Source organism: Lathamus discolor, chromosome 5, assembly GCF_037157495.1.
Source record: "Lathamus discolor isolate bLatDis1 chromosome 5, bLatDis1.hap1, whole genome shotgun sequence".
Classification (NCBI taxonomy): Eukaryota; Metazoa; Chordata; class Aves; order Psittaciformes; family Psittacidae; genus Lathamus; species Lathamus discolor.
In genome coordinates, this window is record NC_088888.1 from 108,818,930 (window position 1) to 108,940,825 (window position 121,896).

The 121,896-nt window shown below is 47.8% G+C and overlaps 2 protein-coding genes across 2 annotated transcripts; one reads left to right on the top strand and one right to left on the bottom strand.

The window, feature by feature from the left end:
• Nucleotides 1–46,992: 46,992 nt before the first annotated feature.
• Nucleotides 46,993–91,746, bottom strand: BLK (BLK proto-oncogene, Src family tyrosine kinase). Its single transcript, XM_065681870.1, has 13 exons — nt 91,326–91,746; nt 74,152–74,251; nt 72,009–72,057; nt 65,909–66,002; nt 64,873–64,971; nt 63,580–63,683; nt 57,575–57,724; nt 56,946–57,098; nt 55,864–56,043; nt 54,788–54,864; nt 51,041–51,191; nt 48,103–48,234; nt 46,993–47,735 (listed from the first exon to the last, which is right to left on the bottom strand). The coding sequence occupies exons 2-13, from the start codon at nt 74,248–74,250 to the stop codon at nt 47,527–47,529; spliced, it is 1,497 nt and encodes a 498-aa protein (XP_065537942.1). The 5' UTR covers nt 74,251; nt 91,326–91,746; the 3' UTR covers nt 46,993–47,526.
• Nucleotides 91,747–97,868: 6,122 nt separating this feature from the next.
• Nucleotides 97,869–116,816, top strand: FAM167A (family with sequence similarity 167 member A). Its single transcript, XM_065681871.1, has 3 exons — nt 97,869–98,111; nt 106,515–107,054; nt 116,153–116,816. The coding sequence occupies exons 2-3, from the start codon at nt 106,677–106,679 to the stop codon at nt 116,414–116,416; spliced, it is 642 nt and encodes a 213-aa protein (XP_065537943.1). The 5' UTR covers nt 97,869–98,111; nt 106,515–106,676; the 3' UTR covers nt 116,417–116,816.
• The last annotated feature ends 5,080 nt before the right edge of the window (nt 116,817–121,896 follow it).

The following is a 121,896-nucleotide window of genomic DNA, read 5'->3' on the forward strand; positions in this document are numbered from 1 at the left end:
CATCCATACTGCCTTTGACATTGAGGCTGCTGCAAGTCCCAGCGGAAGGAGCAGGGCCCTTCTTGGAAGGGCATCTGGATCTTGAGAGAAAGGATCCCTTTGCCAGTGTTTTCTTTCTGCTTGATTTTCCCAAAGAGAGCAAGACACTGCAAGGAGGAGGGCTGTAAGAACCCTGAGTAAGGATATACAGAAGGAACCTGCATGTGAGCAAAACATGTAAGCTAAGACATGTAGCTAATTTGGTTTCAAGGGCTGTAATCGCCTCTGTGCCTAGCATTGTGTTGTTAATTTAGGGAACAGACATGTCACACAATGACAATGCCAACCTGATAAACCTATCCTGAGTGAGAAGTGCAGGTCTTGGCAGAGCTAACTCAGCTGCAAAGTCTGGGACACACAAACAAGAAGTGTGGAAAAGGCTTATGGTACCTTGAGACAAGGGAGGACTTGGAGGAAGCCTGCAGAAAGGTGTGTGAATAACCCTGGTACAAGACATTAATGAAAAATCCAGCTATAAAAGAGGTTTATTAGTTAAGGGCTATCCTAATTGTGCACGCGTGTTGCTCTCATCATGGCATAAAGAGGATCAGTTGGAAACAGGAGCCTCTGTTGTGTTTGGTGCTGGACAAAAATACCCTGCTCCCCCAAAACTGGCAACTTCTATAACCAAGATACAGACTTTGCTGAAGGGAGAGAAAGAGGTGAAATTAGAGGAAGGACTTGCCCAGAGGTAGCAGTAAGTAGCGATGGAGTCAGAGAGGGAGCTGAGGTCTCTTGGTTCATGCTGGTTGCACCAACTTGCTTCAGGAACCAGAAACAAGTAGTGACAGTAAATAATGAACAGGGTTGGTGCTTTTTATTCCTTCCCCTTTCATGACACCCTTGGAGGATTACACATGTGAAGGAACATGGACCTTTTAATGGAAAAAGGATGGTCCCTGCTCCACAGGGGTCATAGAGCAACTTCACTGGGGTCTGCAGGAGATATTGGGAGACCCTTCCCTAAAAAAGAAAAGTATTAAAATCAAGATATCCGTCAAAGTGACCTATTTTGTGGCTTTCCCACTGCTGTTCCTCCTGTATGGTTGAGAATGACAGGCTGTTTTCTAACAAACCTTCTTGGCATCCGAAGCAAGCCCAGGGGAGCGGTGGGAAGGCGAGCTGTAAAATGGTACGCCCTGGCTGTCTCTCAGCTCCCTGCCTTTCCCTTGGAGCTAGATAACAGGAACAGCAGATAAGGGGAAAAGCGGCTCTTTAATTCAGTCAGAATTTCACTAAGTGTGAAGAAAAATGCCTAGTGAGAGAATTAGACTAAGCCAGGAAATAGCCTCTTAAACCTCGGCTCTCCCTTGCGTAAAGTATATTTAGCATTTTATACATGTACATATCTCTCTGTCTGTCTTTCTCCACACCACCATAAAATCCCTGTCTTCTAACAGTGTGGTGGCCAAGAAATTCTTTTAAACTCATAAAAACAAGTGAATACAACAAGCTGCCTTTTCAACTATGTGGGCTGAAGCGTTTTTCCAGGTCTCTCCAATATCAAATATTCCCATCCTCTGAGGGCACCATCATCTCTGCTTGCCAAGCGGATACCTCCACGGGGAAAGGCTTTGATCAAGCATGGCCAAGATGTTGTTTTAGGTAGAGCATGATCTGCTGCAGCCTGGAGCCCAGCACTTGGATGAGGGGGGCTTAAGCAAAGCTTGAATGGAGCAGAAGCTTTCAGGAATGCTGAGGAGGGATCAGGCCTTGAGTATTTTTGAAGGCATAGATCCCACTTCTGGGAAGAAGGCTGTATGTACCCTGCTGTTCCTCTTGTATATCCAGCCCTGAGTGTTTGCTGGCAGGAAGCAATATTCCTCCCATTTGGGCAGTGACACAGGATTAGCATGTGGGATATCACTGTGGGTTGGTGAGATCTTCAGTGAGCATCCCCAAAGCAAATACTCTGCTTTTCATGGCAAAGTATTGCTGCACCTTCACTGCAGTCGGGTGGGTTCACACCGAGAGGACAATTTGGCCTAATAAAAAACTTGTGGGTGTTGCTGTATCACCGCAGTGAGGAGCTGGCAAATCACTCAGATTCACCTTCTGGTTCGGGAGGGAGATACATCCAAACACTCCTTCACAGCCCTTGTACGGGATCTCCCTAATCTGCATCTCACTCATGTTCAGTCTTCTGGCTTCTCACCCAGCAGCTCCTGAGAGGTTCCTGCTGTCCACACCTCTGCAGATCCAGGCGGTCTGGCGGGGCCCTGGCTTAGACCAGGGAGATCAAAAATGTGGTATCCTGATATTAAAACTTGGGATGGAAGTGCTGCTCATAGCAACTTCCACACTGCTTTTCCACTTCAGGTTCCTGAGCTCAGCTCTCCTAAAGATGTTAGGCAGAGAGAGTAAACAGTGAGCAGCCTCTGGGGTATTCCTGGGGTTAGTGATTTGCATTTCATATCTTCAGTCCTTCTGCCCTCAGAGGCGTCAGGTGGGAGATTCGGGCTGTTTGCTGTCTTGACTTCTTTCTTTTCTCTTTTCCTAGTTATGCTTGTTATGGAAGATCAGATGCTCTTGTTTTTGTTAGAAGTTAGTTCCAGTTGCCTCCTGCAACACAGCCATCTAGTTAAAGGTGGTGTGGTCCAAGGTAGGCGCCATGGTCCCTCTTCTGAGAACTCCTTCTTCATATTAGTCTTCAAATACTTTGCTAGGCTCCTTTTCTGGTTTGTTTTTAGGTTGCAAAGTTATCAGGCTTTCAGAGATCTGGTGTCCTCAACATAAACAGGACATGGGGCTGTCGGAACAAGTCCAGAGTAGGGCCATGAGGATGATCAAGGGACTGGAGCACCTCCCCTATGAAGATAGGCTGAGAAAGTTGGGGCTGTTCAGCCTGGAGAAGAGAAGGCTGCGTGGAGACCTCATAGCAGCCTTCCAGTACCTGAAGGGGGCCTATAGGGATGCTGGGGAGGGACTCTTCGTCAGGGACTGTAGTGACAGGACAAGGGGTAACGGGTTAAAACTTAAACAGGGGAAGTTTAGATTGGATATAAGAAGAAGTTCTTTACTGTAAGAGTGGTGAGGCACTGGAATGGGTTGCCCAAGGAAGCTGTGAGTGCTCCATCCCTGGCGGTGTTCAAGGCCAGGTTGGATGAAGCCTTGGGTGGGATGGTTTAGTGTGAGGTGTCCCTGCCCATGGCAGGGGGGTTGGAACTGGGTGATCTTAAAATCCTCTCCAACCATACCTATTCTATGATTCTGTGACTCTGTGTCTCAGTATCTCTATCACCTAGTGCAAAGAAGTATTGGTATGCCGAGGATCAGAGATTCCTGCTATCCTCTGGAATACTTTTTTATACTATAAGCATTAAATGCTGCTTACTAAGGTAAATAATTACATCAGCAAGGTAAGGATATGGTAGGATGTCTTTGCTAGATCATGGAGTCTCAACCAATCTGTGGCCAAGGATTATGCTGAACCTGACGTGGGGACTTTGGGTTTAGCTGTGGATTTGGCTTCTGCAATTTTTTCCCATCACTGTTTGATTGCACATTGACTTTCAGCATCCACAACATCCTGGGGCCACCTCCACTAGGCTGAAGAGAAAAGACACTTCCAGGCAGCTTGTTGCAACACCTGGGGGCCAATGCAAAACCAGGAGACATTCTCTCTGTACCTAGCAAGGAAAGGTAAAGTCAAGCTTGCCTGTGATGCTGAGATAGCAGTTCAGTATCTAAACAGGTAACACCCAATTACAACAGAACTGTGTTGACTTACACTTTCCCTTATCAGGAGAATCAGGTATTCATGTAAATCACAAAAGAGTTTGATGGATGCCAGTTCACAGGGAGCCCCACACCAAGGAACAAGAGCCTAGTTAAACAAAACGTATGTTGTTCTTATCTTTAAGCTGTGGCTATTGCTATGAAATAAAAAACTATAAAAGAAAGTGCCTTATCATGTGGGTTATAATTCTTTAATGTTCTCCAGGGGCTGATCTTGCTCTGGAATCAGGCCCTTGGGACCACTTTCTGAACCCCACAGAAGTCATTTTCTCGCAGACAGATGATCTTTCCTTATCATTTGCTGTCTTGGCAATAAAAAAGTCTCTTTCTTGAGATGCATGTTTAGACTGAGCCTGGTGGAAAAGAAAAGGAAAAGAAGGGGCTACTAAATTGGTCTTAATTCTGATGCTTACCTAAGAGTAAATAATGGGGTCCAGGGACCATAATCTTCATTATACCATCCTGGGCCTGGAAGTGTGGCATGGACAGCACATGTGGTAAATAGTCTTCAGACAGCCATGCTGGAGACTAGCTCAGAGCCCAGTCTGAATGCTGTGGCTAATCAGACTCCCTTATCACATTTACTGGGAGATGGGTGATGCCAATAAAACCAAGTCAGGCTGAGTGCACTTAGTGGAGCCAAAAAGCCAATTGTTAATAGATGCCTAAAGCTCGCGGCTCAGGGAAGCCAGCTGGCCCCCTCTGCTCTCCTGCCTGGGTCCTGGTGGGACCTCAGATTTGGGTTATTCATAGATTTGCTCTGGGGCACTGCAGAGTCCCATCCCCACCAGGAATGATGGGCAGAACACCCACATTTCATTGGTATTTATCCATATTATGGTCTGTACAGGTGCTCTGTTTGAGATCAAGACGTCATGAACATGACAGTGGTCCAGCCACCTAGAGTCTCCAAGGGTGACAGTAAACCCAAGGCGGTGCTTTGCACTAGGGGTATGCTGATTTTGAGAAAACAGGGAAAACTGAAGTGTAGAATTTCTGACAGTGGTGGGCTGTGTTTATACCTCCTTCCTCCAAACTGAAAATAGTGGCTGTTAGGAGATACCTGTGGGAAAAATAAGAGACCGAAGTGAGCTTGCAGTGATTTTCCCCTGGTACACTCCCCCTGCTTCTAGAAAACTGCAGGTGATGGCTGTCCGGAACCAGAATTGATATTATTGTGTTTAAATCCTTATTTATTTTTTCCCCTTAAGAAACACCCATGTAACTGAAGCCTTGTCTGCTTCTACAACCCATAATTTAGCAGGGATGTTACACCTCACTGCAGTGTTCACCTTCTGTAGGACAGAGTCCCGTCTTGGAGATCTTACAGCATAAATGAATGTATGCCTTTTTATAACATGGTAATTAGGGCTAGCTACCTTGATTGATCCATGCATTGTTTAATAGATCCTTAAAACCCATCACCAAGGCTGGACGTGAGTGGTAGGTAGGGTTTTCTCTCTGTGTGCTCTCCCTGCAGACACTCAGACTCCAGTGAACACCTCCCACATCTCTGCAGCAATCAATTCCCCCTCCAGCTCCGGAGGGAGCCTCCAACACTGGGTCCTTTGTCCAGCAACTTTGAAGGTCTTTCTTTGTGGCTGTGTGAGTCTGAGCAAGCAAAACACCTCAGGGTCAGGCTGTGTCCCTCCGTGACTCGTATCCAGCAGAGGTGGGAGAGACTTTCCTGGTCCAGCTAGTGCTTATTTCAATAGGGGCCATGGTGCTTGCAGAAAGCAGAGATTTCCCCAAGCAGACTTGAGTGCCTGACATGGTTCTAGGTTAAGGGCTGTGACTTCGAGAGGCAATCACTTTGCACTTTTCACTAGCCACCTTCTCCTTGCCTTGCTCATGCCCCCCAAGGCTGCCATAATTTCTGAACCTCTAACCCTAGTGAAGCTCCTTTATTACAGGGATCACAACAAGCCAGTGGTGGAGACTTTAAAGTGGTTCTTGGAGTCAAATAGCAGGGCTGTTTGGTCTTTCAGGGCCATGTGATGTCCTTCAGACACACCATACAAGGAAGCCAGGTGGTCTCTGCAGAGGCTTTACAGAATGATTTCCCATCTCTAAGGCCCTTATTTGTTGGAGTGGATGCCACCGTTTGAACCTCCCTGCCATTTCACTCCATCACTAGATCTGAAATCCGGTACCCAGGTGCAGAGACCTGGTGAGCTCAAGACATCAATCTGCATAAAGGAGACCAGGAAAGCAGCTGGTGGAGGTGTGTGCTGTGAGTGTACAATCACCCACAGAGGAGGCGGCTCTGCTGCAGGTGTGCAAATACAGCTCGTCCCTAGCATCTTCTTGGAACACAGCTGAGCAGGGACTTGCTGCCTTTATCTCTTGACCTCTTGCTCCTCCACACTGAGGATCCAAAAGCTGTAGGTGCAAGTACAACCCAGCCAGCCTGGATGGGCCCCACATTACAGGGAATGAGAGTCCTTGAGGGATCCCCTGGATCTCTACTTAGGAGCACTGTGGTGGGATGCTGCTTCCCAAAAAACCTATTTGCACCCAACCCCACAGAAGTACAGTCTTCTGGAGGCATTTACACCCACTGCAGAGATGCCAGCATATCTGCATCATCTGGCACATCTGCCTGGCAGGATCTGCAATGGGCAGCTTTCAAAGCTACTGCTTACAGAGGCTAAGCTGCCTTTATTGCAGGTCACACACCCTCTCAAACAGCAGTGGATTTAAATGCCATAAAACCCATGGTCTAACACACCCTGGGAGTTCCCCCCCCCCCATGTGTCACAAAAGCATCCCTCATTGTGCTGGCTGAGGTGATCTCTCTAGGGATCCTTTGCCAGTGGTGTGCCATGTGTCACTCAGCAGCCAAGCAAACCACAGCACCCCACAGCCCCATCTCTCTGCCTCTCTGCTGTTCACACATCACTTCTGTGGCTGCCTTGCTTATTTTTCTGGCAACGGAGGAAAAAATAGCTCGTGTGAAAATTATTTATTTTGTATTAATGGCTCAGAGTCAAAGCCTCAGCAGACACTTGGAATAAACAGGATCACTCCAAATACAGTTGTTTGAAATCAGAGCTTTGCTCTGACCCTGGAGTTTCTAACCAAAGCCAGGAAAGCTGTGTATATAGAATCCCTTATTATTTTTCCCCTTATTGCTCCACAGTACAACAGGCCTTGCTTGTAGCCAGAGGACTTTGACCGGGATGATTAAGCCAACATTTCATTTAGGCAGTCATATGCATGGTTGTATAGGTGGTTAAGGCATAAAATAATCACCCCTATCTGACTAATAACCCCCTTTACGTTTCCGATCCAATCTGTATTCAAGCACATCCCACTTCTCCTCAGCCATTCCTCTCATTTCCCCTCTCAAAAATACGTATTTTAAGTGGGGGCAGCTGTCAGGTGAAGAACTGTATTTTGGGAGAAATATTCTGGATTTGTTGTCTTGAGGGAAACCAGCACTTTTGTTTTCACGCTTTCCCTCCTCTTTGTTTTGTTTTCCTCTGCTCCTTGTCTGGCCGGGTCAGTTTTCCAGACGGATAAAAAGAAGAAAAAGGGGAAATAAAACAACAAGGGAGTCAATATCTTTATCTCTGTTCAGCCTGGTTTTCCTCCTTTCTCCTTTTTTCCACCAAATGATAGCAATATTCCCAGCTGAGAATTAGGGCACCTCAGCTCATTTCAACTATTGTGTAATACTGAGCACATCTGTTAATGAATGCAGCTCTCCACCTGTGGTTAGCCCTTGCTCCTGATGGATTAATTACGGCGCAAAAAGGAAGAAGATTCTAAGCAAGGTTTAATGCAGACCTTGAGAAACCCAGCTTTGAGTCTACAGGCTCCTTTACTGACTCTGAAGCATCTGTGTAGCTAATTTTTGCCTCATTTCTTTGTGAAATGGGCATCATAGACCAAACCCCCCAGGCTAAGTGCATGGGGTCCCTTGCAGGGTCTTGCACCACAACGGTGCAGGCAAAGCAGAGACAACCAGGCAGGGATGCTCCAGGAGCAGCTCTGGCAAAGGTACCCCAACTTTTCTCCCTTTGAAAAGCTTCATTATTCCACCTTTGGGCCATGATTAAAAAGCTTTCATGGGGCAAGTGCTGGCTTTGCCTGTCACCCCCCTCCACACTGCAGCATCCCTGACGAAGGCAGCTCCTGCGGGTTGGGCAGCCAGGCTGCTGAGCCTTCACACTTGCTGCAGCTCTTGGAAAGTCTCAGCTAGAGGCATTCCTGACCCCAGCCTGCTGTTATAATCGCACACTGTTCCCGGTCGCTCTTTGTCGTTTAGCAGCACTTGGAAAATGTCAAATGTGGGAGTCCGGCAGCCTTAGGTTAGAGTAAAAACTCCCAAACATATTTGGAAGGCTGCCAGCACTTTGCAAACCCTCTGCAAACTCAGATAAGGGGCGACCTTGCAGCCTGCAGGCTAGGCCGGGACTTTATAAACCCTCCATGTGCTTGGGTTGAGCTTTCTCAATATTGTGATCATCCCGTCCCCTTCCAACATCGCTTGGTGCGAAGGGCTGGCGATGGCGACCTTCGCTGAGACATCTGGTGTTCAAGAGGGAAGAACCCATCGGAGATGCTGACATCCGGAGCTGGTGGGGACAGGACCCCCTCATGCACAGGGAGGCAGAATGTGCTTGGGTCTGGGTCTATGAGCAAACCCAGTGCCTAGTTTTGTTTGAGCTGGCGGTAACAGCCGTCGTCCCAAAAACTCCTTTGGGTTTGCAGCAAATGATGGTCCTAACAGCGCAGTTGGGGAAGGATGGTGAATGCTGCTTGGCAAGGAGGGGGAGGAAGGGTTGAGTTTGGGGTTTCATTCTGAACCGTAACGAAATCTAAACATTTTGAAATTCTTCCCCAAATGACAAATAATGTCAAATACTGAGATAGCACTGGGCTGGATTTGAGCCGCGAGGCACCTTCTTATATTCCTAACTTCTGATAAAAAGGATGGAACAGAGTCAGGAAAACTTTCCTCTCCTTCCCCTCATTATTTTTCTTTTCCTTTTCTTTTTTTTTTTTTTTTCTTAAAACCACCCTCACCCTCAGTGAAATGTTCCAGTTTGGACGGGAGAGCCTTTTGCAGCAGGAAATGTTTCCCTCTGGATTTTCCTGGCCAACTCTGAATGACTGCACGTCCCAGACCCACTGAAGGCTCAGCTTGGGCACTGCAGCTCAGCTCAGGGATGGGCAAAGACAGCTCCCCCTGCAAAACTATCAGCTTTTGGGGAGCTGGTACTCCTGTGCATGCAGCATGGAGAACACAGCTGGAATCCCCGTTAATTAACATGGTTAACTAGCTCACAGGCAGCGCAGTAGCTCTGTCAATGACGGAAGTGCATTCCTAGGACAGTGTTGTTAATCTGCTTTTTCCCCCTCTCTTCTTTGCTTTAAACTCAAGGCTTTCTGCTAAAACCTCTGTGGGTCAGTTAACCAATATTTATACATGTTTGGTCCATGAATAATTTCCAGATCTTTTTCCCCTATGTATTTTTCCCTATATCTTTACCCTTACATGGCTGAATTATTTCTCACCCACCCATCCATACATCACCTAGTGAATTCAGGCTCTTTTGGGCCCTCTTTGCATCTTGTTCATTTTCACTCGCAAACATATTTGTTTTCTCTCTCGGTCAAATAAGTCATGTGAAAATGTCAGTGTATGAATTGCCTGAGACCTATTTACCCTCTGCATCCCGCCAGGGCCCCTCTGAGCTTCCCCGTATACAGCTGGTCACCTAAAACACCACAAAAGGGTTGGGGTAAAGCAGGATAAGTGGCCAGTAGAACCTCCATGTGGATTCTTCTTTGCTTTCACCTTCATAAGAGAATCATGAGCTGTTTTCCTAGGCAAATAAATTCTCAGTTCCCACACCTAAGCCATCTTTTGGGGCTTCTCAGCAAGCTGAGCTATCCCTGGTTGTCCTTAGCCCCTCTCAGCAAATAAGAGGTTTATCGTTTGGCTTGTAAATTTGGAGGAAAATCCTGCTATTATAATGCTTTTTAGCTTCCTCTTCCTTTCTCCAGGAGCTGACGGCTCCGTGTCTCAGCCCTTTCTGGGCAAAGTGCATGGGGATAATAACCCACAGCCTATCATGACATGGAAACAACCTCTGCTTGCATTTCCTTTGGGAAAAGCAAAGAAAAGACCCATATCTTCTGTCACCAGATCCCCAGACACTTTCATCCTGAGGGGTAGATGATGCAGATGAAGCACTCAAAGAGCCCAAGTCTGGGGTTTTAATTCCCTTGGGCAGGATGGTAAAGCCAACCCTGATTTGGGTAGGCATGGAGGGTCTCCAAAGGGCAGAAGAGACCATCTCTAGCCAGACTCCACAGCAAACACCTGCTCTTCCCCTTGTGCAGATCAGCCTGCCTTAGCCCCCCTTTCATTCTTTCTCCCTGCTCTTTTTTTCACCCCCCTTCTCCGGGGCCATCGGTGGAGCATTCAGCAGTTAATATCCTTCTGTCTCCAATCATGCTTTAAGAGGTGTAACGTTTGATAAGCCCCATTTAACTTGGCTGTACTACATTGTTTAAATAATTCAAATACAGATTGGCCCTTTAGAAGGATTTCTGCTCTATTGACCCTGCTGGTCATGAGTTACCAGGAAGTCAGGGAGGGGCTTCTAGGGCTGAAAGCCTGAAAAAAAATCAATTCCAGGTCTTTAGTGCCCAAATCACACCCCATTATTCCCAGGTAATTGCAGACCTGCTTTGCTGTTAACTCTTTGGGAACAATACAGCCTTTTCAGGGAAGAGGGAAAGCAAGAAGTGTTTTATTCTCTGTTGGGGTGCTAACCTGCATGGACAGTGTCATGTGCTTATTGTAAGGGCTTGGATGAATAGTAATAGAGGTAGAAGTGTCAAATTGCTTGATTCTTTCCCCCCTTCCCTTTCTTAATACCTGGTTTCCTGGTGGTTGGTTGGACTGCAGAATCTGTGATGCAATTTTCAGTTCATATGTCTTTCTCTCTGTGCACTGATTCACTAGGATTAAGGAATGGGGTCCTGTAATACGGTTATTCCTTATTAGCACTTGTCTTTCATGGTGGGGCCCCACTGGGTCCTTTTACTTTCAGCAATGCACAGACACGCGGAAAGTCCTATGCAATAGGTTGTGGAAGAGCAAGAAGAAAGATTGTATCAGTCTATTGGGGTGGCCTTGTAATAGTAGGTCAACGTAGCCAAACGGTTGGTCTTGAGCACATGATGTCCCCAAGGCACATATTTCATCAGGGGTTTACTCTGGGCCAGCCCTGCTCTGGTCACATAGACAAGACTCATTATCAGTTGTAGTGCATCTTTTGGGTTAGTTTCATTCCAAAGGAATCCAGGTTTTTAGGCACAGTTGGATGTAACAGGGAATTTCTCAAGGCTCTAAACAGAGACTAGAGTGTGGTGATGCTTCAGAAATGAACTGCTTCAATCCCAAAAGATGTGCTTGTTCTCTGGCAGCTAGAAGAACCCAAAACTGCATATCTAAAAATGACAGCTAATAACGTCCTTTGTCTCCTTCACCGTCTTTAACAGGTGAAATCTGCCCTCATGAGAAGGTGGCTGTGATCCGGGCACCTTTGGCTTGTGATACCCTAGGAGCCAAGCTTATTGGATTTCATTAATTAGACTAGGAAGAAAGATGCAGGTAAAAATAACCCAAATCGCACCTCTGGGGTGGTGCCTTCTGTCTTCATCCAAGCCCCTTCTTTAGCTCATAATTCTCCTTCTTGACATGACATGAACAGGACCCAGGGCTAAAGGCTAAAGCATTAAACACAGAATGGCAGAATACCAGGTTGTAAAGGACCTCAAGGGTCATCTGGTCCAGCCTTTCCTGGTAAAGATGTCATGTCTTCCCAAAACATGACGTGCAAAAACCTGTCCTTCCTCCTTCCTGGCGTGAGAAGGATGAAAGTCACCCACCCCATCATACCGCCTGACCTGGCCCGTGGCAAAAGCCACAGCCTCACCCTGTCACCCAACCTGGCGGCAGTGGCGGTGCTGGGGGAGGAGATGCCAATCTGGGTGGCAATAGGTGATGTGGAACTGACCACAGTTCTTGAGGCTGCCCAGTCCCCACCCCTTTTACAAATGGGCACCTTATCGCTGGGCACTGTTTATCCAGGAACAGGGGGCAGAGGACAGGGAGGAGCAGCATCAGCCTCCACACTCGGTCATGACACCAGAGGGCCAGGTTGGATGTGGCTTGGAGCAACCTGGTCTAGTGGAAGGCGTCCCTGCCCGTGGCAGGGGTTTGGAACTGGATGGACTTTAAGGTCTCTTCCAACACAAAACAGTCTGTGATTCATTCTACGATCCAAGATGCTCAGAGTCCGTCTGTAAGCTGGGTGTCATCGTCTCACCTGTGAGCTCCTGGGAGGCCATCCAAGCACCTCACTCCTCTGTAGGAGCCCAGCTAACTCATACTGTGCAACACTGGAGCATCCCTGGTGCCTTTTTCAATGGTCTTTTTGGTGTCTGTCTATGTTTGATTGACTTGTTAATCCAACCTATGCGTTGTACGGTGTTGGCAAGGATGAGGTGAAATCTCAGGGTAACCAGTGAAGCAGTGTCTATCCTGGCCAGCTTGCAACCTTTAATTCAGCAGGTGATGTTTACCTGGTGTCTCTGTCATGAGGATCTTCCAGAGGATGATACAGGACCCTAACTTTGGTGTGCACAAAGCTGGGGTAAATCCTGCTGGCTGTAGGCTGCAGCAAAGCCATTTACCTGTGATGTTTCGTGTCTCCAGGTGAAAGCTGGGGAGAAAGAACGTGTCCGATTAGCTCTGTGCTGTTCAGAGGAGAGACCATCCCATTATGGAGGTGTACTGCAGCAGAGGAACAGTAGTAGCTTGGGGAAGCTACAACCACCATGGTGTGAGTGCAGACAGTGCCTGGAATTTGAAACAGAGTGAAGGGAAAAAAAAGTCTGTGATAATTTTTCAATTTAAATGATTGGGACTTTCAAGGCATTTCAAGGCGGTCAGATGCTTAGCTCCCACTGAAAAGGGATGTCTTCAGATGCAGGTACCAAAATCAGTTCTCTAAGCATTCTGAAGGGCATTGAGGATATCACTTTAGAAAAAGCCCTGGATACAGAGCAAGGGATGGTATCTTAACTGAAGTTCACAGGAGACTTACCCCTATCTCCAGTTGCTCTAAAGAGGCTCCTGGGACCCTGACTTTAGACAAAGCAGAGCTACGCTCACCTCCTCCCCACTCCCTGAGCAGCAAAGGGTTAAAGGGTGGGGGAGCACTTTGATTAATAGATGTCGTGTGAACATGCACATTTGCCTGTGACTGCATTCCTGGGGCTTTCGGCTGGGTGATAAGCTGCGACCAAAGTCCTCTGGCTCTGGGCAAGGAGAGCAAACAGGGCCCCAATGGAGCAGTTATTAATTCCAGCCTTGCGTCTCCCAGGGCTGTCTCTCAGCAACGGGGCTCCGGGGAGGCCTTTCACACACCAATCGATACAGCTTGCTTCCCCCCTTGCTCTCTCCATCCTTATCCCTCACTTTTGCATGTTCACCCCGGTCTCCTTCGGTGACAGAACCTCCAGTCCTGGTAACCTTTCCCATTGGCAGCAGGGGAAGGACAGGATGATATTCCCACTGGGGTGAAGGAAGCAACCCCCCAACCTAAACTGCTGTTATAGCTGCCCCATCCCACCATGTCCACTGTGGTCTTGATGTGGTGGGAAGGAATGTGTTGTACCAAAAAAGGGGAATTCAGCAGCAGTATCTCCAAAGAGCATGTGTGTCCTTCTGCACCCATCAAAATACAAACACACCTGATTCAGAACTTATTTGGCTGCAAAATTTCCTCTTCCATCAGGGTAATTTCAAATTGATTCAAGTCACAAGTTGTCTTTTCGACTCCAAACTTTGACATAAAGATATCGATTGAAAATGAAACTCCTTTCCCTCCTTGAAAAGCAAAACAAACTCAAACAACCTGGACCTTTCAACTTGCCTCCAGATAGGACAACGTCATACTTGCAAACCAGCTTTTCTGAGGGTGTGTTTTCAGTAGCTATGATTCTATGATTGCTGCACAGAGGATTTTTATATTTGATGCTCCATGGGCTGGAGCACCTGTGCTATGGAGACAGGCTGAGAGAGCTGGGCTTGTTCAGCCTGGAGAAGAGAAGGCTCCAGGGAGACCTTAGAGCAGCTTCCAGTGCCTAAAGGGGCTGACAAGAAAGCTGGAGAGGGGCTTTAGATAAGGGCCTGTAGGGAAAGGACAAAGGGGAATGGCTTTAACCTGACAGAGGGGAGACTGAGATGAGCTCTTAGGCAGAAGTTGTTCCCTGTGAGGGTGGTGAGGCCCTGGCACAGGGTGCCCAGAGAAGCTGTGGCTGCCCCATCCCTGGCAGTGTTCAAGGCCAGGTTGGATGGGGCTTGGAGCAACGTGGTCTGGTGGAAGGTGTCCGTGCCCGTGGCAGGGGGTTGGAACTGGATGAGCTCTAAGGTCCCTTCCAATCCCCAATTTGGAATACCAGAGCAAAATGTGAATTTCTGGTTGTTGGTATTTCCCTTAACGCAAGAACTGCTCTCAGGAGGCTGTCAGTGGCAATGCTCAGACTGGGAAGTGTCTGCTTCAGGAAAATCAGTTTCTTGAAATAGGCCAAGACATTAAATAATGGCTTTGTGGAAATGTGACTCCATCTCAGGGCAGGAGAATGTATTCGGTGTTGTATGACAACAGGATGTTTTTAAGGCATGCCAAAATGATCCCTGCCAAAATGAAGTCAGCTTTTTAAGTCAGCCTGTTTTCCATAAAGAAGGCAATTCCAGATTTCATAATGAATAATATGGAAATCTTCTACCATTACAGACCATCATAACTTAGCTTTAACATTTGGTCATAAGCAGGAAGCCACAACCTGTCTTGCACGTGAGTGGGGGACTCGAGTCAGTCGGTTCCTCCATCCCCCAGCTAAGACGGAGAAAAGCAAGAAAGACGAGAAAACAACAGTATCGTGAAGAGCTTTGGGATAGGAGACCTAACGCAAGCTGCTGTTTTCTAGGAAGCTGTGTGTTCCCTTGTAATTTTATTTCAGGATAAGGAAAAAAGAAAGGTTTTTTGTATGACCCTCAAATGCAGAAGCGTATTCAGGTGGGGAAGCCATTTTCTGGTCATTCATTCACAAAGCAGTAGACCCTTGTGCCTAGCCCTGGATTGTCACGGAGAAACATTAAAATGAGATATTCAAAGTGTAAAAGCTGATCCCTATACTGAGAAACTGAGAGTTAAATGCCTGGCTTGGACTGTAAAGGTCTTCAAATCTATAGGGTGAGAAATATGGTCATTTTGAGCAGAAATTCCATCCAACACTGACAATTTTTAACAGGATTCACTGAAACAATCTTGCTTCCATAGAAAAGTGTAACAACAACAACAACAATAATAATAATAGCTAAGCAAACTGGCTTTCTCCATTACAAATATAGAAGAAAGAAAGGGTAGTTTTGTCCAAAAATCCTCAGCAGGCTCAGGTTAGGCCTGTTTCTGTGGTAGCAGATATGAAAAAGGCATACTGACGTCATCTAATCCAGGGGCCGGAAGCTTTTCCAGGGTTGAGTGCCAGACTGGATTTTCCTTCCCTAGCAGAAGCTCAGCAGTTGCTGTCTCTCTTGAAAGAGGGTCAGCTTATAGGTGGGATCCTGGCTGTCAGGATCTAAACCATCTGCAGCAGTCCAGCTGCATTCTCTGGGATTTATCCTCATAGCTACTCTCCCAACACATTCATGATTTAAATGGTTTTGGCTTCAAAAAGACCCAGTGGTGGGGTTTTGGCTTGTAAACAGACCTACAGTGGGAGTAGGGAGGTCACCTCTGTAGATGATGGCCTGAGAGGTTTTGTGGCTTGTAAGCCTTACGCTGATGTGGGGGCATGCTCTACAGCTACACACGTGTATCTGGAAGGAAAAGAATCACGGAATCATAGGATCAACCAGGTTGGAAAAGACCTTTAAGATCATCAAGTCCAACCATTACCCCAGTAAAGAAGAAAGGGAAAAAGCCAGGCTTTGTTGAATGAAGGTCTATGATAACCACACTATCTTTAAAATGGATAGGAGCAACTTTCTGCTTAGCTTGAGGCCTCCCTATTCTGGCAGAAGGGGATGGAGGTAGGGATTCAGCTTGCAGGATCAGACACTTGTGTTGCATACATACATTGGAGGGTCCTCAAAGGCTCTGTGTGCCTGATCTCCCATAATAATCACTGGAGATCCAGATTAGGCAGAAGACCAGACTTTGCACACATCAACCCAGGCACCAGGTTTAGGGCAGCCTTGGAATATCCCCACTTAATCCCCAGTTTCTGGGCAGAAGGGCATGAGTCACCTCTATTTCCTTTGCCTTCCAGCCCTATGAGGGCATCTTGGCAGTTCTAGTGCATCTTCAGTGAGGACGACCATCCTAAGCCCTAAATTTAGGTTCCTGAATCTTCCAGTTGAATCCCATCCAAGATCCCTGCAGGAGAATAAACTTTATACTTGAGAGCATTGGGCATCTGCAAGAATTTGAGACCAGATCCAGGTTGTTCTGTTTCCTGAAACCCAGAATCTACCCCATATCTCCTCTCCCTGGGTGTCTGAAGCCTGTTCCCCAGTCCTCAACCACATTGGCAGCTAGCAGCCCTTAGGCAGCTTTGGCTGTTTCAACAAAGAAATGTGTCACAGAGAAACACCTTCATCTTCTGAGCTGCAGTTTGGCGCTGCAGAACCCCTCTTCTTCAAGTAGTCTTGAGTCAAAGGCAGAACAGTTTCTTCTGGAATAGAGTGGCTGTTCCAGGGGCCCTTTCTTTCCAGAAGTGGGGATGCTTTCAATTGCATGGAATGGTATTGTCTTCACAGAAAATTTCCTGCAAAATTTGTGGTCGTGAAAGGTTTCCACATGGGAACAGAGGTGTTAATCCATTGCCCTGGTGCTGTTTCAGAGCAGATAATGAATTTCTCCTGTGACCATCTCCCAGACCTCTGAAACACCACTTCATCTTGGTTGAGTCAGATGAAACCTTGAGCATTTCAGGAGCACTTTCTGGAATATTGTCTTGGTCCTTTGCAAGCACACCTCTACAAACCAATGCAACCAGGGCACAAACCCTATCTCCAGCACTCCTGACGGGCAAGGGGTAGCTTGAACTTCCATCCCTCTCTTCTTCCAGATGGATAGGACCTTCTGTCCTTCCTTGTACACTGAAGTACTAAAGCCAGGCACTATGGCAAGAAAGTGCCCTCCATCCTTTTATCTGGTATCACAAGCCCACTTCAAGCTGCATCTTTCCACATCACAAGATTTTGCTCCTTCAGCTGGTCAGTGTCAGTTTATTGACACAAAGAAGAGCATAGGTAGGATCAAGATGAAAGAGTCAGAGCTTCTTATGTGACAGGGTCTACTCCATGATCTTCCACCTTCTGCAGCTTTGCCTGGCCATCTTGCCTTCTTCACAGTCATGTAAATGATGGGCCTTTATACTCCTTTTTTGCACTCTTCAGTCTTTTGGGGTTTGCTTCTACCTTTGGATGATAAGGAAGTGGTCCCAAAAGGTCCAGGCTAGTAAGAAAAGCCATTAGCATGGGAGAAAGAGGAATGTTTTGATCAGATTTTTTTTCAGAAGAAAAACATGTAAGAAAGCTTTGTTGAAACCAAACTTGTTTGTTAGGGTTTTTTTTACTGCTTTTTTAATTTTCAGCAAAAAATTCCACTTCTGATGCAATAGAAGAGCAATCTATGATGATTTTCAGCCACATTTCATTCTCCATCACTGGAGTTTCATGTTTTGTACCCCTGTAATGTGCAGTGTTGCTATAGCTCTGACTCACCTCCAAGGACTTGGGTAGGAGGCAGCACTCATTCCCCAGATAAAAACCCAAGCTCTGCCTTTACAGTGCAGCTTCAGGCAGGGCTGTTCTTGCACCAACTGGCTTGTGGCAGGCTCTGAACCCCTCATACTCCCATGGAGATGTGAGCAAACACAGACAGAAAGACCAGAGCTGGTTCCTGAGCCTGTTCGGGGTCTCATCCGGCTGGCCCAGATTTTCACTGGGCACAAAGCCTTTGCAGCATCCCCACCAGAGGGTTTCTCTAGGACCTATGCGGCTATCGAGTGCGGTGCCAGCACTAAAAAAAGCCCTCTCAACAGAGAGCCAGGCCAGCACGTCCGCTGGAAAAATGACATAACCCTGTCACGTAATCTGGAGTTCCTCCTTTGGGGCAGCCTCGCTGGCCGGGGCCGTGTGAGAGGAGATCAAAGGGCAGAACAGGAAAAAGAAAGCAGAGCCCACAGAGGGAAAAACACCCTCAGCCACTGGCCAGGGAGTAATCGCAGCCCTCGGCGGGCTTTGGGAGTTCCCACTCACGGGAGGGATGGAGACACACATCCTCCTCTGGCTCCAGGCACTGGGGTGGGTGCGGGCACGATGTCCTTCTCCACGCCTCTCCCACCTTATCATTCGCACTGGTGTGAGATGAGATTTGGCCCCTCTTGTGCCTGGTGCTGTTCAAGCTCCATGGAAAAGATGATCTTGACCCAAAAGAACTTGGGAGACTGCAGCTGCCCAGGGCAGTGCCACCAACATCCCCCCCTCTGCATTCTTCAGCTGACTTCCCACCCTCCCTGACTTCAGAGTACCTGGGGAAAATACAGGAGATGGAAGAAGTAGTGGGAGGGAGGTGAAAGAGCAAGAAAAAGACACTAAAATTGACAGGTCCCATGCCAGGACTGGTGCTGAGGGATCTGCGCTGGGTACATCCTTGCACACAGACACTGGGGTAGCCTTGCAGCCTGGACCCTTTCCATCCACCATCGCTACCCATCCCTTGCCACCACCTGCACCCCCAACCATGTCCCCCGAGCCCAGCTCCTGGGGTCTGCCCACCAATGCCCACACTGGGGGGCTTGCATTGCCCAGGGTTTGTGGTTTCTGACCCCTGACTTGCTGTTGCCACTGGAATTCCCTATCACTCTGTGACTCAGCTGACAGAAAGGGAGACAATGGCATTTTACATCAGCCCAGGCTATCAGGAGCCTGCCTTATCTGAGCTGTGTTTTTCTATTAGTCTAACACTCCATTGTGCATCCCTTTATCAGCTGCAATGTTGATGTAATGCTGGCTTGGAAGTGGTTTCTGCATCCTAGCACTAAGACAGCTCACTTTTATTTTGGGGGGGAAGGGGAGGGCGCGAGAGGAGGGTTTATCGGGATTCTCAGGAGATAGGAGCCCTTCTCCTGCACAGAGCAGGGAGGGAGGGCTGGCTGGGTGGTGGAGGGGGGCTACCAGCCTGAGCTGAGCAGACCGTGTGCAGGCAGCAATTTAATGAACATAATTTCTGCTCCTCCTCTCCACACAGTATTTTTAACTGGATCATAAAATGTTGATAAATGTCCTCTCTGGTTCCTTCTGCAAGCACCAGAAGGTGCAGACTTGGCTTTCTGAAGCCGGACTGGCCCACACGCTGCTGGGAAGGTGAGCATGGGTCATCCCTAACAGCACTCTCCTGGGCAGCTTTTCACTGGATTATACATTAGTTGAGCTCTTACTGTGTTTTTTCCCTTATACCTTCCCCATCTCTATTTTCCCCATCTATTTTCACAAAAAAACAGCCAGCAAATGAGCATCCCTAAGTGGCCAAATGCTTAAAAAAATTCTGGGGTTGAATAGGAAGGATAAATGAAGCTACCTGTATGAAGTACTAAAATTTGGCCTCATGAGCTTTGCTTCCTGACATTTAAACCCTCAGGACCCATTTCCATCACAGCAACAGGGACAGAGTCACTTCAGCTGCTACATAGGAATAGAAGCACATTGAACATACGTCAGTAGAGCAAAATGAGGTATATGGCCAGGTAGGATTAAGTGAATTAGATTTAGCCTATCCAGCAGGAGTAAGACCAGCAATGAGGTTATCATCAACCTCATTGATATCAATATCCATCTGGAGCCATACTTGAGCACCATCCTTGAGTACTATGGCCTGGTTTTACTTGTCTACTTCAGCCCCCATGGCAGCATTCATGCACAACCGTCCTTTGGCCAAAGTCAGCATCACCAGTATTTACAAACCCACTGTAACTCCCCCTTGGAGCAGTCTCTGGTGTAAGGGGGTGGACCGCTAAATCTCTGCTCCTTCCTTGATGGGATTTTGTGCTTATCCTTTCTGCCCCACCCTGTGCATGGGGGTAAGATCAGAAGATGTTTGCAGGCACATGTTCCAGCTTGGGTTTCCACTGCTTATAATGAACTTGCTCATTTCCTATTCACTTCACTCAAGCCCAGTAGGCTGGAAGCTGCAGCTGCAATACGTCCTCATAAAGTATGTACAGCCGCTTGTAGAAGCTGTACAATGATTAATGGGTTATTAATAAGAACCTGATATGACTCATACTTTGGCTGTTTCACTATTGCCTCGCTCACAGTGTGACCAAGCAGAGGACGGCATGGATTTTAGACTTTGGGTTCAACTGTTGGGTGACTCACACCAGGCAAGGAGCTGCACTGTGTGGCTCTAGATAGGTGCCTGTTGCACATCCATCACCCCAGCGGCTAGGCAGCTCTGGTGTCAGCTCAGCAGGCTTGTTTGATGGGGAAGGATAAGCAGTGTGTCCTGGTATAGACCCCTAAATTCCCACTTAATAGCTAGAGTCATATTCAAGGGTTTTCTGTGATACATAGAAAGAGTCAGCGGAGCTCTGAAAAGCTACTCAGGACCCATTTGCATCCCTTAGGAGTTTATCCTTAAGCCAAGAGGAACTTAGAGTGAACTGAAACCCCCGGCAAACTCTCTGCACACATGTGAGCATTATCCTCTGGGCTATTGCCTAGGGTGTGATGTACATGGCTCTCCAGCTGAAGCAATACACAGTGTGCTTTCCCCAGAGGAAAAGCTGACTGGTATGTGCATATGCATCATGCAGCAGTTTCCATTGAGGTCTGGTGTTGGAAATTACCTCATACATGGTAGAATGTCCTGTCTACCACTAATTCAGACACAAACAACAGTACTTTTCGTCCATACACAACTGGCTTCAGCCTGGGACTTCGGCATTTGCCTACCAGTACTTTTGCATCTGTGTTTGCATACCCCAGATGTTTGCATGTTGACCCCTGGAGATGTGTGAAGACCGCAGCGTGTTTTACTTGCAATGGAGAAACAAAAGCAGATATTTCTGAGAAGACCTTCAGAGTTAGCCTGATTTATTGCTCCTTTGTACAAGACGGCACCCATCAGATTAGTGGGAATCCCAGTGTGATGGGGACTTGACAGAATCGGGTTTGAAACGAGTGCTTATGTGGCAGTTCTGAAGTGCTTATGGAGGGAAACCAAGAGTAGAAACACGAATCACAGCGTCCAGAAAGAGTCATGGTAAATGGTTACTGCCCATCCCCAGCCACGTTTATGGTCTGAGTTTGCTGTTGTGTCCTCAGAACCCCAAATAAAAACCTGGAAGCACTCATGCAATGGGGGTGCACCAGTCCTGGAGGATTTTGGCTTGCAGAGGTCCTACCTGGGCCAGCCAGCTCATGCACCGATGCTCTTTGTGCCCTTGCTTCTTCCTCTTCACCCTCTGGCTGCCCGTGGTAGGGCCGGCTGCTCTCTCTGCCCATCAAATGGCTCCAGTTTTGTCTCAGTCATCATTTCTATTGTTATCTGCTCATTATCTGATCCTCTCCCAGGCCAGGCCAGGAAATATCCTTCTGTCTCTGTCTTCGACGGCGCTCCATCCTCTTCCTCCTTGGAGAAGACAAAAGCAAAACAAGCTCATAATGAATCAGTCGTTTCCCTTCTCACTTTGCCCCTTACTTCCCCCTCTCATTTTTTACACGGACCCATTCTGCCTTTTCCCTCCTGTTTGTTTGGGATGTGGCCTGCGCAGTTCCCCTGTGCTCAGCATCCCCAGGAGTCTGGCTGGCTCCTTTCGGTGTCAGCAGGAGTTCAGTGGCGGGCAAGGCTGATAGGGCTCCTCTGTCCCCCTCTGCCTCCTCAAACCTAACATCTGCAAGAAGCTTGGCCTCATGACACCAGGGCACGGGATCAAACCCAGGAGCTGAACTCCAGCCCAGCTTGAGGTTCATGCACGCTCAGAGGAGTCAGTTGGGTGGAGAAAACAGTCTATTGAGGGCTGTTATACATGAGATCAGCTCATCCAGCTCAGAGTGTCACATGGCAGCAACTTGCTATATGATGGAAGAGGCTGTTGGGGAAGCATTGCTCTGTCCTTGCCCTGATTTTGTATTCTTTCATTGGCATTGCTAAAGAAAAGGTGGGACACCAACTTTGCACTCTGGTGCAAAGCTCTGACCATGAAAAGCAGCACTCCTCGGCCTCTGGAGACCTTCCGTGTTTGCTGCGTCCTGAAACAAATTTGGGTCTCACTTCAATACTCCGTGGGATGTGCATTTCTTCGAAGCCAGGATGACCCTGGTCTGCCCTAGACCTGGTCGAGGTAGCTGTAATGAGAGACCGAAAATAAAGCCTTGCTGGTGAGGCCTTTTGGTTCACCTAACTCATCCACACTAACCTCTACCCGAGCAACATCTCCTTCTCCTTCACCTGTCTCCAGTACCCAACACCACTTTGGCTCCTCTGTTAATTAGTCATATCTTCTTGGGGGCCAGAAAGGGAAGAGCTGGAGACCCCTGCAGTCCAGGATCAGCGCTGCTGTGGGCAGGCAATGCCTGCTCACATAGGTCATGTCTCCCAGGTAAGACTTAGGTCTTGGGAAGCTCAACTGCTGGTTGGTCAAGGGCAAAGGCTATGGCAAAGGCTTTGCTGACAGCGGTTTGGGTGACTGTAGGCCAGTGGCAATGGGTACTCCTGGCCCTATTTCCTTGACTGGTATAGCTACATGGAAAGAAAAAAGATCTGAAGGAACTGTTCCATTTCTGAAACTTTCCCCTTCTTTTCAGAAAAGGTGAAAAGCAGCAGTCCCCAGTCCCCAGATTTATGAGTTTCCCTAAATATAGGTTCTGTCATCCTATTTTTATTCTGATTTTTCACTGTAAACAAGGTGGAAAGAATTAAAATATTGAAAAGAAAAGATGAAACCATCCTAATTACCTTTATAAAACCTCCTGACTCTTCCTCTCATTATGAACCAGGCCACATAGCTGAAATCAGAGACGTCTTCTCCCTGTGAATGCAGAGATAGATAGGCTGTTGCTAGACACTGGGAAAGCCACATCACTTCTTTAAAGAAGATAATGAAAAATGAGAAAAGGCATGAAAGAAAGAGCTACAAAAATTACCTAAAGAGTGAAGAGAAAGTGTTAGCATGACAGGCTCAGAAAACTTATTGGCTTCTCAGAAAAGGAGATGGAGAGGTGACTGGAAAAGAATTGCTTGGGGAGAAAAATGCTTGATGCAAAAAGTCTCTTTAGTCTAGAGAAAAATTGGCCTTCCCATGGCTCCAAAGAAGAGCCAAACCACCCAGGCTTGTGGTTGCTGCTGAGGGCAATTAGCCAACAGGCTACCCAGGTTCTTCATCCCTGGATAACTTTAAATTAAGAGCAGATGCCTTTCGGGAAGCAATGTTTTAGACAAGTGCAAACAATTGAGTTATGGGCTGTAGCTACATCTCAATATCATACTCACAGTGCTGAAATATAATCAGTTGAGTTATACAGAAGGTGAGACCATGGGGGCCTTGAATGCCGTGATTCAGGAAAAGTGAAGGGAGATTTAGGAAAAGGATGTGGGGAAAATATCTTTTCTGATTTATTGTATTGATGCCCAGCTAATGTATGGAGATTCCTGCTGGATTTGCTTGTCCTGGAAGGACTGCTGAGGAAGACTTGGCACCTACTTGCTGGCTGGTCTGGTAAATGTTTATGAGAGCTGTAAGATTCCTTCCTGGTTTGAGGGCACAGCCCTTATTCGCAGTCACAGAGCTCCTGCTTGAGGTAACATTAACGGCTCATCAAACCAAGGTGATGGAGAAATCGGGGTCAAAATTTTCACCAGGAAAACTTGGAGTAATCCAGGAAATGTTTTCTTCTGCTTTTATACTGGTGTTATTCCACCCCTGGTCCCACTGTGCTTGCAGGTCACAAGCAAACAGGAAGTCTGTGTGATTTCGTACTTCATCTCTTCAAAATGGTCTTTTCCTTTCCCTGTCACTCATTCTGCTCCTATTTTTTTACTTTTATTTCTTTTGTTCTTTAAAGACATGTTTCACTGCCAGCTGTTTCACTGTCAAGGTTCAGTCTTCTCACTGGACAAACTTTGACCAAATGATTCTCTGAGCTCTGCCTGCCATTCTGAGCAAAGCTCTTGATGGGTTTTCACTGGGAAGAGCTGCCAGCAGCTAAATAGGGTCTAAACCCACCCCTTAGACTATAGCCTGTAAGGTGTGGCCATCAGGAGGGCAGCTTGAGCAAATCTTGAGCAAATCTCCATCAACGGAGGAATAAAGAGAGAACAAGACTGAAGGATGTTGTAACAGATAGGGATCCTTGAAAAACTGAGCCAGACCCAACACTCCTCCCTCGGCTGGATTAGGCCTCCATAACCTTTCTTCCTTGTGCAGCCTGTTCTCATAAACCACTGGTGATGGAAACACTGTCCTTCCTCCCAAATGAGGCAACTGAAGTATTGTATCACACTTATCCTATGTTTCATCTCTGAACTGAACACTCCATGTCCTTCAGCTGCTCCTCATTGTCTGTGTTTTGCACTCCCCTGCTCATGCTTGTTACTGTCTTCAGTATTCCCTCTACTTGCTCCTGTAGCCCTGTGTGATGACCCAAGCTGAACCCTGTGCTGGGGTCCCCTCTGGACCTCCAGCTTCTCGGGTGATGCCCCAGTTCATACACCTCAATGTGGAGCTAACCTCCTTTGTACTACCTGACTCATGCTCAGCTTCTGATCCGCAAAGCAGATCCTCTTCTGCTCCTGTTGATCTGTTGCTTTCCACCAATACTATCTCATCGTGTGCAGGATCACTTTACTAAAACCTTTTTTCCCCCATATTCTCACAAATACCCAACTTCCAGCACAGAGTTTCTATACAAAGAGGCCAATGGAAATACAATGCTCTCTTCTTGCTAATTTTCTTCAATACCCACAGAACCGATGCTGACCCAGACCCTCTGGATGTCAGACCGACCATCCCCATATGAGATGGATGTGGGCTCACAACCCTGGGGGCATCAAGTATTGCATGTCTGTGTGCACAGCCTTCAGCCTGGCAGGGAGGGGTTGTATGCTCTTGCATATAGAGAGGCTGTGATGCCTTTCATTGCATGGCTGAAGAAAAGAAAGCACCTCCATCCATTTCTTTTGAGCAGGTTTTCCAGCCCCTCCCATCTTGACCCTGATTGCTTATCAGCTGGAATATGTTTATCCTAAATCTTTCTTTCCTCCTTTCCACCTCCACCTCTCCCTTTCCTGCTTTCTCTCCCACCGTTTCTCTCTCCCAGCAGCCCAGATGCACACCTCCTTCCCAAGGCCAGGCCTGAGCTTGCAGAGGAGTGGCTTTGATTTGCACGCTCCATGTTTCAAGGGCACAAAGCGTTTGTTCTGCTGTTGTTCTCCATCGCAGAACCGGAAGGTTCTGGTTTGCACCACTCAATGGAGACAGCATCAGTGTAATTACAGCTTGTTCCCTCCCTCTGGAATTCAGCAGAGACCAGCTCCTTTTATAGTCTGTTCAGAGCCCCTTTGAGGGGACTGCTCCTGTGCCTCTCATAGTCTTTCCACACTCTGTGTCCCCAGGACTGACGCGGAAGTGCTGCAGTGTTGACCTCAAGCCCCGCAGGTCCTTTTGAGTGGTTCCTAGAAACCCCTCCTGGCATGTTGCCCATGGGGTATAGTCACCACTCTGCCCTGGGAATGCTGTGCCTGGCGTTGGTCTGCACCTCTGCAATGTCCCTGCTGCTGCAGACACTATGCAGAGACCAGGTCCTTACAAACTGACATTACAGAGGATATAATGCGACCCCCCCAAGTTGTGCATGTCTCCAGGAGCTCTACATAGCTACCACTTCACAGATAATTTGTGAGCCCTTTTCCTCAGTCTGGGTTTTACCCATCCCAATCACTCTTAAAGGGCAGATGTAAGGATGCAGATCAGCTGTTAACCTCCTGGTGATGATCTCCTTCCAAACCAGTGGTGGTGGTGAAGAGGCAAGTGGTGGGGTGAGGTAGGAGTTGTGTACTGCAGCTGTTTGAGAGATGCTTGTGCTGTGGGAAATCTGGGCCTCTCTGGCACCCTGGTACTCAACAGCAGTGGCTGGTCAGGCTGATGAAATAAGAAGGGAGAACACCACCCCAACCCACCAGCCTTTCAAACCAGCTGTCAGCCCAACACACATGGAAATAACAAAGTGAAAACGGACATCTTCTTCTCTCTGTGGTCCTCTGGTTTGTTTTGTATTTTAACCCTCTTGCTGTCCCCATACCTACGCGTCTGCTGCTGTTTCTCCAGATTCCCAAATATTGGACAGCATTAGCCCAAAGTCAAGGGAATGCAAGTCGTTCCCAATAGATGTTTCACAAAAGGACTGAAGATTTCCCCAGGACCTTTCTATAATGTTGTTCTTGCTCTTTCTGTAAAGACACAGTCTGACTGTGAGGACATCCTGGAGTGTTTCTCTTAGACCCACAGAAGCAGGATATTGCAAAATCCACAGGGGAACCAGGAGCTTGACACTGGATGGAAACCAAGGAGTCTTGTTCTCCTGAACTGCTTGGGTATTTTTATTTCCTTCAGCCCAGGGTCCATGGAGTGGGACAGAGTACCTTAGGGTTATTTGCAGTGTATGTTGGGTCCTGTCCCTGCCTTCCCCAGCCAGCCAGTTGGCCAAGTGAGACATTTAGTTAACCACTGGATAGAGTGTTAGTTGGAAAGTGGGGCAGGATTTAAACTCCTCTCCTTGCAGACTTTCATCGTGTGTCTCTATGTGCAATATAGTGCAAGAGTGGGATGAAACAAGTTCAGCGTTATCATGACGAACAAGAACAAGTGGTTTTCTAATCTTGGGAATGAGATGAGGATACAGCTCAAGTAATAAACAGCACCAAGCACAGATACTGGAACTTGATTGTCTATATTGTTACTGTGATGCTTGACACAGTTTTGGCCCCCACCAACTACTGCCAACTTAAGCCATCCTAAATCTACTTTCACGGTCTAAGCACAGGGATGCTGCTTCACCCAGATGCTGTTCAGGTGGAGCACCCAGTCTCTTGGGGTGCCCTGTCTGAACCCTCTCTGGGTGCAGCAAGCATGTGGCCACAGGACAGCTGAGCCTGTTGATGTATCACTCTTCTTGCCCTGCTTCTTAAACCCTTAACATAAACATTTGCTAGTGGCCAGGACTGGGAAAAAGCGCGTAAGCAGATAGAGCTCTGCTCTGACTCATTGCGGCTGCTCAGATGTTTTAGCCCTGCTTTTCATGCAGATGAGCACAGACCATGGCAGAGGTCAAACCAGCACGTGATAGCTTTAAAAAGCCCAGAACCGAACCAGATTGTTCTTCCAAAAACCATTTCCTGGCAATTATTCTTTTCTCCCTCCTGACATACCCAGACCGTGCCAGAGTTTCTGCTTGGAGCATGTGGAATATGCAGCAACCGCATGTCAAAAAATGCAGAGGAAGAAAGAACAACAAAAGTAAAGGGCGGATGGCACAGGATAGTTTGTGTTTATCTCACACTGGGGCTTGCAAGGTTGCAGAGATCTTCAGGCTGAGCTTGGATGGGGAAGAGATGTCCATTAGCTCCATCACCTTCATTCCCCTCATAAAGCTTTCTCCCTCCTTTGCCACTCCAGTCTCCCCACCACTGCCCCTGCCCCCCATCCCATTAGGACCCAGCGGGCTGTCGGAAGCATAATGGAAGAGAAAGCTTTCATCCATCATAGACCTTGAAGAGTTCAGCGAGGCAGAGCCATCGCAGAGGAGAAACATTCCTCCACGAATCCCCTCTTGTCTCTCGGGTGGGAAGGGGGAGGAGGAGGGAGAGATAAGGCCAAACTAATTTGTCTTTTTTAATTGGCTCAGAATACTTGAACGAAAGCTGGTTTGTTATCCTTGGCTTTGCTCTGGCAGGCGTCCAGGATGTAGGGCAGAGACAGAGGCTTCTGAAGAGTTAACCTCTTCTAAATATCCTATTAGGATCCTCTCCATTTAGTGAAAGGACGATGTAAGCAGAGGCACAGTGGGAGGGCCTCTTCGTCTTTCTTTTTTCCCCTTTTTCTATTAGAAACCCAGCCTTGGAAGGGACACAGGGACATGCAGAATAGCAAAGGCCCAAGGGGGAGTCTTCTGGTCGGATTTTGCTGTATGTGTTGTAAACATTCATAGCTGAGCTGATCGCTCCAAACTCACTTTGTAGTCACCGAAAAGAGACAGGGCACTTCTAAGGCACAGTTTGTCTCAACCTAAAGCAGGCATCTCAAAGAGGTCAAATGATTCATGCCTGCCTGTCTGCAAGGGTCTGTAGTGACTGGAAAAGGAGCTTAGAGGTCATTAGCTTGAATGGATGCATCCATTTAGCTGCACACACATAGGCACATAGTGCCCTCCTAGGTGTTCTAGGGTTTATCATAGAGTCATAGAAAGGTTTGGGTTGAAAGGGACCTCAATGATCATCTAGTTCCAACCCAAAGACATTTTCTTCTGAGCTGTTCACATTTATATGGTGTCACACAAGTATGACAACAGATCTGTGCAGGTCTTGAAGAGCAGCTGGAGGCTGAGGACATCTAAACGTCACTTGATGCCTATTCATGGGCAACTGAATCAAGATGCTAAATTCAAAGAGGATGACTCAGGCTCTGGATGTCTGGCCCTCGCTGACCAAATTTTGTGTGTATGGTTGGGAGAAGTGGCTTCAAAGTCAAGCTTGAGACCAGATTGAGTGGAAATCCATGATTTGTGTTTTCATGCTGCAAGTGACCATTGACCGACACATTTATTCTAGAAAAGAGGTCACCAAATGCTTTAAAACAAACTCAAAAGCATATTTACAAGATCATTTCAGCATGAACTGCTGCACTATGTGTGTCCTTCATTAGTTTTGTGGTCATGATCCCTGGCAAACAAAGCGGTCCAGTGTACTTCTTTGAAGGGTCCCAATTCTGTCTTTCATGGGGACAGATGATATGTGCAAAGATGAGTCCAGGACCATGGAGGTGAGTCTTTAAACATTATAGGACTCTGCCAGGGCTCCTGACACAGGCTGCTGATGTCCAGTGAAGAGGCAGTTATCAGGAAACCAGGGATGCTGCTTGCTTTTGTTTCCTCTCTTGCTCAAATGGGCAAATCCTTTGTCTGCAGATGGTTACAGTCCCAGGTCAAGGCCTGTGCCCTCCACATGTCTGAGAGCATCAGGATTTGCTTTGGTCTCTGACAGCATTTCTGCAAAGTAATTTCTGTCTTTGGGCCATGAAACTCTAGTGGGCACAGAGGCGAGAAGCAGTGCTCAGACATACAGTTTGCAAGGTCTAGGGTTAATTCTGTGCTCAGTTATAAATTTCCTTTTGTGGAGCTGCCAGGTCTAATTGATTTAGGGGCCAAATTCCCATTTCTCAAAGAAGACTTATCTGGACTTGTAAAAACTGGAGCTTGCTTTCAGTCCCATAGCAGGAGAGTTGATGTCCCTTCTAGACTGTCTGCCATCTTAAATCATCTTAATTAACAATGTAATTTAATTCATATAAATGTCTGATTAGTTTTGGGGTTTTTTGGAAACCCATGTTCCTATCAAAGCCCATCATGTGGGCAGTTTAGCTGCATTCCTCTGTCTCATGGAGAGTGCGAAATCCAGTTTGCAGGAGTTCTGTTTGTGTAAATAAAAGCCTACAAAGTGAGAAAGGGAAGATACCCTGGAGAAATATGGCGAAGCTGGGAATGGTACAGCTAGGACTGTACTGGAAATCCCTGCCCCCCTGTTTTCACTGACCAAGCCTGTTAGAGCTCACCCAGTGTGACCCAAGCAATGCCATCAAGACACTCGCAGCCCCTGGGTTTTGCTTTTCTCAGACGTCTTAATCAGCTTGTTTGACAGATACAGGCAGACAGAGGGTGGCCTCGTAGCCAGACACTGACATGGGCGCCTGCAGAGATGGGTCTCATACCCTGCTCCACCCCGTAAGTCCTGGGACGCCTGCGGCAAGTCACATCATATGGCAGCTGCCACAGCCCTAGCCAGCAAGGGTCAGAGCACTGCAGGATTGGAAGGGGCTCCTTGAGGGCATCTCACCCATTGCCCTGCCCCAAGGAAGAGTCTACCTACTTATGCGGTCAGAGGCTGTTGTGAGGGATGCTGAGTTTCCCAGGCAGTTTCTCCTTCCTAGGCTTCCCTGTCCTTGCCAATGGAAGTCCCCCCTCCCTTCTTCTACCTTTCACGAAGAAACGTCACTCCTTGAGTGTCTCTGCAGACAAACCAATTTCAGTGTTTCCTCCTTAATCTGCCGTCTCTCTTCCTTTAGTCATTCTCTTTGCATTTTTTTGGGGCTGTCCCCAGTCTGACCCCTTTTTCACTTAAAGCCCAGGGCACAGGAGGGGGTACAGTGCTCCAGCTGAGACCTTCCCATCACCAAGAAGATAACTTCATAGCTAACTTCAAAGATAATGCCATGACTCCACATTTCTCCCCAAAGGCTCAGACACTTTCCAGGGGTTGGAAAGAGTGGTTCCCATTACAAAAGGAGGTTAGGGAAGGCTCTTGGTCTGCAGATATAAGACATCCATATTTCGATGTCCACAAATCCAGCTGGCCAAGCCTAGATCTCTGTTGCTGAGTGAAGCAAGTGGCTATGGTGGCTCCAGTCAATACTGGGGTGGTATTTGGTCATCACATGGGTGTCTGAGGTCCTTATTGGCCAGAGATCCTGCTGCCATTTGGACTTGTGTGGGTCTTGTGCCAGATCTTCTGACCCTGTGTTGATATCTCAGGTGCTTTCAGGCATTCCCAGTGCCTCTGTTTGGCCAACTGAATCATGTTGAAGGGTACCATGGGGAATAAAGGGAATATAAAGGGAATTTGGACATCCAGCTTGCAGGGGACACTGCCTGGAGAAATGTATTAGTTTAATCCATAACTGAGTCCTGACTTAGCATGACAAGTCTTGCAGCCTTCCTTGCTCTGCTTTCACATCAACCTTCTCAATTTCCATCTCTTCTCCGCACGCAAAGAGACTCTTCTTGCCCTGCTCGGTGGAGGCATTGCATGACCCCATCCCATCTACATCCCTGAGCATCCCCTGGGAGCAGGCACTGAAACACCTGAGAGGGACCCCAACATCTGGGACCTGAGCACAGATGAAAGGGGTGGCAAAACACTTTCCCTCAACTCCACTAGCACTGTTGAGCCCTGCATGAAGAAGGGCTGCCTCCTCCTGCATGGGCATGTGCTGGAGGCTGAGCAGAGCCCACCACTCTCTGGAAACCTCCTCCCCTTCCCCATGCTTTGCAGAGCCGGGCACCCCCAGCCGCTGAGGGCTCTGACAGTAACCATGCCACAGGGGGCTGTCAGTCAATGCAACGTTGGGCAGTGTCAGCCACAGTTCGCCGTAATCTCCCTGTGGGGAGAGCGGTGCCAGAAGTGACAGCTACCTTTATCCACATCCCGGGGATATAAACAATATCATGCAATAATGACAGGGGGAGCGTAAGCATCAATATCCTTCAGCTGCTTCAGCCCCCTCTCTCTGTCCCAGAGTATGTTCCTGAAAAGCCTCATTTCCTAATACCTGGAGTTTCTTTGCTTATTAACCTTATCTGCTGGAGCAAAGTACCTTGGTGAAAGACATTTTTTGGTGACGTTTTTTGGAATGTTTTCGTAATCCTTGCATTTATAGGCAAAGACAAGGAGATCAAAGCTGCCCGGGGTTTATAAAGCATGTCAAGCTGAAAGTTGGACATCAATTAAAGTGATATACACGTTGTCTGGACTTATGAGAAAACACTGATTTCGCCCCATCCCCTGCCTCCAAATCAGTGAGACTCTTTGGAGTGACTTGCATCTTTTTTCATGCTGTTGGTGAGTGACCGAGGATCTGAGAGCAATGCAAAGGGGACCCAGTGCCTCATAGTTCTTCCTAGCTGCAAGTCATGGCCCTGTGTGCACTGAGTTGGCTGGTCTCAGCTGCTTCCATTCACTCTACCCATGGCGTTGCAGCAGTCAGGTATTGTTCACTTGAAATGTTTTCAGAAAGGAAAAGGGGATACAAGACCAAGAATTCAGTTTTGATTCTTAATGGGTTTTTTTGGGGGGGGTTCTTCTTTTGCCTTCTTTTGTGGTAGAAATTGTTTTGTTATCACCAGGAGGAACACTGAAAACTGTAAAGTCTTCATATTTTGGCTGCAAATAGACAAATTCCCTCTTGAAAGGCTACTGAGGGATTTTCCAGCAAGGGGGGTTTGGGCCTCCAGCCTCACCATGTTCCCAAGTAATGTTCCAGAGTGGATACCCTCTGTGTGACACAGCAGGAAAGGTAAAGGGGAGCCCCATGGCTGGGCTGTTTGGGAAAAGATAGTTCAGTTCATAGCCCCTCTCAGGCTCATGGAGACTGACATCATCTGTTTCCTAGGAAAGAGCCATGACCTCCTCTCCAGCCTTCTTGCTGAATTTGGTCAGCTCTACATTAAGAAATAAGTGACTCGTAGACCGTGAAGGTAACGGAGGGGAGGGAAGGCTGGCTGTGTGTTTCATCTTAAGTGTGCTCCCCTGCACAGGTGGACTCTGCTGCTGTGCATTGGCACCAACGCACTGGGGGGGTGGAAGCTGGAGTCTGATTTATAGGCACAGGCTCCCTTTCCCTATGGTCTTCTGAGTGTGTTGCTGTTGTGCAGATTTCATCCACCTCTGGTGTCTGGCCATGCAGTACATGATGCAGGATCATTTTCCTGTGGGTGGCTGGAGTAAACATGAACAAAATCCCCAATATCTGAGAACTTAAAAAAAGATTCTGGATCTAAAAATGACCAAAAGGGAAAAGGAGGGGTGTGTGTGAGGAGAATAAATGCAAATTGGATAGCTCATCCCTAAATTAGGCCTTGCTTCCATCTCATTTCCCCTGCTGTGTTTCAGATACCCTCCAAGTGTTTCCTGGCAGTCCGTCTGCATTTTTAACATCATCATTTTGTTCATTTACTCCAGCGTTCACTGCTCTTCCTGTGTCTTGTGACCAAGGGTTGACTCCTCAAGAGCAAACCAGGAGCTGGTTGTCCCTTTAACCCTCTTGGAAACAAACTCATCCGAACAAAGAAATACTTCAAAAGTACCTGTGAAAACTAGAAACAGCTTGCTGGGTGGAAGGAACAAGCAGGGAAGATACCACAAAAGGAATCAGGGCCTGGTTTCTGCTAGAGACATGGTCACAAACCTGATTGCTTGTGCTCTTCCTGTCCAGCAGCCTCAGGAGCTGCCCTGAAGTGATGTTGCCCGTCACAGATTTGCTGCAAATCCACTGCTGGTGGAAGCCCCCCTACTGCATCACAAGCTGATGAGCCTACACTTTCAGCTTCAGAAGTTGTTAGTCCTCAAGTGATGAGATGATAGCTGTAGTTTCTTCTCAAACCACTTCAGGTTTAGGAACTGCTGAAGCACATCTGGTGTTGTGAGGTGCTGCTCGTGGTGGTGCTTAGGAGAATAAGCGGGGAGTGGTGGTGTGCTCTCCGCCTTTGCTACAAACATGAGGAAAGGGAACAGAGTGGTCCATGATTCACGAATGAATGCCCACCACAGGAAGCCTGGCTTTTAGTCCCTGCATTGTCACTACTTGCTCGGCTGCTCTGTGACGCAGCAGTGTAATGAACACGGCAGCTTCCATCAGCCACGGGGATTTTCCACTTCCTCCAAGCAAAGCCCAGTACTACGAGGAGCCTCCCAAATGTTAAGACACTGGGCTTCCTCCTACACATTTCAACACCTCCTCCGGATTAGACTCCAGGCTGAGGATAAGATTTAATCATTTATTGCCTTTGCATTAAAACATATTGGAACAGAGCAGTTTCTCAGCTCCCCTTTTCTCACGATGGCTGTTTAATGTGTCCTATGACAGTCACTGGAGATGTTGTCCAGACAGTCAAGAGAGCCAAGAGAGCCTGGAGGGGTTCGGCTCATGCTAAGGCTGACACCTTCATCCAGCTGAATTGCTCTCCAGGCTCCACTGACTGTATTGATCGTGATGAATTCAGATGCCTAAACACATGTGTTTAGCATTTTGTGGGATCCTTTGGATGTAACGCTGAGAGTCACAATCTGGTGTAGTCATTTATCTGGGAAGGGGAGAAGTGCAGTTCCACAATCCCATGCATGCAACCCAGCCTGTCTGACCATCTTTGGGGGGAGCACTCTGAAAATGCCTATAATACCGTGTGCTGGTGTGGCAACTTCTGTGTCTCAGCATCAAGAGATGCATGACAATGGACCATAACCAGCATTTATCTACCAAAGATCTGATGTGAGGATTTCCAGTACGGATATCACAGGATGAAAAAGACCCAGAATTCCCTATGGGAGCCCTCCTACTGCCCTTTTGCTAATATACGGGGCTATTTAGGACCTCAGGGTGCACAAGTTTTCTTGAAAGACAACCAGTAGTTTCTTCAGATACCAGGGATGTTGTATATTATTCACTCAACTCCTGAAGGCAGAAGGGACCTGGTGTCAGAGTATCAGGCAGGCAGGAGACTGAAGGAGGGGACAACATGAGCACACAAAGAAGCAGGCTGTGGCGTATGAGCTACTTCACTTGGACATAACTATATCTCCCAGTGGAGATTTCTTTGGTTTAATAGTGGCTGTGTCCACACAATATCTACAGAAGCTGGAGGGGAAGAGCTGTGGTCGCTGCCTAGAAAATCTGTGCTGGTAGGAGTAATTGCTGGTAGCTGCTATTTATACTGGCACAGCCTGACTCTCTCTTGCTCTGCCTGTTCGAAGGTTTAAGGTGTGCCTTAGCTGATATTTGATGTTTTGCAGTGCCTGTTTCCCAGTGTTGGGAAACCTGACATCCCCATCCAGGTAAACTTGATGGCATAACGGTGAGGAGAGGACGGGCTTCTGGCTTGGGGACAAATCCCTTCCTCCTTCCATAAAGAATTCAGGTCGTTCTTTTCAGGCAAATGAAATGATACCAAATATTCCATTTGTTTTATTACTTAATCTCACAAGAGGTTGAATAAGGGAATTGTTGATTCATTTCAAGGCAAAACCATTGCACAAGGAAGAAAAGGCAAGACATTTCATTTTGAAACAGAGGGCAAAATACTTCACAGGTTTCTCCATTTTTCTTTTTTCTTTTGGCTGAAACAGCTTGCCAAATTTGGCCTGAACTTGCAAGGAGACTTGATCTGCCAAAACCTGCATTTTTCAGTGAATTAATGATTGTCATGAAAAATTTCCGCCGGCTGAGACAAAACCCAGAGCTGTTTTGAAGAGATAAAGTTAAAATGGTGCAAAAGTCTTCCAGACAAGCCTTTATGGTTAACTTCTTAAAGGAATGCATGTACCTAACTCCCTCTCAAATGACGGAGAGTTAGTGCTTCATTCTTGGATGACATTGGCCCTTCACGCTTATATGGTGACGACTGTTTTAGACAGCTGAAAAGACTGAACCAGTGGCCACTGCAAGCAAAGAGTTCACACTTGCTCCATGCCCCCTTGCACAAGGATTTTCACAGACAGTGCTATTCGAACAGCATTTGGTAGCACACCAGTCAATGCTAAAGGATCTGCCCTTCTCCCTGGGAGTACATTTCTGCTCTTGGCAGGTTTCAAGCCCAGCTCTAGCTGTAAAATGCAGATTCTGTTGAAAACCCTCAGTGACCAGCTCTGCTCTTTGGCCTTGCTTCATTTTCAAATCAAAGAACAGCCTCAGCATCCTCCCTCATCCTCCCTTTTATTTACCTCTTGGCAGAAAGTAAATGCGTATATTTTTCCTAGGACACTGGTATCTCTGCCCAGAACATGCCATGATAGTATTTTTAACTCTGTTTTCTCATCCTTGCTTTTCTTTGTGGAAGAGCCTTGGAATCCCTCGTATATTTTTTTGATCTGCACCCACATCTGCTTTGCCCTTCCCTTCCTCACTCCTCTTGATAAAAGACCCTGGTCTGATTCTAGCCAAGAGCCAAATGTACCGTGCACAGAGCTGGGCAGAAATACCTCGTCTGATTAAATCACCCTTTTTAAATAGCCTGAGCAGTTAATGTCAGCTCTCCCTGCCAAACCGTTTCTTGCCTACCATATCCGTTCAGCAGTGCGGCAGCCAACCTCTCTTGCTCTTGACTTGTGCTGGGAAAAGGCAGCTCACAAGCCAGATGATAGATACATAGACGTCCCCTGAAACTATGGGAGGAGGTGTGAGCAAACAGCAAGAAGCATTGCTGGGCACATTGGGCACTGCATTTCACTGAAACACTGTAGTTTCCTTGCTGAGTGTGGACCCAGTGCTGTGTGAAGAGCTTTAGAGGACTGACTGTTTAGTTGCAGTGTATTGGGGGCTGTAGGTGAGTTTGGAGCTTCACTGTGTTGGGGCTGTTATGGATAGATGTAGGGGAATCTAATAGCCTTCTCCATGGTGCCTCTGAGGAAAGGCAGAGGGGAACTTGGTGAGGTGGGAGATACCTGAAGACTGGTGGTGAGGAGTGCAGGGCATAGGGCTTAGGTGGAAACCGTGCTGTTTGGGAAGCCACGGGGCAGCAAGGTGTTTGCAGGGGCTCAGATGTGTCTTGGTCACAACCAAGGTCCTGCCTTGCTGAGCTCTCAGGACCTTGCAGGTGTTTCATCCCAGAAGAAAGGCTGAAGAAGAAGAGTTCTTCTGGGCTGGCTGTGGTCAGTGGATGACCAGGGAAGGAGAGGCTCTGGCTAAGAACCAGCTTTCTCTTCAGGATGGAAAAGTCTTTTTTTTGTTTTACCCCCACTGATACTGGTGAAGGATGCGCTGGCTGGACTGCAGCAAAGGCTGAGACATTGTCCTGTGCGTGGTGTGTACAGGTTTAAGTGTACTTCTGTGTCTGAACTGCAAGCATTGCAAGGCCTTAATGTCTCCTTATCCTCCTTTGGGTGCAGGCCATTAGCACTAACAAGTGACTGGGCCTGTGGACCAGGGGAAATCCTTTCCCCAAGGTCACAGTGGGTTTACAATCCATATGAAAGCAGAGTGGATGTTTATATGGTTAGAAAGAGACCCAATTTTACAACAGCAAGACCTTAACAAGTACACCAAGGCTTTGTAAGGGATATGATCCCTTATGTCTGAGGGGAGGAGATAAATGTGGTCTAGAAGAAATATCCCATGGGAGCTGCTCATCCTGCTGCTAAGGGTATCTGTCACCTTCCTTCAGTGGGTTTGCTCCACTCCCTGGTGAAACAGCACCCTGGAGCCATCAGCTTGGAGAGGGGACTCTGGACCAGAACATCCTGACCCAAGCCCCATGACTGCCCACTTGTCTGCTAGTGCAGCCCTTGCCTGTCTTTCCAGTTCCCAGGCAGAAGTCAAGGTCCCTGTGGCAGGAGAGTCTGACGCAGGCAGCTCCCACCCTGTGATGCTCCTGTGCCTGGGTACAGAACATTCCCATGGGAGGCAAAGGGTGGCAGGGGGATGATGGCGCAGATGAGAGGGGCCTGTTACCTTGAGCTCCGGGAACAGTTCCGTAGTGAGCAGGGATATGGTTGTTTTGTGCTAGGCTTGTTTTGCCTACTCCAAGCAAGAGGAGGAGGAGGAGGAGTGGAGCCGCTGGCAGGGACTGCATGGGAGTCTGTGTTGGAAATAGCCAGCACAGCTGGGCTCTGTCCCATGGCCTTCACCTTGCTGCTTTGCTAGGGGAAAAAGCAAAGGGGGAGACTTGGCTGGGGAGCCCTTTGATTTCTCCTGCCTTTATACTTTGGTTTCTTCCCAGGTGGAAGGATTCTCTGCTCCCGCAGGCAAGCAGACCATGATGGATTGGATCCATCCTATTAAGCTCTCTTCACCTTCAGAAAAAAATTCCCATACTATTGGGAATGGTCCCTGGCCCATGGTAACTCCCAAACCATGCCTGGGATGCATTTGAGTCAGTGCTAGCCAGACCAAACCAGACCTGTGCCAGACTAAGCAGGATGAACTGTTTGGAGATGGAAGTTCAAAACGGATTTTCCATGTTCCAGTGTGAGACAGAGAAATGTGGTGGTTTGCTCTCCCTCCATTCACCTTTGTGACCTCCTCCTGCTTCAGGGGGGACATTGGCTGGGCATTCCTCCTGTGCTGAACCCATCCCAACATCCCATCCTTTTGCATCCAATGCGGACAAGACTGTGAGAAACCCTCTGAGTAAAATACAGCCCATTCCCAGTGCTCAGACTAAATGCTTAAGAGAGAAACCAAGGCAATGGTCTAGAAGCACCTGTAAGTTCTTCTCTAGCACCACACAGAGAACTCTGTGCATGTAGAGCACGTGCATTAGTGCTTCCACCCCTTCAGCCTTCCCCAACCCACCGTAGCTGACACTCAACCACAAGCTGAGCCTCTCAGCAATTTTGGCTCTCAGCATGCCTCTTCTTCAGGCTGCCAATTCTGAGTAGGGGGACCGGGGGGAAGGGTGTAAATTGCTCACTGAGGATGCTATCGCATCAAGCCCACTGTTTACAAGCTGCTGCCAGGTTATTGAAGATCAGAGAGTCGCTGGGTCTAAACACAGCTACTCCTGGAGTGCAGCATGTCGAAGCTGGTTGATACATGTCCACCCACTGCCCTTGGGTTGACCTTTAAGACCTCGGAGTTATCAGAGGGAAGCGGCCATGCGGTGGGGCTGGAGGACCACCTACAGTGCGACATGAGCTGTGTGGCGATCCTGCGCAGCTCAGAAAGAGGAGATCTAGAGATACAGTCTACACTGGGGGCTCCTGGCCCATATAGATCCAGGGGTGGGAACCAATATGAGTAGCTAAACATGATCTAAATCATTACCAGTCCATAGGGCAGAGGTGCTTTTTGCAGTCTATCCACTTGGGCTGATGAACCTCCTCTCTGGTGCTTGCCCATGTAGCGAGGTGGCTCTGTCCGCCAGATGAAAACCAGTGCTGGTTATTTCAGGCAAGATATGGCTTAGTGGATATATCTGTACTAGCAAACTCAACACAGCCAGGAATTTCATCATTGGCACTGCTAACCTGTTAACATGCTCCCAGCATCAGCTTGGCCCAGCTCAACCATCATAGACCTAAACATTCCCTGGGCTTGAGACTGGAGACAGCACACACCAGGGACCGCTCCTAAAACGTCTTTTGGATCTGTCCACCCTGTTCTGGAAGCTGAGAAAGTTTAATAGTGTGGATGTGGCCAGAGCAGGCTAGCTGGCCTCAGGATCAGAGAACAGGCCAGGTACTTCTTTTAGCTTACCAGCACAGCTGTAATGAGTAAGCTCAAAAGTTTAAGGTACTGAAGAGTCGACACAATCCAGAACAGCCCTACTGGTGTTAGTCTTGCAGAAGGGAGGCTCTTGAGGTCATTGGTTGAATATGGTGAAGGGCAAAGGTTTTTAGGTGAATATGGCGAAGGGCAAAGGTTTTTAGATGAAGATGGCAAAAGCACCATGCTGGTAGAGAAGGATGGTCAGAGCACATCCTTGCTGTAGGGCAGAGTTTAATGGGAAGTGCAGAAGGGCTTGTTGTGATATTAATTTCTGACCTCCTGGATGGGACAAGCTAGTCATTCTGAAGGTTTGATCTGGACAAGAAAGCCAGGGCAAAGGCTCTCACATTTGCCTGTTCTAACTATCAGCTGAACATTCCTCTGCTTGCAAGAGCACACGTCCCAGTCAAGGTTTATCCCTATGGCTTAGAGGTTCTCTGTGTTCTTCCTTTCTTCTTTGCAAGGGTGATGTCCTTTTAGCAATGGACACTGCCCTCATAGCTCTGGTCTTCACCCTTCCTAATACTCCTATGAGTGAGCTAGGGGCTTGGTTGGGACCCCTAGTTTGTGGAGCAGAGGAGAGCAGCGCACCATGCGTGTAGGGATGATTGGGAAGAAGGTCTGTTGTTGCTCATATATCATTAGTATTTAGTAGAGGGGAACCTGTAGGCCAGGCCAGATCTTATCTCAGGGTTTCTTCCCAAATAAAACACGTGAGCTCAGCTCTGGGCTGGGTTCCTACATGCCACTCTCAACTTGGAAATACACTGAAATTCCTGTTCTGGACTTCCTCTATTTGCTCAGAGCTCCCCGGCGGGAACCCAAATTCCACAAAACCTGACTGCAGTCCCTATTAACATCATGCACAGAGGGGTGCAGATACGTGAGCCTCAAATGCCAGCAGAAGCAGATAGGTCCAAACCAGGTGCGCTCATTCCCAGACACCAAGATGACTGGTCAAGCAGGTCCACATGGACGGCTCCATACTTACATGCACTGAAACTTCTTCAGAGTGTGACTGTCTTGCCATCTTTATTGTTTTTATCCTCCAAGACTTCACTATGAGCTGGTGATGGCATCCCACTTTCCTGTTACTGCCTGCTGACCCTTAGTGGAGAAGTGGTGACCATCACAATGCCTAAATCCAGAAGAATAATGTTTCAGGCCCTCATGAGGCCAAGAGAGGTGTATTGTTAACACCTGAGTTGAGCATCAACATGAGAGCTAAGCAAGGTACCCAATATTCAATATTCAATAGAATAGAATAGAATAGAATAGAATAGAATAGAATAGAATAGAATAGTTAGGGTTGGAAAGGACCTCAAGATCATCTAGTTCCAACCCCCCTGCCATGGGCAGGGACCCCTCTCACTAAACCATCTAACACAAGGCTTCATCCAACCTGGCCTTGAACACCGCCAGGGATGGAGCACTCACAACCTCCCTGGGCAACCCATTCCAGTGTCTCACCACCCTAACAGGAAAGAATTTCCTCCTTATATCCAATCTAAACTTCCCCTGTTTAAGTTTTAACCCGTTACCCCTTGTCCTGTCACTACAGTCCCTGACAAAGAGTCCCTCCCCAGCATCCCTATAGGCCCCCTTCAGGTACTGGAAGAAAAGACTCAGCACCCTGATTTTCTTCCAGGGGGTTTTCTTTTGCACATCACCCTGAAGAATTTCCTCAAGAGTGGCAGCTTAGAGAAGGAAAAGTCAGAATGAAAGGCAAATAATCCATCAATCATCCATCCAAATCATGTGTTTTGGGAAATGTGAATGAACGAACTGTGTTCTCAATGTCTTTGCAGTTGGATTATTTGTTGTCTAATGTGCCCTCCGATCGGAAGCATTTTCTGCATCTGGGACATTAGTAGCATCTCTTTCAGTTCCTGTAATAAGGGCTGTGTTCATGTTACAGACTTTCCCTGAGGAAAGACATCCATGGGTTCCTTCTTCTCGGCTGCCCATTTCCTTGAAGTTCAAAGGAACATAATATCTCTGTGAAATTCACCCTTTTGGGCAGAGAATCAGGGCTACAGCAAGAGACATCTTCCTCCCTCATGGGGTGGCCGGAAGCCAGTTTCCCCCAGCCTCATCCTTTCCAGCCCTTCCCCTTTGTGTAGGAGAGTTGTAGTGCAGGACTTTCACTCCAGTGGCTGTTCTCCAAGGCACTAACCACTAGGATAGGTATTTAGCATTCCAGTTATCCAGGGTTTGCCCCAGGAAGTCCACCAAACCTGTAGATTTTGTGTTATGAGTCTGTCCTACCCCTGTTTTGTGGCTGTTTGTTGATCCCAAGAGTGCCTGACAGCTTCAAGTGAGCATATTTGCTGTGAAAATGACTGGTATATCAGGGAAACAAGGACGTTTCCTCGGGACCAAATTTTGGTGCATATGTTACAAAGGGACAAGCTACATGAGCGTCAGTGCTGCACAGGACAGGGGATGCTTTCCTGGGCTATGTACCAAACTGCGATTGAGGCCCTGATTCCCTTTCCTGGTGGACAGACCCTAGCATCCCCAACCAATGATAAAGGACTGACCACAACAAAGCTCCCATCTCTCTGCTATGGCTGTCTTTCTGCTATCTCCACCCTGTGGCTTTAGCCAGCCCTGGAAAAAGAGACAAGAAAGATAAGGCCAAGAGGAGGGATCAGGTGAGGACGAGTTTAATATAGATTTGAAAGGCTGGGTGAACTCTCTTGCTATCACAGTTATGACCAGCAAAACATCTGGCTTGGGTACAATGAGGCATTCAGAGGCTGGTGGTGGGAACTGGGGGCTCCAGGGAGATGCTCCTCTTTCCCACTTTGCAGGCATAGAGCTGGAGCTCAAATTTAAGGCAGAAAGGGCAAGCTGGCTGCAATCCCTTTGCTTATTACTGTGAGGATATCAAGCACAGGATCCCTCACTTCCAAGGGGAGTTGGAGCTGGATTCCCTGACGCCATCTCCCAGGATCGTGAGCAGGCCAGAGAAATTGGCCGTCCCTTCTCTCTAATGCTGAATAAGCTGCTAATTTTAACTGGGAGTGACCTTGAACATATCGGCGGGGAAGGGAACTCTGGAGAAAAAAGGTCTGGAAGCAGCCTAGAAAAGGAGCACCCATGGCAGGTCACAGCCCATCTCCAGTGATGGGAATTGCAGATATCATGGGCAGAAACAGGGGCTGGGTGCAGCAAGAGCCCTGGGAGAGCAGAACAAGGAACTCAGCAGGGATCTTGTCGTAATACCTGGCTCAAATCACTGAGGGATAGGCAATCATCCAGACTGCTGCAGTCCTGATGCCTGCAGCACAGCAAGGCCAAAGGGACACATCCCACAAACCTCTCTGGAGCAGCCATGGGCCCTAAGCATATAAAAAACACGGCCCCCTTGGGCCTCATTATCCACAGAGGGATTTCCTGGCTTCTGGAAGAGACTAGATGTTGCACTGAGTGGCTGGTTGGGATGGAGAGACCTTTCCTTGGACAGATTTGCTGGGGACTCTGTCTCTGCTTCACATCTCTGCTCTCTGGTACCCACTCAGCCTGTCTGTGACATATGGCCTCTCCTTCAGTCAGGGGGTGCTCAAGGATGTCCATCCACCCTTTCCAGGCCCAGCCTGGAGCTTCACCAGCCCTTGGGGATGCTCTGAACCAAGACTTCTGTTTGGAGGAGCAAGCCAGATGTAGTCTCCCTCGGCTGTAAGCCTGCCCAGGGATGGGGCCCTGCTGGTGCAGAAGTGGTGACTGTTCCCTTTGGTGGGGCAGCTCGGGGACCAGAGCTCAGCCTGGCAGGACACTGATGCCCTTGCTTGCTCTGCAGTATTTGCCAGGGGATATTTGCTCTGCTGTATGTGGGTGGAGGTAAAAGAGCAAGGTAAGGGCTCCTCACCACCTCCCTTCCCTGGGGCCCTGCCTCACTCTTTGGTGACAGCGTGGCAAGCTCCAGGCACCCTGTTCTGTAAGGAGCAGTGGGGACACTGGGATCCTAACTTATCACCCTGGGAGAGGTGCTGAGCTCCTGGCAGTGCCAGCATGCACTGTTAGTGAGGCTGTGCCTGTTCTGCTTAGGACCAAACAATAGCCTAGCATGGGATGGCTTTGAAAAAAGCTCATTTCTCAGGCCATGGCTTCGATATATTGCCACTTTGCTTTACACCATCGCCAGGGTCCCGCTGCTAAAGTATGCAGACCTCTGTGACGGGCAGCCTCCTTCCCAGAAAGGACACCAGCTCCCCAGTGAGCCAGAGGTCTGTGAGTGTAATGGACTTTTCATCTTTACCCCTGCCCTGGATGAGTCCTGCACGCACAGGGCTGCAGTGTGAGCCAAAGTCACAGTCACTGGGTGTTAATATAGCATGGAGAGAAAGAACGGGGTAGAGGAGCCTTACTTGAGAAGCTATAGGTCTTTATCCCATGGGTAGGACCATACACTCACTTCTTCTCCCTTCTCTGCTCTTCTATCTCAGCTAATCTTGTCCTGCTCTGATTTGTTCCCAGATTCCTAAAGACATACAGGAAAGCCTAGAGTGTATGCAATGCTTAATATTCTATTAGACATGAGAAAATCCACTTTGCTATACTGCCTGGGTTATGGGCAAAGCCTCAGCTGGAGCTCACACTCTACGAGACATCAGAGAAGCCTCCTGACTTCCTCAGTGCTCCTGCTCCCCGCACCCTTGCCCTCTCACTGTTTTTCATTGCTTTTCCTCTCGCTCCCACCTCTTGTCCCTGAGCACCTGCTGATTTTTCCATGCCTGTCTCACCCCCTGGCCCTGGCTCCAGGTTTCCAGATGCACTCTCTGCTTTGCTAAGGTGTCACAATGCCTGGAGAAGGTTTTGTGCTGTGGCCATGGGGATATTTCTACATCTGCAATGTGAGGAACTAAGAAATACCACAGAAACCTTCCCTCCAGAGCCTTAAACCACTTGCAAACAGGGTGTTACTGCAGATGAATTCAACACCAACAGAGCACCAGGCGTGAGCTGCACAGCTGAAAGAGGATGGGGATGAAGTATCAGGACCAAGGCTGCATGCGAAAGCTGTTTCAAAGACTGATAACAGAGGCCTGTGTCCTTCTATATGAGAGTTTGGAAAGACCACGTGGCACCTGGGGGTGAAATGAAAGGACTGTCATGGTTGTTATGCAAGATCCATATCATTAGGTATCACTTTTAATCCTGGTCTGGGCCATTCAGCAAGTTCATACTCTGTCTATGGCAGGAATTGCCTCTTACTGTGTAAAACACCTTGCACAGCCCAATGCCTGCACAAAATAAACACCATGCTCTTTTTAGGTAGGTTCACAGTGTCCTTGTAGCTGAGCTGTTTGCACGAGTGGTAGGGTCCCTGCTACAGATAGCTCACAAATCACAAACTGAATCTGGGAGCCTGCATCATTTTTGCCACTTTTCCCCTGCTTTAAGACTCACTTGTGACCTCTGGCTGGAGCTCACCCATGGTGAAGAAACACCTCTTGGGCTGCCAGAGGTGTGGGGATGAAGGGGCTCTTGCAGAGCTTGCTGGGGCCAGAGACACCCTCAACTACAGCTGCATCCTGTGCTACAGGCCGCAGGAGGTGACAGCACATCTCACTTCTCACCTGGGTTTCCGACTGAAGTCCCTGATGTACACGCAATGGTAGACACTGGAGTACAGGTTCTTTTCTGTCCAAACTCTGCTGTAGCGGAGCCATGGGGTCTGTTTCCTAGTGGGTTTGGTGGCTGTTAGGTAAAACCATGGCTGCTCAAGGAGCTCATGGTACCTCTCCAACCCCTGGAATGCCAGTGAACACCACGCAACAGATGTTTGTGCAGCATGCACAGAAAAGGCTATGGTGGCCAGTGCTGAGTGTGCACAGCTTGAAGACTCTTTGTTATGTGCACCCTGGGCTTGGCCACAAAAATACCCATTTCCTTTTTAAACTGAGCTGCAACACTTGACTCTTTGGCCTTGGGTGATAATGTGACGCACAAGTGCTTAGCAGACACCCTGTGACTCTTCCTCCTGGTTTGCCCCAGCACAAATGATCCAGTTTTCAGTTCAATCGCATTTTTTACAACAGAAGCCAAGGAGTCAAATATCTTCCAACTCATCTCGTTAACAGAAAACTGCAAGCCCTGCATGGAGTTCCTGGTACGTGTGAGGGTGATTTCTGATGGCTCACAGAAATGCTGTGGTGGAACCTTCATCTGCTTCCACGAGGACCAAAGCTGCCCATGGGTCTGCTGTGGAAGGCAGTTGCAGATCAGGTGTGTTACGGGTGGGATAAGAAAAGAGCTCTGAGACACCTGGGGTTGATTCCCCTTCAGGTTTGGATGCTTCATGAGGCTGAAATCCCACCTCCTGAACATAGGAGTCTAAAGCTCTTTTGCACATCCTGAGGTTTCCCATCCAGCTCCAGTGCAGTCCTAGAGGGATGCAGGTCTCCAATAGACCCCCATCCACCAGCCCTGTGAAAACATCCTGGATAGCCTAGGGTGTCTCCACTGGATCTAGGATTTCTGAGGCTGGATCATCTCATCCAATTCCATTTCTCCTCAGTCTGGGATACTTGTTTGCTGCTATTAAAGCCTCCTTCCCCCCTCAGGAAGGAAGGAATGACATTTCCAAACTATGCAAACCAGCCATCTCCAGAGACTTCGGCCTCCTGTTAATGCTAAACCCGTTCCCTACATGCTCTTTCTCCCAGCTGTGGGTCTGTGAAGGAGGAATAAACAGCATTTGAAGCCAGGCAAAGTTCTGTTCACACTGGCACAAGTACATTATCCCATCTGGAACACTTGAGAAGTGATGGTGGTATCATGGTGGGGGATTTTGTCTCATCAAAGGTGACAGACAGGGGTATTACAGCACTGAAGATCAAGTCCTTGGACTGAATATAGCTGCCAATAGCCCAGTCGTCTTTATAGATTTGTTACGAATCTTCCCAAGGCCAGGTTGACAGGGCTTGGAGCAACCTCCTCTAATGGAAGGTGTCCCTGCCCATGGCAGGGGGCTGGAACTGGATCAGCTTTAATGTGTCTTCCAACCCAAACCATTCTGTGATTCTATGACTCTATGATTCCCACTCCTTTTTCTTCCTAGGCAGCACGGGTGTGCACAGGGGACTCTGTGTCATGTGTTGGTGATGGTCAGGTATATTTTCTGGCACACAGGTCATCCCTCCTGTTTCTTTCTCATAGCATCCTTGTCACACTGTGGAAAGCACCCTTTAGAGAAGGACTCGAAACCTGGTTTATGGGGTAAAAATCAGCAGATCAAGCATGCTGGGGAGATGCTGCTCGGTGCCATAACCTGAATGATAGTCCACCTGGATCCCAGCCTGATGCTCACTCCTGTGGTCCTAACACCCCTTCAAGTGTGCCATCTGTACCTTCTTTATTCATCCTCCCCTCCACAGACCAGTGCAGCTGCTGACTGGAGACCACCCTGCAGCCTGATGTAGGCATTCCCACTGGAGATGTGGGTCAGAGATGCACCAGAAACCGGGAAAGTGGCATTTGAACCCTCCTGGTGCTGGGTGCGGAGCAGGACCCGGCATGGGGCTGGCATGAGCCTGCGCAGTTAGGAGCTCGGCGAGCCAAGGAGGGTGTTTTTCTGCGTCGATGTATTTTAACGCGCGTATTCCGCATTCCCTCGCAGGAGCTGGGGCAGGAGCCGCCCGGATTTGCGGGGAAGGAGGGACATCTCGTGGCCACACCACGAACATCTCCTGCCTCCGGGCTCCAGGGCCACGCACCCGGGCATCCCCCTTCCCGCCCCAGGGTACCACCCCAGCATCCTCCCGCGCTGCCCGGGGGGCCCCAGGGCCTCTCCCGTTCTCATCCATGGGCTGGGATGGGCACGGGGGGCACCCTGCAGCCTGAATAAAGAAGTGGGAGATGGTCGCATCCAGTTGTTTATTATTGACTTAGGGCAGAGGGGTGGCACCACCTGGAGAGATTGCTCCAGAGCTTGAGGACCTGCTGCGGCCCAAGGAGGTGCAGGCAGGACACGATCCCACCCCTGCCCGTGGTATGAAATAGGCTGTATTGCCACCAGTGGCGTCAGAAGGAGGGGGGAGATTGTGCACCCCCTGTACCACCACCCCGGCCATGCTCCCCTCTTCCCAGGGCTGCAGTTGCAGGGCTGAGGGTCTTTTCGTATCCAGGTGTGTCACAAAGGAGTTTGCTGCCCTCTGTGACAGAAGCGGTGTCTGCAAAGTGGGTACAGGCCTCCAAGGCGGATGAAGAAGGAGCTGTGCCAGCTCTCAGCCACCTCTTTTGTCCCCATGATAACCATAGAGCTGGCAGAATCCACCTCCCTCGTGTCCCTCCTCATTCCCTATCTCCAAATGCATTGTGGTGGCACACAGGAGAAAGGGAAAGGCCTGAACTGAGCCATAGCAGGGTGCTGGCTTTCCTCCTGGTGTTGGTGGGTTACTGCTGAGGCTCTGCTTCGTATTGCTGCTCTGTGGAGGTATAAAAGTCCTCAAGGACCGATTGCAGGTACTCGAAGGTCGGGCGCTCCTCAGGCTTGTTCCGCCAGCATTTCAGGATGATGTTGTAGAGCTCCCCGGGGCACATGTCCGGGCAGGGCATGCGGTAGCCCCGTTCCAGGTTGCGAATCACCTCGGGGTTGGTCATCCCTGGAGAGGAACACAGCCGAATAGGAGTTATTCATCACCCTGAGGGGGAAGCTCAGTGCTCCCAGAGGCTCACATCCAGGCAGAGATGGAGGGGTATGAGGGAGTGTGATGCTGGGCCATAGTTGGGAACCATCGCTTCTTCATGGCTGCAATTCCCCTCCATCCCCATGTCCCCTCCCTGACTCCCTTCTCTAAGTCATACCTACTGTAGGTTCATGGAGCTTAGGAAAGGAATCCCATCATGAAGAGACAGGCATGCATGTCTGGGCACACGTGTCTACACTTGGGTATGTGCCTTCAAGCATAAAGCAGTGCTAGATACTTTGAAGACAATGCACAGTCCTCCCATGTTCGCCACGCACTATACCTGGGTAAGGGATCCTGCCGTAGGTTATGATCTCTGTCAGGAGGATCCCGAAGGACCACACGTCAGATTTGATGGTGAAAACTCCAAAGTTAATGGCTTCTGGTGCCGTCCATTTGATCGGGAATTTTGCACCTGTCCAGAGGAAGCAAAGGGGAATAGCAAGTGGAGGTACAGCGTCTCCCTCTGCTCCCACAGGCACGGGCAAGCTGTTCCCCAAAACTGAGCCCTGGGTCCTGCAGGTTGTTGACTGCATTGGGGGGCTGTGGTGGGACTTATTGAAGGAACTGTGGCATTATGGAGATAAAATCAGTTCCTTCTATTTATTTTCCTTCTAGTATTTAGATGAGCTCTTAGGCAGAAGTTCTCCCCTGTGAGGGTGGTGAGGCCCTGGCACAGGGTGCCCAGAGAAGCTGTGGCTGCCCCATCCCCGGCAGTGTTCAAGGCCAGGTTGGACAGGGCTTGGAGCAATCTGCTCTAGTGGAAGATGTCCCCGCCTGTGGCAGGGGTTGGAACTGGGTGAGCTTTATGGTCCCTTACAACCCAAACCATTCAGTGGTTCTATGATTCTATGATAGGGCCAGAGGGAAGTAGTTGTTGCCTGTCTCCTGTTTTTACTAAGATGTCATTTCTACTTAGCATCTCTTTACATTTCTTGGTTCTTTTCCCATTGTAATCAAGGCTATTTCATCTTAAAATACTTTTCCACGTGTATATGCTCATAAACATTCCTCGATACCAACACACAGAGGCCAAATAATGAGAAAACTTAGTGCCTTAGGTAACTGATAATGTGAATACTAAAAAACTCTAGGTAGACTATTTTACTGATAAAGTTAGAGGAATCTGCATTCTTATAACATCTTTACATCTCTTGTGTGTTTAGTGATGGGGGATCTCAGGAATAGAGCCAGGAATTGAAGGATAGCTGACCCGTGCTCACTGACGGTACGATGCTGGAGTGAGCCATGCTTTCAGCAGCCCTTGAGCATCCATCAACATTTATGACAGACCCATCACTCTTTATGTAGAATGATGCCATGAGGAACCAGTGGGTTTCTGTAGCCCAGACTATGTGTCTGTGCTATTCGAAGCCAATGCCTCAAGCAGCTTTATTAGAGGATGACAGTAGGACTTTATTCTGTATAAAGGAAGGAGTCTGTTTTTGGAAAAGTGCATAAACAACACAGCAAATATAAATTCTCTGGTTCCTAAAGCTGCATGCATCTATCAAAAACAAAAGAAGCCCCATTTTATTTCGTCCACTAAGTTCTTGTTATGCATGCTGCGAACAGCAATGACCATTTTGCAATGGCCATTTCAGTTCAGCTAAGGCCAAAAAGACCCCAAACCCAAATGCCTTTGGTAAGTAGGAACTGAATGTGTTAAAGGCTGCAGAGGAAATCACGTTTTTATTTGTATATATCTTTTCAGGACTGCAGGCCTAAATGCAGTGTGTGAAATAAGTGCCTTTGTTCTTGCACATCATTCTCTGACAAGTAGGCTGACGAGGCTCGGAAATGCAATCTCTGAAGTGAAAATTGTTCAAAGTAGATAGAGGGGCAGTTGTTTTTTCAGATTAAAGCTAGCTGGAAAAATGCTGATAGGAGCTGTTTTCCACTGGAAATGTAGTTCCTTTGGGTATGTTAACAGAATTATACTGATTTCACCAAAACTCCTCTTAAGGATAAAAACTGCCTTTAAAAAATCAGAGTAATCTCACAGTACTCCTCCATGCTATTACACAAGTTACATTTTCAGGCTTTTACTACTTTGAAATAGTTTGACATGGTGAAATGCATGTTTTATAAAGTATTTTGGGACAGCAAAAGGAAAGAAGTTTCCTGTTTTATAAGAAAAAATAATCTATTCGATTTCCTTACCCCAGAGTATTTTTTTACAGGAAGATTTATCTTCATCCCAACTCTAGAGGAGGACAGATTTCCAAAAGTTGAAAATCTTCTAGTAGGTGCCACTTATGCCAGACTTAATCATTTTATTACAATCATTTCTGCTTGTTTCCCTGCTGATCTATAACATCTCCTTGCAGTCTGAATTACGTGATCTCCTAACTGACCTTAGAGTCACGGGTAAGCACAGAGAAAAAGCTGCTGCAGAGGAATTTGACTTAACCCTGTTGCCAAATGGCTGTAGATGGACCTCTGCACCATCCAAACCAGCTACCACCTCTCATGGCCATGCTCTCCTATCCACCTCCCAGTCAGGCACTCATGCCCAGCAAGGGGCTTGGCCTTGCAGGTGGAGGCATAAGGAGATTTCACATTAACATGGGAAACACCTGGTTTTGTGTGCCTTTTGTTTGGTTTGGTTTAGATGCTCAAGGTACTTTGTTCTGATGAGAAATACCTGCCCAGCTGCCAAACTTCAGTGTTTTGTAAGATGTCCCTCTGTCATGGAAGGGACCTGGTCTGGGCTGAGTTTGCCTGGAATATCTGGAAGCTGCCATTAGGTCCTGATTTGTGGCTCCAACTTCCCTCTGCAGTGCAGTGACTGAGTTACACTGCGATTTCCTTCCCTTTGGGCTCACTGAGAACGCGTAGGCACAGGCAGCAGGTTTTGTTAGTGGAGGTCAAATTTCTGCAGTGACACAATCTGAGATTCAACAGGACTCCCCCAAACACTGCCAAAAGGCCTTTTTAACCTTTTCCTTCTGCAAACCTCACTTGCTCTTTACTGTCTGTCCCTAAGTACTGCTGCCTCACCTAGGGCTCAATTATTTGGCTCTCTGTCTTGCTCTTTCTGCTGTCTGGGTGCTGACAATGGCAGCAAAGGGGGCTTGGGTCTCACTCTATTGGCAGTGGTGGGTGCCCTGTGCCTGGTTCCAGCCCTTGGACACCCCGTATCCTGTCACGTTTTCATGGCAGGAGGATTAGAGATAAGGGCAATGTGCTGTTGAAGCAATGCTGGGAACGACACCCACCTTCTTGTGCCAAGTATTCGTTCTCAATGATCCTGGCGAGGCCAAAATCAGCAATTTTGCAGCAAAGTGTCTCTGAGACGAGGATGTTGGCAGCTCTCAAGTCACGGTGGATGGAGTTCATGCGTTCGATGTATGCCATTCCCTCTGCCACCTAGGAGAGGAGGAAGAGGCTGCCTTCATCAGTCACCTCCCCATGTCAAGGTACCCACCTTTATAAAAGCAGAGCATGTGTATAGGGTTGCTTATATGCCTCCATGGGCATAGACATGCATGTTCCATGGATGGATGGATGGATGGATGGATGGACGGACAGATAGATCAGCAGACAGACAGATAAGCACGTAGACAGATACATACATAAATAGGTATACCCATGTATGTGTGAACATGTTCAGCTCTATCAGTATACACCTAGCAACCAAAAGCTTTAAGCAGACAAGTCAAGTAGAACAGAAGCATCACTCTCTCTTTTGCCCAGAAGTCACAGCCGAGTCGTGTCTGCTGTGAGACACAGAAAGTTGAAGCAAACCTGAAACCACATCACTGGATTCCTGGTTTCTGCCACAAGACTCTCCTCTCCAGCTGGTATTTTCATCACAAACAGATCAGATTAAATATGCCAATTAAAAAAAAGCTCTCAAAGAACTCATCCGCCCCTCAGTTATGGTAGCAAAGTCCAGATCTAGAAGGACAACTAGATGCTTTTCAGTAGCCTTCTCTGTTCTTCCTCACTGTTCTGCTTTGGGATGGGGAGGAGACCCCTGGGGATCCCTCCACAACAAAACTGAGACTGATGTTTGTCTTCCCTGTGCTGGATCCAGACTAGGACCCAGAACACAAAACAGTTCTCCCCTCTGATACCTACAGGATGCATTAGAGCAGAACACCCAGATATCCATCAAATTCTGACTGGGATAGACAGTATTCCAATACAAATCTATTGTCTTGGGCATGTGCTGCCTTCTTTAACCATCTCCAAACTTTGCTTTGGGATGTTCTTGCTCCCAAACTCATCTTGCAGTGTTTAGCTCCTTGGAGCAGGGAGCAGCCCTGGGGAGGTGCCTGGTGTGCGACGAGCCTCTAAAAATGATGACAGCAATCCTTTACTGCTGGGTGCTGGGACATATCGAAAACAGAGATTGCAAAGTTTCTCTATCAGTCGAGTCTCATATTTGGGTTAGGCATTTATCAGGAAGGTGAGTGGATGTGTGCAACCTCTTCCAACAATGGTTAATACTTATTAAAGATGTTACGTGTCTGTGGGTGAGGGCAGAGCTATTTTCCACTCCATACAGATTCACATCAGCATCTAGACTTACATGTGGTTTTAAACAGGATACTAACACATACTTTCCAGTGCTGTGTTTCTAACCTGTGTCAACACCCCTTCAGCGCAGTGCTGTTTGCTTCAGTGGAAAATGGAAGAATTGATGTAATTTCCTGTCCTGATGTTAATGAGATAGTACCCTTCAACGGGCCCGTTCCAGCCCAGAATGCTTTTGAGCATGCACCCTTGAGACTGGCCACAGGATCTAGTGCATCGGCCCAGAGATGTCTAATTTTAACTCTGACAGATGCTATTGGATCCAAAATTGCGCTCAAGAGGGTTGCGTGTCTGTTGGGCTGTGATGTCAGCCCAGCACTGCAGATGAACTGATTGCAAAATAGCCCAAAACTTGCCCTTTTCCTCTTCCTCCCTTGGGAGTTACTCAGTGAGTGCTGGAATCCCTGCCCTGAAGAGGTGGTGCCGGTGGGAGGGGGAACGGTGAAAGACGTCCTTCTGATTGACACCCATGTGTTGAGGGATGGGGAAAATCCTTCCTATCCCATGATCTGTGGCTGACTTCAGTGGGTTATTGCGTTGTTGGGGTGTGTGGGTTTGGTCCGTGTTCAGCTACCCCAGGGCAGGATGCTGCAAAGAGCATAGAGGGATGTGCAAGGGGTGTGCAGGGTGAGTGTACCCAGGTGACCATGGAGAGGTGATGTCCATGTGCAATTGCTCAACCCTAGTGATGATGCCTGCTGTGGGGACTATTTGGCCATTGTAGCGGGTTTCTGGCCAGCTCAAGCCATGCTATGCAGTTACATTAAAGGCTTCAACCCTGAATTCAGAGAGGAGGTTTGGGTGCACAGGGTTGCCCTGGGATGGGTTTCTCCCAGGGTTTCCTGCAGCCAGCGTGTTACTGGACTTCTATTACCCTCATGCCTGGTACAGGGAAGATCACTGACCCCTCCCCAGACACTTCCACACTCCTGCCTGGAAATGCTTCATTACTCCACATGCTCAATGCAACTCCCAGTGTTGAGTTAAATGAAAGCATGAGTACTCATACTTCTGTTGCCACTGCCCCAAAGCTTGGTATAATGTTGGCCGACAGCTTTGATCTGGGTCACCCCTGTGACCACAGCTGAGTGCAGGTTGCTCTGGCTATGGCACTTTCCTGTTGCATCGAAATGCATCAAACCAATCTCTGTCCTAATGATCTCACCAAAACCAAGGGCTCTGTAATACAAATGGATTTGGACCATTCTGCTTAGCAGCAGGAATTTAAAACAAAGAGTAGGAATGACAGAGTGAAAAAGGGAGGAGGGAAGTAAAGAAAGAAAGGGGGAATGAAATAATTAAGGGAAGATACTAAACAGTGAGGGTGCAGTTGGCCCTATAATCTCTCACAAAGATAAAGCTGGAGATAAGGAAGATTTATCAGTAGTGAAGAGAGAAGGTACTGAAACATCTTCCTCTGCTCACTTCATATGGGTGCAGAGGAAAATAAAAATGGCAGCTAGGGACATTGCTTTAATGCATTTAAATATTTTCATCCTGGTTAAAGCAAGAAGGAAAGTCTTTTGCTGCCATATAATGCTAACTCAAATCTTAAGATTATCCATTTTCTAATATGCTATAAAATAGGTCTGTATGATGGCTGGAGCCAAGCTGCCAGCCTTTACACACCGTTTGCTGCCAGACCTGCACAACGAAATAGCTGCATTCAACCGTGATGCTGATGCTTCATGGCCTTTTCCCAGTATTTCCAAAATGAGCCTAACTCTGCTCTGGGTGAGCCAAACTCTGTCAACAGGAGTGGAGCCAAACTCTGTCCACTAGGACCAAAGTGGACTGATTTTGCCAATCTCAGCCTCTGTGTACAGCTTGTTGCCAAGATGCTGCCAGTTTTCTATGATTTTGACCTGTTTGAGTTCAGAGGCGCGTTTAGACTAAAATGTTACAGTGCAGGTGCAGCTATTAACATTTACAGGCTGGGGATGCTCAGAGTGAATAAACCCTACAAAGTAGAAGTCTGTTCTCATAAGAAGCAATATTCACAGATCAGAGTGTCAGAACATCTCTTATGCCTAATCATCAGGAAGGAAGAACTGCTGAAAGCTGTCACGTCTCTACACTGAAAGTCTCTCCCTTGAGCTTTTTCTTCCTTTTTGGTAAAAAGAGAAGCAAACTTACTTCCTGCTCAGCAAACCAGAGAAACAAACCAAAACCAAACCCAAAACCTAAAAACCAAGCCCCAGTTCTCTAGCACTGCATTAAGTTCCCCTGAGTCTGTCCCAGGGACCAGCAGAGCATTGCTGAGCTGACGCACACATCAACACAGGAGGGCTGAGAGAGAAACCCTACGAGAGCACACCAGGAGGTGCTGTTTTTCTCCATGAAATAGACGCTCTGTCAGACTTGCAAGCATTTCAATAACAAATCATGGCTTTGAGCCTGTTTCCCAGAGACTGTTCACTGACCTGAGCAGACATATCAATGAGTTTGGGGAGGTTCAGTTGACTTCCTTCTTCTGTCTTCAAGTAATCCAGCAAACACCCTGCAAAAGAGGAGAGGCTGCTGTAACTCTTTTAGAATCATAGAATAGTTAGGGTTGGAAAGGACCTCAAGATCATCCAGTTCCAACCCCCCTGCCATGGGCAGGGACACCTCACACTAAACCATCCCACCAAAGGCTCTGTCAAACCTGGCCTTGAACACTGCCAGGGATGGAGCACTCACAACCTCCCTGGGCAACCCATTCCAGTGCCTCACCACCCTAACAGGAAAGAATTTCCTCCTTATATCCAATCTAAACTTCCCCTGTTTAAATTTTAACCCGTTACCCCTTGTCCTGTCACTACAGTCCCTGATGAAGAGTCCCTCCCCAGCATCCCTATAGGCCCCCTTCAGGTACTGGAAGGCTGCTATGAGGTCTCCACGCAGCCTTCTCTTCTCCAGGCTGAACAGCCCCAGCTTTCTCAGCCTGTCTTCATATGAGAGGTGCTCCCTTATGAGTAAGTCTACACATTTGCTTTCTCTCGTGCTTCTCAGAATATATGCAGCAAATCTGCCTGCATCTTAGAGAAAATACGAGGAAGCACAATGGTGGCTGCTGGAGCATCTTCTATTAGGAAAGTTCCTAAATGCAGGTGATTTTCCCCCTTTATTTTGCACAGACCTTTTGCAAACCGCTGGGCATTCATCACTCAAAGCCTTATAGACAAGAGGAGAAAAAGAAAGGACAATTTCACCATGAGGGGAGTAAAAATCTGAAACAAACTCCCAGGAGGAGCAGTGGAGAGGAGAACTTTCCTCTTCAAACGGAGCATCATCATCTTGTGAAGTAGCTTTTGAAATATAAGACCTCAAGAAGCAGGATTTCATTGCCCAGAAAGTCTCTTCCAGTACTAGAAGCAGACTTCTGGATCACTTAGTCCTTCTGCTTACAGACAGGGTACAATGCCCTCCTCCCACCCCTATTATGCATGGGAGTACCAGCTAACTCGTTGACCTGATTTTACAGAAACCCAACAAAATCCTCAGTGAGGCTCTTTACCATTGGCCATGTACTCTGTCACAATGTAGATTGGCTGCTTTGTGACTACCGCATATAGCCGGACCAGTTTGTTATGCTGGAGCCTCTTCATCAAGTTTGCCTCTGCCAAGAAGGCATCAGGATCCATGCTGCCCTCCTTCATGGTCTTCACAGCCACCTTGATGTTGTTCTTGTAATAGCCTGCAGAGAGAGAATGATGCATTGAGGAATTTTGGCCTCTCTACTGGGTCTTTCAGGCTGCGCAATAAGGATCAGGCAGCAGAAAAATGCAGCGACTGCATTCAATCACTCATAAAGAAACACATGGTAAAACTCAGTGCCAGTGGGCTCAGACAGCAGGTATGAAAGGAGAAGGGACAGACACAGCACAACCATCAATCTGTGCGGCTTCACGGGGGACCATCCCTGCTCTGGGTTGTGGACACCCATGCAATGAGCCCATCCTCACACAGTCCTCCCAGCCTTGCAAGACTCTGGATGAATCCCCTGGGGCCCCCCACCAGCTATGTTCTTATAATCCAAATGCCATAGAAAAGCCAGGACTCTGCTGTACACCAGTAGACTCAGCCTGGTCCTGTCCACAATCTCAATTGCCAAGGCAACAGCCAACCACAAAGAGGACAGCAAAGGAAGCTGACCTCACCCCACTTCCTCTGCCACTGATTAGCAGTGGGCAGGAAGGCATAAGGGATTGAGATCTAGGTTATAAAGTGGGACAGGGAAGCAGAAAAAGTGGGATAATGTCACAAAGCTACCCTGCTGTGTGTAACTTAGGATGCTACAACCAACCCCAGGATTCCCAGGAATAATGAGATCATGTCTCAGGAGATGAGTGTATACTTATTTCAACACCCATCACATGTATCTAGCCTGCAAAACCCTTGCTCAACCACTGATCCATGCGAACACAGCCTGTCTGATCCTTCCCAGGAATACGGCATCTACTGCTGTATGTGTACCCATAAATATGTGTTCATACTTTAGGATTCCGATGCCCAGACTAGTCTTGTCTTAGGGAAAGAAGACTTTCCATCTTCTCTGTTTGTATATTTCTTTCCTGGAATGGGGGGAATTATACTTACCCATCCATACTTCCCCAAACTGCCCACTGCCAAGTTTCTTCACAAGCTTCAGAGACTCCCGTGGGATCTCCCATTCATCCTGTGCCCAGGGTCTCTGGGGAACCAGGGATATGCAGGCAGTTGAGAGGCGCTGGCACAGGCCATCCCCTTTCTCTGTGAGGACAAAGCACAGGATATTTCAATGAGACGGCAGAGCTAACCTCCTCTTCCATCTGCACATGCCAGGAAGAAGTCAACCCATGGGAAACCTCCACAACCACACAAATGTTTCAGCCATAGGGATCAAGGGATGCAGAATGGATCCAGTGAAAGGAGAAAGCTCAAAGGGATCCATAGAGGAGCAAAATCTCCTGCCCAACTAGTTCAAACCCTGCTTCCCAAGCATCCTTCCTACATATCCCTTCAGCATTCATCCCTTTCCTGACTGAAGACACTCTCTGGTTATAGGGCTGGGGATAGACCTCACCCTCACAATGCTCTAGGATGCAAAACAGGACAAGGGTGCCCAAGTTCTGCTTGTAGGAGGACACCTGGCCCATGGGAGTCAATGGAGTGGTGGTGGCGGCTAGTAAGTCCATCCTCCCTCTACACACATGCCCACGTTCTGCTAAGAGACAAACCCAACTTACGGCTGTAATGATGGATTAGCTCTGGCAGGCTGGAGAAAGTCGTCCTGGGGGAGATATAATACCCCCCACCATCTAAGGAGCGGATCCTGTAGTGTTTGATGATGTCCCCATGAGCAGAGTCGCTGTCTCTCACAGACAAGGAATAGGCACCTGGAGAACAAGCAGAAGAAAGAACTGTGAGGACAAGCAGAACCCTACTCAGGGACCAGCTACCTCCCAGCCTACAGCTGCAGATACCTCTCTCAGCCCTTGCTGTTGCCTTCCCAGGCTGCAATCTTCCCTCTCTCTGAGACAGGTGGAGAAGATAAAGGTTCATCAGAGCTTAACTGGTCCTGTGGAGGCTTCATTGCGTAAAACCTGCCTAACCCTTGGCCAACAGCCCCAAGGAATCAATATCAATCAATAGCACACCTCCAGCCAGAGCAATCAGATACTTCTTAGGCTGTGATAGTCCTGCCACGGCTCCGTATCTCCCCTCTGAGCTCTGTCAACAGCATCACCTCATCTGGATGAAACCAGTGACTGTAGTCTCACCGGCCTGTAGAAACAAGGAGCTGAACCACCCCACCAGCACAACCAGGATTTCAGTTAGTGGGAGAGGTAAGGTCAAGAGACATGTTCTCCTTCCCAGTGTTACCCAAGCTCCCTGTAACCCTGTTATCCACTATAACCCCTATACCAAGGTCAGTGGTTTACCTGGGAAGTACAGAAGGGGGATTCAGGAGAATTGTCTTGTTCAGCTGTGAACTTGTGACTGTGGGTAAACCACATATAAAGATTCACATCTAGATTTATGTGCCTTTTGACCTCAAGGGAGCTGCTTAATGATCTGCTGCTCCAACCTGCTATTCTCTCCTTGTAATGGGTTTATAATCTGAACCATAAGATTGGGGTTTTTGCACACAAAAACATCACTAGATGTTGCTACAGAGCAGCAACTTCCAGCCTATGTCAGTGTCAATTTCAATGCAGTTTAGCAGGGATTCTTTTTCTTTCCCTTTGTCTGGATCATATTTCCGGAGTAAGCTGTTACAAGCCTGCTGGGCTGTTAGAAGACTAATACGTCACCCGGGTAGATAGGCTGCCTTTTTAATGCTTGAAAAGGCAAGGCTATTTACGTTAAAAAGTATGTACCTGTCATGTAGGATCATAAGCAGAAGCGGGGCCTTCCACAGGGACTCTGAAACCATAATCCTGACCGTGAGGAGAAAATCTATAAGACGTAACTCTCACTTGCTGCTCTTTTTCCGTAGCAGCACCAGCAGTTCCTTACACTGAGGCTGCAAACCTCTGTCTTAAAAGTAACAGAAGAAAACTACCTCTGTGGATATTTGCTTTGTGGAAGTGGTGAGGCACTGGAATGGGTTGCCCAGGGTAGCTGTGAATGCTCCATCCCTGGCAGTGTTCAAGGCCAGGTTGGACAGAGCCTTGGGTGAGATGGTTTAGTGTGAGGTGTCCCTGCCCATGGCATGGGGGTTGGAACCAGATGATCTTCAGGTCCTTTCCAGCCCTAACTATTCTATGATTCTATGATTATAAATCTTTACAAGCAGAATTTGGGATGGTCTAAAATTTTTCCAAGCACTAGGAGTCATTTAGGGGACAGAGACCAGACTGGGAGATAAGCTGGCATAATGTTCATGGAAAATCCACTGGATTAAATGCAGATCCGAGGAACCTGAAGACTGGAAGCACACAGCCTCAGCATGGTGGGATCCTTCTTAGCAGAGGATGAAATTCTTTCCTTCACCATGAGTGTCAGGCAGAAGACAAACTGAGAAGCCCTTTTGGCTCTGTTGGTCCTGCAGCTCAACGTCTTAGATGCAGCCCTGAAGAATCTTTGATGGGCAAGAAAATATTCAAGAGAAGGGTAAAAGAATGGCTCATTTTTGCAGCCTATGTCTGAGTGACCAAGGGTCACTACTGAGGTAAGGACGTCTTTCCCAGGGAGTGATCTTTGGTCCCTGGTGGGTGCACTGAGATGCTGCTAGGGCTTCTGTCCACAGTGCTCAGCACAAGTCCTGCTAGAGTTGATGAGCCACATTCACACTCACTAGCACTTGGTCCCAGACCCCCTCTGGCTCCTCTGTGGTACCTATGTGTGCCAAAATACTATTGTTATTAATGTCCATTATTCATAGAATCATAGAATAGTTAGGGTTGGAAAGGATGTTAAGATCACCTAGTTCCAACCCCCCTGCCATGGGCAGGGACACCTCACACTAAACCCTGCCACCCAAGGCTCTGTCCAGCCTGGCCTTGAACACTGCCAGGGATGGAGCATTCACAGCTTCCTTGGGCAACCCATTCCAGTGCCTCAACATCCTTACAGTAAAGAACTTCTTCCTTAGATCCAATCTAAACTTCCCCTGTTTAAGTTTCAACCTGTTACCCCTTGTCCTGTCACTACAGTCCCTGATGAAGAGTCCCTCCCCAGCATCCCTATAGGCCCCCTTCAGGTACTGGAAGGCTGCTATGAGGTCTCCACGCAGCCTTCTCTTCTCCAGGCTGTTCAGCCTGGAGAAGAGAAGATTGTTATTGAGGATGCTGACATTATTTTAATTTCAAAATGATTGAAATAATGTGCAGCCCGTCAGATCTGAGCTTCTATGGCACAAGTCCAGGAGGGTGCTTTGCATGCCTGGGATGTGGCTTAGGGTATGTTTGATTTTTACAAGGCAAGGCCTGGTAGAGGAAAGAGCCAAAAGTGGTGTGAACCCAGCTGCACTGACAACAGACAGCACTGCAGAAGGGAGGGCAGGAATTAAGAACTAACACATGTACAAGGGAGTGCATGGAGGCTGAGAGTCAGGAGGAGAGGAGACCTGGTCTGTTTGTTAGTGTGGTTGCACCCAAAAAGCCTGCTCTCCTCCTTTCCAGACCCCACTGACTCTTTAAACCCCCTTGCATCTTTCAAACCAGTGATGCACAGCATGCAGCAGTGACAGGAGCTCCAGACACCTTCCAGCCCAATCTATCAGCTGTCTACTCCCAAAGTGAATACTTATTCTGTCATTAGAGTTAATGGCTGTATTTTACCCCAAGTCAGAGTTTAGTTTGCTGGAGTGAGTGTGGTAAAGCTTTCCCTGTCATTCACCGTGGACCGCTACAGTTCCTTTGGGAGCTGCAGTCTAAAGCCAAAGCACTGCGGCTGAAAAGCTTCAATTCTCTCTTCTCCCAGGAACAGCAGCAAAAGAAGGATGTTAAGTGGAGCCAGACAGACGGCAGGACTCCTAAACTCCCCCAGTGATAGCCAGAAGGAGAGGCTCCGTAGCCACAAGGGATATTCACCTGTCCCACAGCCCTGCATCGCATCCTGGCACAGACCTGGGCTCGACACCAGCTCAGAGCACAAACAAATCTTGCCCTGGGCAGCTCTCAGTGTCAGATCCTCCTCTTCTGGGTCTGGGATTCCTGAACCATCCTGCAAGGGGTCTCAGGTTCTTTGTTTTCAAAGCGTGGCAGGTTTTGTGTGGAAAAGAACAACAGAAGATGTTGAGGGTGAGATTCAACTTTGCATCATAGTGAGGGCTGACTCAGTCACCTAAACATGTGAGTCAGGTACTGCTTGAGGTGCTCTGGGACATCTGCATGGGCTTGGCAGATATGGTGCAAAACCGTATCTCGTGGTGGAGAACCTGGAGATGACCCAAAGATGTTCATGTTTTGGCAACCAAATCAGGCCCCACTGGCCATGGTGGGAGTCCAGACAACTGCCACATGAGGTATCTGCATTTTGATGCCTGCATCTCAGGCCAGGTCCCAGCACATGGGGCATCTCCTGCCCTATAGGTCTCATCAGGGTCTTAACTCCTTCCCTATGGGAAACGTGGGAGCTCAGCTGAATACAGCAGCTGAGCTCTGAGATCTCTCCTGCTGGGAGCATGGACACAGCAGTCTTGCTGCAAGCCAGGACTTTGTGACTCGGCACAGCGGTGTGACTGTGCTCCTGCAGGTTTCAGAACGAGTACTACTTGAAGGGAAGATTTGTGTATTTGCAGTAGCTTCAGCAAGGCTAGCTTTCTGCCCATGATTACAAAGCCCCTGGGTTGCAGAATTTATGTGTCTTTAATCATTACCAAAATGAGACATTGCTTGGGATGGGTTATGAATAGGTGCTGCTCTTAGGCAGGGTGCAGAATGCGTCCCACTGTGGCTGAGACAAACCAATATGAGACAACCACCATGCAATGCATACAGCTATAGGGGTAATGCCCTTAGCTCAACTCAGTGCTCAGTCCTGAAGGTCAAGTGTTGCTGGTGCAAAGTGAATGAAAATATAGATCATGGAGGAGGAAAAGGAAGAACCTGTGGATCTCGAAGGACAGGCATGGCATTGCTCTGAACATCTCACGGTGGGTCACAGATGCATCATTAGTGACCTCAGCTTCATGGCACATTTGGAAAAGAGGGGCATCTCTTTTCCCCCTTCTCTTTAGAAAGAAGGAATCTGTGGTTAAGGCGGATCAAATGGTCTCATCACGGCCATGCAGGCAGTCTAAAGCGCAGGGTATTCAGGTAATAGCTGATCGCATAGGATGAGGTGTTTGAAGGAATAACAGCCATATTTTAGAACAGAATACTAAATATCAGGCAAGACACAGGTGAGACTCACATTTCAGAGCAGAGATGATCTCTGGCCATCTGGGACTAACACTGGACTTTCACGGAGTGGAACAGGCCACATCTGTTAATGCCTCCAGCTAAGTCTGCTTCTGGACAGCAGAGACCAGCAACTGAAGACTGGGTCTAGCCTGGTTATTTCTCATTGAATCTCCAGACTCCACCACCTCTGTTCAAGCCCTGTGTGCCCTAGACCCATCCACAATCCAGAGAGCTGCAGGGAATTATTTCATCCTCTGTGTGCAGCTTGTGGCCAGCAGAAGTAGGGGACAATTGTCCTGAGCAAGTGTAGGGGGGAAAGGGAAAGGTCTGATCCCACTGATGTGTGGCCTCTAGAGATGCCACAAAGACTAGGATCATGTGTGGACAGAGGGCCTCACTCCTCCCCAGACCTTCAGATGCAGTGCACGAGTGTCTGCTGGGCTTGTGCACAGCATGTGTGTTACATTTAAGTTGTAAAAGACCTTTAAGATCATCAAGTCCAGCTGTAAACCTAACACTGATGCCAAGTAGGAGGGATGCTTTCCATGAGGATTTGCAGCTTTCAGAATTTTTCAGGAACATTCAGTCAGGAAACACTGAAGAGACTTGTTTCTAAGCATGGTGCTTGAGTCACCATCCCTAGGGTTATTTAAAAGACATGTAGATGTGGCATTTAGGGATATGGCTTAGTGGTGGACTTGTCAGTGCTGCATGTACTGGAGGGACAACCTAAACTAGCTTCCAGACTGTCCTCAGATTAACTGCACAGAACAAAGAAATTGCAATTGCACAGTTAATTACTATGGTTAATAACTGTGCCCACTGCCCAAGAGAGGTGACCACAATGCTCTGTCCTCTCCATCCTCATTGAGTCATGTCTTCTTATGGAAGGAAAGTGGATGAATTCCACCTTTTCTGCTTCAGCCAGCCTGCTTCCAAAAGTTCTGGTTTGCATCAATCCTCCCTGCTACACACTATCAGGAAAAACATGTTTCCACCGGGAAAATGTTCTACCAAAAGAGCTTTTCCAAAACCCTGCAAGCTTCTGCTGCAAACAGGAGACAAGCTTCTTCCAGAGTGCATTAAAGAATCTCTATTTGCCAAAAAGTACCATTTCTTCAGTCTTTCCTGCTTATCTGTGCTCCTGCATCTCTGCCACAACCTGTGGTGGCAAGAGCCACCCTTACCACAGCCTGAACTACACACACAAGTAGCACTATGAGCAAATCTTTGCCCTCCGAACTCTCAGCACAGCTCTACAGCTCTCCTGAGCCTTGCAAGCAATGTTCTGCTGAGCCAGATCCAAGAACCACTGACACAGCTGAACTCACAGCTAGGCTCTGAAGGATCCCCCCAGCCGTGGCAATAATGAGGAGTTATCCTTGCTCTGCAGATCTCACCTTTGCTGGTTTCACTCTCTCGGACAAGGAAAGAGCCGACTTTGTTACCAGAAGACAACAGTAGCCGTTCAGCATCTTTTCTGCTCAGAGCTTTAAAATACCACCTGGGAAACAGAAGCAAAGGCAAAATCATTGCTTGAAAAGGAAAAGATCTTTATAAAATTCTTTCCAGTTACTTCATTTTTCTTTTTTTACCTTTACACTCTGAAAGCGAGGGTTATTTTTATCAGCAAATAGTTTTTATCTGCTGGAAAGTGGCAGCAATAGACTGCTTTCAGTAGATTAATATCAGATTTGGGTGACTCTGGGCTTGTTTCATAGCCTAGCAATTCAGCCAGGGCAGAGAGTAGGTTGTACATGCAGTACCCCATACATGAGAGCAGGGCAAGCTCATCCAGAGAGCAGCTCTGAGGCACACAAGGACCCAGAGCTCACCTGGTAAGTGGGTGAACCTTGAGCTGTGCTCTGGCAGGCTGTGTATAAAGCAGATACACATGCTGCAGGCTGAGCACAGAGTGCCCACAGCCATTTAAATATACCCTTTGGGTACAAAGAGCATTTATGTCCCAACCACATTTCTGTGTGCTGCTAAATATTTGCTGAATTCAGTGATGGTTGGGTCCCTCCAAGAGGAGCTTGTAAGTGGGACTGATCATTTATAGCTGAGTGCCACAGAGGAGAATAAGTCATGGAAACAATTTCTTCTGCTGCTTGTATTATAGGCATAATAAACCCTTTTGGTTCCAGTCTTTCTTACCATCCTCCTTGCAGGAAGCCAAACAGGCAGGCTGCATCTGGGCTAGTGAAACAAACAGCACCAAGCCATGGGTCTGGGCACTGGCACTTAGCTGTCTGCCCTGTTAAACAGTTGACGTGGTCACTGGCATATCCAAGACCTGGATCAATGCACCTTCTCACAAGGGATTTCTAATTTACATGCAGATGCCCTTTTAGAGGATGAAGAAATTTAACACTGTGTATGGGACCAGAGGATGTTTCCTGGCACTGCTAATTTACCAGGGCAAACACACCTTTATGTTCTTCCTCCAAACCCTTGTTTTCCATGGTGGGTGCAATCAACGGGACAGGAGTCTTTGCTCACTTCCCCCATAGTGACTTCCCTCCTGCCCTGCACCCATATGGTGCTTAAAGCTCCTCCTGAACTTCTGAGCAACATCTTGCCATCCAGCTCAGCAGTGACATCTTCCTAACGTCAAGTAAAGCTGTTCCCATTTCTTGCTGAGAGACAGGGCACTGCATCAGTGTTAACCATTCACAAGCTTTTGCACTTACTTTTCCTCTTCCAAGCTGTCCACTTGTGCGACGAAGTTACTGGGGATGTAGCCTTTCCTGCCGCTGCTGAGGGATTTTGCCAGCCACCAGTCCCCTTCACTGCAAAGCAAGCAGGAGGAAAAGCTTGAGTGCCCAGAGGAGGTTTCATGACAAGCTAAGGCTGTGGCGACAGCATGGTTTATGGGGTTTCGAGCACTACAAATAGACTAGGGCTCCTTAATCCACAGTGCAGGTCTCTCTCAACTTCCTATGACCAACACCAGGCTGAAGGCTGTTGGTCTCTCAGGGACTTCTGGAAGTGACAGACTCTTTCCATGAATGCAGAGTGAACAACGAGTGACCACAGATTCAAACCTCTGCTACGTGCCCCATGTGAGAGGAGAGAAATCTGGGTCATCATGGGGTTATTTTGTCTCTTGCATAGTGGGATTCTTTTTTTTTGCTTCTTCCCTTTTCTGCTGGATACCGCACTGCATGCAGCACCTGTTTGAGAATTGTCCCTTCTGGAGGCCACCTCACAAAGCAGTCAAGGATGGAGCAACCCTAACGGGTCTGTTGAGAGACCCAAGCCCACCACTGCCCTGTTATGGTCCAGCCAGATAGACTGCCCGTCCCCCTCCTCACTTGAGAAGAAGCTGAAATGAAACCACATGCCTCTCTGGCTCGATTCTGTCCTTTCCTCTGACTACACCCAACCCACATCCTTTGCAAAAGCACCATCAGCACAAAATATGAAAGAGGAGCTAGGTTATTGTTGTAATTTATGCTACTTCTGTGCTCATGGACACCAGCAGTGAAGAAGGTCCCAAAGTCCCAGGCAGGGACACTGCCCAACCCCATAGTGTCTGTAACCCACGGAAGCGTCACCTTCCCCACCTTGCAGAGAGAAGAGTGTACCCATAGTCACACTCTGGAGCAAAGATACAACTCATATTCAGTTTCGGTGAGCTCAGACTGATGTCTGACCCCAAGGTACCCCCTTCCTTAGCCTCACCATGCTCATGTTTGAACCTCCTTCTGGCAGCAGATCACTTACTTGGAGAGGACTTGGAGTTTCTCCCCCTTGACCAGCTGCAGGTCACGGTCACTTGAGGCAGGAAAATCATACAGTGCGATCACAATCAGGTTATCTGGAAGAAGCAGGAGCATCATCGAACCTAGCACTGTTGAATTCCCTGCCAGATGGGTGATGCACACCCAGGTGTATGGCAGGGCATTTCACCCCCCCACACACAAGGGGCTGTCCCTGCCCTGTCCCCCCAAAAGCCAAGCTTTCCATCAACCCACCTTTCCTGCCAGCCACAACCTCTGCTCAGGGACTAACACTGATTCACCAAAGTGTTTCCTGTGCATGTGTTTTTAAAGCACTCCAGGCACCCCTATCCACAGAACCCAGTGTGTCAACAAGAAAAAAAGGTTTTTGTGGAATAAGAAGGGTCATAAATAACCTGTCAGTGTTTGGCTTGAGTTTTACACGGCTGTAAATGAAAACTGCTGTAGTAACATTTCCCAGAGTGGCTCTGGGATTTGGCTCAAAAAGATGAGGCTTTCTTGATCGAAAAAGGTATAAAGTCATCTCAGCCTCTGTTATTTGAGCCCATTGCTAGGATTTAACTCTCCTTCCAGCTGCTCTAGACTCTGCCTGTATCCTGCCATCCCTTTACATCCCTTGCAGATGTGCCACCACATTTAAGTCATGCTGCTACTTTTTACCCAGCACCTCTGTAGCACGTAGCTGTTCTGCTCAGCTGAAATTCCCACAGGGGTGGAGGATGCTCCAGGATCCCCTTCCCTCTCCCTGGCCCCAATGCACTTGAGATGCTCCAGACCGCAAAACCAGTGCTCTGTGTCTCCCATTTCACTTGTAACCCACCTGGACGGAGGCTGTGAGCAAGTGTGCATCTCCATCCCCTGCCCTACCATGTTGCTTTTATTCCAGCCATATTGGGTGATCCTGAATTTTGGCATAACAAAATGGACTTTGTCTCTCTGGTGCATGTGAGCCTTGCTGTGTGTGGCAAAGCTGCTGCCTGGTGCGTGCAAACCCACCCCAGGGCAGATCTCTGTGGGCTGGAGCTGCATCGTTACATTTGCATGCTGGGGTTGTGCCAGTGCTGCTCTTGGAGACGTTGTGCAACTGTTCACATGTGCTCTGCATGCTCACAGCTACTGAAGCAGAAATGAGCAGCTATTTTGGGACAGATCAGACTTTATAAAGAGGATCGGCATGTGCACATGAGCACAGAAATCAAGCCAAAAGCGATGGTAAAAAAGAAGAAGAAGGAGGAGGAGGAGGAGAAAAAGGAGAAAAGAAAGATTAAAAGAAAAAGAAAAAAAGGAAAAGGAAAAGGAAAAGGAAAAGGAAAAAGAAAAGGAAAAAAGAAAAAGAAAAAGAAAAAGGAAAAAGAAAAAAGAAAAAGAAAAAGAAAAGGAAAAAAATAAGAAAAAGAAAAAAGGAAAAAGAAAGAAAAAGAAGAAAAAGAAAAAATAAAAAGAAGAAGAAAAAGAAAAAAGAAGAAAGCAAAAGAAAGAAGAAGAAAGAAAAAGAAAAAAGAAAAAGAAAAAGAAAAAGAAAAAGAAAAAGAAAAAGAAAAAGAAAAAGAAAAAGAAAAAGAAAAAGAAAAAGAAAAAGAAAAAGAAAAAGAAAAAGAAAAAGAAAAAGAAAAAGAAAAAGAAAAAGGAGGAAAAAAGAAATAAAAAGTAAAATAAAAATAAAATAAGAAAATAGAGAAATAGAGAAAAAAGAAAAAAGAAAAAAAAGGAGAAAAGAGAAAAACAAAGAGAAAAACAAGAAAAAGAGAAAAAAACAAAAGAAAAAATAGAAAGTGAAAAGAGAAGGAGGCCATTTGCTGCAGAAAGGCTTTAGCTCATACAGAGCCTGATTAATGCAGCGAGGGCGATGAATTATCAGCATTATTCAAAACTGACTGTCAAGCCACAGTCTCTGTGTGACCTTTTCAAATAATGCCACCAGCAAGAGCGCCAGACTGGCCCTTTGTCATTGCAAGATAACATGTCTCTGGGGCAGCTTGGGTTTTGTGTCCGTGCAAGGCCTGGCTGCTGCTCTGCTGGCGATTTACTGGAGAGGAGGGAGGAGAAAGGGTCAGTGTGAGAGGAAATGCAGCTTTGTAAACCAAAACCCTGAGCAGTTCCCTTCAGGAGGAACTTGGAGATCCTTGAGAGGTTTCAGCAGAGCCTCACTCTCCCCTGTGTATGAGGAAAAGGATGATCAGTCACAAGGGAGAATGCTTTGAAGTCTTAAAATAGGTTGCACAGTTGGGGGCTTCCCCTTAAGGGATCTCAGAGAGTTTGACGTTAGCAATGGACCCAAACTCTGGTTGCCTCCCTGTGAAAGTTCTAATCATACAGCTTCTCTGACCTGAAAGGGTTTTGGACATGTGCCTTCTGCAAAGTATCCACAACAAACATGCTCATCCACATGCACCGTCCTGCTCCTCTGGAAAGTAAACTAACGCAGTGGTCACACTTTCCTTCGAAAAATAGAAGCAAGTGTGTAAATATCTTCAAGCACAGAATGGCTGCGTATCCCAAGAGATGAAATGAAAAATGTAGTTTTGATCTTGACGCAACTGATGAAAGTACATATAAACAAAACAAAGAGGAAGAAAAAGAGCAAATACAGTAAGGACGAAAAGGTTTTATATGTTGAAAACATACTGTGATCACCTCTTATCCCCTGCTCAAAATACACGCTGAGAAACAGTGCACACTTAAGTGAGCCAGAAGAAAAGCTCTCTCTGCTCAAGCCAGCAAGACTTGCCGTCTCATGATGAAAGTAACTCTTCCTGTCTCTGAGCTTGTCACCCCACTAAGAAACAGCATTGATAATACTTTCTTGGCCTATTTAATCAAGTTAGGTCATGAGTGACTCTACAGTAGAGAAGCCGTCGGGGCTGTGAGGAGTGACTGCTTTGCAGATAATGCTAGCAGCCCGGAGACTTTGATTGCGAGCCAAATACCTCTTGGCTCAGAGCTGCTGTCACGAAAGTTAGATACTAGCCCGGTTTGCATAGGCTGAGTGCCAGTTTGATGGCTTAATAGAAATGATTCAACCAGTCTTCCGCCCCGCCGTGAATGGAAGGTCTTTGAAATGTCTCATGGCTATGGAGCAGGCTGAGACTGTGCTGAGGTCCCCCAAAGGGCCATTAGTTGGTTTAGAGCCATGCTATGGTGGTCATGGGGTAAATGACAACAAATGTTGCATCTCCCAGCTGGTCCACAAGCCCAGGGGTGACAGCATGGGAGATGTCTCCTGGGACATCCAACTTGCACTGCAAAAGTTCTTTCTGCCTTGTGTTTTGTCACAGTGAATGTTTTTTCAGATAATTTCTGTTTTTGATATAAAATCATTGATTCCCAGAATCCCAAGTTGGAGGGAACTTCAAGGATCATCTGGTCCAACCTTTCTGGGCAGCGCATGACCTAGACTAGATGTCCCACCACCCTGTCCAGCCGAATCTTAACAGTGTCCAATGCTGGGGAGTCCACCACTTCCCTGGGGTAGATTATGCCAATAGCTGATTGTATCAGATCTAAACTCACAACATTTTTAATAGAAATTCTGAATATTTTGGGCAATTCCCTCTCATTTTCTTCCCTCTCTTGCTTTTGATTAGAAGCGTCCATTTTTTATGAGATTTTAATTTCTCGTTGATAAGTCAGTCTTTTCAGTAGAAACAATCCCTCCTTTTCCCAGTTAAGCTCGAAACCTCATTTCTGACAACATTCCTTTCAAACTCAAATTCATATTTGGAGAGCAGCAATAGAAAAGACTAAGAGCTTCGATGACAATCTTGAGATGCCTCAAAAGACTTCAATTTCAAGAGCATGCTAAGCTCCCACCCCCTGAAAATCAGCCCTATTCATATTATGGTTAGCCAAAATCAAGGAGAGAGGTAGAAGTTGCAGTTTCTCAACGAGAAGAAATGACCTTGCAAAGAGACCAATTCTTTGTGCTGTCTCAGCTTATTATAATGCCTGAGGACAAGCACCCAAACCAACCAACTCTCTCTGTCAGTAGTACTGAAATCCAGCTGTGAGCAGCTGCAGAGCAAGGGTGGAGTTATTCTACCTATCTGCTATGTCTTATCTACCCAATGCAAGCGAACAGCAGCAGCTGTAGCACTGGAGCTGTTGGGTTTGGGGACCACCATCCTGGGACAGGACTTGCTGTATTGGGGGCCTTAGAGATGCAGAATTAAACAGAAGTTTTGACTCTATACAGATATAGAACTGACTGTAAACACATCACAAGTGCTTAGGGGACCATGTTAAAATGAATGAGAGACTCACAGGATGGAAGAACCCACCCGAAGTGGAAAGTGGATTGGCAATGCTGCCAACACTGCAGTTGAGTCCAGAGCTTGCCACTCCTTGCCTGCCTTTATGTTATTTCTATTAAGATACATAACATCAGGAAGAATTAGGCTTTCGTTAGGCTAATATAAAAGAAATACATGATTTCTGAGACAGTGGTGTGAAACCGTGAAACTGTGAAACAAGTTGCATGACACTGAGATCAGACAAAAAAAATCAAAATGCTAAGAATTCAGAGAAAAAAGAAAAGCAACCCACCACCACCTAACAACAAAAGAAAACAAGGGAAAAAGGAGGTTTTGATTTTAGATTCCATGCCACACTTCCATAGTCAATGATTTTGCCTGATTGGATTTGAACTGCTCCCACAAAATTTAATTCAGCTTTTTGACTTTTTTGTATGATTGAATTGTCCGGATTTTGTGCTTTCTCTATCAACTCAATTGGATTTCCTTCTTTCTTGAGAATATGTCAGATATCCCAAATATCTTGCACGGTTCCTATCAGCCCATTTTGCCACAGAGGACAGAATCAGATATAGCAAGCATCATTTCTGTAAGCTCAGGCACTGGTAGAGAAAAATAAGAAGTGCCCCAGCCTGTCAGTGTGAATATTCCTCCAAAACTGGAACTGAACCTCACAAACCAAAATATTTTTGAGAGCTGAAAATGGCTAACGTGGTGCCTTATGCGTTTTATAGCAGCTTTCCACTTCTGCCTTCTGGCATGGAGCAGAAGTAAAAGCTGCCTTCTGTTGTGCTTCCCACCAGGGTGAGGAGGCTGATAAAACCCCTGTGAAAAACTGGCAGTGCCCGCTCTGTGTGGAGGCAGGAGAGCACGGCCGCTTAGGACTGTGTCAGCATGTCAGGAAAACAACTTTGCAAAAGAAAGCATGGTTTCTCAAAACGGATGGAACTCCCACGGAAACGCACCTGATTCACGTGGTTGAGGAGCTACACCTCCCAGAAATTTGGTCCCATAACAAATGGCAGTTTTGAAAAGCATTCTGACTTTGCAGGAGTTCCTATGTCTGCCCCAAGGTAGAAACTCCCTCATCATCCTTTACTCATACCCCGTCTCCCCCAAACTACACTCTTGCCACATAAGGAACTTCCGTGTGTTGCTAACTCCTTTCTTCCAAGCTTCCTCTATTTTTTGCCTGCTTCTAATTCTCTCTCTCCATTCTTAATCTGCAAAATGTCTTTAAACAGAAACATATACAAGTTGTTGTTGGAGGCTGGGCAGAAGTGGCAGAGGGTTTCCTGCTAAAAGGCAATCATCTACCAACCACCATCTGCGACCTGCAGATAATTGCAGAGGTAGACGAAGCCAGCAAACAGTCTCCAAGCAGGGGCTCTGTGCATCCTTGTTTTATACTCTTTCCTTTCTTCTTGTTCTCTTTGTAGTCTCTCTGGGTTTTCTGATGCCTGCTATTTCCTCTGAATTTTTCAGCTGGCTGGATACAGCATCCAGAAGTTGTCACGCTGCAGACAGGGCAGCAGACAGAGAAATCTCATGCAGTTGATGTCTCGGATCTCACTTTGCTCAACCGGCGAAGGAGTGCTTTTCCCTCTTAATTTCTTTGATGAGCAGGGGAAACCGGCAGCTACAAACAGTCAGTGATGTAAACTAAACCTTCCAAGGCACACTGATAAACTCCCCGCCTGGCAGTGCTAAAGATACAGAAACCACACGCCTGAGACATGACGGCTTGTTCTCAAGACTTGCTGCTGGGGGACCACCGCCTTGCAAACCCCCACGGGAAGGCAAAGAAAACAGTAACAGAGCTAAGAGTCTTACCTTGTACAGAGGCTTGGTTTAGATGGGGGATGCTGATAAATTGTCTGCCCTTAGGTAGAAATAGAAAGAAGACATTTATTACTTCTCTGTGTTTGCAGGAAGACCTGCTCTCAGCTGCGGAGATGAGCAGGAGTCTGAACCAGAGCCCTCTGTAGTCAATCAAAAGCTTCTGCTCCTGGCTGTGTATGTGTCATGATGGCTTTAGCATATTTTACCTTGACATATTCTTCGACGTCTTAAGTGTCAGCTTGAATAATCCTTGGCTTCCCTCCAAATAAAGGAATAAATCTGCTATTCGCTCATTTGGACCATGGTCTGTCTAACTCTTTTTATTCCCTCATGCCAAATTTCAGATCAATGGGCGATGAGACATGAGTGATCTTGTTGAGAAATGACAATTGTAATATTATTTGAAGCAGAAAACCAGGGATATTCTTTGCCATAATTGTCCCAGGGATTGTGGAATATCCTTTGCAGGGATATGTTCAAAAAATGGAGGCAGTGACCATATCAACAAATTAAACAGCAGCAAGTTACTGCAACTCATCTAGGCACACCCTTAAAATGCTGACATGATCCTTAGTCTGGCTTGGCCCAAACCCTGAGAGTGGCGAGTTGACCACAGACCACTCCTAATCTACAGTTGGGATGCAACCACCTTGTTTTGTGCACTAAGAGATTTATTGTGTAAATGACTCAGTGAGCTCCATTTGCCTCTCTACTCAACTTCAAACACCAGTCCTGTGATCAGGACCTAGTGACTAGAGCGGGTGTTTGACCACTAACAGTATTTTTACACATGTACAACAGGAGTGAACTACAGATTCTGAATTAGAAGCATCAAGTATTTCCTGTCCACACCACTGCTGGACTCCTACTTAACAGCAGTGTGCAGTGGGAGAGCTGCTCACCCACTGCCCTTTCTAATTTAACTGAAAGAAATGGACTTCCCCTGACATCTGAGAGCTTAGTGCCTGTGGCAAAAAAATGAGTGTCAGAAGGTGATTGATGATACTGCATTTACACTGAGAGCAGCTCCTCTCTCCAGTGAGCTGGAGAGAAGGAAATGAAGGAAAAGAACATCTTCTTGTTCAATCAGACATCTGCTGTCATGAAAACTGGACTTCATAACCATGGGAGAACTTGGGAACCAAGCTAAAGGAGTGAAAAACATCTCCACCTGCCATCAAAAGAAATTATAGGCAATTCCTCTGCCTCTCAGAGCTCAAGACCCAAGAGCATTTTCACATGACACTTGCACACTTGCACCTTTTATGCTGGCTGCTGGACGCAGTGCTGACAAGGGCAATTAAGAACAACTTAATGTCTTCTGTACAGCAACAGACATAGATAAAATGGTTTCCAGAGTTTAAACAGAGTTTGTCATTTGAAATCTCCTAAATACTGACCCAGTGTCTTCCTGATCTGTGTCTATGCAAGCAGAGGCCACATGAGTTCAAAGCGAGCAGCAGACCCTCAGCATTCCTCTTTCTCAGCCCACTCCAACACAGATTAGCTGTAGAACCTCTTTAGAGAACCTGTTGTCTCCCCTGATGGTAAAGTTTCCATTGTGGTTTGCAGCTTTGAATCTTAGCCTGAATCTGACCCATCTTTGTGCTGTTTGCAAGTCAGCAGTATCAGCTTGGGCTGCAGAGTGCTGAGGGCACTGTCTAAAAGATATAGGGCTCAACTTCATGGACTTGTGACCAAGGGATGCAGAACACACTGCACCTTCTCTCCCTGTGTCCTGCCCTGCACTCCAGTCCAGGCCACACAAATAGTCATGCCAAGTTCGACATGGCATACCCTTTCAGACCACCACCACCCCTAGCCCATGCAGACAACTCACGGCAACAGCATATCCCCAAAGAGAAAATGGCATCCTTTTTGACAGATTAAAAACCCGGATTGAGAAAGGCTCAGCTGGATAGTTCACCCCATATTAAGAAGCTCTTAGGAGGCAGCCAGACATAAAGATCTGTTTTCTGCCCTTTGAACGGCATTTCCCAATTGGTGACCAAATTTTAGGACATAAAAGGACTCAAGTTCCTGCTGGCACACACAAATACTGCCTGCATCACTAAGATGCAGACACTAAGTGAACCTGTGGAGGATCAAAAAGGACACAAAACTGCAGGCTTACCTTGGGTGGAGCAGAAAGCTTACTCTTGCTTTTGGGGTTGCTTCCAGAGGCATGTTTTTCATTGGACATCAGCTGATTTTTGCTCCCGAGCAGCCCCATCCTGGAAGGAAGACCAGAAATTGCTTTTCAATGAGACTGCTCTTGGGAAAGAGGCGGGCACTAAGGGCCAAAACTATATTCTTATTCACGAAGAACAAGTTGAAGAAGATGAGAATTCAGGGAAATCAGGCAGTGAAGAGTCTAAAGTCATCCTGTCTACAGTCCTCCTACTACCTTGGAGTTTGCATTTGTGTTACTGTGCAACTCTGGTGTTTCACACTTTGCAGGTGAGGCTCAGACAGACGCTATAGGTCACTAGAAAGAAACTGAAACAAATGATTGCTTTGAGTATGTCCTCTCTCCAATGCAGAGATGTCCAGCTGTCATTGAGCAGACTTGCTCCAGAGCTGAGTGATGCCACATGCAGGCACTGCTGGAGGGTCGAAGAGGTGGTGCTGGAGAACCTGGGGCATATCCCTGTGCAGTTCATGTGTGCCAGTTCTTCAGGAGGGTCACACAGACCCTGGAACAAGTCATACTCATGCTGCTCAGTGCTTTCCCTGGGTCATGTCCTTCCCATACAGCAAGAGCAGCACGCAGATGTGGTAGCTATCTGCATAGTATCATCCCACCGTTCCTCATGCTTAAGCAGCACAGATGCAGACTCAGCTTGTTTATGAAGGCAGGGGACTCTATGCAATACTTCGGAGGACTGCAAGAAGCTTAGGGAGTCAAATGTGGTGTAACTTGCATCCATCCTGCCTGTAAAGTGCGGGCCTAGGGCTTGACTCAGTCTTCCACATGCAATGCTGTAGTACCTTTTGATGTGTCCTGGGTTCTCAAAAGGTGTAGGCCTCCCATACATTGTGGATTATGTTTCCCAACTCCATGTGAGTGTCTCAGACCTCCTGGACACTTCAAGGATCACTAGACACAAATGAATCAAACCTTTTCCGTGGATGATCCCCTGGCCCGCACTAAGGTTTCAACACTCATGCTTGAGGGATCATTTAAATTGCAGCCCAGAAATGTAATTTCAGGTCTGGTCAATAATTCTAACATAATACTGGGTCTGCATAGTCAAGATAGGTAGCTAAACCATGGCAAACCAGCCTACTCTGCTCCCTGAAAAAGTAGGGAACAGCTGAAGCCAGCACTACTTAAGTGCTGTTGCCATGAGTATGTGAGGTATCTACACCATCCAGCACCAAAGTCTGCATCAGACCCTTCTTTGAACCAAAGGCATTGAAAGGTGTGGGCTACATGTCTGAAGCCTGAGTACTTGTAGCTGAACAAAGACATGTTGGCTTCTATTTTTGCCAAATTACCTGACGGTCTGCAATGACCATGGAGGATCCAGGACTGGAGGTGCAGGGATCAATATGGTTAGTCAGTTCCCGCAAATGTCAGCCTGGCACTGTGTTGTGATAGTCAGACTCCAACAGATGTGTTCGAAAAAGCTTCCAGCAAACCAGACTTGTGGGAAAAAGTTTTCCTGTAAAAGCAACTTTTTTCCTTTCTAGCACATTATCTAATATTTCAAAAACTGGGACTCTGAAATTAGGTTTCTATATATATATTTTAAAGTGTATTTTTTTGAAATTATCTTCTGCCTTCTGTCTTGTTTTCATTTTCACTGGCAAAGTGATCAAACTGGAAGGAATTGGTGAAATATTTCTGCCCAGGGAAGTTGTGAGTGCTCCATCCCTGGCGCTGTTCAAGGTCAGGTTGGACAGAGCCTTGGGTGGGATGGTTTAGTGCGAGGTGTCCCTGGCCATTGCAGGGGGGGTGGAACTGGATGATCTTAAGGTCCTTTCCAACCCTAACTATTCTATGATTCTATGAAATATTTCAGGATAACCCAGTACACATTCCCCCCACCCCCAATAAAATGGTTTTCAGCATCCAAACTTCTCTGAGCTGTTCTTTAACCTGAGTTTACCGATGGCCCATCCATGTATACCTGGGTCTTAGCACCAGTCTGGGCACTAACAGTCGGAGGGGAAGTTTCCTCCACTGAATCAGCCACAGCATTTCCTGCAGCAAGTTCATTTTGATTTGGCAGCGTCCCTTACAGGTTGCAACCAGGGTTTGCTTTGCTTAGAAAGCCTGGTTGTCATGCGATGGCGTGTGATTTATTAAGTAAGTGAGCTTTTCCCGCTCTTCCACTTGCGAATTGGTAGAAGATATCTCTGTGCCAGGATTTTTGATTCTGAATGGTATTATTTGCCAGGATAGTGAGAGTATTTGGAGTTCCCTTTTCATCCAGGGAACTGAAAGGTATCATTTTAAGTCAAGGCAAGAGTGACACAGGTTTGGCAATTGTTGTCTTTTCGGCAGAGTTAGAAGATCTGACATATAGCACGAGTCAGCAATATGTTTTGACCATCAGTCATGTCATGAGGATAATCTTATGAGAGGACAGATGGACCATCTATGTGATGGTGGATGCATGTTTTAGGGTTTTGTGTTGCTCCCAGTTACAGCCCTGGTGGGGCAGAATGGGAAAAGACATGGAGGAAGGTCAACCTCAGCAAGTCCCACCAGGTGGCTGCGGCCATCCCAACTCCTCTGACAGGGTTTGAGAGGAGTGAGGACCATGCCCTAAACTAGGCATCTCATAGGATCATAGAACTGTTAGGGTTGGCGAGGACCTTGAGATCACCCAGTTCCAACCTGCCTGCCACAGGCAGAGGGACACCTTCCACCAGACCAAGTTGCTCCAAGCCTCGTCCAACCTGGCCTTGAACACTGCCAGGTTGGAGCATTCATAACTTCCTTGGGCAACCTGTTCCTGTGCTTCACCACTCTCCCACAGCGCTCCTGTGTCCATGAGGATACTGCAACCCTTTCTGCACCGTGCTGAGGCTGGAAACACCTCTCTGCATGCTTACACAAGCTGAGCTTTCACCCCACACTCTTGTGTCTAAGACACATCCGTGCAAAGCGGCAGAGAAACATGAACGACAAGTCCCAGCATGGGTGGGAAATGGAACCAGAGAAAAACCTCCCACAGAGGCCACTTGCTCCCACCCACACGCAGAAGTCGTTAGCACAGCTTTGGCTATTCACAGTCCCTATGAAATCTGCTGGTCACACTCTCCAGGTTGCCTCTGCAGCCTTTGGCAGCCAACGCCATCATCCTTCATGCCGGCTGCTGGTTTACAAACTCCCAAAATAGTGCTGCAGACAAACGTTGTCAGATGTGGAGAGCTGCTGCCGAGCTCCCAGCCCGCAGCCGATGGAGCTTTCTTTTTTCTTTTGAAGTAATCTTTTTCTTCCAGAATAAGGTGGCTGAGTTGAACATATGTGGCTGAGTTGAACGTATGTGGCTGAGTTGAACCTAAGTTGTTCCACAGTGTTTCTGCTTCTGATCAATGCTTTTTAAAATTAGCTTCACAATAAAAAAGAGAAAGCTGATAATAGTTCTCCCAGCTTTTTTTGTGTTCTTCTTTCCAGTGGAAAAGAGCACCGAGGGAAAAAAAGTAACTCGGAAAAGCCTGAAAATTTCCTTTTGTGAAGTTGCAGTTCTTCGCATCTAAAAATGCTGGTTTATATGTAATAACGGAGAGTGGGGAAGCTTGTTTCCTCAACTTTACTCAGGTTAAAAAAACCCAAAACAGAACAAAAAAGTTTTAAGGCAACGCAAAGTTTTTCCATACACTTAAAATGTTTTAGCAAAAAATAGTCCAGCTTAGCTGATGATAAGTTACAGAACCACAGAATCATTAGGGTTGGAAGGGACCTCTGAAGATCATCGAGTCCAACCCCCCTGTTAAGGCATGGCTGCCTAGAGCAGGTTACACAGGAACATGTGCAGGAAGATTTTGAGTGTCTCCAGAGAGGGAGACTCCACAACCTCCTGTTCCAGTGCTCTGTCACCCTCAACCTAAAGATGTTCTTCTGTATGTTGAGCTGAAACTTCTTGTGTTTTAGTTTATGCCCATTAAGTTTTGACTAAAAGTATTTTATGCAGAAGCCTTCCTGGGAGACCCAAGCAAGCCTTTGTGAAGAAGGCAATAGGCACAGGACAGTGAGCTCAGTGTATAATCCAGCTCCGAATGTGTGCGGGACAGACATGCATGTCACAGGAACACTGGATGCTTGCATAGGACCTCTAACACAAGCTGCGTGCTCCACGTTGCAGGATGAAAGCAGGTAATTTCAGTAACCTTCAGAGAGGCAGTTTGAGGTGACGTTTCAGCTAGTGAGAGCTGGATGCAGGTACAGATGTTCCTGCAGCAACAGGCATAGGGGAGGTTTTCTGAAGATCCCACCACAATGCCCTGCTCCAACAACACTTCCGCTGGTATTTGGGCAGCATCTTTGTAGTGGATAGGAAAGGATATAACTAAATGTCCTATCACACAGCTGCCTTCAAAGAGGGTTGGAGAACATACCCTACAGGAGCAACCCACCAAGCTTAACTTGGAACTCCAGGGGACCAAGGTCCAAGAGAGGCAGACACAAGTCTTTGTTGACCACAGAGTTTGGAGACATGACTTGCCCCTATGTTTGGCATGTTTTGAATGCCAGGGTGGGCTAAACCAACAAGGCAGTGTCGAACTGGACCTGATCATGCACTTACTCTTTTTGTTGCAGTGCATCAGAGGTTAGGGTGGAGGTACTTGGACTAAGCCAAGCACTACCAGCATTTGCAATCTCATCTTTACTGTAAGCAACCCTGCACCATACACGTACCATCTGCTGCAGCTGGCTGGTTTTCACTGCCAGAGCAAGAGAGCTCAAAAGTTGTTTCCGATGTGCATCCAGCAGCATCTTCTGCAAGAAGGATGCGGATGACATGGACAAACAGCCTTGGGATTGCATGGGCAGATGCGGGGGGAAAACAAGACAGAGCCTAGTAGAAAAGCAGAAGTCTCAGCTCATCATTTACCTCACCCTCATGAAACTGTGCCATGGAAAAATAGGTTAAGACCCAAGCAAGCCAATAGTGTTTCACTGTGAGTACCTCTCCAAAACCACCCCCAAGCCCACTGAAATCACAAAATGAGCCCCCTTTCCATTCAGATTTCAGGGTGGGTCCAACAAAGCATTTTCACAGTTCACTAAGATTAGATATCTCACTTCATCATAAAACCTCAGAATGCCATTTTTAAAAGAAAAACTTTTTGAGAAGGAAGTGTCATTAAAAACCCTAAAGGAAATACTTTGAAAATGCAGATATAGCCAATTATGAAGAGTTTTAATTGCTGAATTTTTCTTTGCAAATCCACCCCCTTCCAGAAAGAATTGCTGAAATCAACTCACTTTGGATACAATAATAAAAGTATTCCAGATTTGCATTTCTGCATCAATGAAGAGCAAACAAATTCAATAGAAAAAAAAAATCCCCCAGTTCTAGGCACATCCCAGATGAATTTAATTCTCTTCTTCCTCAGCAAAATAGCTCTTCAATACGTTTCCTGGCCTGGAAACTTTGGATTACTTTCAAGACACAGAAGAGGAGAATTACTGAAGATCTTGGTGAGATCAACTACTTACATAGGAATGAAGATTTGCTACCAAAGCATTTTCTATTGTGGCTGTTTTCTACTTTTGCTGGGTTTTGGTCAAGTTCTTTTAAATCTTTTTAATGTTTAGCCGCTTTGTTGCTAGGAGGTGGTTAGAAGACAAGTGTGCTGTTCCATAAACAGCAATGACCATGCAGAAGGTCTTTTGCAGAGGCTACAGCCACCATCCTCTAGGACACAGTGGCCAAAGTCTTGTTGAGGATCTCTCCCTTCAAGCAGGAGAGCAGCGAGACATCCTGTGATAGTACACACAGCACTGGGTCTGCAGCTAACGTCAGGGTGGCTTTCATAGCTGAAACGTGCTGCTCAGCAGGATCAGGCTGTGGAGGAGCAATTATAGCAATGCAGAAAGTCGCTGTGAAGAGCTGGAGAGCCCAGAGCAAGAAATGTCATGGTTTATGAGGAGTGAAGCAGATGGCTGCTTTGCATGTTGCATCCTTGCTGGAGAATGGGGAATATCCTACGGGCAACATTCAGATCCCATCCAGTCTTGGTCCTCCTTGGATAAATACACCAAGTTGTATTTGTGTTTGCATTGAAGTTTACATTTGTGTTTACATTGAACACTCTAGCCTGTCTAAATCTTCACTAGCGGAGCAGAAAGGGCAACCCCCAGGATCATTGTGGCTCCTCAGCTAATGATGGTGAGGTGTTAATGTCAGTGCTGTCCTGCTGCAGTCTTTAGCACAGCCAGTGTGGCCAAATGGGTCTGTCTTTTGCCAGTTAAAGGCGGATGGAGAACAAACCTACCTCCTCCTCCTTGGGAGGGGGTACGCATTGCAGAAATGAGATCAGAGCCAGTTGGCTAATTTTGGGATCTTTTCCTGCAACCCTAGCCAGCTTGCCCTTTCTGAGCTGAATTTACCGCCTGTCTTAGGTCATGCTTTGCAGGTGAACCTGGCCCACACAAACTAAGCAGAACATCTGGCCCTTTCAGGACTTTCTAAAGAGCTGGGACACCCCATGGGAGAAGGCTGTGTGTGAGGGCAGGGGGTGGAAGCGCACAGATTTCCAAGACCCCGAGTTTAAGCAGATGTAAAAAGCTTCTTGACAAGAGAAAAAAAGGAAGAAATAAATGATAGTAAAAGCTTCTGCTCTCTCCAGAAGCAGAATACAGCTGCCTGTTGCCAGAATGGTCATTCACTAATCAAAACATCTGTCTGGAGGAAAAATGGCTGCTTACATTGAGCATTGTGCCCTGCTGGAACCTGGAAGATGCTCTGCTGAGAAACAGGATGCTGGCCAGGAAGAAGAAGGGCGCAGGGTCCCAGAGGGAGGAAGAGCAGGAGGGAAGACTGCTTATCCCATCTCCCTTTAACATGCTTTCCTCATGTGCTCACCCCAGGTGATGCGTCAGTCTGGTGGGATGTCTGATGGGGATGGTTCTGCAGGGAGGCAGGATACACTGGGCAGTGGGGAAAGAGGAGGATGGGGCCAAGAGGAGCAGGCACATCTATTAGCGTACATGGAGCATCTCTGGGGTTCTTCAGGTGTGATAGGTTTTATCACAAAACTGCATTGATCAACAGAAGTTTCTGCAGTGGCTGGAATTTCAATTTGAACTCAAACCTACCTGCTGCCAAACGTGGCAGTGTGGGCCACACTTGTAGAATAGGCTATGGGTGAGCTGAAACACAGTAGGGAGAAATCCCCTCTGCAGGCCACCCCTACATGACACCTAAGTCCTATGGAAGTGGGCGCAGGCCATGTTCGCTTGGTCCAGAATCCCTGATGCTCTGTTCCATGGCACTTTGAGGGCTCTGTAGGGGCTGTGAGAAGGTCCTGGCCCTCACAGCCCTGGCAACACTGAGGAGGTGGATGGGATGTTCTTTCACATCTCTACACATCTCTGCCCCTGGAAAAGGCCCTTCTGAAGGCCCTGATTCCCAGAGGCTGCCTTTTCATAGCAAGAGGATATCATTTCATTGGACCCTTTAGCCACATCTCAAGAGGAGCAGTGAAGCTGGCGGCAGGCTTGTGGTCAGGCATTCGGTGCTGTCAGAGACCTCCTCCTTGGGTCAGGTCTCAGAGGGAATGGTGTTCCCTCCCACCATCCTCATATGAGGCAAGGGGCTGTAAGGAAAGATGTACATCTCCAGTTCCCCACCCGAACACCTCCAAATGCATGTCAGAAATAGCTGCTGGATACCAGAGCACTTCCCCTACTCCTCACGGCTGTGCCCAGCTCCAGCCAGCCTTCCCCACACATATGCCCTCTCTTTCCCCAAGGCCACAGGAGAGGATGGGGGTATCAGGGTGTGCATGCCTGGCACTTGTCCTGCTCTCCATTTGCAGTAAACCAAGAGAATGTCATTCTTACAAACCATCCTTTGGGGCTGGATTTAGCAGCCACTGGGTAGTGCCCCCATTATCTCTCTACCCCACAGATCTTAGGCACGGGAAACAGAGAAGGAGGACAACACGTGAAGAAGGGATAGGAGAAGGGAGGAGGACAGAGAAAAACCTGCCGGGCTTCTCCCCACCCTCAGGGGGATGTGGATTTGGGCAGGATGTTCCCTACTTGCCTGCTTCCTACGCAGCTGCTCCGGGAGACGCGATCCGAGGACGGACGAGCCACCGGTCCGACCCATGACAGATGCTCCATGGGGCTGAGGGCCCTTGCAGTATTTCCCAGTTAAAGACCTCTGGCTCCTACCACATCCACACCGTCCATGGGACCGACTGCTTTGAAAGTTACAACCCCAGGCTGCAGGAGCAGCCTGATTTTGCAAATGCGTTTAATGGGCTTTCTTTTTTTAATCAGGTCTTTGTGTCAGAACTGGCTCTTTTCTCCCCCCCAAGGATTCCTTGCTCTATTTTGAATATAAAACTGATCATCCAGGAGGGGGTGGGAATTGCACTTCCCAGACAACCTCGCCAATGAAAACAGCAGTGAGGAAGGAGAGAAACCCAAAGAGCACCCAGACACGAAACCCAGCAAAACCCACAAGCTATTAACAGCCATCATTAAAAACAGCTACAATGACTGTGAATGGATTGTGTTTCCACTATGCAAACAACCAAATTTTAGGACACAGCTGAACAAACTGGCTTTGCAATGCTCCTTCCTTTCTGTGATTAGAAAAAGACCCTTTTCAGATTAAATGCATCTCGTTCCAGTGAGCCCCAACCCTCTATGAACCTATTCAACCATAGCAGTGTGGTCTAATGGGTGAAGGCCTGGATAGGGACTTGTGGGTGACTCTGAGGAAATCACTTTCTCACTCTGCCTCAGTGTGTTCAATAGGAAAACCGAAATGCTTCTGTCTTAGGAGATGAATGTTGTAAAAGAAGCAGGATTTGGTTCTATAGACTCATAAGGCTTCCCATAGGTTGCATGAAGAGCTGGCTTCTCTTGGGTGTTTTCAATGTATTTCCTTTGGCTGCTGCATAGATGAGGCCCCAAAAAAACACTGCGTAAACCTCTGTGGGTAACTACATGACATCATATTCGCATTATATGTGGCAGCAGGAGGGAAGGGACGCCTGGTCCCAGCCAGCTCGAGACTGCAGTGGCCTCATGTAGTCTGCAGTGAGAAGGACAAACACGAACCATCATCCACAGAGTGTGATGCACAACCTAAAGGTTGCCCACATACTGGTCATGTTGTTTACAGGAAGAAAGCCTTTGCAGAGCACATCTAAGCTGAGGTCAAGGCAGAGGACCTTTACCAAGGACGAGATGAGGCTGGCTGAGGACGTGATGCTGTGTGGGATGGGAGCACCAGGGTGTATGTGCCTAGTGCCTCAGTACTGCTCATGGGGCCATGAAGCATCCTCCCTGGTAAACCGCTACCATACACGTGGCATGGAAATCAGCCTTGGCACTGCAACTGTGCTCTGGGCAAAGGAAGAAAACCCCATGGAAGGCTGAAAGGCTGTCTGGGCCATAAGCAGGGTTCTGCTGAGGGGTCGCACCATGCCACTTACCTTAGGGGGTCAGCACAGGGTGGCTGTGAAGACACCCAGGAGAGACACCCACCCCATCACCCCTCAGCCGGGTGTGCTGGCATCCTGTTTGCATACCAAAGAGATACAGAAATGAGGAAGCCCTTGAAGATTCATCAAACTTGCATTTAACCTGCTCAACTGTCCTCCATCTAAGGGCAGTGGAGAGGCATGGAGGTGGGCAGGTTGGGGCTGGGGAAGGCGAGGTTAGCTGAGCACTTTGAGCTTTAGAGCAGTGGCTTGTCCATTGGTGAAGAGCACATCTGAGGTACCTGACCTCTAAGCGAGCTTCACTTCCCATTTCTATGAAAAGGGAAGTTGCTTTTTTTGGAAGCTGCTTGTCATCCACTGCTGAGGTAGAAAGAGGAGCTACCGCGAGGCGCAGCAAAGGCTTAGAAGTAAGCTAGTGGCTGCCAAGTAATCCTGAGAAACAGGGCAACAGTGTGGCTGCTCCAGACAGAAACCTGCTTCTGATCTGAGACATGTTCCCAATGCTGACAGTGGGGAAACCCAGCAGCTGCAGCAGAGCTCCTGCAAAGACACTTCCAGCGAGAGCCACAACAAGAAGTAAAGACAAAAAGGATTAGATATGGTGTGTTCTGCCTATTGCATCCCAGGGAAGATTTCTGGTATCTAAGATACAGTGGCTGTGCCCCTGCATGTCATCTGCGGCAAAACCCTTCACGCTTGTATCTCCTCTGTGTCCTCCAGGCTGGACACCTCACGGCCATAAGGTGAGACCCAGAGTCAAGAAGCCTGAGCTGAGAGAGCCCTTTTGCAATTTGCTTACTCATAAATCATGAAGCGACAGCCCAGGGGTGTCCTTTGAGAGCAGTTGTAGGGAGGGCACTGAGAAAGTGTGCGAAAAAGGGCGCTAAAAAGAAAGTCTCTCATGTGCATCTCCTGGGTCACTCCAGATGGGCTCCATCTGCCCCTGCTTCCCCAATCTGAAAGCGCAGGCTGCAATCTCACCCAGAGAGTAGGGTCTGTCTGGTAGTGGTTTCCAACTTGCTTTCATGTCAGTTCCCAAATGTTCTCCAGCATCTTTGCAGGCCTCTGCACAAGCATGCAATCCTGAGGATGGCTTGTCTCTGCTATCTTTTACAGTCCTTTACAAGACATTCCTGAAGAACTGAGGTCCAGCCCATGTGTAAATGCCCATGGGCTCTTAGTCTTGCCCTAAGAAAAGCTTCTAGGACCCACCACTCCACAGGATGAAGAAAAGGACCAGCAAACTTGGCAGCCTCCATCCAGAGGACCCACAGCCCACTAGGATGACTCCACAGCCGGACACCCACACTGGTATTCCACTGCATAGCCTCCTTCTGTTTCGGAAGTCCAGCCTGATTGCTCAGGTTGCACTATCCACCTGTTGGGTCTCTGCTTTCTGAAAGATAGGCCGTCCCTTTTCTCCTGATTGATTATCCTAAACACATTACCATGTTTGGGGTGAAAGTCAGACACAGGCACGGTGTGTAGTCCCAGGTACCAAGCCATCCCAAGTGCAGGGCGGTGATGGGCTCCCTCTTCTTCCACTATTGTTATTTATTGTCGAATCCCATGGACTATCTTGAAGGACTGGGATGAAAATGCAGCAGTGGCTTTGGCTGATGGTAGCTGGAGGATGTTCTACTAGTAGGGCCCTCAAAGAGATTTTGTCTGGCCCCGGGTAGAAAAAGTCTCTTTTGGAGGGATGAAGTGACTTCTTTTCTTTTTCTTCTGACACATAAATAAATAAGAGAACTAATGAGGAGAAATTAAAACATTTTATAACAAACACCTTTCTGGTGACCTCATGGAAGTGCGAATTTCCACTGCCCAGAATCAGTGCAACTGCTTGCAGAAAATAGCCACTGGAAAAGCATCTTACACAGTCCTCTGCCCTGAGGCAGGATCAGTCCTCACAAAACCTCGCTGGAAGAGTGTGTGGCCCTTGTTCCCAAGAGCCTGAGCATGCTAGACATGGCGGTGCTGATTATTCTGTCCTACCCAGACCAGTCTTCCCTGCCAGGCAGCTTTTGCACTGCTTGTATCATGCTTATTCATGGCTACTTGCAGCAGCCAAGACCCTGCCCCAGTATTATTTCCCTTTTGATGCTAGTAAAGAAAAAAACCCAAACAAACAAAAAAACCCAAACAAATCCCAACACCACTTTTTAAAACCTTGTTCAAAATGAAGAGAGCTTAAGTTTCAGAATTAAAAGAATATTTAAACTTAGCAATGGAGCTTGAAAGAGATAGATAGAAATGCGGCAGAACAAGGCCAAACGTTGCAGCCAGGTCTACTGCAGAATCCATCATTTACAGCACAGAAGTTACGGGGCTGATCCACCCTCGGGTTTCCTTATCTTTAATCTGGTCTAATTCTATTGCGTCAGAGCCAGGATAAATCTTATTTCCTCAAGTTTCTTGATTTGCCAGTGCCCATACTGACATTTAAACAGCCATGGTTTCTTCCTGGTCCTGGCTAAGATTTCTCCTGTACAGATCCCTATATTCATTATTCCCTTCTGTGCACAGTTGTTATTCATTGGCAGCCCACCCAGTGACTTTTACACAGAACGCTTTTTCCCCCAAATTTCCAGGGAAAAAAAGGATTCCATGGGAAATTGCAACTCTTAAAAAAGTTCTGTCACAAAAACACCAGGCATATTGGCATCTGCCACTGGAAAAAGAATAATTCCCCATGCAAGTTTGCTGTACTAATGTCTCAAGCAGCTGCGGTCTTCTTCCTGTACTTCCAAAATAGTAAAGGCTAAATATGTAAGAGACAGCCAGGAAAAAGTCTTGAGATAAACGTCAAGTTAAAGTTTTTATATCAATTTCTCCATTTGTTTAGTTCGACCTTCGCTTTCCACCCCTCCATCATATATTGGAGGTGACACATTCATTTTTCCATAGATCAAATTTAACCTCTATTCAAAGCCCAATTCTTAAGCATCGTCCTCCCACCAAAATATTTTTAAATGTTCTGCCATAAATTTTCATGGTTCCAAGCCATTCACCATAAGCAGCTATTCATGGAAATGTGGATGCCATCATTACAATCAGCCACTGGAATAATCTTCCCAGGGAAGTGGTGGATTCCTTAGCACTGGACACAGGTTTCAGCTGGGCCGGGTGCTGGGACATTTAGTCTAGATCATGCTTTGCCGAGAAAGGCTGGACCAGATGATCCATGAGGTACCTTCCAACCTTTCCATTCTACAATTCTGTGATGGATTGGGTTTGGGGCAAGCAACTGGCTGGGCTGAAAGAAGTCCTGCAGCTCCTCTGCCTGCGGCATTTAGTCAAGGTTTTAATTTCCCACCCCAGGGTTTCATGAAGAAGAGGGTAACCTCCTTATGAGGAGTGACCTGACAGTCCTTCACCACTAGCCACCATAACCTGGGGAAGCACAGAGACCTGAGAAACAGGGAAGCTGTAACCTTCCCGGTACAAGGATACACCATAATGTAGTAAATCGGGACCCCAGTGACCTGGACTCAGGACTAATCGCCTCTTTTACCTCTTGGCCATAGGGACCCTTAAGAAGACGGCACAAAGAGTTTTCTCAACCAGCCTTCATTCACGAAAGTTGTTGCATATTCAGCCACCAATAAGACAGCCAGGATATCCCAAACAATGGAATAAATTGGAGAGGCATCAATTTGATTGATGGAACTCTTGGTGGATAAAGAACTGGCTGGATGGCCACACACAAAGCACACAAGGCCAGGCTGGACAGAGCCTTGGGTGACATGGTTTAGTGTGAGGTGTCCCTGCCCATGGCAGGGCAGTTGGAACTAGATGATCTTAAGGTCCTTTCCAACCCTAACTATTCTATGATTCTAAATTTTGACACTTCTCCCCTCATTAGGCAGCAAAAGTTTAATTTGCAAACCATGTGTTTTCTCTTTGTGCTCAGTCTCCTATGTGCCTGAGACACAGGACCGGAGGGGTCCTGCATGCTGCTTTTTGACCAGTAACACTTTTCATGGCTTCCAGAGGAGCAGAAATCAGTCAGATTCAGTCAAATCTGAAGAATGATTTCATAAATACATAAATAAATAAAGAGAGGGAAATACAGGAGCAAGATTTTGAAAGGCACATTTCACTTCTGAAACCACATATGTTACACAGGATGGCAGAAATGGATGACTGGCCCCTTGAAGGTCGGTCTGGTGGACCTACATTGCATCTGAGAGACTACCTAACTCGCTCTTCAAAGCTTTCAATAATGGAGATTTCCACTGCTCCCCATCAGTATATCACAGCTCTCCAATTCCTATAAAATGACTTCTTAAATATCAGCACTAATTTCCATCACTGAAAGACCTACAACTGCTTGTCTTGCCCATGGTCAACAATATTTATTCTCTCCTTCTTTGCAGCGGCTTCTGCAAGTGAAGCAACAAGACTTCTTGCAAAAATTCCTCATTTCATTTCCACATCTTAGCTCAACTGTGTCTCCTTCCTTCAGGCATTTATAACTGGGCTTGGAAGTTCGAATAGGCAAGCCCACAATGTTTTCCTAATTAAAACTAACCAACATTAGCAAAGGCAAAACTGCTCTGTAAAACCGCAGAAACATTGTTCTCCTGCTCAGTTGCAACTTTTTCTTGGAAACAATTATAATTAGAGACCTATTTTTTATTTCAACACAAGGGTCTGCTGTGGTTTGAGTTTTGTTTGGGGGAGAGGCAGATTTTTTTGGCTGGCCAGTCAAATGAATTCACATAGATTTAACCTCTGATGTAGAAGACAGGATGACCCATTAGAAGTAAATGGCTTGTCCAGCATGAAATACTGGAGGGCTGGTTTACATTTGTATTGCGTATGTTGCCCCTTAGCATTCATTTTTAAGCGATAACCATGACCCTGTGTATCCCGTTTCATACAGTGAAGTACTTTGAGTTTCACAGCGATGTCCAGTGGTGCAACCATTCCTTCTGCAATGAGCAGCAGTACCCTGAGGCTGTAATTTGTTACGAAAACCTCTGCCAAGGGGGAATTGCATCCTCTTTTATCCCCCCAGCTACTTGTAATCTTGCAATGTGGTGTCGACCCAATGAGAAAGCTGACTTGCACCATTTAAAATGAAGACGTGAATGGAAACTTCGGGGTTGTCAAAGGCTCCAGTGGGGTTTAGCCCCAGGGATCTTGCTAAATTCTTGCCCATGATTAAACCCTGTGGGCCTGCAGGAAACAACTGACTACAGGGGAGCTCACCCACATGGAGTCAACGCTTGGTTGCCTCCAGAGTCTTGTCAACCGTGGAAGAGCAGCAAGGAAACTCCCTTTTTAACACAGAGAGAATGGAAAGAATGAGGGGAAGGAAGGAAGACAAATAATGATGAAGTAATAATGTGCCCAGGTGTTCCTACTCTGTCCAACACAGTGCTGTGACCCCCCGTGAAATCCATGGTGACCTGACCAAAATGACAAAAAGCCTTGTCTGCACACAAATACAGCTTCACGGCATTTTAGGATTCTGATGTGGTCACAAAACTGCCACAGAGAATTAAAAGTTGAAAGGTCAGTCAGAAAGAAAGTCACAAAGCAGAAATAAAAGAGCTGATAGCCTTGTCTGAAAGAGAAACAGAGCCCAAACTGTGCAGAAATGGGATGAGCAGCCTGGGATATCTTGGGCTTATTTAACAAAGGCTAGGGAGCACACCATTTCAGCTGAAAGCCCAGGGTGTTAAAGCATCCCTGAACATGCCATGAACATGGCAGAACACAGAAGTCATTAGAAAAGCAGATAAAGAAAAATCAGCATCGTCTTTACGAAATTTTCACTAAAATATGTCTTGGGTCTTTCCTCCTTCATCAGAAAGTTCAGCCTTTGAATTCATAACCCTCAAGGTACGGTGATAGTTCTACTTTGGTAGAACAAATCAAGAATGGGCCAAAAATTTTGTGTTTTTTTTACAGAGCTTTGTGCATCAGTATAACGGTAATCATAGAAACACAGAACCACAGAATGGTTTGGGTTGGAAGGCACCTTACAGCTCATCCAGTTCCAACCCCCTGCCATGGGCAGGGACACCTTCCACTAGACCAGGTTGCTCCAAGCCCCGTTCAACCTGGCCTTGAACCCTGCTAGGGATGGGGCAGCCACAGCTTCTCTGGGCACCCTGTGCCAGGGCCTCAGCACCCTCACAGGGAAGAACTTCTGCCTAAGAGCTCATCTCAGTCTCCCCTCTGTCAGGTTAAAGCCATTCCCCCTTGTCCTTTCACTACAGACTCTTGTAAAACGTTCTTCTCCAATAATGCTTCAGGAAGGAGGTCTGGGATTAAAAACAAATGTGGACAAGAAATTAGAAGCTCTTCAGCCCTGAAGTCTTCTGATAAAAATGATTTAAACCTTGACAGAATGACTAATGGAGCATGTGAGTGAGGGTGCCTTTGCTGCCCTACGCCTGTCCTTTTTTTCTTCTTCGCTTCCATCTGCCTTCTCTTTTCCAGCACACACCAGAGCAGGGATCGTGTGTGTGCACTGCACGCTGCAGGAGCCCTCTCTGCTGACAGTGTATGCACCTCATCCTGACTTTGCACTTTCAAAATCAATTAAATATCACAGCATTCCTGCGAGAAAGGCAAGAGGTGCCCCCATTTCTCTAGTGGGATAACTGAAACACCTTGAAGAGCATTGCCTTGCCAGGCATCACTGGCTACAAAGGACTGAATGAATACGAGAGGAGGTCTGAGATGCAAATACCATGCAACACTGCAACTGCTTTTCCTTCCCAGAAATGGCACAGCAAGCAAGATGGCTTCCGAGATATCCAGGTTCCATGTTAGACCACTGTGGAATTTTGAGTCTGGCCTAAATTTTAATCAAGAATGAAAGTTACAAACTTAGTGTAGACTCTGCATGCGTGTGGATGGGAACCGACCAAGGGGTAAAGCATGAAGTCCATCCTCCCCGTGACTCCGTTGGAGATCTCCAACTTGCCATAAGCTTTGTCCACAACCAGCTTTAACCTGCCAGTGGTTTTACCAGCCTGAGTGGAGGAGCTGATGGAAACAAAATACTACCTCCAAGGAGACCATCCAACCTATCAGCGGGGCAAAAGAAAGCAAAGATCCTCCACCTCAAATGTATCTCTTGGCAGAAAGGGAATTAAAGCTTCAGCCCTCCTTTCCACCATACGCAGCACCCCTGCCTCCAGCTCAGCAAAGGCTGCCAAACTGGAGCCTGAGCATCCAAACTTCCACTTCCCCTTAAAATCAGAATTGGGTTCCTAATTTCAGTTTCTCCCCTCTCTCTCACCATTCCAATGAATTCAGCTGGAAGAAACTCATTCACGCCTTGCTGTTTATCCATCTACTTTTATTCTTTGTAAGAGAAAGAGATTTATCTGTGCCCAAGAGAGGACCTGCAGGGCCAGTGGATGACTTAGAGCATCAGTCACACCTCAACAAGCACCCTGATTTCAGCACTGAAATACTGCCAGAAGGAAAGAAAGATGTGCACCCTGCCCCAATCCACAGCAGTAGTGTGGCCCATTAAATATCCCTCACCCAGTCTTTTAAGGGCTTCATTACCACCATCTCATAGATGGGCCAATGATCGAAATGATCTAAGGGGATGCACCCAACAGAGCACCAAGCAATAATCAGGCAGCAGGAATGAAGCAAAATTGCTGGAGAACTGTTTGCACTTACCTGGTGAGTCCTATGTTCTGATTAAGTCATATCCCACTTGATCCTAGCTGTCCACAAGAGTTAAATCTCGTTCAGGGTGCGCACGTAAGACCATAAGCGGTGTCTTGATAAGTTTTAATCCTTAGAGCAGGTAGAAAGAGAAACCCTAATTTTTCTTGGTGACATCAGTTGACTGCTGTTAGTGGTTTCCTGTCGATAACAGCTGAATGACAAATCAAACTGGTTTGTTACACTTATAGCAGTTAAGAGCTGGTAGTATAACCACACTGCTCATTTAGCGCTAATGTTAGAACAGTGTCTACCTTAGAAGAGCCGTTACCCACAAAAGCTCGGTAGGCTATAAAAAGTACTGTCCTGCTACAAATGATGCCCTGAATCACTCTCATTCAGGCTGGTGTGAGCTGAAAGTCATCCCCTTGAGCCACAGGGTGTAAAACTGGTCTGCAGATGGGAGGAGAAATATGGGTCTTTGAGTTTTCTAGATTGGCCCATTCACAGCTAAGATCAGCCTGGGCCAATAGGAGACCTGGAGATACTTATTGCATGCACTTAACCACTGGGAGAGTTTATCTCCAGACAGGTTCTAATCTGAGCAGTTTCCCCTTTTGTAGTCAACTAGGTTATGGTGCTGTAATCTCACTCACTTTCCATTTTGAGGTTCCATTTCTGCTTAAAATCTCACCTAAAGAGCAACTTCATCTCACTCTGCAGAGCTGGCTGTCTTTCGGTAATGAGTACAAGACAGCTGATGCCATTTAGGGCATGGGGGGAAGAGAGTTACGGGAGAGAGCTGACAGCACATCCTCGTATCTCTTGATCGCTTGTATGTAATATCTTGTAAGATCTGCCTTCTCTCTGTTTCGTGCAATCAGCTACTTGATGTATTGCAAAAGGCTTTGCCTGTGCTGAGCTCCCAATGCCCACCTGGACCTGCTGTGGGCAGAGAACAGCTCAGATCTCACTGTGCAGGTGCCTTTTGATGCCTGCTATCCCCAAGGGTCTTTGAGCACCATGCAATACTCCATCATTCTCATTCTCACCCTCATCAGCAGGATTTCAGACCCACCAACCCACCTGAAGGCCAGAGAGCTGGTGCGTGTCACCTACTGATCCTGCTGGATTTTGGATACAGCCTCACCATGCAAAGACAAGCAGAAAGGCAAGCCAGCCAAAGAGGACAATAGGAATCCTGCCTAAGGCTGTTCGACCAGCAGGCTGCTTATCAACTCTTTTTTGAGATGGGTGGTAGCAACTTTATGTAAGAGAAGTCTGAATCTTGAGTCTCGGTCCTGCAGCTCCAGGTAGCATCACTGGCTTAGGGAGCAGCCTACCGCTGACAGATGGCTAGGGAATGGAGACAACCTCCAATACATGGATCTCTCTGGGACAGTGGTTACTGGGAGTGCTCTGCAAAAGTCTGATTTAATGGCCCATTCCCTAGGCTGAAAAAACAGCAAAACAGAAGAATGTAACAAATGACAACATTTCACTGGTTTTCATTTAAATGTCCCCAAAACAGGTCAGTTTGATCCAGGAAGATGAAAAAACAAACTGCTGCATTAACAAAAAAGGTCAAACCCAATAATTTGTCTTTCATTTTTGGCCCTGAGCTGAAGCTGTTGTCCAGATTAAGTTTGTTTGGCCAAGTGTTGAAGTGAAACTGTGTTTTCTGACAATCAGTTACAAATCCAGCAAATTTCACCCAGCTCTTGACATGAAAGTGAGCAGAAACTGACTCTGGCACCAAAGGGGATGACAAGGACAGGGATGCTGCAGCCTTCTATTTCATTGTTCATTCATCCTAACTTAAAGCAGGTATCTGAAATGGGCTTTCCTTATCTTTCCATTCCTCAGCTCAGGAAGACAAGGAAATAAACTGAGGGTAATCACAGAATTTCTGAACTGAAGTTTGAGGAGATGGTGTCCACCCAAGATCCCTCCACTCTTGTGTTTTTCAATGAAGATGCCTTTATGAGGTAGCCAGGTAAAACTGAAAGAGGATTTTTTCGTTCACTAGTAGTTATGGAAAATAATTTACAACAAATTTTTTTGGTGTAAGTGGAACTCGTCCTTTTTCTGGCAGAGAAGCGATAAAAGCTACGTATCTGTACTGAGATTTTAAATGTCCTTTACTTCTATGGGCTGCTGCAACGAACTGGATTAGAAGGTTTATCAAAGGACAACCATTACAAATGAGCCACTTCAAACCTCCAAAAAGGTTTTGATTTTCTTTGGAAATGATTTCTAGTTCTTCAGGGCTTGGGAACTCTTTTGGAGTTGGAGGGAGGAATAATCCACTAACACACACTTGCAAAATGAGTTCTGGATTCGGGAAACGTGTTTCTTTTTACCTATGAAAAAATGAGATGGCCTGAAAATTCCCACCATAATTTCGATAGGACTTCAGGCTCAATTGCCCTTTGCTTTTGCCTTTGATATTGCCTCACCTGGGAGAAACCCATAGAGAAAATATTGCTGATACCCCAAAGCAACAAACAACGCAAAAACCACCACGATGTTCCATGACGGTGAAACTTATGAAATCTGATTTCCTGTTGATGCTTTGGTGTTTAACACCCTGTGGTGCTCACCATGAAGCTTTTCCTCTGGTGGACTTGGTCTTCTCTTGCCTTTGCTCAGCAGCCTTTTTGCACCTTTGAAATGTTTCCTTCTCTACCAAACTCAGCTAGAATGCACATGAAAGTTTACAAGTTATTTGGTGGAAGGGGTTGATGGATGGACCAACAATACAATTGGTTTAGAAATTCATAGGAAAACAAAATATATATAAGAATATAAAATATATATAAAAGAATATAAAATATATATAAGAAAATATACAATATATGCACGAAAATATATAAGGAAGAAGCCTAATGGCTTGCAGGGATGGTATTTGCATGAAGAGTATCAAGGTTAAGAACTATCCCAAGTAGTGGTAAAATATTTACAGTTCTTTGCCTTGTTCTTGAAGCACTTCACATACCTCCATCTTTCCCCTGCATCCCTACATCACCGCTCTTCCTCCACCTGCCTGCAGGACATATGGCCCAAAAGCCAATTTACCTCTTGCTTGAACCTGTATTATGCTGAAATAGCCTCAGCACTCCCTGACACTTTATTCTAGGTTCCCAGAACCCTATTCCTCCACATGCCCCATCCCAGTAATTGATAACTAGTATACACCAGGCTCAGTCTGAAGGTGGGTTCAGACAACCCGTTCCATAGGAAAAGCAATTCCTCAGTCCCAGCATGCACATCATTTTGGCAGGAAGAGCAGTTTATGCTCAGCATCATCCAGAAGCAGAGCATCACCGAACTCATGGGTGCAGGGGCTTGTCCTTGCAGTGGGCTATTTCACCTGTGTTGCTCAGAAACCTCATGCCATCCCAGCTGAGAAAAGCCAGCTGAAGCCCTTAAACAGCGGACCCAGACTAAACAACAGAGCAATACTGAAAAAGGCCAGCCCCGGGTCCCTCAGTGATCCATAATCATGAGCAGCCCGGGGACCACAACCCTCTGCAGGTCTTCTGTACTGGCATCAGTTCCCTTCATCAGCTCCCTTGGGGTGACCGGGGGACGGTGTTAGCTGGAGACCTGCTGCCCTCTGTAGGTGCCTCTGCCACATTTCCAGGATGACGGGCTCCCAGGTGGCCTTCCAACCAGCCATATCAGAGGAATTTCCCGGTACAGGTCCCTGTGTAAGGAGTGAAGGCTGCACTGGCTATGATATGATGGTGATGGTTGAGATCTACCTATCCCTGCCTGGGCAGGCTGAGCCCAAGGGTCTTGCTTTGGGGTGAATGCGTTTATTAGTAACCAAGAAGCAACCATGGATGCAAGATGCTCCCGGCTCATGGTCCCACAGAATGGCCACACATCCCTGATAGGAGGTCCAGGTCTTCCATGCTCTGTTGACAGGATGCCTGCAAGGAGAAATCACCCAAAGCCAGGAGCCAGGGCAAGAATCAGAGGTTCAAACACAAGCTGTGTTGAACTGCTGCCATTATGGCAGAGGAATGGCCATTTCTGTCCATTTCAGGTGTTACATGAGCAGCTCAGAAGGTCCCGATGAGATTTAGCTGGCTACAGGGCATATCTACCTTTATAGCATTTGTGGTGCTCAGACTGGCACAGGAGATTTGGGTTCCTAAGAAAATCTGTCAGGAATTGCCACTACAACAAGCAATTCCCAGCTTGGGCTCTGCAAAACCACATCCTAGCAAGGACCCAGGCTTGGATCCATGCGTTCCCAAGTATTCAGGAGTCAGCTGGAAAACTTGCTGTTTTCAAAGATGCTGTGGGATGTAGCCCTGGGAGCTAGAGCTCTGAGTGCAATGGAAAAGCCTCACTGTATCTGAGCAAAAGAAGAAAGTCTGAGCTATAACAGCAGTGTTCATGTTGCATAGGTTTATTTTGACCAGTCACACCTAATCTCAGGTGCTCATTCGCTGGGGTAAAATCCTCATCACTGGGAGCATTGTGGCTCTTCAGCAGTTCCTCACTGCAGGTTTTTTTGGGTGAAGACAACTTAAACAAGATAAATACAGGCCAAAAAACACTCTAAACCCATGAAGGGACCTCAGAAGGACCTGGCTCCAGCCTTTCACTGTTGTCTCCTGGCAGCTCGTTTGAAATCCATTACACAACTAAATTAAAAATAAACATTTACAGAAGAGGGAGTGGGTGACAGTGTGTGGTCTGTTACTGCAATGAGATAGATGTCCAGCCTCGGAAGCGACACCTCTGCTAGTAAACTAACCCATGCTAGACCTGCTCCCTGGCCATAAGGCTGACTGACCCTGTCTGGCTACATCCATGCAATCAAATGCTCTTGGCTATCAAATCTGGGTGGCTGAATCCAACTTGTCTCTTGGGAAGGGGCCCTGGTCTTGCTCATTCCTGTTGTGAATTCAGCCATGTCGCAATCCCAGCCATGTCCCGGGATTGCTCATCCCACATCAAAACCAGACCAGGGTTTTGTGTCCTGTGCCCGTGCCCATTCCCTGGCACTGCTTGGTTCAACAGCACAGACCCAGATTTTGTTTTGATGAGGTGTTGCAGGAAATGCTGAGCCACCCATTTGCTGCTAAGAGCTTAAATGCAGCTGTAGATCAGCGTCAGATGGTTTCAGCATGAAGGCAACAGCTCTTCCATCTCCGTGGTCCCTTTCCACTGCCAGCATCCCCAGGAAGGGCGGGTGCAAGACGGCGGGTGCCTGCTTGCAGCACAGCGAGAGCTGATCACCAGACTTGAGCTTGCATATGCATATCTAAAATCTGACAAAAAAGGGTGCTGGCAAAGCAAAAAAACCTAAATGAAAACATTTAAACTACTTTTGCATCAGAAAGTGCTGTTCTTCACTCTTTGAATCTGCATTGCTGCATCTCGCAGGTGCCCACTCCCCCTGTGCTCAGTGCTTTACAGGCACAGCCTCCAAATTAGTGGGGGGGTCAGGAGCACCCCACTGTCTGTCTGGCATTCGAAGGGAAATCCCACCCCTGTGCTGTGGTTTGTAAGGCCCTTGTTGGGATGCCAGAGTCTGAAAAGGGCTGTAAATCTCTCCCTGATGCCAAGGGGGAGAGGAGGCATGGTTTAGGCAGGAGAAGAGAAAGGTAAAAAACACAAATGGAGGCTTCAAGGGGGGTTCTCTCACAAAAGCTGAACGTGGGAAGGGGCCTGGGTGGTTAGGTGTTGACTGGCAACACTTAACCCTTCACACCCCCAGGTTCACAAACATGGCCAGTGGTTCTGAGACACCGGATGTGCAATAGCTCCGTGGGGGGATGCTTTTGAGAGCTGTTCCCAGACATAAAGGGGTTAACTTTCAACTTCTGGTGAAGGAAAGAAACCCCCCCTGCCCCTGCCCTTTGCTTCTGGCCTCAGCTCAGCCAGCATCTGGGGCATGTGCCTCTATCAGTCCCTTCCTGGAAGCAGTGAAAATGGTTTCCAGCCCCACCAGGGGAGTCGTGGCAGCAACAGGCGCTTTCCCAGGCCAAAAGACAGGCAAAGGCTGGTTTCTGAGCTGGTTTCTGTCTGGGGGCGGATGGTGCCAGCAGGCGGGTACAGTGCCCCCGGATACCCACCCCAGGGCTTCCCGGAGATGCTGATGCAGCCTTGCAAAACTCCCCTCTACACAGACGCCGACCCCTGGGCAAGGAGTGGGCTCTGGAAAACGTTATCCCAAAGCTATTCCGAGTGCCAGCAGACCCCAGAAGGGCTCATAGCTCTCCGTGGCATGCAACGGGAACAGCCGCAGGAGGGACACCGGCCCGGTCTGTGTCGGGAAGAACCACAGGCTCCTTTGGGAGTACAACAGCATCTCCTGCAAGCCTTCACAGCACCCCTTCATCCCTGCTACCCGCGCCGACAGCATCGCTCCCCCCTCCTCCCGTGTTTGGGTGCTGGTGTCGGAGGATGTTTAGGACCCAGGCTGTGCAGCTCCTCCCTTTCAGGTCTCTCCAGGGTTATTGCTTGGTGGGAGGTAGGTTGAGGGCTTGGTGGTATGAATGAAAGAGAGAGAGGAGCTCTGGACTGAAAAGCTCGAACTGGAATAGCTCGCCTGTCTCCAGGCAACAGGCCTGACGCAACCGCTGGGGGGGAAAAAAGAGTCCCTTAAATGAGAGAGGAGAGGCACACACAGGTTTCTGAAGCGAGGCAGGGAGGAGGATGAGGCAGTCTCCTGGAGGCACTGGTGGCACCGCTCTGCAAACACCAACTCGGAGACCCGCGGCGCAGGGAGGGAGCCAAGATGTCCGTGCCATCTTCCCTCTGACTCCGCACCCGGTAAGTTTGTTGCTCGCGTTAGCTTGGCTGTGCTGGGGCTGGAGGGGAGCACGGCCACCCTGGGGACACCGCGCTGCGCCCAGGACCGGAGCTGCCTGGGGGATTCCCGGTGCTAGAGGGGAGCCCTGGCTTTTTTAGCCCGGCGGGAAGGGGTAGCAGCACGGACAGGGTCCCTGGGGAGCAACGGGGTGGGGGTGATGGGACCCCATGCACCGTGAAGTTTAGCACTGGGCTCTGGTGTGCTGGCTGCGGCATGGATGGGCTGGGGGCTTGCGTGCTCCCCCCGCAATCACAACCTCCTGCCTTGCCAGATTCCCTGGAGATGGCCAGCATGGTGGCTCCCGTTGATTGGGACTGCTGGAAATCAGGGCAGAGTCCTCCTTTACGATGAGGCTTTTATATTCTGCTCCCAGCCGGGAGCAGTGTGGGGGTACCCATCACCTTCATGGGGATTTTCCTGCAGTGGATGGGGTGTAACAGAGAAGAGTCCGTCCGGGTTTCGGGACAATCACCTGTTGCACCCTCTGCCCCTTCGCCGAGAGCCCTGTCAGGGTTTACTGACTCGTGCAGCGCAGACATAATGGGATGGAGCGTGGTGGCCTCACAGGGCGTAGCTACCTCTGGATTCTGAAGCAGGCACTGTGTGCTGAGCAGAGCAGGTTTCCACCTGCTCGGCTCTGGCCCTTGCAGCTCACCTTAACACTGAGCTGGCTGGGGGGGGGAGGAATCAAACCACCCAGAACTTCTTCAGAGCCCTTTATAACAGCCTGGGGCTACTTGCTAAAACAATACCCTTCCAGCACAAGCATTCATGCAGCCCCAACCAGCACGCCCCAGTGCGATGCACACCGCTGCACCCACATCGTGCAGCCTGCAGCCTCCCCAGCCTCTGCACACGGACACCTTTCCCATATCAGAAACCCGCACAGGGCCAAGGAGATCCCTCCCTATTTCCCCGCGATGCTCCCTGTGTTATTTGGTATTGCTCTGCTGTCCAGAGTTTTTCTACAGCAGGGACCTCAGTAGAGGGGGTTAAAATGGTTGAAAACCAAGTGCCTTGTTTTCAGTGAGGAGATGTGTCCAGCTGATTCCTTTGGCTTTGTCTATTTCTTCACTGTTTATCCTATGCGCTCCCCACTTTCCACTGGGAGCAAGCCTGTCTTGACTGCTGTGGGTTTTCTCTGTGCCAGCCATCATTTCAGCATAGCGGGGCTGTCACTGTTATTTGCATCTCAGGTCTCCCCTGCTTTTGAGTGCCTATTGCAGTGGTACCTCTTCACGGGGGGATCTGTTCAACACAGAAATAAAGCAGAACGGGAGGGATCCGGCTTCTCCCAGGCTCCGGGCTTGCGGTAGCTCCGCAGCCATTAGGTGTTTGCAAAACATAGCAGGGACACTGCAGAAAGGAAAAGCAGAAATAAGCATCCTCGCAGTAACGCGGCCTTCCTGAGGCTTTCTGTCTGCAACCGGCTCGCTTAAATAGTGTTAAATAACAAAGTGCAGCTCAGTGCGAGGGGAAGGCAGGGCCGAGCACAGGGTGAGCGCTGCTCGGCAGCCGCCAAGGCGGGTAATCGGATGGGACAAGGAGCGTGTAAAGGGGATTAGGGGATCGCAGCAGGGCTGACCTCGCTCCCTGGATCACTTTAACTTCGAGCCCGGGGGTCTCCGATGGGAGCTGGCCCTGGCGCTAGTCTTTGCAGGGGGGAGCTCAGTGCCGGGCAGAATGAAGCCCAGCAAAGGCAGAAAGAGGTGGTGTTTCTTGTCTGGAAACACTCCCTTCTGCCTTCCATGCTGCATCCAGGGGAAAACAGCTCCCTGTGCTAGTCTCCTGGAAAGAGAGCGGATCTCAGCCTGGCCTGGCTCATTCCCAAGGACCTTCGCATTACCCTGGCTGCACAGGCAGAGATCCCTGCCTGCTCCGTCTGCTCTTCCCTTGTTGAAACGTGGCTGTGCTTGGGGTGGCAGCAAGGAAAATAAGGGAAGGAACTGGCTGTGCAAAGCCATGGGTCCTTTGGGGACATCTCTGAGGACAGGTTAGGTGTGCCACCTCCAATATTAGGTCCCCAAACCTGCTAGGATCCTGGGGCAGTGCATGAAGAAGCAACCTTTGCCCATAATCCAAAGCTCCTTTTACCTTAACAGGCTTTGTCAGATGACTAGGGTGGATGGGGTGTTTTCACTAAGAATGTGTAAACTTGTCCTTGCTGCTGCTGGTTAATCCCTAAGAATAATCATACCTGGTTTTGGCTGGTGGACTGAGAGCACTGACTGCATCCAGCTTCCCAGTCTGCAAATATTTCCCACTCATTTGGAAAACTGGTTTATAGGAATGCCGAATATCTGGCGGTGCCCATCTTCGTGCAGGATTTCAACACAACTGCTGGAAATATGCTGACCAAGTGGGAGTGGAGCTGGTCTGAAAATGGAGCTGCTAGGGTCCATCTGAAGCAGGCAGCAATCTGAGTCCTGCTCCCTCGCAATGAGCCTGCTTGATTTTGTGCAGGGGATGCAGGAGAGATCAGATGTAGGTATGCAGGAATGTACAGATGTATTTATCGAAACAGGTTGTTTCATCATCTGCTCATCATCTGCTAGTGATGCTGGAGGTTAGCCAGGGAGAAACACCTGAGGGCAGGGAGTGCAAACTGGTCCTCTCTTATCTCTGCTTCTGCTCGGCTCCTACTGTCAGGCTGGTGGGTTTGCTGCAGCCCTCCAATGCTCTCCCCTGCACTGCAGTGCTTAGGGGCCTTCCTGGAGGTCATTTGGGCAAAAAGACATGCCAGGGTGAACCCTTCCCCGCTCCAGGTCATATGTGAATGGAAAGCTGCGCTTCTTCCCTCTTTCCCCCATGTATCTGAATGCCATGTCCACATCCAAAGGGCTGAAGCAGCAGGAATGGGTGTTTCCCAGCTTCTCACCTTAGCATCTGAGCTGCCTAGGAGATCTTAAGGGGGTTTGTTCATGGTAGTAAATGCACAGGAATATCCAAGTGCGCTCAGGATCCCATTAATCTGGGTGCTGCACCCCTATCTCAGCCCACTGCATGGGGCACTTCTGTGACCAACTCTCCAAACCCCTGCAAGGGCATTACAGTCTGGATCAGCCCAGAGATATAGACTTGGTCTCCTCTCTGGGTTTTTGTCTGGTATTAGGCTGGAAGTCAGGTCTGTGTGCATGTGAAGGGACACAGCCAACGTAGGCAGCCCTGCAAGGAGGCCTGAAGGTAGGGTCATCAGACACCCATGCTTGTGGTGCTCAACTTGGTCCCTTCAGTGTCATTATATTGCCCCTAGAGGAAGGGACTAGCTTACATCTCACACGAATGTGGCCAGGAGGTCTCCATGGGCACTGTGTCAAATGGGCACTGAGGGCTCTGATATAACCTCTCCAGCCATACATGGACCCTCTTCCATCCTACCGCAGCCATTCTGAGCAGGCAGAGAGCATCTGATCCTGGCAGCGCATTTCAGGAGGGAGTCCTGGCTTTGGGATCAGGCAGATCTTTATGCTGCTGGAGTCTTCTCTTATTGGAGGGAGGCTGAAGGTCACTTTGGGATAGGTGAGAAAAGCATCTGGGAACCAGATCAGTTTTCTGTGGGAGCAGTTTCAGGTGCTACAGAAAGGGATTGTGTGGCCATGTGCTGGATAATGTAACCCAGGAAGATTGTCTCTCCTCTGAGTCAGTGGGCTGGCTGGGAGAGCTATTTGGTCTCTGTAGGTGCCTTGTGCACAGCAGCATTATGCAGCCATGCTGCCAGGGGGGCTGTGGCAAGGAATCCCAGGGTGAGGAAAAGCCCAGGCTCACCAGAGCCCACACAGCACAGCAGCTCTCTTCCAAGTCATTTTGGCATGGGAAAGGGGTGATTCATGTGCAGCCTCCCCAGAAGGGATCCACCAGCTCCAGGGAGCTGCACTGTTGACCTAGACAGGTCTCTCTTCTCGCACGCTGCTCGGAGCCTCAGTATCTCTGCTGCCTGGAGGATGCTCAGGAGCCTCCATCCAGCACCGTGCTGCAGCCAGTCCTCCCTTACTCCATCGCTATGGCAACCTCCTTGCACAGGCATCTCCTCCTCCCTGCCCCACTGGCGACCTGCTGCAGACCTTCAGCGGGTCAGCTCTCCCCACCCCATTCCTGTCTGTCTTCTTGTTGTGCTAAGAAGGAAAGCAAACACAGCTCTCTCTGCATGGCATATGCATTCCATGTACCACCCTCTCACCTCTTGGTCCATCCTGGTATTTCCTCATCCCACTGTTTCCAGCGCAGTGTCCTCCTCACCCACTGGGACCTGCAGAGCTTGATGATGATGTTAAGCAGGTGTAATTTACTCTGGGGTTTTCTATTCCAGGATGCAAACCCTTGGAGCAGATGCCTGCAAGTGGTCAGGGAAACTGCATCCCAAACTCCATGGATTATAGAGGGTGTCCCTGTACCAATTACAGCAAAAACATGGGCACTCAGATGAGATGGGAGACCTCAAGATACCAGAGGTGAACTCTGTACATCTCTGAAGATCCTCAGAGCTTTTCCCTTGAAGACCAATTGCATGAATTGCCTACTCAGTGAGAGGAAACTGAGGCGTAAAAGGGGCTGAAGTGCTTTTTGAAGGTCGTTAACAGGCTGAACCATTTACCCTGGTGAACAGGCTGCCCTGTTTACCCCATGCAGTAGGTTCATCCATGGGCACCTCTTCACCCTGCAAAAGGGCTTCGCTCAGCCTGGGCTTTGTCTCATACTGGGGCTTTCTTTCTTCTTGGAGACTAGATGAGCAGCGCAATATAGACTCATACAATCACTGCTTCTCTGCAATAAAAAATGGTGTTGCAGTAAGCTGAAGTCCATCAGGAATAACGAAGGGAGAAGAATAATTTGCTCCCCACACCTCTACCTTGGCTGATTGAATCATTCTGCCTTATCCCTTCTATTTCCATCCTGCAGGTTTCTCCTCCTTTATTTCTCCTTCTCCTAGACTTCTTGCTCCCCAGAGTGTGACCTTCCAGAGTACTGTGTGCCCTTATTTATAGCCTTGAATTTAGCAGGCTGTACCTGTGCTGCGCCGGCCCGGTACACAGCAATCAGTGCTGCTTCATGAATGCCTTATGTGCAAAGCTGACCAGGGCACAGAGAGCTGATGGGGAAGGTACAGATGTATAAAACTTCTCAGGCACATAAAACCCCCGCAGGGTAAAAGGCATAATTTTGTACAATCTCCCTTTTGACAGCAAGCAGCATCTGAATTAATTGTTTTCCATCATCAGTGATGATAACACAAAGCTTTTCTCACACCCCTGCACACCTCTGCTTGCCTCCTTACCCCATCATACATGGTTTGTCAGGCTCTCCTGACCCCCTGCTCTAAGGCATGGGCAGGGATATCAGAGGGGTGGGATGGAACAGGTCTGCGTCTGCTTCAGGATTGGAATTGCTGCAGTTGTGGTAGTAGGCTGTGCTGCTGGACCTGGTTTCTTAGAGGACAGGGAACACCATGAGCTTCACAAGGTGTGGCTGGCGTAGGAGAGAGCAGGATTTGCACTGCTGACCTGCAGCCACGTAAAAGCCAAGCCTCAGGGCATGCCAGCTCCATGAGTCTTGGCATAGTAGAACTTCACACACAATCCAGGTTGACAATCCTGTTATTTCTCCATCCTGGACATGTGCTTCTGCGAATCCCTTTGCATTACAGCTTGCAGGGTAGGTCGGTTAAGCTGACTTTGCCAATGGAAACCTAACCCAAGAAAGAAATTGAAGTTTTTCTTGTGATTGCAGTGACCTGATGTGTCCTGTGCCTTTGGCATTGCTAGGATTCATGTAAGGGCCTGAGCAGAGGGTCTTAGGGAGGTGGGAGCAGACCCTCACCTCATTTTGGTGTCAAACTGTTTCCCCTAATGAGGGATGTTCCTGAGCCTGGCAAGTGTGATAAAGAGGATAAATCAAGGGTTGATCACTTACATTCCCTTGCACAGGCCAGCCTAGGGAGAAACTGAGCCTGCGGCAGGGAGACTGCGGTCTGTTGGTTTGAGCCAGAGGCCAGGTTTGTTCCTGGGAATTAGGTAGCTCCCAGGCTGCAAACAGGTTTGTATTACAGCCTTGCATGCAGACCCTTTTCACACGCTTACCACTTTCACATCTCTTTTTCCACAGGAGGTCTTTGACCCAAGGTATTGATAGGAAATTAGAGCCGCTCCTTTCTGTTGTTTTTGAGTTTGGAAAGGCTGGGGAACAGACATGACTATTTGGGGCTGTCCCTACAGAGTGAGTGAGAAGTTTCCTGTTACACTGGGGAGGAGGTGAAGGATGGGTTGGAGTGATGCCACTGTTAGGAGGAAAATCAACTCCCTCCAGAGCTGCTGGGATGTTCTTCCAAAGCTGCTGGGGAAGGAGAGATGGCAGTGGCGTTGTGACAAAAGGGATGCTCCAAGCTGCTGTCCTGTTTTTATGGTCCATGCTATAAATGCTAATTGAGCTGTACCCAGGGCTCAAACAGCAGGAGTCTTTTCCACCCTGAGGATTGTATGCATGCTGAAGGCACAGAAGAGTTTGTGAGGGCTCTGGTTTGTAGCTGTGGCATTTGGAAAAGTCAGCTTTACAATAACGATACAATCTTTGCAAGGAGTTACCAAATCTTGCAGCTTAGAGCTGCAGCAGACCCTATTGGGCTGCTAGTTTTGGCCACCCCTAGCAATCTCCATCTCAATGGTCATGACAAAAGCTCAGAGGTGAGGTGTTTAAAGCCGTTAGGTGTTTTCCCTTTTTGATTTCGGTAGGCTGGAGCTGGAGACAAGCGAAATTCATCGACATGTCCTCAGCTCTGCAGAGCACGCGTGCAAGAGCTGGTGCAGGGCCTGACTCTCCACCAGGGCATCCCTCTGCTTTCCCCTCCAATACAATCTGTTTCCCAACAGAAAAAGGAAAACTGTTGCTGCTACAAGCATGAGAGCTGTTGGCTTCAACCTGATATAGTATCTGTGTTTGCTCCCGCTCACCGTAAAACTCCCATTAACATAAATAAGAGCAGGAACAAGACCGCAACATGACTAATTCTCCACCCCCAGACTGTCTGTGTGTATATTATCAACTCCTCGCTCGGCTCATGTGCCGGCTCACAACTGTGGGATAAATCTTGCTCTCTGTTGGTGTTTATTTTAAATTGAATCTTCTTACTGAAAAGGTTCGAGAGGCGTAATTATGGTCTGGATTTCAGAGTCACACGCGTCTTTGTGGGCACAAATAGCTGGGAGAAGAATGGCTGAGTAACTCATAGTGCTGTGGTTCAGTGCATCCTGCTAGAAAGCTGCATACGTCCTGGCTGGTCTTTCTGGGCATCTTACCAGGCATGCAAAGAAGTATTTGTTTTGTGTTTGACGTGTAGACTAGAGCTCCGGACCTATTCCTAGCTCAGCCATAGGTGAGCAAACAACCTTGAGAAAGTCTCTTATCTGAGCCTACCCTCAAATGAATGCAGAAACAGCCTGAGCTTAACTCTTGCAGAGTTGTTTGAGTCCTCTGTCACTGCAGGTCCCATGGTCTGGTAGAGTAGCTTTGCGCACAGCTTCCCTGAATCCACACGTGGTGGCAGGAGGAGGAGCACGGCGGAAGCTCCTGGCTCCTCTCTGCTGGTTGGTCCTCTGCCAGGGTGTTTTCAAGGTGACCACTGGGACCATTTCCATGGGCAGACTGGACGTGGTCAGTGATGGAAACCACAAGTTCAAGTGTCCCTTAGCACAGGAATCTGAATCCAGGCTGGTTACTCCCACACTTGGCTGGGAACATGATCCTGCCCTCATCCTGATCGACAGGAGGGAGCTGAATGCTATGGCTGCAATTTGGTGTCTTAGCAAACCTAAACCTAAACACAGATTTGTAAAACATGGGGGCTCCTTTAGGACTGGAAAGTCAAAGGTCTCCCTGGAGCCTTCTCTTCTCCAGGCTGAACAAGCCCAGCTCTCTCAGCCTGTCTCCATAAGAAAGGTTCTTCAGCCCTCGGAGCATCTTTGTGGCCTCCGCTGGGCTCAATCCAACTTCACCTGGCCCTGTTTGCCCAAATGGAAGGATGAAGGTTTGCCAGCCAGGAAATTAGCAAAGTAGTGTGCACAGGCACCTCAACACGCAGCAACAGCCATTGCTGTCTTCTGAGGATGTTTGGTTGTGTGCATGTGTCCTGCCCTCCCTGGCAACCCTTTCATGGCCCCCTAAGTTAGGATTGGAGATGTTGGTAACCAGAGCTTCCCTAAAAGCCAGAGCCTGTCTGTTCCTGCCCCAAAAGCAGTCAGATAGCTGAGGTGAGGTAACACTCCCCAGCAGCACCTTGGCACTGTGCCTCTCCCGAAGCCCTCACTCCCTCCTATCTCTTTCCTCATTCTCTTTTCCCTCTCAGGCTGGAAACCAACCCTCTCTTTTTCTTCTAGGTGTTCATCCAAGGCCAACGTGCTGCTTGAGCAGGAGCTACCACTGCTCTGGCTGTCCACTGAGGAGCTGTGTTTGACACTGTGATACCTGGTCAAACCGTGAGGGTTTCCCATCCCTGGTCCTTTGCAGTCCACCCCTATGCCTTTTGACTTCCAGAGAGGATGTCTCTACCCAAAATCCAAATAGAAGAGGTGCTGGACAGTATGGATGCTGGCTCCGGAGGTGCTGCCCCTCCTGATGACCACCTGAGGACCCTCAAGGCATTGACAGAGAAGCTAAGACTGGAAACCAGGCGCCCTTCCTATTTGGAGTGGAAGGCAAAGCTGGAGGAGCAGGCATGGAAGAGTCCTCAGCCAGCGGGAGAGGAGGAGGAGGAGACGGCTGAAGCCAAAAAGGCCATGGGAGAGACTGTCCCCTTGAGGAAGGTGCAGCTGCACCTCAATGGGAGCCCTGCGCAGGACAAGGTGACTCTTACCTCAGGGAGAATAGGTGGCTTTGAGAGCATCGATGAAGCTTTGACGTGGCTCAGGAAGGAACTGGTAAGTGGTTTCCTGCCCCTTTTATATCACCCACTTAATCAAGAGGGAAAATAAAGAATGAGGAAACAAGTGACTCCTTGTTCCTACCTGCCTTGTTCCTACCTACCTGTTCACCTGCCTGGGTGAAAAGGCAACAATCAATCACAGCATTTTCTGTGGCTGGCAGGAGCAGCCCAGAGAAGGGAAAAGATGAGTGCCAGAGCATCCATAACCTCAGAGGAGCTGAGATAGTCTCAGCATCCCTTGCTGAAATGGTTGCTTGTACTGGTTAGGACTTGTTTGCAGTTTGCCCCTTCCCCTGCTTCTCTAATTACATCTCAACACTCAGATGAACACGACAGGTATGAATACAGCATGGATACATGGGCAGTGCTGGTGTAGTAGCACTTCTCCTGTGGGTATCACACTAGGTGCTTCTTCAGGGTAGTAAGAAGGGAAACATGTCTAGATCCATCCCCTGGATCTGCTCTTGCACCTTGTGGCTGTTTAGGAATTCCCTCAGTGGGAGGCTGTATGCTGACCACTGTGTTTAACAATCATTAGTGAATCTGACCTCAGAGTGTTTGCCTAATTCCCCCTTTTTTCTTTAACTCACAACACTCTATAAGTTCTTGTGCTTCCCCCAGGTCATTTCTGCACGGTGAGACCAAGTGCTTCCTTTTGTTTCAAACTGTTGTGGCATCCCCTTGTGCTGACTGTGTAAAACCTAACAACTAATATTCCTTTTTCTGCTGTATGCATGATGCCAGAACCTTATCTCAGCTTTTACAGGTTCATTGTTTGTTGGCTCCTGCTTCATTAGAAGCTGGTCTACATTTCTGTCATCCTCCCATCCCAGCCTTGGGTCCAGTCTTACACATATGTTTATTTCTCGTGGTTATGAATCGATAATTTCACAGAGAGGAAGAGAAGACAAAAATGTTACACTTATGCTAGGGAAACACACAGAGCCAGTGTACAGGTGCTGTAATTCATCTTCTAGATGTTGTGTTGCTATCTGTCATGGTCTTTGGCACAAATCTGTCCTGGACCTACTAGTGCTGCCTGAAGCAGCTTCAAACCCAGCTCAGGAGTTAGCGCAGTGTAGGGATCATTCCCAGAAGGAAGTGTGGATACAGCACATCTTTGCTGAAGGCCACAGGAGGTCAATAGAATGGACATGACAGGATCAGGGCAGCTGCTTTCAAGGCTGGAGAACAGGCCCCAGTGCTCTTTAAGTGTATGAGCAAGCAGACACCAAGACCCCACTTCCAAGTGATCCTTCCCTTCTCCTCACTGGAATGAAAAGTCTTTATTGTTTGGCCCACATAACTGGACAAAACTCTGGTGTTTGTTTCTCGTGGCTAATTGGAAGCTTGCCTGTGACTCCTACCAGCATTTGCAACTGTATTGACAGTGGCATCATTTGCAGCAGCATCCCCAGGGGCTGGGACATCACTTGCGTTTCAGATGCACTTGTGAAAATGTTCCTGTGCACGTTTTGCTTGTGATAAGCACTGAAAGTCTTTGAGGAAAGCTTCTTGTGCACGACAATGAGTAATAGTTTTGCAGCTTTTGTTTCAGATAATATTTATTTTCACCTTTCTGGTGCTCCTAATGTATTCACCCAGCTAGATCGATCTCTGGAGAAGTTATTTACAGAGGTGGTTCAGGATGTCACAGTTGTGGAGTTTGAGCTGTTTCTCAGGACCACGGCTTTCAGAAGGCGGCTTCAGTGCTTTCAGGAATCCAGGACTGTTCGGAAGAGTTTTGAGCTGATCTCCTAAAAATCACTCAGCACTCTGGAGAATCTCATCTCCAGACCTGAGACCTGAATCTGGGCCCATGCTTGCATCTCTGATGCAATCTTAAATTCACAGCACGCTTGATATAGACCCCAAATCTCAAGATGCCCGGACAGTAAGAAGCAGATTTTCCTTCTCAGAGCCCCAGATTTGAAGAGATTTGTTCTTTCAGCTTCTGCCTATGATTGAAGTATAAATTGTCTCAGAGTCTGATTCTACCCTTTTGACTGGGGTGTGGTATATAAACCACTGTCTGACAAAAACTGAAACTTTAAATTAAAGAAGAAAAAGGGCAAAGCAAACCCTAATTATTCCTCACTTTCTGTTTTCTTGCCTCATAATTATACCAGTCTTTTCTGGATCTGGACGTGACTTATGTAATTTAGAACAATTTCCCCAAAAAAGGGAGCATGTATTTGACTGACCACACAGCTAAATAGCTATGTTGGAGGCACTATTGTTGGGTAAGAGCTGCCAGCGAACAGCAAGAACACAGTGAGGCCAGCGCATCACAGGATGCTGGAACAAAAGGATGCATTTCACATTACATTTCAAGGGTGAAACCCGGTTTCTTTGCAAATAAGTGAACAAGCTTCCACACATTCCAACACCACCAGGGTTTTTCCTCGTTTATCCACATATTGTGATAGTAAAGCTGTCAGGAAGGCTTCATAGAAGGATATGGTTATGCCTAAGTGTATAGCGTATTTATTTGAGGCAGGAGTAAAGGCCAGAAAGGGCACCATCCCTCAGACAGCACCCTGCTTGGGGCAGCCAGGCAGGACACCCGCTCTCCACAGCTTGGGTAAGGTCACCCTAAGTGAGAGATCCATCCTTCTGGTCTGATTTAACATAGGAGACCACAGACCTGGGTCTGCAACCCGAGCAACACGAGCAAGCGTTGAGTATCCTGGGCAGCTTTCTGAAGGTTAACCTAAATGATCCAGTAGTCATAACTGAGCTGAAATCTGCCTCTGCCATGCTGTCCTCTGCTGCAGGGTGAATTCTCCCCCACTCTACACAGTCCTTCATGAGAAGTCAATTTGGGATATGCAGGATTCACCTCTCCATTGAAATGGCAAAAGCTGGTGAATGTAGATATTTCTATCCAGGAAAGAAGTACACTGAATGAAAAGCAATGATACGGGATGTGCAGCTCCACCACTCACGCTGTGCAACCCTCATCACAGCTACCAGCGTGTTTAGGCGGGGTTATTTCAATAGCATGGCCCCAGCATGGTTTTTGGCTTGTACCAGATAGCACCCTGCCAAGCAGTTAGAGCTTCAGGAGTCTGCACATGCTGGGGACTGTTCCCAACAGGCAATTTGTACGGGACCACCCAATTTTGGAATTAACTCTATCCCAGCCAAAACCAGTAGAGGTGGCAAAGTGACTTCAGTAGTATGTGTATGCCCATGCATGCCCCTGGCCAGGGTGGTATAGAACAGGCTGCGGCATGGGTTAGTTGTGCCATGAATTAATAGTCCAGGAGTTCCTAGCTTCAAAATTAAAGTTACCTGTTAAATCTGAATCATTACTGCCACTCCACACAAAACACATCATCTACTTTAAGTCATGCTTTGCCTAGAAAGGTTGGACCAGATGGCCCCTGAGGTCCCTTCCAACCTGGTGCTCTACAGTTCTATGATTCCATGCTGCAAAGAATTTGCCTCCGTGTCTCCAGGGTCTGCTTGGGTTCAGCTTTTGGCAGGTTGAGGCTCCTCACGTTCAGAAGTGAAGGACAAACCCAAGGTCTTACTGTGCATCTGCTGTTCTTGGTCTTTCACCCCACACGACCTGTCCCAGGACCTGATTCTGCACATCGAGTCCTGGTCCTGCTTTATAGGACTGACATATGCCCACTGAGCTCCAGCTATCTGCGTCAGATGGGACCTGCTGGGAATCTGGCCCTGAGAAGCTGATTTATTCAGCCATGCAAATTCCTGCTCTTGTTTTTGCACTGAGAGGCTCTGTGTAGGTGTAGGAGCAAATTGCAGCACTCAGCATGTGCTGAACCGCCTCAGGGCTGCAGCACTTCCCTCCCCAGCTCCTCCTGCCTCTTCTTTGCCTTCGTGTTTGCCTTTCCACTGTCAAATGTGGCTGCTCTTCATCAATGCTGGAGGTAGAGCCATCGCCAGCCAGGGTATGGTGACAGACCCAAGGCTCAGAGTGGTTGGACTGTACTTTCCTCTTTGTTCTTGAAATTTGACAGGTTTTATGAGTTCTAAAATTAAGCCCTCAAAATCTTCTTCCTCTTAAATGTGGTTAAAGAACGGGCTGTGAACTGGGACATCTTGGAACAGTTCCGACTTTGTCTCGGTAGGAAAATACTTTTTCCATCTCAAATTCACCAGTGTTTGGCATTGTAATCTGAGGTGTGTGAGCCAAAATGCAGGCAAGACTCTTGAAAAGGGACACAAACGCCTGATGCATTCTCCTGGGAAAAACATAGAACACCCGTGCCCTGTTCATCAGACACTTAATACTAAGTATTAACCTCTATTATCTCCTTTTGGGGTACTGATATTGGCTGAATAAGTACTTAAATGAACTTAAACAATGATGCAGCACCAAAATAATGCTGACATGAGCCTCACAGCAGATTGCTCTGTGGTTGTTGGGAGGTGAAGAGTAGGAGAAGGAGTCTAGGGAATGGATATGGTGGTGGAGACTGTCCTGCATTGGGAGTCCTCTGTTACATAGCAGATTCATGAAGGATTTGTCTGTATTTGTAATTAAAACAATGAAAGGACCAGAGCGAGGTCATCTCTACTGTGAAGTTCATAGAACACTGAATAGTTTGGGTCAGAATCGACCTTAAAGCTCATCCAGTTCCAACCCCCTGCCACGGGTAGGGACACCTTCCACTAGACCAGGTTGTTCCAAGCCCCGTCCAACCTGGCCTTGAACACTGCCACGGATGGGGCTGCCACAGCTTCTCTGGGCAACCTGTGCGAGGGCCTCAGTAGCCCCGCAGCAGAGAAGGAGATGAGATACCTCATCTGGGGCTGTGGGTTGCAGCACAAGGGCATGAGTATATAAAAATAGCCATAGCAAGGTAGCATCTGAGCACCTTTGAAGATGAAGCCTCAGATCAAAACACACACTTAACTGACTTCTCTGTAGTGTTTGGTAAGGGCCTAATAACTGGTCAGTGCTTCCCATGCTTGAATCCAAGTGGCTGCATGCAGTTTGGAAAACATCAGTTTAGATTTAAGTTTCTTTTGAACTTTTGGAAATCAAAAGGACTAGCTCCATGGGAGCAGCCACTTCCCTACAGACTTGAGCTTCATGGACCACAGACTAAGACTTTGTCCACGGGACAATTCTCTTTTGGGAAGAGGTCCCACATCTCTGTGTCATGGGGTACTTGCTCTCTGCTGATACATCCCCCATAGGTGGACCACTGGCAATGGGTCTTCCTGTCTGACCACATAGATAAGTCGAACTTGAAGACAAGTCTGGACTAGGCTACTGAGACTGAACAGACAAGGATGCATCCCTGTCTGTTCTCTCCCTTCCCCATATTAAACACCCCTGGATGACTCAGAGGCTCATTCCAAACAGAAAATCTTTTGTGGGTTCATAACACCCTGTGGTCCAGCTTCGTAATTCAATCTAGCAGTTGCAGTAGCTCCTCTGCCAGGAAAGACCTGAAACTGGCAGCCTGTCCATCCCAACAGCATGCTCCAATCACACAGATGAAAGGCAGCTCTTTGCCTGGGTTAAAAACTGGTTGGAGTGAGCAAGACATACCTAAGGTTCTTCCTTCATTTGGCATGTGAGACTTGAAGGAAGCAAAATGCATAGCTCCTGCTGGGTGCTCCCTATGGGTTTCCCCAGGACATGACACAAAGTGTGTGGGATCATGCTGTCATCCCACACAGATTAACTGGTTCATTGAGTTACTTTGTGGTGACTGGCCCTGTAGATGAACTGTGTAAACTGAAAACCCCATGGCTTCCCGTGATGCGGGCCCTGTAATCTCATTATTTCTTTATGGATCTCTGCTGACCGGACAGTGCTCCTTTTAAAAAGTGATCATTCATAACTGCTAGCGATGGCTGGCTCCTCAGCATGGGACAGATTGGCTGTTTCTGGTACTCCTGTGGAGCCTCTGGGAAAGAGAAGAAGAATGAGGATTTCTGGATTCTGACCCAAATTATGCTAATATTCTGGGTGGTTTTGAACAAAGCAAGGTTTAATGGGACAAGTCCATGGAGGGGGGACAGGGTTTTGCATCTCAAGCCAGGCCTCAGTGATGAGTGGAAAGAGCGAGAGACAGAGCACACCTGACTGGTCAACCTTGCTTCCCATTCAGCCAGAAGCACAGACAGAGACAGCTGTATCCAAGACAGTGTCACAGCCTGGGTGATCAGTGTAGATGGGTGGTGGGTTTGCTCTATGCCATGTTGCGCCCACCCTACAGGTAGGCCAGCAGGCCGTGTGGCTGGCTCAGTAGATATCAGGGTGAGCAAGTCTGATGGAGAGAAGGAAGGGTGAGTGGAGATAGAGCACCAAAAGGACATGTCCTGGAGGGATTTCAACTTCCAGCTTGCATGAAATCAAGACAGCTTCCTCAAAAGACAGGGGAAGCAAGAACAGGTCAAAAAATGTAAAGCTGGCTCACATGGGAAAAGCAGCAACCACCAACTCACATCACTCTCCACAATGGCCTCGTAATTAATTTTTAAACCCTTTGTGGCAGTGGTGACTTTTTTAATCCCACATTCTTGAAAGCATTTGTTGACATTTCTCATGCATCTTGATAAACTGACAAGAAAGAATGACCACGGGTCAGTTCAATAATGCCCACGATCGCCTTCCTGATAAAATGCCAAGGCGCAGCAGTGGTTGTGAAACAGGGAAAAATATCAACAAAATAAGGAGTTTTTTTTCACTGCAACTGAGATGGGAGAAGAAAAACCTGCCCAGTGCCGTTACTGTGCTGGGGGCACAGGCTAAGAAGTCCACAAGGAAATTGTGTTTTTTTGAAGGAGGCAAATGGCCACAACTCTGCCAATTCCCTGAGAGAGAAAAACAGATTCACTCAGGGGCTGGTAAAAAGGTGACCATGGCCTCTCCAGGCAACTAGGCTGGAATCCAGTTGCTGTCTGAGAGCACTAGGCAAGGTCCTCCAGGATGTTTCCATGGTCCAGGATTGAGAAAAGCTGTGCTTGGCTTGGCTTGATTTTCACTATACACACATCAGCTCTCAGCGTAGGCTCTGAGCACAGCATTGCAAAAGGCTTCCTGACAGCTGTGGAAAACAGCTGGAGCAGAGCCAGGCTTCCCCCCAGGCTCTTCAACATCCTAAGGTAGCTGCTTCACCTCGCTGTGAGACTGGAAATGTTGCAGGGGGTGATCCAAATGTCTTTGGAGGCATTGCCTGGGCACTGCCTGGAGGAGGAGGGATTATGCCACAAGCTAGAGCAATCCTGAGACCGCTGTGGTTCACATCCTTGTTGTAGCAGCCCATGCACCAGGCATCAGAAAAGCCTCATGCAGAAATACCAGAGCCACCTGTGGAGCCTCTCAAGGGGAATTTTCCCTCCTCCCTTCCCTTCTGCAGCTTTATGTATGAGTCACCAGATCAGGAATAAATTTACCCCCAACCCCTAAAGCTACATCTGTACTTGTAAGCTAAACAGTTCGGTTTTGTGCCTGGAGGCAGCTGGTATGGTCTGACTGAATCCACACTGTTAAAAACCAGACAAGGGGGCTGTAACCCAAATGCATGCTGAGGACGAATCCCTCTGTGTTAACTCCTGAAGAGTGCCTCTGGGGAATAGCTTGAGATTGTGAGAGCTGGCCTCAGCTCAGAGGATGCCAGGACCTTTTGTTGCAATGTACTATTTAATATATTAAATAACATTCAATGTAGAATTAAATAATATAGAATATATTAAAGAATATTAAATATATTAAATTAATATTAATATATGAATATAGATGTAGTCTTCGTCTGTTCCTGAGCTTCTCGTTCAAACCACAGGGAGCTGAGAAATCAGTGATGCAAGTCAAAGGAGTGACGTAAATGATGGATTTGGGTTCAGGGCAGCTCCACTGTGCAGCTTGAGGTGAGCTCAGGGCACCATCTCATGCACTGAGAAGTCAGCGAGGGCAGGACTCACCCAGGAAGCCACTGGGAGGAAAAAGAAAACAAACCCACAAATAAAAATCAGGATCCTTGGTTTCAAGAGGCTTCTTCCAATGCCAGTTCATGTCCTGAGGCAGAGGCAACACCAGCGAAAGAGGTAGGATATCACATTAGGGGAGATGTAGGACTGTGTTCCAAGCTTTTCCCCTCCTTGTTTCCAGCAGTTACAGAGATTTAAGCCACAAGGTTTGCTCAGAGCTGTTCGGATTCTCTCCCACCACCTTCTTTTCTTTGCAGCTTATGTGGCTTATGCTTTTCTGTGAGGAGGGATGTGGGGTGAGAAGTGGGGATTGTGCTTTCGGCATCTGCTGTTCTAGCTCTGCCTGCTTCTGTTCCCCACACAAAGGCTGATTCTTGCACCAAGCATTCAGCTCGTTCCATCACCACTCCCAGTATCCTGTGGCCATGAATTTTCAGCTTTATTATAAGCTGAAATTAAAAAAAACAACCGAACCCCAAGCTCTTTTCTTTCATCACTTCTGAATCTTCCACCTTCCAAAGGCAGGTGCCAAGGGAGGAAAAAACCCTCCAAAACACTTAGCTCATTAGCCTGCAGGATAGTTGTTCTCACTCCTGTGCGGAACTGTGGATGTCCCATCCCAAGAGCTCCTTCAGATATAAGCCATGGGGGATGTGGAGGCCTATGTTCCCAGCTGTCATGAACCAGCCCTGATTTATGCAGGCTGGAAACACAGGCTGAGTATTTGGGGATGAGTTCTCTGGGGTTCTCTTAATTGGCCCTTTCCACCTCTAATTGCTCCTTCTCTCTGTGGCTGCTCCCGTATGAGCAAAATTAATTTAAGCTTTGCTTAAGGTTGAGATGGAAGCTCTGAAGCCTGCTCTGACAGACACCCAAGCCAACAGCCTTGGCATGGCTGGCTTTAACTCCTGAAAAACCTGAGCAGGCACAGACTTCCTGAAAGCTGAATATTCACCATTCTGAGCTGGTATATGACTGAGATGCACTGATGGCTTGGAAAATCCTTATCTCCCTCCCAGTTCTTTCCAATGGTGTGGCCTCTCAAAGAGTTTCATTTCCAGTGATGTAGTGCAGCCGCTGTCTGGGAGCTGATGTCATGGTATCACGATGACCAGATTTGACGTTTCCTTGCCAATACCCTCTTCCCTCCCCACCTCCCGTCTTGTGTTCCAGGCAGAAATGCGCCTGCAGGACCAGCAGCTGGCGAGGCAGCTCATGCGGCTCCGCAGCGACATCAACAAGCTGAAGATCGAGCAGACCTGCCACCTCCACCAGCGCATGCTCAACGACGCCACGTACGAGCTGGAGGAGAGGGACGAGCTCGCTGACCTCTTCTGTGACTTCCCCCTTGTGAGCTCCTTCAGCCTCTCCACGCCGCTCAAGCTCATCGGGGTCACCAAGATGAACATCAACTCCCGGCGGTTCTCACTGTGCTGAAGAAAGGCAGAAGAGGGAAGGACGGGGGAGAAAGAGAGGACTGGGCAGGGTCAGGGCTCTCTCTGCCTGGTGGCTGGGTGAAAAGAGGCCAAAGAGGAACAGAGGGAGCAGGAGAAAACAGGGTACCCACAGCTGGTTCTTGGTGGCAGGGTAGAGCAGTGGAGCCGCACACTGGGATGGCCCAGAGATGCTCATTGAGAAGACAAATCCTGCATGAGGGAAGTGTGGGGAGCATCTGAACCCAAGATGTGCACTTAGCCTGCTCCTTTGCAAAGCCCGTTCTCCTTCTCTTCCCCACACAGTTACTAAGATGACGCAGCTCCAGTGTGGTTGGTTGTAGCCAAAAATCAAAGGAGGGAGTCAAAGATCAGCCACAAAGTAAAGCAAAATCCCCTTTACCTTCCCCCAGGCTGGAGCTGCTTCTTCAGAAAATAAATCCTCCATGGATGTCACCTTAGGCAACGATCCTCAGCCTCTGCCAGCCCAAGCACAGGGTCCATGGGGCTATTTCAGGTGGAAGCTGATTGCCAGTAGAAAGGAGCCCTCCCAGCAGGGAAGGGATGGTGGGTACAATGGTATGCAGCCCCAAGAAATGGTGAGAAGATGTGTTTGCTGACTTGCTCCATTGAGTCCAGTGTACTCTAGCTTCATTTTGCCTGTGGTATAGATTATGGACAGATCATGGACACATTTGTATAGAGACTCCAGCCAGCCAGAAGTAGCTTGTGTGCCCTAGAAGTTATAACCAGAGCAATATATGATTATGATCTTGTCAGCAGTGGCCACAAGACACCGCGTGGTTACCCCTGCAGTAAGGCAAAGGAGGTAGCTTACGCCCAAGACATCTCATATGAGAGAAATCACCCCAGGCTGACGTTACAACAGCAGCACCAGCAAATCCTGGATCCTCTGTAGCAGCACACATCCATCAGAAGAGGAGAGGAGAAAAGGGACTTTTCTGTGATGAATGTAAAGTGTGACTATAAAATTAAAGGGAGAAATACTGCTGTGATGAGCTTTGGACCTGCAGCAAACCCACGGGATTCCCTCCCTGCTTGACAGGATGTCAGATGGATGAGATAGATTTTTGCCTTTTGTGCACATAGCTGCACACTTGCCTCTGCATGGCACAGAGGGCAGAGACACCCGTGGTGCAGCCCAGCAAGGGCAGGGACTCAAGAGGTCTTGAGGCACCTGGCACCCAAAGCTGTCTGTCTAGACCAAGCCTGGATGCCTCTAGGCTCTTCCTCCTGTGCCAGCACTACTCCTGACCATGTCAGAGTGGTACAATCTCTCAACCCATCGCCCCAGCCCAGCTCTGCTCCCCTCCACGTGCCCAAGCAGAGTGCTCTGCGGCTGGGTGAACGTGACTGTATCCACGCAGCACCAGCCCAAGCCCTGGGGATGAGCAGGAGACGCAAGTCAGCACTGAGCTGAAAGCTGTGCGACTGTGTTGACGTGCCTGTACCTGACTGTGTCTGTAAGCTGTGTGTGTGCATAAGTTCTTTGTGTGTGTATGTGAGCCCACAGGATGCCTCTCTCAGGAGGCTGAGTGGTGGCCCCATGTCTTTGTTCTCATACATGGTGTGAACCAGAATCTAATGAGACTCTGCCATGCCTGGGAAGGTGCAGTGAGGCATTGAGACTTGGGGTTTTCACAAGCAGCTTAGGTCAATGCAGAGAAGACAAATAATTCTTCTGCCTCCACAGGAGGAACAAACTAACATCATGGAGATGTTCATAGCCACATGGGGCTGGGGAACTGGTAGGGGGCTCTGGAACTGAGTTCAGTCCTCTGTCTCCCATAGTATGTAAACCCGCGGTGATGCTTCCCCCTCCACTTTAAAGCTCATTGGGTATCATTTCTAAGGAAGGAGGTATTTGGGGCATAGCAGCTCTATCTATACCAGTAAGTTAATCAGTGCCATGCCTGGGTGCTGAATCTGGTGCTGCCCAGGTAGCAAAGGTTCAATGGGGTTGTGGCCAGAGTGTCAGTTAGCCTCTGGACAAGACAACCAGCCACGATGTTGTTGTGTTTACAGTAGTAGAGAAATAGCCTTATTTTCCCATGGACATCTGGAAAAAGAAAATCTTAAAATTCTTCTTTGATTACTTTTTTAATGAAAAAAAAAGAACAATTTATGTCCCACATGTTGATTTTCGGAGGCTTTTTGCTTAAAAGGTAGCAATGACAGCTCTTCAGCAAAAATAATGCCTTGGAAGAGGGAGGCTAGTTCTCTCTAGGATCAGTTAGAGTCAACAATAGGGTGGACCTGCCTTTGGGCTCTTGTCAGATAGTCGAATGCAGGAGGTTAGTACAAGCACAGTCTTAGGAGTTCATTATATGTGGTATTAGAAATATGAGATGTCTGGGTTCCAGACATGTATTTTCTGCATCAAGTGGGATGAGGGATGGTTGTATCTGCCAGCTGTTTGTCCAAATGCACAATTTTTTAATCATAAAATGATGTCTGTATTGATTCCTGCCTCTGGTCTCTCACTGTGTTCAGTGGCTCCAGCTCTGCCTGGAGGGCGGTTGGGGAAGCACAAGTCTTGCGTGCTCAAGGTTTATACATGTGCAAGGTTTCCAGTCAAGTTTTTGTATCCGCACGCGTCACTGGTTAGAATTACTGATGCAGCTTCATCAGTAACTGCTGCTCCACCATGCAGTCCGGAGGAGATGGGAAAAAATTGAGGTGGGAGCATTTGTTATGTATTTGGGAAAAATGCATGGAAAAGAAAGCCAAAACGCCACTGTTTTACCTGAGGAGCTATTTCGTTTGTCGGCCACTGAGTCAAAAGTGGGTCCAGGCACTTAAAAATATAACAGGCTAGGGAAAAATGTAAGTAGAAGCATGTCTGATTTTTGCTGAACTTCACTTAGAACAAACAAGTCATCCAAAGGTTGTGAGGGCCTTGAGAAACGTGAGTACAGGTCGCTGGTCCCATCACAAAGTTCCCAGAAAGGAGCCTCCTGGTTTCAGCAGTCTGCAGTGAGATGATTCATGCCTCTGAGTGCCTTTACTAGAGCAAATGGCTTATGGCCACATCCCTTTCCTAGATGACCCATGATGCCTGCAGTGAAAGGCTGGTATGGACCACCTAATCAAGGCTGTGGTATCTCCGTCTGGAGTACCAGCGGCTGCTGATCCACCTATTTGAAGCAGGGATCTGCTGGATGTTGATTTACAGGTTGTCCACAGTCACTCAGCAATGAGACATGCTCCTCTCTGAAATTAAAGAGCAAGTTTGAGACTAGTCCATGTGAATAATGAACGGCATTGTTATTTTAGATGGGTAGACTGCAAGACCACAGATTTCTCCATGCTAACTAGAAGGCCGAATTTCAGATTACTTCTTGCTCCAAAAAGCTCAATGCAAAGTTTGGATGTGGGGGAATCAGGCTAGCATTTTAATTGGTCATGTTTTGCTTTTACTTAAAACAGTTCTAAAAATTTTAGATAGAAACTGAAACACCTTATTTTTATTCATGCGTTATTTTGTAATGAACAGTCAAAATATTTTCCCTTAAACAGCCTTAATGAAACTTTTCCAGTTCCTCTTTTTCAGTGAGTATTGGACATTTATCCAACTAGACCAATCCCTGAAGTTTTAATTAACCCGAGCTTCTATCTATTATTCAGCATGAAGAATTCAGTTAAATATGAATTGGCCCAGCTTGACTTCTGACTTCCTTTGGGTCACTTAAGAGGAAGCAGAAAGCAATTTTACACATTTTAACTTAGGGTCAACTGGCCACTCTCCCAGGCATGGTCTGCCTCGACCTACTAATAGGCAAGACCTTGCTCGAATGTCACAGCCCCGGTGTAGCAACAATGAAAAGGGTCATTGTTCCTAGGAGAGTGTCTCATTTCTCGCTCTTTTGGCACTGGGAAGTTCTATCGTATAATCAGGGAGTGATCTGTATTTTGACATCCCCCACAAATATCCATATAACCCTTCATGAAATTCAATAGAGATATCATAGAAATGCCCCGACAGGTCCCGTTTACACCAGGAACACTGGGGAATGATATGTTTAAGGACTTAAAGGCAGAATTTTCAGACTGCCTCTGTTACACAGTATTTCAGCGATCACGGTCTAGCTTCTTTTTATATATATATGGAAAAAAAATATATGGAAAAAATCCCAGCTGGAGTATTCCCAGCACCTTGTGGTTTTCTCTTCACAGACTGACACTGTCTGTTAGTGGGTTTTATTTTAGATCAGGAAGACAGAAGGCGGGGCGGGGGGAGAATAAAAAAGGATTGCAAAGAGGAAGTGGCAGGCTACACACCAAAACCAGAATCAGACTCGCTTCCCTCGCTGCACGTTTTACAACCAAGTGTTGTGTCTGAGGACATACACACAAGGGAGCAAAGCATCCCAAAACCTCGGGGTGAAATCACGCCTTGGGTATTGCTTACAACTCAACCAGCATCCAGAGGAGCCATGCAGCAGCCCAAAGGAGAAGTGGCACTGAAAGATGTGCAAACCACTCCTGAAATCCTCGCTGGTCTCTGTGCTACCTGGTAAAGATGAAAACACCAGCACCTCCCTGCCTTCTCCAAGCAAAGAATACCCCTAAGGCTCAGATGACCACACTCACTCATGTGAAGCTGTATTCCAGGCTGCAGTGGTTGGATGTGGATTTTAAGGTGATCAGATTAAGTCATCAGATTTGGGGTAAATTCATGATTGCAGGCTTTCATCTCTCATATTTGCAACCTGTTTGATGGGGAAGGACCAAGGGACCTGCTCCATGCACCCATCATTCAGAGCAGCTGAGATCTAGACTTGCCCCATCCTTGCAAAGGCAGATGGTGCAGAGTCCCTGTGGTCCAATCCCTGGGGCAGCCAAGCCATCCTGGTCACTGCCTTCAGCACCAAAATGTGTTTCAAAACTCTCCAGGTCAGCCACTGTGAGAGGTCTGCAGTGCCCAAGCCCTGACATGGTGGCAGAAGATTCCCAATGATTCCCTGCTGCCCTTTCCCTCCATGTCTGTCTCAGCCCCCCTTCCCTGCCTGCCTCTTGAGGGGGGAGCAGGAGGAGGAGGGCTATTACACAATGTTTTTGTTCCACTGATGGTTTCCCTCTGCCAGTTGGAACAGGCTGCTCATAAATCGCAGCTTTCTGGAGGGGTTTCAGGAGCTTTGCATTCTTAGATCATTGTCTCTCCTCCCTGGGAACAATGAGGGTAGGAAAGAGTTGCTACAAAAATGCCATTTGCTGCAAGGGGGTTTCTTTAGGATGGGGATTGCTCAGGAAGGCAGACGGAGTTTCTACCAACTGCTTTATCTTGCAGCCTCGGTAGCCAGCGAGGCTACTCAATACGAAGCAGGAGCGTTGCTAACAGTGCTCTGCAGAGATCTGCAAAGTTCAGCTCCTTCCTACCACCACAGAAAGGTAGTTAGAACAATTATCCTCTGATTATAAGGTGGAAAATGAGATGTACGATGCCCCATGCCGTGCATGCCC

Bases quoted from the DNA above. Each gene is read 5' to 3' on its own strand.
- FAM167A (XM_065681871.1), top strand. From the start codon at position 106,677: ATGTCTCTACCCAAAATCCAAATAGAAGAGGTGCTGGACAGTATGGAT. The intron at 107,055-116,152 runs GTAAGTGGTTTC...CTTGTGTTCCAG, and splicing joins CGTGGCTCAGGAAGGAACTG to GCAGAAATGCGCCTGCAGGA.
- BLK (XM_065681870.1), bottom strand. From the start codon at position 74,250: ATGGGGCTGCTCGGGAGCAAAAATCAGCTGATGTCCAATGAAAAACAT. The intron at 72,058-74,151 runs GTAAGCCTGCAG...TTTCTACCTAAG, and splicing joins AGCTTTCTGCTCCACCCAAG to GGCAGACAATTTATCAGCAT. The intron at 56,044-56,945 runs GTAAGTATAATT...CTCTCTCTGCAG, and splicing joins GTTTGGGGAAGTATGGATGG to GCTATTACAAGAACAACATC.